This window comes from Leptonotus elevatus, chromosome 13, assembly GCF_054856555.1.
Source record: "Leptonotus elevatus isolate MCC_2025b chromosome 13, RoL_Lele_1.0, whole genome shotgun sequence".
Lineage (NCBI taxonomy): Eukaryota > Metazoa > Chordata > Actinopteri > Syngnathiformes > Syngnathidae > Leptonotus > Leptonotus elevatus.
Window position 1 is genome coordinate 14,991,802 of NC_141251.1, and position 118,095 is coordinate 15,109,896.

The following is a 118,095-nucleotide window of genomic DNA, read 5'->3' on the forward strand; positions in this document are numbered from 1 at the left end:
GTTCTTTTTAAAATAATACGTTTTAGATTTCTTCTTTTGAAATTAGCCCGTCCAGTGTTTTGTCAGTCTACCCCAAGGCCTCTTTCTGGTTGAACATATCCAGAACACCTCACGAGGGAGCAGACTGGAAGGTATGGAAGGAGATGCCCAACCTACCTGAATGGAATCCTCTGGAACCATCACCCGCAGATGGCTATAGGGTCTGGCGCAATGTGTGCTGGATGGCAGTCAAGGTACTTTGGTGCCCCTACAGCTCTTTAATTACCGAATCTGTTTCTTCTTAGGTTAATTAATTCAATCAGTGCCCTATAAAAGGTTACACAAGGGTTCAAAATGAATTCTGAGTGCCTCAATTGCAGGTGGAGCGTTCACGTAACAGCTTCTCTGACACCCCTAAATGAGTGCATATTTTTTTACCTAAGAAAAAATATTCACATTTCTATACCTCTTACCTCTTGTAGAGTTACAGGATGGCTGATTTTGGGTGAGAGGAATACATCGTAGACACCCCACTACAGTTCAAATTTAATGATATTATAGGGCAACATAGTGCGCTCGTGGATAAATCTGTTGCTTCGCAACAAGAAGATTTTAGGATTACATCATCATTGGCTTGGGCTTTTCCGTTGGAACATTCTCCCTGTGCTTGCTTGGGTTTACAATATGTGCCCTTCTATCTCTATTAAACCCTATGATTGACAAGTGATCTGGACAACATTTAATATAGGTAATTGTATATCCCCATAATGATATAGTATTTTTCCTAGAATTACCTGAAATTAATGGTAGTTTTGTTTCTCTATTATTTATAAAACAAACATTTTTATATAGAGAACCATCATAAAATAAATAAAATATTAATTAAAATAGACTAAAATAAATATCTAGTGGCTAAATAAATAGCATTCAAAATATATATCTAATACTATAACTAGTTTTTAATTTAATTTAATTTAATTAATTGCTTCAAGTAACATTCAAGTGCTCCTACCACTTAACTACCTGTACCAATAAATGAACTCACTTGAACTTTCAGAGGAGGTTTACCCTATACAGTAGGTGATGTTATATATTGTATGTATATATTTTTCGATCACACAGCTCTGGTTCAGGATATATACAAAATATTTTTTGATCCAAGTCAGCTATACAGGAAATGGATATCAGCTAACAACTTAATTCATTTAAATCGTATTGAAAAAGTGATGTTTTGTGCTTTACAATAAATGTCTGCAGTTGAACCTGACAGTACTGCAAAAGTGCCCCATAAAGGTTTCTAAAAGTACCGTACGTTTGCGATAAATGGTTGTGGTTTCATCATTAGTGTTCACACATGCTACACTTTGAATTCATGACTGTTCAACTTTTCTTGGTTATCATCAATTGAAGCTCTAGGCCTACATAAAAGTTAGGATACATTTTTTTCCTGAGAAATTTCCACAAGCAGTTCTAACGTGGAATCTACTGTACATGCATGAATACTGACAGGAGCATTAGCAATTCATAATACTGGTAGTGCCAGCTAACACTACTGGGCATAAAACCACAATTGTCCAAGAAAATACAATGTGTTTGTGACTGAGGAATGGCAGGGCGGACCAGAAGCTCTGCAAATCTATGCGGGTGTCAAAGAACAAAGCTTTCGGTGTTGTGTTGTTGTGACAGCGAAGCCATCAGCCAGATGCCTCGCAGACGTCACGACTTTGCATAGCTGATGGTGCATTTTAAACGGAGCTATCTACATGAGATGTGGGTTGCCTTTCCTTCATACTGCTGCTGCTCCACTGTTAATTGACTACAAGTGTTCATTTGCCTGTAAGGAGCAGTCATTAAGGGTGAATAACCAAATTTGGTTTGGCAATAAAGCGACCAGGGATCAATGGGTTTATTCAATTACCCCTGCACGTGGCGTATTGTCTAACTTGGCTATTTGAAAGGCTTTGCACGGAGCCTGGCCGTTTTAGTGTGCTTAAAAGTGCAACGAGATTGCAATGGTCAATAAAAGAGAAAAGAGACTCACTCAAGGTGATGCAATAAAAAGATGACAGTTCAGTGTGTTCCATTTTCTGGAAACAAAGAGATTGAGTCACTAAAGAAGCCTTTGCTTGTTCTAATCAAGTTGCAGAAATCACTGTCTTTGTAAACAGTACGATCACTTAAAGCGTATTGATTGCCTCCCTAAGCCTGATGCCAACAAGAGGAAATGTAAATCGAACAATGTGGAGTTTGTGTCGGATTCGACTTTCACAGTATTTTTTCGACTATAATATCGACAAGATTCCATGTATGGCTGCTTTAACGTTTAATGTACACTATGGTTAGCAAGAAGAATGATGAAGAACAATAACCTTACAAAATGTGCTAAATGTAGTGAAGACACATCGTCTTGGGCCTTGTCGAAAAATTGTCATGTCGTTGGCTTCTTATATGATTACTGAGTGATTGATGTCTTTATTTCAAGTGCTTTCCTGTCAACTGGATATCAGTTAAACAGTAAAAAATGTTAAAATAATAAAATAAAATAAAAAGGACATATCATTGTCTTTCATCACCATATAATCAGCCTCTATGCAGCTAGTTAAAGGTCATTTAACTGTTGGGTTTGTTTTTAATTAAGCCCTTGTTCAATTTAATTTACTCTCCCTAATGATGTCATGCTTAATCCTCCAAAGGAACAAATTGACACACGGGACTGGTAATACAGCATGTTACCGCTGTAACCTGAATAAATAGAATCAATACTGAATTACAGGATATTTGTTTTACTATTGAAAAGATCATTCCGCTGCCCTCCACACTGAGCATTTTATTGCCGACGCCTGAAAGGGAGGCACTTATCTGCTGACAGATAACAAACAATCAGCAAGTGCTGACACAATTCATAAAACTGGGTTAACAGAAAGGATTGTCAAACAAAGGCTTCTGTTGGCAAACATCCTCTTCAACCGAGGACGACCGCAGGCAAAAGCTAGGAGACCCTCCAGGAAAAGAAACCTGAAGAACAAAGCAAGTGTTGCATTTGTAACAAGTTGACCACGCCTGGTTTGCTCTGCTAACAGTTAGTGGGCGGGTTGGGTAACATTTACACTACTCACAGCAAAGATCAAGCATCTTAGCCTATGAGCCTAGAATTAGTATAGTTTTTTACAGAAATAAAATGAGCTTTGACCCTCATGTAACATCTGGACTTCATTATTATTGTCATTATTGTGGGTATCGTCTCATCCGACCCCGAGTTGAATGCAAGTACTAGTAGTACTTGTACTGTGGCTATACTTATGTGAAGTGAATGTGTATTTTATTTGTTTGGCCTCTGCAAAAATACCTTTGCGTGCTAAACTCCTAATTGTCTCACTATTGTAGTCTTTTAGTCTTGTTGCCATTACAACAGTGGGACATAATTGAACATTTCAATTCATTGACATTGTCTGTACAGCGTCCAAAAGGGTAGAGTGCCCACTCCGGGTCGAAGACGAGATCCAGCCCCAGGCGGAGAAGTTCAAGTATCTTGGTCTCTCAATTGACCTGTTGATCTAAGGTCACAAGCTGTGGGTAGTGTCCGAAAGAACAAGACCCCGGACACAAGTGGCCGAAATGAGTTTCCTCTGCAGTGTCTGGGCTCTCACTTACAGATAGGGTGAGAAGTTAGGTCATCCAGAAGGGGCTCAGAGTCAACCTTCTCCTTCACTGGATTAAGGGCAGGCAGTAAATTGGCTCAGGTATTTGGTTGGTATGGTTCCTAACGCCTCACTGGTGAGGTGTTCTGGGTATATTTCACAGGGAGGAGGGCCCGTGGACGACACAGGACATTTTGCAGAGTATGTCTCCCAGCTGTGCTGGGAATGCTTCGACATCCCTCCAGAAATAGCTGGACGAAGTGGCTGGGGAGAGAGAATTCTGCCCCCCCCCCTGCTTAATCTGCTACCTGACCTAAGATAGGTGGAAGAAAATGTATGGATGGTCATCACTTATTTTGAGATTGTAGGACAGATACAGCTCTAAGTTGTGACTACAGGAGTTCACTATAATTGGTATTGTCATGTCGTGGCATCATCACTGTCCACTCTCCAGAATAATAACAACTCCCATCCTCTATCAATCAGAAAGTAGCCAACTAAGACACTAACATAAGAAGAAGAAAAAAAACAATTATTTTGGCTTCTATCATCATTGGGACTAGTAAAAGTGCAGTAAAAGAGAAAATATTGGTGTCAAAATAAAAAAATAAATCCTTTGTTGAAATGCAATTAAGCATGTTTGTTGAACAACTTATCACATTTTCAACACTTTGAAGGTTTTCCCTTTAATTTTAAACATAAAGAATAGACAGCTTTGTTTAAAAATGATAACAAAACCCTTGCAGGGAGTTTCCAGGGTCATCAGCGATTGTTAAGCTAAATTAAAAAGTAAGCAAGTAAATAGCTCCCTCAAATTTTCCACTGTAAATTAAATGTCAACATAATTTCTTTATTTAATTTATTTTTTATTTTTAAAACTAATAAATGTAGGATTCCCAGTGTCAGCATCATCCTTTATAAAGTAAAGTGGAAATCTAAATAAATATGTAAATGAAAAGTTACCTGAGTTCACTGAGCGACATATGCATGTGAATGTAGCTCATTTGGGGTTTTTGTCAGAGTTTTTATAAGGTTTCAAAAGATCTTCACAGACAGTGAAAAATTACCTGAACATGTTCAAATTGTATTTTTATTATCTTAGAAATCCTAATGAAAATGCAAAATTTGCGACGTTCGCAAGCATTCACCACTCAAGATACCAGTTTATCGGCCTTCAAATTTGTAAAAAGGCAGATGCCCATATTTATCAAAATGACAAATATCGGCACCGATTATCGGTCTATCCCTAATTGGGACCATAGTGGATATCTGTGCTCCACTGAGGCACGGTAGTTATTTATTCATTCATTCTAATATTGCTCATCAAAAATCTCTGTGTGTGGAGACACCAATAAATGCTGCACAGAATCAGAGGATTGGCACAGAGTCATCTTATTTGGTGTAGCATTCAATGGGTGTGCAATGGAATGACAGCCCTAAAGTAACCATGTGTTCTTCAGTATACATTTCACCCTTAAATAGACCAGTTCGCGTATGTTCCACTCATACACAACATTTATAAATACTGCTAGCGTTATGCCTTGACTGTTATTTATTTATTCATTTACATAATTGTAATACCAGTATTTGCCAGCCTTGCACCTTCATATAGGCCAGAGGTCTATAGCAAATGAGATTGGCCTGACTGGGCACCCAAGTGTCAACAACTGTGTTGCCATACCAAATCTTGCTAAAAGGAGAGTGAGAAAAAGAAAATAGAGAGGATGCAACAAAGGCAAGAGGACAGGGGGAATATAGTGCAGTATACAAACAAGGTTTGTCACTGGTAGACAGTTTTATGAGCTCCAGACCTGCTGAAATTGAGTAGCGCGTGTGTGCAGCGCCTCTTATCGCCGCGCTGGCAGTAAGGGAGGGCAAGAGGCTCAACACTTGGTGCTCCGTAAAAATGGTCTGATTCATTTTCCGCCTGAGAGGGTCTCACTGGGGCAGCATCAGAGCAGCCAGCCCACACAGATTTATGGACCATTAAAGCAGCAGGGGCTCCTGACCACTCTGCCACCATAGGCCGGTTTGCAAAGCGCACACCGCGCCCTCATTCATGCTCAGTCACTACTCTACAGGATGGGATAGATTCCTCATTGTTCATCCCCTCACTTTTACTGCCTCACATTAACTCAACTCAAAGTCTGTAATCCTGCCCGACTTCACCTTACTCCCTTTTATCTAAAATATACGTTTACTCTTAATTATGTTCAACCACTGTCAGGTTAACACAAAACTATAAGATGTTCCACATAAAAGGCTTTTTCCCAATGACACTCTGAGTACAGTGTGTGTTATGCAACCCTGGCTCCACTAGTCTTCCATGCTCATCATTTGTGATGATAGTCAGTGGGGCATGTTGTTTTAGCCTGTTTAACAATCAGATTAGCACCATTTTAGGCACATTGGCTAATGGTCCTGTCTTTTCAAGGCATCCTCTATCAACAGTTTCCCTGGTGATTAATGCTTCTCCTCTCGCTCCCTTGGTAGCTTTGCAACTTCATCCCTGAGAGTGATGCCGGGAGGGAAAATGGGACACAGTCTACGCAGCTTGCTGTCCCTAAGAATAGCTTTGTTGCGCAAGAAAATGATGTCAGCATAGGCCTTAAAAACATGAATGAATATAACATGACAATGAAAATGCTCGCCTTAACTATTAACTCTCCTTTCCTTTTCTTACATTATGTGTATGCATTTAGTGCCTGTTTCAAATACAAGTCATGAAAAATTATTTTAATGACAGGTCTGAAGCCGGTAAAGAAGACAAATATTTCAAGTCAAGTATTTCCCGTGGCATACAACAACCACCGCGAAACCTGTTTGTCAAGTTAAAACAAGGCCAGAGCAAATGTGTGCATCAACAACAGACAGTGCTTACGCCATGACTGCATGACAGGTATGCAGCTTATGTACAATAAAGGCACACGTGGAAGCTATTAGATCAGACCACAGAGAGGTACTTATGTGCGCTTATGAAATAGGTTGAGCACTGTGTCACCAGTATGTGAAAGTTACACTTCGGCGTGAAATCGCTTTCAGCCAGTAAAGCTGCACTCCACAGATAGCCAAGTAGAGATAACCAAAAAGCTGCTCTTTTCTGCCAAATATTTGGGGTAAATTTTCAATTTAGTGGTGTAAAATGTATTTGCATATTCGAAATAATAATATAATAATAATAATGATAATAATAATAATAATAATAATAATAATAATAATAATAATAATAATAATAATAATAATAATTGTCCTATGTAGTTAACTGTCTGAGAGGTTGTTAATTTTGGAGCTCAAGAACAGACTTTTGGTTGGGGATATTAAATGGACTTGAGTGAGGAACGTCAAGTCAATCAGACAGGTGGTGGGTTGAGGTGGGTTGGCATTTAACTCATTCACTGCCATTGACGTCTATAAACGTAAAAAAAAAATTTTTAAACTATTTCTATTAGTTTAAAAAAAAGTTAACAAGAGTATGAAAACCTACAAATTTTTTTAATAATCTTTTTTTTTTTAAAGAAAAGATTATTAAAAATTAGGGGCGTCAGGTGATTAATTTTTTTAAATTGTAATTAATTGCATGACTTCAATAGTTAACTCACGATTAATCACACATTTTCTATCTGTTCTAAATGTACAATATATTTTTTTCTAGGTTTTCATACTTTTGTTAACAAAAGTGGGAACAATTTTTAAACTAATAGAAATATTTCAAATTATTTTTTTACGTCTATACCCGTCAATGGCAGTGAATTAGTTAAATTGCGTAATTTTGGAGGTTTATAATAGGGCCTCCATAGCGCAAACTTCAATTCTCCAGCAGACTTTTCTGTAGAACACAATAAGATGAATTTGTGTGGGAAGTGTCATGCAATCACGTTTAAAGTTCATTTCCAATTTGAGGAGGACTGCATAACAGTATAAATGAAACTGAAGAAAGTAAAATTAAACATCAACGTTTCCCAAAGTAAGGCCACAAAAGTAAACATTTAACTTCCAAAAGGTTGAGCAGGAGGAGGGCCATGATGGACTGCATATTGCTGGTGTCGGGCCGAAACCTTGTACCTCCAAAATCGTCACTTTTCAGGAGACCCCAAAAACGTCATGTTTATTCAACCATTAACATTGCATCCTCAAAGGGAGTTAGCTATTTTCAATGCTTTAGATCGGTCAATAATTTGTAAAATAAATAAACAAATAAATAAATAAATAACATTCACATGTGTGAAATTATCAATAGTATAGATTTTTGAAAAAAATATTAATTTGACCAAATTGTGACTTAAAGAGGTTTAGGCCGATGCCAGCAATATACAATGAGATTGGGACACATGCCTGTCAAAAACAATTGCTTAAAAAAAATTAAAAAAATACAAGTCCATCATGGGATGTACAAGCATGCCATTTTGAGCCTGAATGTGTCCACAACCAAACTGCTGGTTTCTAACCCACCAGTTGAGAATCAATGCATTATACAACACACTGTCAGTCAAAAATGTATTACAACTCATTTTCATAATCTACGCTTAGAATCACATCTGGCTAAAATACCCCCAACATATTAGATGAACCTTGGCAGAAAGATTTTTATTTTTATTTTATTTTTTTATGTATCACGCAGCATGTGATCATTATTTGCTGGTCTGGTTAGCTCCTGAGTATCACGGTTTACTTAAGGTGGGGCCCTGCTGAGGGTCCACGGTGGTGGGTGTGGTGACACATCCTCTCCCCGCCCCGAGGTGTTTGTGTATAGTCTAAACAACATTCAGTTTAAACGCCCTCTAACAACACTTCCGGCGTCTACGTCACTGTCAGTAGTGAAGTATTAAAAGACTAAATATATCTCTATGTTTAAATGTATTTTGCTATGCTTAGAGTGAGATGACAAAAAAAGTGAAAGCCCATTTGGCGATGCAAAATAGGATCGCGTGCGCGCTCGTGGAGCCCCTTCGCTGCGGCAGTTGCCAGGGGAGATAGGAGGGGAGGGGCTGTGATTGGCTGGAGTGGCTGTGTTGCCATGACGACGGCTAGGGGTTTGGTAGCGTTGCTGTGCGCTCGCGCTGTGTGATCCGCGCGCTGCGTGCATGGAGGAAGCAGCTGCTGATCTGATCTCTGACATTGTGCGAGGCAGACGTCCGAATAAACTGCGTACTGTCGTGTCTTTAAACCGCGCCGAGACACGCCGTACATGATTGTGAGTATTCTACCCTCCTCCCCCTTTTCTCGCCCTTGTTTTAAGTCCGCGTGCGTTTGGATCATGTTTGCGAGGCGTGTTTCGGAACAAGCTAAAAGTAAACGTGGTCAAGTGACTTTGCTCAGAGCGGCCAGCATGGCACAATAAGCGACAGCATGTGGCAGCTAGCTAACGTTACTTCCCCTCTGTTTTGCAAGCTCGAATATTCATGTGCCCAGCCTTTTATTCTAAGCACATACCGCTGGTTATTCTTGGCTGTGTCACGTTTATCGATATGAAATCGATACAGTGCTGAAAGTTGTACAATGCTAACGCTAGCGTTGGATTTACCCTCACTGACCTACCGAGCGGCTGCTAAGGCTACTTCGCTTGGTGTCTGCTGTATTGGGTGAGCTAACGTATATAACTCAACGGATTCAGTCCTGGTAAAACTGCCCAAATGATTGTTAAGCGGTGATAAGTTACCCGGTAACGAGTCCGGTTTGTCGGGAAGTATTGTGCAATAGTACACGTCACTGCGCGTAACTTCATATACCACGTTGTGTGTGACTGTGTGTGTGGTGGTGATTCATCAAGCTGTTCATTTTTGCAACTGCCGTTAAACTCACGGCGAATCAAGTTGACAGTAATGATCATGTTCATGTTTTTCTCTGTGTAATCTATACATGAAAACACGGAACGGTAAATTTCGACAAGACCACAGATTGTGATCACATTGACTGAGCACATGATGTAATAGGTTATCACAAGATTGCCCCACATGCTGAGTTTTTTTTTTTTTTTTTTACAAACAATATCTCAATGCAGAAATTATGTTTGTATTGCCAGTCAAACATGCCATCAAATGTTACAGTTTCAAAATAGTCTACTTAGCATTACTGCGTCTGTACTAGCTTGAACCATCATACATTTCCTTACTGCAGTATTTGTGTGTTTGCAACACATGTTTTCTCCAATGTTCAGGTTAATTTACTCAGGCCTGTTTGGACATTTGTTAAGACCTTGTGATAAATAGAATGCAAATCAAACAGAGATAAAGGTGAATGGACAAAAAAGCAGATGTTATCAATCTGCCATTACTTTGTAGCCAGCGTTTCTATGGCCAGAACCATCTGTTGTCTTCATTGTTGTTTGTAGTCTTTGCATGTATTCAATGTCTTTATGTACATACAGAGACCTTGGCAGGGTTAATACTCTTGCCCCCCAGAATAGCCAAGAGCCTGCAAACTTTACTGACATTCGTTACTATAAATAGGACTCCGCAATGTTGTTTTTGCTGATACTAAATGGATTTAATATCGGTGAAGCCATGTAACATTAAGAGGAAAATACATATATATATTTTTTAAGTAAGAGACCACAGTAGTTGGAATGGTTTCTTTGAGTTAAAATACTTAAATAGAAACAAAAATAAAAGCTGGCACCACAACTTTAGGTTGAGTTTGATGTTGACAGCACATTGATGTTCTACAGTCATTTGCTCATGATAATCATCAACAGTTAAATGACTAATTGGTGTTTGATTTAAGACTAACAGGGCGGAAATACAAACCTGCTAACATTTGGTAAGCTTGAAACATGAATATTAAAAGTGATGTTCATTTGTTAATGTCATGTGCTTTATTTATTTTATGAGTACTCAAATGTAAAATGAGATTTGATAACGTAATGGCAATCTGCTTTTTCAAAATGAAAAGCCGAATGGAGGATTTAATTCACTTCATATTGTGTACAGTACTGTAATTTATTAGAAGCAGAAAACACTGTTACATTTTTTTGTTTACTTTTGAAGTTTTATGTCTTTTATATTTACCATACATTTTAATGAGTTCATCAAAGAACACACAATTTATGTGTAAATACAGCAACGACAAAACTATTGCTATATCTCCTCAAATGAATAAAAATAAGGGGTTACCCTGCTAACATGACAGTGTGGGAGTTTGACGATATTAATTGTTTTATTATGCTAGCATAGTTGGTTGTTCGACTTTCGGTTTACACTCTGGAATATTAGTTGCGGCAAAAATAAATTTGTAGTCAATTTCATACTCTGTGACTGAAATCGGAGCGAGCTGCGGATGTAACCAAACAATTTAAATGTGTCCGTATTATTGAAGGCTATGATTGTCTATTTATGACCTCGGGAGGGCTCTTACATCATGCAATTTGTTAATGTGACAATTGAATACAATTATTTAAAATGTTTTTTTAATTTCCTTATACAGATCAAGTAGCTGACACTAGTACACAACAGATATTTTGATTGCAGCTGCCCTCAGTCCTCCAATTCAATGAACCACGCTGCTTGCCCATCAGTACATTTTAGTCGGTACTGACATAATGGCAATGTTATTTTTAGTAGGGTCATTAAGTGTCTGAGAAATAAAATGACACAGGCTGAAAAAGTCAGGTTGGCTACCATGATGTCATGACCAGTCATTCAAGCAAGAAGTTGTTGACATATTACATTTTGACCAAAATGGAGGACCCAACTGAGCCATTTTTGTTTGCTAGTGTGGCTTAATGGACTAGGTTGGGGTATGGGTCCACTTGCTGAATGCAGTTCATTAGATTAGGGCAAAGTCCAGACCGTACTGATTTCCAGCTGAATTGGATTGGATTATGGACAGTCACGTTCTGTATTTGTGTTTAGACTGTGCTATTACAGAGCACCCATTGTTGGGGCTATTTTACTCTAACAAACACTGTACTCAATTCAGCGGTAACAAACATATCTCCTCTGTAACCCTTGTGAAAACCGCACTTCATTTTAACAACTTTGAATACGTATTGGTTTCAAACTTCCTAACTGTTGTTCTACTTCACTCTATTAGCGATACAGATGCCCTTCAGGGGATGTGTGCTAACAGAAATGTGACCAACTGGACTCAATTTTCCAACTGTTACGTAGAGGTATGTAGCAGTATGTACATATGGGCTCACTTTCTGCACAATCAGCATACCATGCTCAGTGTATCAAATATAGCAATTGGGGAAATAACCAACTCTAACTCTAAACTCTGTATTTGGCTAAAGTGGCACAGGAACCGCAGTTCAAAATGGTGGCTTGGCCATGTAATCAGTCTTATCACAGTATTGTGTACTCTGACCCAAAGTAAATGGAAGGTTGCGTCCTCTAAAATCCACCTTGTGCTTTGTAGGCGTGTGACTGACTAGAGTTTTAGATTTGTTACAAAAGCAGATACTTTTCATTCTGATTACTTAACCCAGTCTATAGTGTATTTTAATATAGAATTATAAGAAATCACCTCAGTTCTTAAATTGTTTCTGAATACACCATAATTTGCGATGACTACTTGACATTGAATGAATTGATGACAATTTTGGGTTTGAAAGGCGTAAGTGAAATAATTTAATGTTTCAGACACTTAAAGGCATGCTCATTTTGTGTATTCTTATTATTTACAAATTTAAATCACAATTACTGCCTCATCATGATCTTGTCTGCTACAGAATTGTATTGGAAATGCTGAATTTGAAAACGCCGTAGGTTTTGAATATCTACTTGACCTTCATATGACAATATAAAAAAAGTGTTTTCTTACTGCTTCTATAGTATGTGATTCATACAACATACTGTACTTAATGTTCTCTACGTTACAATCAAGACTGTCGTTCCTCAAATGACAAGTCTGGTGTTGTGACTTGTGGTGCATGTTAAACACTGAACTCACCCAGTTGCGCCGCAATTTCTGAAGTCTGACAGTAGCGCAAGTATCAGTTCACCTGGCTATCTTTCCTTTTAACATCACAATAACAGAATCCGTGGCTGTGCTGTCTTTGCTGTAGATCGTTTTTCCCCCATAAATTTTTATCATTGTCTGTCTTGACCGAAAACGGTACATTCCAAAAACCAGTAACTGAATCATAAAATGTGTCAATTTGAGGTAATGTCCTGTTTTCGTACAATAAAGTGATGTACATTTGTATATAATGTTTTTTTTATCTGATATATATCAATTAATAAAAACATAAGTGACAAATTGATCGATTATTATTAATGAGCAGCTCTAAAATGTTATTTATATATATATATAAACCTTACTTAACTTATTGGTAACTTGCATGCGCAGTACAAGTGATAACTATGTTTTTATGATGACCGTTTTCAATTTCCATTGCTTCAATCTGAACAGTTTGAAGATAATCCCAGAACAAATGATGCTTGACATTTCATTTTAGAAGCAATATTCTAGTTAACAACGATGCGTCTTAATTGAACTTCAATATTTTAATGTCGAAGAGTGCTGTAATGTTGGATCATTCAACAATATCATCTCTGTAAGACACTTTGCGAGCTGAATGCGGTGTTAGACAAGGTCCAGCCTAGAGAATGCTGTACTGTCAAAGCATTAAAATCTGATTGCTTACATATAACTTGCCTGTGGATAGCACCTCCCACTCCTCCACGCTCGCTTCTTTCTGACTGGTGGACGCAAGACGCTGCTGATTAGTACACGCCTCACTGACGGTAGTGATGTGACTGTTTCCTTGATTGAGTAGTAGGGAAGAGGGGAAACACAATGGGCCTTTGTCTCATCACCCCTGGCATAATTAACAGGGTTTATTTAATTGACAGCGCTACGACTGTACCCAGTTGGGCGCTTTTGTGCAAGTGGTGTGCTTCTTCTAGCATGTCTGGGGATGAACTGCGTGTTAGAAAAATACAAAAAAAAATAATGGAACAGGACTGGTAAACGGTCGTCAATGGTGTCATATTTGCAAAAATCTGTAAATATTTACAATCCATATAAAAAAAGAACAATATACTGTACATTTATCGTATTTCACATTCACATTTTACATTCATCTATTGTTTTGACAGAGGTAAATGGAGCTCAAGATAAGTTGCGTGTTGTGCTTAACTGCCACATCAACAGTTATTATTTTCATTATACAAGCCTGGTTAATAAAGCTTGCAGTTACCTTTATGTTAGTTCTTTAAACCAAAACATGCAAACCTGTAAGCATAGACAGTAAACATGTCTGTATGAACGTTACATTTTTAGACGGATATGCACTTGAACTGACAACAGCCTAACAGAAAATAGTATAGGAATGCTTGCTGTTTGTGGTATTTGGAAGTATATGTGTTTGTAGTGGGAGGAGGGTTTCTAGACGAGACAGGCGCATGACCCTCGAGATAAGGTTTCAGTGTTTGCTGGGAGGCTGGTCTGTACTTTGGAAAACTAACCTCTGATTAGAGTCAAAGTGCAGTTTGAAACTATAAAGTCAACGTCTGTGCCCAACTCAATCTTTCCTGTCTTACTTTTATTTGCCTGTGTGTCATTTACAGTCTTGGGTGTTTGCTACCATTGTGTAAACGTTTGGCCTCTTGTTGCGCTAGTTCACTCTTTTGGTGTAGAGCTGGCCTAACTGTGAGTGCTCTTTGAAAATGGACTTCCTCAACAGGCAGGAGGTGTTTCCTTCCCTCCTGGTTGTCTGCAACTGTGAGGTGAATACTGAGAGATTTAAAACGTAACAAGAGCACCAAAAAAAAAAAAAGCTTATTTGTACGATTTCACTCTACTCTTGTAAAAGTAGAATGCTTTTGTCCATTTAGTAGTTTTTTTTTTTTTAAATATTAAATTATAGCCCTCATATTGATTGTTTTAATGCACACGTAGCAGCATGACTTGTATACCAACTTTCCCTTCGTCTAATTCAGGGTTTGATTCGTAGCATAGTCAGAAACATCACAGAGGGTTCAAATAACAGCCATTGGGGTTTTGCGACACACCTTTGTGTACTAAGAAGTGTAACTGGTTTGTGTCAACTGGTTTAGTTAGTGGCTGTGAGCAGGGTGTGGTTCAACAGTGCATAAACTTAAACCTCTGTTCTGAAATTGTGTATTTCCTCCAAATCCTATGTTGGGTATAATGAGCAACTATAAGTTACGGTATGTATGCACTCAATGGAACTTAGTCATAGCACTATGTAATCCAGGTTGGCTGCTGCCTTTCCCGCCCCTCTTTGTCAGACAGGTTTTGTGGAGAACAGCACTAGACTGCTGGCCTCAGCAGTTTCCGCCTGTATTGATCTCCCCACATCAGCTCTCTCTTCATGCACAGACATGAGCGCAACCGCTTCCCTCGCCACACAGGCTGCCGTGGCAACTGATTCCTGAAAGTCAGATCCGCTGCCTGAGATCATCGCTGACGCGGTCTTGGTCTCACGTTTACATTCTGCTGTACCTATGTGACACATTAATGGCTTGATCTGCCACTTACAGCTATCTGTGTGTCTTTGTGTCATTTTTGAATCGGCTAAGTGCTTAACAGGATAAAAGAGCAGTTTGAAAGGGGGAAAAATTGCCTTGGCACCTGCTGTTTGTCCCTGCCTGTTTGCACATGAATATGATGCGGCTCATGGCGCGCAGGGTTATTTTAACTTGCAGATGAGCCATCAGGTCAGCGCCATTCCAGCTTTGGTGTATTTTCAACGATGAGCTGCAGTCAACTGGCAGGTCCATCTCATTGGCTCCACTCTTATAACATTAATCATTGGATTCTTGCCTTATCTGAAGCGTTTGTAGAGTGAAGTGCAGTCATGACAAATGCAGGGGTAATTGACCAGCTGCAAAAGTGTTAAAACAATGGTTGAGACATGGTTGAGACTTTTTCTCACTGCCCATTTACCTTACTTCTGCTCATATTCAAATGACAGTCCTCTTGGATGGACCAAGCTTTCTCAAGCACTCGGGGCCCATCTTGGAGGTTTTATGCTGCGGTCATTGGTCATTCTGTCAGTCCATCACTGATGAATGACAAAACCTTAAAAAAGAAGAAGAAAGAAATCTAACGGAAATTAATTTTCGTCCGTCACTGTGTAATCGAGGAGCAGCACAAGCAGACACACAGCCAAATAAAGTAAAAGTGGCAAAGTGCTGGAGCCTTCTTGTGCTTCAGGTTTAACCAGTGATCTGACTTTTTAGCAAGGCCATGACTTATTTTCCTCTCCAAGCAACAAACCTGGAACATGTGTACAGAGCCTTCTCATTTATGGCGTGTTTTTAATGAGATGAAGACAAAATAACTTCAGGCTTCAGTGAAACAGATGTCCACAGAATGCAGTCACAATTGTCATGCCACGCCTGGGTTATGTAGTCACCTTAATGTCTGTCAGTGGAATGTTTTGGGTAACACAATTATGGCACTAGAAAGAGCAGTCTCAATCAGGGCATCACTGTTGATCTGCAAGCAGAATGATCAACTTTATAGGTCCAGTTCCTTTAATTTTAGAGTCTATTCTGGGATTTCTATATGTATCCTCAGGCCTCAGCCTCATTAGTTTAGTTAATAATGTGATGGTTATGCAGCCGAGAAACTCAGCTTCTTTGTCGGAAATGTTGTTCGGAGGAGTGAATGTTATCTTCCTCATAGTCTTTGTGCTTGGTATCCTCTAAATTTGAAAATCAATTCAGAGTAGAAACCTCATGTCAAGATGTTTTCTTTTTTCAGTCTCCAGAGTAGAGATTTCCTCATAGCCTAAATGGACAGTTCTTGTGCCCCTCCTGACATTCCGTGTTGTATCAAATACTGTATCTTGTTCTTCAGTTTTTGTAAGAGTTGTGGTTCACCCTGAGGTGATGAAAAATAAAAAGTTGAAAAGGGTACAGGATTTACGGGAGCTGCTGATAGTAAAGGATATGAAATTCTGGATGCTGGACTAAACGTAGTTAACAAACAAGCGCTCAGAGTATTGCATACGTTTGCTTTAATAGTTTCACCTGCGAAACTGTTCATTGAAGGCCAATTATCCTAGAATCATACTCGCTAAAATTAGGTAGTTTCATCACGATTAAAAATTTCATCTAGATGTAAGGAAGCAAAAAATACAGTATAGCTTGGAAGCATGTTTTCACATTGCTCAATAACCAATTATTCACTTCAGTTAAACAATAAACATAGTAGCCATTGTGGGGAACTGATTGTTAATGAACCAAGTCTTTGATGCAAAATGGAGGGCTCTACAAGAACAACTTTTTTTTTTGTTAACAACATTGCGGTACATCCATGCTATAGAACTACTCTGAGCATCACTAATCTGCTCAATATGACACTGTGATTGGAACAGGATTTTATAGAGAGAGGTTCTCACTCCATCACTTAAAAACAAACAAACAAAAAAAACGTTGATTCATTTGTTAATTTTCCCCATAGACCATCAACAATATTAGTCAAATGCATAAAACACATAGTAAATATTATTTAAATACAGAGGCACCTTGATAGAGGAATGACATGGGTTTTGAATAAATAGGTCCCGTACAAAATTTACATATGATTTGGGAAAACTACCTCTTCCTCAGGGCATTTGCTCAATCACAACTATATTGCTCTATTTCTCTTAGATGTTTTGCCTCTTATTCGGGAAGGCTTCGTCAGTTCATGCATCAATGCTTGGTTAGGACAGACCAGCCTGAGTTGGTGTGGAAAACCCATCTTATTTATGCTCCAAATTGGAGGTGCGTCTCATCATGGTATCGTGCAAACAACACTCGTTAAGATGCCTGGCAGAGAGGCCTTTGCCGGTCTGCAAGTTTTTGGGTGGAAACTCCCCCATTGATATTCTATTCAGTTGTAAAAAGGTAGGGAGCTACCTGTGCAGTCTTGGGGGACTGTGTTTGTTGTTTGTCGGAAGCGAAATCATCGAGTTTCTTGGCAATGTTTGAAAGGACAGCATTGTATGTGGGGGACAGCTGGTGTCGTAAGCCACCTCCTCTGTTTAAATATGGTCTTTCCACCTTCATGTAGAAGGCTTCTCTCACTCCTTTCAAATAATTTATCTTTTCTGTCAGTATTAGATACATTTTTGGTCCTCTTTGAGGTGAAGGTAGACAGCTGAGTCATGACATGAAACATTAGCCCGTTTGTGTTGTGCCATCATCATCTCATGGCTGTTTGGTTTCTCCAATATATGTGTCCATGCACTCTTCAGTGCATAAGACTCCATTGTCTACCTCCACCTCAAAGAGAAGAATCACTTTATAACACTAGGCTATCACCAGCAAGCTCGACACATGCCACGGCCAAAGGTGGATTCTGGGCAGTCACTCTGGCTTGGATTGCTGGTTAACTTAGCCTAGGTATTGTTAGCTTCTGTGGAGGGGCTGCAGTGCCTAATGATTGTGGTTTACTTTGTGTGCACTTACGCGAAGCGCCTTTAGGCATTGATAAATATGCAATATGCAATATAATTTTTCTGGCTATCTGCATGGGCTTGCTGTAACCATGGTAAACATAAGAAGTACTGTACAATAATGCAGTATTGGAACAGATGAATTGCCTTTGCCTTAATTTCAAGTGTACACATTACCTCGATTTGTAAACGTTTCGGGTTGCAAAACGAGTCAATGAACAAATTAAATTCATAACCCAAGATTAACTATATTAGAAAAAAAAAATATTTTTTGTATTTATTATTATTTTTAGTTCAATGTAACCACACAAGAAAACCCAACAACAAATGATGAGGTCAGCAAATGATGCAATCTCATCAAAGCTAAAGAGCATACTTGGAAGTGTACCCGTCTTTATAAATAATACAGGTTGATGCATCACAAACTGCAAACAGTTGCAATTTGCACAGATAGAATCAATCAATCCCATGCTCATGAAACCATAACCTCGATAGAGGTATCAAATCCCTGCAAGTACTCTGAAAGCCCGAATAAAACATGACTCAACCTAAAGAAAATTGGGATTGTCTGTTATATGTTCCTCCACCCCCATTAAGGGTTAAGTGGTAATTTAGTAAATGCACTAATGTCCCTCTCCTTCCCCTCCTGTTCTCACTGGCTGACATTGACAAACTGATTTGTGTGTGTATGTTCATACATGTGCGTGCATACACTCCCTCTCCCGTCTCGTTCTTTGGGCAAACACTCTTTAGTCTGACCCAATTCCTGCCTTGTCACATAAATGAAAAGATTCGCCTATCTGACAGATTATATGTCCCCTTACATGGCTACGTTGGTCCACATTCAATGCATCACACAACCACACTCAGTGGCATCTGGTGTCCACACAGGTGCTGCAGCATTTCCTGTACCCCGCTTATGGTGAAGACAGCCAACTTGGATTACTCATTTTCCTACTCTCGTTTGTGAGATTTCTGCTCTTAATTGAAAGGACGGCATGGTTGTCATGGTGACACCCAAGACTTAAAGCTTGTTGTGAGCTGAGCCACAGAGTAATCTCTTTGTACACTTGGCCTCACCAGTGTACAATGCGCTTACTTGTATTTGTTGGGGGAATGCATTCAAACTTACAGTAGATGTTAATATTAATGTAGGGCACAATAAGAACAACATTTTCAGGGCAGGCCAAATCTCATATTATCAGTATAAATCAGTGGTTCTTAAACATGTTGGAGGTACAGAACCCTACCAGTTTTCTATGCACGATCATCTTTTTTTTTTTTGCTGCTCTCCTTTGAAAAGTAATGAGACCTATCTCTTCCTTCTCAGCTGTTTTGACTTTTACACATGCAGCGCTCTGATCAAAACACTTTAACGGAAACTGTCTATTGTCTACGCGTGTGCTTAGTTTTGCCAAGGCATTATACTGATATTGTGCTTTTGAGCAGAGTCAAAAAAGGTGGTTGCTTCTAAACAAGAAGTGCCATCCTCTCATTTAATGTACTTAACAGTAATTACATTAGCTTGTGAAATTTCTGAAGGTTGTAAGAGAACAGAGCTCGTCAAGGACCGTATGTACACTTTGATCATCTTGCAAGTGACAAATTGGGACTTGATTCTTGCATAATGTGGATCAGCCTGTAACGAGCCTTCCGCTGTACGGTGGAGGCAGTCATTTGATTCCAGCAGTCATTGGCGGGTTTCATGCTCATTTACACATAACGAGCAGCCGGGTCTTGCCTGAAATGAGGTGGGCGTCAATGAGTGGAGCCTTAAGTCCGCTCAGTTGCTTGAGAGGATCTCATTGAAAGTCCTTGGCTAAAGTCAAGAGGTGGAGAGCTAAGAGGCTCTCCATCCTTGCATGGAGAAGAGGAGAGGCCTGGAAAGTACAGTTGAGACACTAAAGGAAGACCACAATATGCTTGGCTCGAAGGAAATATTGAGAAAACAAATGTGTTCAGTATTCCAACTTAAGTAATTGCAAACAATGCTGCCATAATTGAAAACTGTTTTTCTGACTGATCATGTATAACCTATTTGATATAAACCTTCTTTTTTTCTACAGACCTCTTTGATTTAATGGGTCCAATCATTGGGATGTCACCAGACAAGAAAACGGAAATTCCGGGTATGCAAGAGGAGCGGACATGGCTCCGAGGAGTTTGTGGAGTTGGAACACTGCCCGAGGCGGAGTGCGCTTCTAGTCCCCTTGCGACCAGCGTGGATCGAACTGGAGCTACTGAAGATGAAGAACTCACCAACCTCAACTGGCTCCATGAGAACCTGCTTCAGAACTTCACGTTGGGAGGTCCTGAAGCTCAACCCAGTGGCAGCCCCCTTTTTGACATCGAAGGAGACTACGGCTCCAACCAGGGAACTTCATCCTCGTCCACAGCCTCAACGCACAGCAGGGGTAGAGAGCGGGACTCATTGAAGTCCAAACCCCCTTTTTCGTTTTCGCTCCTCATCTACATGGCCATCGAGCAGTCTCCTAGCAAATCTTTACCTGTCAAAGAAATTTATGGCTGGATTCTTGAGCACTTCCCTTACTTTTCCAATGCTCCAACTGGATGGAAGAACTCAGTGCGTCACAATCTCTCCCTGAATAAATGCTTCCGCAAGGTCGAAAGGAGTTTAGGAAAGGTATGTTCTTAAGATGCTTCGTCATTCTACACACAACTTAGTACAGTTCAGTTTTATTGCATCATTTAGGGGTGGCGTGGCTCAGTGGTAGAGTGGTTGTCTCCCATCCGTGAGGTTGTGGGTTTGATTCTCCTCCCTGATGACCATGTCAAAGTGTCCCTGAGCAAAACGCTGAAACCTGATTTGCTCCCAGTGGACCTGGCAGCGCCATGCATGGCAGCAGCCGACCACTGGTGTGTGAATGGGTGAATGTGAGGCTATGTAAAGCGCTTTAAGCACTATAGCTTAAAACATGCGATATAAATAGCAGCCCATTTATACTATGATTTTATTACATTATGTTGTATTTAAATTTCCAGTCACCAAAATTATTTATTTAGCAAATCCCTGAATAGCGTGGCTCATGTGACGACAATGTGTAGGTCTGCCACATAATGGCGGCACAGTCTCCTCTACTGCGATAAGACTGGAATTTCATCCAGGTCACAGCTACAAAGGAAATGCAAACAAAGCACAGTAAGATGGATTTTGTATGTGCAAGGTATGCAACTCTAGACCCAGAATTTGAGTTGATGAAGGATGGAAGACTTTTCTTATCGTTGTCATCTCAAGGTAAAAGATCCCTATGAAAGAATGTAAAACAAGATCAAGTAAAAATAAAACAATAAAGTTATGTATTCACTATAATAATACAAATTAAATGTACAAAGCATATCAGTATATTTACAAATATTAAACATTTCTTCTCTATCTACATACTGTATATTTAACTCACTCACTCCCAGCCATTTTTGCTGAAGCAACCCCCTTCGCTGCCGGCTGTTTTACTGGATTTTGACTGATTTTGCAAGGCCCACACAATATTGTGTTCTATTGCTGTAAAAACATGGAACCTACCAAAAGACCGATTAGAGTCTTTTCTTCCATCAGGAAGAAAAATAATATTTGTATCTGTTTCTGTTTTGCAGCAATTAGCATTAGAATATAGCTAAGTTTCATCATTTTTCACAAACCTGTTGAAAACACTGGGGAAAAGAGCTTTTTGCAACATGGTACTGGTTGATCTCTTATACTCTACTTCCACCTGCTGGCCGTTTTTTGTAATAACTACCATTGCTTTGTGTAAACCCTTCGGGTCAGAGGCAACAAAAACATAATTAAAAAAACCGTTTTTGGGACCGTGGCAAATTTAAAAATATATATATATTTTTATAAGTTTTTGGGAGCAAATGAGCTAAAGGTTGATTTTAAAAACAGTTGTCTTAAGTGATGTGAAGACCAAAATGCAAAAGATACTATACTAAACTATCTACAATGATTAAAATTAGATTACAGCAATGTCTACAAAGGTTAATATTAGACCTGACAACGATCAGGTCGATATTATTATCTAGCTAGCATTTTATGCAAAATCGGTAATGGGCTGTAATGTCTTCGTTTGCCCAATATTTCATGTTTATCAGCATTTTTTGGTAATCCTCCCTCATGCATTTCAATTGACATTAATTATATGAGGCTTTTCGTTATTTGTGGGCCGGGCCAGTCTATTCCTGTCGAATGGCGGCAGTCGACTGTGAATGTCAAAGTGTCATAGATATATTGCTCCATCTTCTGATTGAATTGGTGATTGGTTATCATTTTCGATCGGATGAAAAATCCTGATCATGTAAAGCCTAGTTATTATTCTAAATCACGTGGCTAAGTAGGACCTACATTAGAAATTGGAGTGAGTGCTTGACATACCTACCCCGCAATTTACGACTGGGGCTATGGTCTCCAATAGACAAAATCACTGTCCGGAGAAACAAACTATTTAGTCTTTGCCTGCTTAAAGATTTCAGTGATCGATAGTATAAGAGGTAGGGACACAATGATTTCCATATTGAGCTTCAGTATGAGTTTGGACTTGTGACCGGTAGAGCCCGGGGTGCCAGGACTGTGCCTGGCTAGACCGTGATATTTTTCCACCACAGGAGGGGATAGGGGGACGTTAGCACTCTGCGAGTAGCAACATGGAGTAGCGCAAGTCACTCAGCATGCAGGTGCACAGTGTGAGCACTTCGTCTGCTGACAGACCAGCGCCAGTTTCACATGACACTGGCTGGTGGTTTCCGTTGCCATGGAGACATTTCCTTCTTCCTGCATCAGGGACGGGCTGGTAATGTGAGTCAAGGTTATTCTCCACCCTCCCTCGCTTGCTCCCTCAGACTGGGCAACAATACACCGCCATCAGATAATGTGGCAGTTAATACACTCCCGCACACATCACCAACAGACAGATTCATTGTTTATTTTGGGGCGGTTTGTGCAGCATGTGGAGGAACTTCGTTAAATTGGTGGTCTTCACCAGGAGAAATGCAGTTTAAATGAGGCAATGAATCTAGGTTTTTTTCTTTTTCTTTATTTTATTCTGTTTTTCATGAGGTAGTGCAGTAAATGCAATTTCTATTGGGGGACAATTAGCCTTAAAATAATTATTTTTATTCTATATGATTCATAACATGGACTGCAACAAGCCAGATAAACAAATCATGTGTAGCAAGGAAGTCTGTGTTGATAGAGGTTTGCTGTTGTTACTTAAAATGATGGCAGCCGAACAATGAAAACATTTTTTTCCACATAGTGTTTTCTGTCATATATCTACCAGATCTCTGTGGCATGACTTGATAGTTTAACACTTTCCAAAACTCACAGGTTAAATATTTTAGGCGCGCTCTTAGGAATTAAGTGCTTTGTCATGATGAAGGATTTAATTTATTAAAACAAAGACAAATAAAGGATGGATGGACATATGCTCTCATTACAGGCCAATGGAAAAGGTTCTCTGTGGTGCGTGGACCCAGAATACCGCCCCAACCTGATTCAAGCCCTTAAGAAGCAGCACTTTCCCGCCGCACATGCCTTCTGTACACCACCCGCCTCCCCGCCCAGGTGACCCTTCTTCTTTCACCACAGTAAATTGTGACAGGATGTGACGATGCAGGAAATTGTTCTCAGGCCATCAAGTCAGAACATCATTTTGAGTGTAATGGCCTTAGTTCTTTGAAATTGAAGATGCTTTTTATGGTGTCATTTTGATGGGTTCTAGTAGTTCTTTAAGCACACTTTTCAAATCCAAGTAAGATACTTTATGGTTCTTGTTTTTTCTTTTCTTTTTTTGTATCTCTCCTGCAGTGCCTCCTCACCCCCTCGCCATCTCTTTCTGCAAGGTTGCTCATTTAAAGGTGAGGCACAGCTCTTGGTCTTTCCAAGCTCACATGCTTTACAGCTTTGTGCTTCTGTTGTAGTGCGCTTGTGAATGTATCACAATTGTGGCGCTTTTGTGCATTTCAGTCACAGAACATCCAGCATCTCCCCCCTCACCACAATTCTTAGTTTGATTTATTACTTTCAAGTCATTGATGCCTCATGTGGTCCATTCGATGCCTCGGCTTTAGCTCCTCACTCTCTCTGCCTCTTAGATTTGTAACCTTGACAACAGGCTCCGCTGGTGCTGAGTGTGGAGCACTCAATCTTGCTGTAATCATTAATAATTTAGAGCCCCAGAAGTGAGCCATGAGGCTTTTAGACACTTTGTCAGGTCTGAGAAGATGGGATGCATTCTCCCTATCAGTGGCATGAAGTTATCCTCTGCTTTGTTTTGATGAATCTTTGTTTTGTCCAGTCCATTCCATAAGCATTTTTGGGTCACTTAGCCGTCAAGTAGTACACTTGAGCTCATTTTGCAACACTGTTCAGAACAGTTAAACCGTGGTATGGCTTGCAGTTCCACCATTAGGCGGGGCAGGTGGGATAGCAATGACTTCATCAGCTATGTAAATGGTGTTACACCTTGCAGTGTAACCTGCAAATTAATTAAACAAAGTAAATAAACAAAAAAACTAAGATTAACAGTGAGCATTCAGCATTTTGTGTTTTCCTTGGTGTCGTATAGCTGTTGGCAATGATGCGGTGGTCCCTGGAGAAGTGGGTATACTCTAAATTTTCACTTCACAAGAGCCGCTTGTAGTTGTTAATAAGCAAATAATAAACAAAAATAGTGAGAATCTGTCACTAATAGACCTCTATAATGTTTTAAGCCAAAGTATTTGTCCCCATTGTTGTACTTTAAAAGCAACTACCAGCCTAGCTACTAACTAGATCATGTAGTTTAGTGTGTAACCGGCAGCGCCCACCCCGTGGATTGAACTCACACCGTGACCAAGGTGTATCAGCGCAAAACGCTTCTGTTGAGCTAAAACTGCGGGCCACCATCACAGCTCAGGACACTATTTGAAGGATTATTTTCCTCTGCATGGCGCCCCCTACTCTGCCTCCGATTGGCTCATTAGTCCTCACTAAAGTTAGCCAATCTAATCAGCGAAGGCAGGGGGTACCAGCCAATTAGAGGCAGAGGAAGGTGGGCCATGGCTTCATAATCTTTGAGTAAAAAATGGGTAATCTGGTTCATATATATTACTGAAATGTGGATATGGGGGGGGATTTAGATGTGGATAAGAGGGGGGCTAAAAAGTGGTACCATACTTATCAATCAAGATCTTTTGTGGCACAGATGCGAACCACATCAAACTTAAATGCTTGGTAGAAACAGGGCTTGAGTAATGTTTACGTGACAGAAAAGCCCTGCTGTCATACTCTCACACCTTAGGACTGACCACCCTGCATGTTCTCTCCTCTTCCAGAGTCTGATATTGATGCTGCCACTGCCATGATGCTCTTAAACTCTGCCCCAGGGCACCACGTTGACCCATGTAAGAGAATCCAACAGCAACCATCATGTTGTTCATTCTCCGCACATAGCATCCACCCCATTGCTTAAGTGTTTTTTTATTTTATTTGACTGCTGATTAATTTGGGCACCTCCCTCATCTGTGTTCATAATGTAATTGTATACATGTTTGGTTTATTCAACTAGAGGACATTTGGTACATGGCTAATAACAGTTTCTTGGAAAACACTTAATTAATTGTTATCAATATTATTAATACTATTAGAATTTGGCATGTGAATTATAATTGATCATAAAAGGGGAACTCAACCCCCCCAAAAAGTATTGATGATAATATGTTCTATGCAGCCCCATTAGTCTAAATACGGTATTCTGACTAATATTGTGTTAATGGAATATGAGTTAAGCAGCAAAATACCCCTGAGTGAGATGTGATTGGTTGTTACCTGAGCCCTGAGCAACTGTGATGTCATCTTCAGTCAACAGCAAGTGGCAAAATGGCCGCCCCCTGAGATGGATAAAAACGGCTGGATTTTCCTGCATAATTCATATTCCACAAATGTAATATTAATCAGAATGTCATGTTTTGACTAGTGAGGTCACATGACATATTATTGTCCAGAAATATTTATGGTTGACTTTCCCTTTCAGAATATTGTTCGATTGCTGATTAATTGGGTAAAATGGAGTGCACTACGTGCATAGGTACAGTTTTGGCCTCAGTTAATTTGTGGTCTAAAGAAGGACATAGCATCAGCTATGGGAAGTTGAGCTACATCCATGATGCCTTCCACTATCACACCACTGCCCAGGGCGGCATTATTGTGCTCAATCTGTCCCCGTATCTGATCAAAGAACTTGACTCAAATGCACATTCCTGTTTAGAATGTATATTTCAGTCAACTCGAAGCATCTTGCCTGTAAACTGTTGTTTTTCACTTGATGTAGTACTTATCACTCTTTGCTACATCTGCTCTCGGCAGGCAATTCTGACAGCCCACTGGACCTCTCCAGACCCGACTCAGTCCTGGTGAGCAGCGATCCAAAGCAGGACCACAACTACAGCAGCGTCGCCCTGCAGCGCTGCTCCTCCCGGTCTTCCTCGTCCTCCCTGTCCTCATTAGATGAAGGAGGCTGCGACCGTAGGCAGTCTCGCCGCGCCGGCAGCGAGGGCTTCCACAGCGACGAGGACTCCGACCTCTGGGATGAGAGAGGCGCCAACCAAACGCAGCGCCGGCCACCCGCCATCAAGTGGCCTGCTGGCAAAAGGCCGCGGCGCGAGCGCGAGGTCAAGCCAGAGCTGGATGAGGAGCTTAAAGAGGCCGCCGGTTCCTTGCTGCACCTCGCTGGTATACGCAGCTGCACGGAGGGCTCCAAACGCAATGTCAAGAGCACAAAACTTAACAGGAAATAAAGATACCCCATCATCAGACTCCGGACCCTGTGAACCCTCACCCCCCATACCCCCCACCCACCCGCCGCCACAGTCGTGTGTCCCAGTGTGCCTCCTCCTTATCTCGTATATTGGCCATTTTGAGCCTCTCTTTCGTTGTTTGTTTGGGATATCTCTGTCCAACGAATCAAATGGCAATAGTATTGTTCACACAGGAGAACAAAGCCATAAAGAGACTTTTGCAACTCGGGGGCAGTCACAGGATAAGGGGGGTGTCTGGGCTATGGAGAACTGGATCCAAAATGACCTGCCGGCTTCCATCGAATTAGACGATGGTGACTCAAGATGTTCTTTTTCCTCTGAAAAATGGGAAAAGTTTTTCTAACTCAAAGCGTTGCATGCTTCCTCCTCAAACTTGTATCCTCTTCCAAGTGATTCTATGTATGAAGCGAATGAATGCATGTTTGTAACAGACAAAATCTAACCTCCTGGTGTTACAAGTTTTCCCTATTTTGTGGTAAAAAAAAAAAAAGGCACAGTTTTAAAACATGTGTTCTACACCTCCTCTTGTGAGAGATGCAATAATGAATCCACAACCTTAACTTTTCCACATCATTTAATATTGTGACTTTTTCCGCCCCATAGATGCTAGTTAAGCTGCAATTAAGCGATTGAATGAAATCGCGTTATTGTCTTGTTATGCCATAAACGTAAGGATAAGCAAAATGGGGGAATAGTATTTACTCTGCCACTGCCAAATTTTACTTGCAAACTTTGCCACTCCGCTTTGCTGTTTTGGTCTGTCAATCACTTTCATCCTCCAGTGTGTTTTACATGTACGGCACACAGACGTGCGTCAAATGAACATCTGCCTCTGCACTGTGTGTGCGTGTGTGTAGGATTTCCTCTATAGCTTTTACTTGTTTTTGTAGTGTGCATTTGCTTCAGTCCAAACCGAAGGCGAGACAAGGGGGTTACTCGTCTCATTGGGGGAAAAAAGTAGCCATGCTGCTCAATTTACTGCGTACTGACCCGTGTTAACGGGGTGTTAAATAACCACTGGTTCTTGCGACATGTTTGCAGTTAATTCCATGTCAAAGACCGGTGCAAGGCCTGGCTTATTTGGGAGAGAATTGAAGTAGAGATTATTCAAAGCGCGATAAACATGACAGTACAGTCATGGTTGCACATAACTGGAATCCTTACGAAGATGTGCGCTGGTCTTGTGATTGACCCTCTCTTCCGGTCGGCCACTTGTGTTCCTCTCGCTGCTCTTCCTCCTTAAAACAAAATAAGGAAGTACAAAAAAACCCTCAAGCTGTGAAATGCAGTGTTTACTGTCAGCCGATTACTTTCGGCTCAATGGGAGGTTGCAAGCCACATTTCACATTTGGGTTTTCAAATCAAAAGTACTTCACAATATGAGGAAAAGAGAATAGCATCTCATCCCAGATGATAAAAAAAAAAGTGCCACGGTGTGTGGCTGGCTGCAAGTATAGCCTGCATTGTCAGTGCCAAACATTTTACTGTGCCACTTATGTTAAACTGCAAGGGGCCATGGTCACTATGTTTCCCTGTTGCCACAATATAGTTATAGATAGCCATGACTTGGTTTTGGGAACCTTGTTAACAGGAAATGTGAGCGGACGGTGTAGTGACGCAACCAATCCTTTGGTTAATTTCGGCCACTTTATGGTTAGATCTGCTCAGCATAATAAGCTGCAGACGTACAGTAATTCTTGCATACACTGGTCTTATTTTGCTGTGAAAGAAGAACAAATTAATTGTTCATGAATCGTTACCTTATTTATAATGTTAATTTATCGGGTGGGAACGCCATTAAACACTGGTCATCTGAAAGGAATGACGAGGCACATTTTTTTTTCATTTGAGAAGTATTTTGTCTTGCTCTGCTTTGAATTTGCAGCAATACACCCTATTTTCCCTCTTTAATTGTGTTATATTAATTAAGTATTTTTGCCAATTGTCCATTGAGCGGGTGTTTTATTTTTGTTTATTTTTTAAATTTAACTATGACTGCCAGATTTTCTTTGCTTTTTGTTAGCCTGGATAGAAAAGGTTGATCAACATTCATACAGAACCCTTCTTTTGCTGCCAAAATGTACAACTGGGGTGGTGCAAAATGTCACATTTCCCTCTTGTGCTGTAGAGTTTCTGATTTAATCATTGTACGGTTTGTCTTCATGTGTATGTTTAGATATGTTAACTTGAGCTAACTACAGAAAACTACTGCCACTCATCAGTCATGCTTCCAAAAATTGTGAATGATTGTGATTGTCACTGGAAATTGGAGCAGACTGACCCGTGCAGTCTTCAGGGTGCTTGTGTAGTTGCAGACCCGCGGTTTATTTTTGAGCAGGAGCGGGGATCCAGTCCGCAGAGCAATTAAGGCCTCAGAGAAACATTTGTTGAAAAAATTTTTTCTAAGGGAAAGTCATCCCCATTTTTTAAATTTTATTTTTGTATTTTTATATATAGTTTTTTTTTTTTTTTACAATATGTTGTACGTGCCCCCACTAGTCTAAACATGGCATTCTAATAATTGTATTTGTGTATTTCTCAGGGACGGCCATTTTGCCACTTTCTGTCAACTGAAAATGACATCACAGTCAGTTGCTCACGAAACAGCCAATCATAATTCAGCATCAAAAAAGAGGTGAGCTGTGATTGGTCGTTACCTTAGCCCTTTTGCACCGTGATGGCATTTTCAATTGGCAGCAAGTGACAAAATGGCCGCCTCTCCTATTGCAGCTCCTATTCCACAAACGCATGAATCTGAATACTTTGTTTGACTAGTGGGGCCGCATAGAACACATTATCATAAAGAATATTTTGGGGTTGACTTCCCTTTTAAGATTCATTTTATTCAATAATTTGATATGGCCCTCAGAGGATATTATAAACACTGAATTGGCTCCTGAATGCAAAAAGGTTCCCCTTCCCCGATAAAGAGTTCTCACTCATTCTTTCTGTAGCACTTGTCAAAGGAAGGTTCTGTTGCTCTAAGTGAAATAACACAGAACATGTAGGACTGCCACAAGACTTAACGCCATACATGACACGACACCGGTTGCTCTGTTGCTTATCAGCTTTTATTGAATATCGGTCATGTTGTTCTCTGAATTAATGTTGCAGCTCCTGTATGGGTATGATTAAGTTGCATTGGTTTAAAAAAAGAAAAAAGAAAACAAAAATACTGCCAGCCCAGTATCAGTTTGTCTGCCATGGCTTTCAGACCGACACACGTTTTTGGTTTTTGTATGCTAACCTCTGTTGATAAAATGTTTATAAGATTTATTTTCGCCAAAGAATATGCAATTGCATTATATATGGTATTACAAAACTATTAATAAAAACCTGTTCTTCTTAGCACAGTGAGATTATTATGGTGCAGCACCAATGTGTTAATAGTCTACACTTGCTACATTTCTGATCAATGTTGCCACCTGCTGTGAACGCCCTAGCACTCGTATAAGCTAATCATAGTCCATTATTCAACTATAACTACCCATTCATGTGGCAGCCTTCTCATTTTTCACATAAGCATGTCACAGCTGGCAAATATTTCCCAGCAAGTCTGGCTGTTTTAGTCGTGTTTTGACTGCACAATCTGTGATCAGCACCACGTGTGTGACTCCTCCGCCACACACTGCCCCCTTCTTCCTACTTGTCTTTTTCACTCTTCCAACATGGTAGGCTGCCAGAATTGCACCTCACATTAACATGGGCCGTGTCGGAGATGACTACATCATCATATGTCCTTAACACACACTTTGCTCTAAGTTAATTTGTCATAGAGGACTGACGGATGAGCACGGTGTTGACCCTGAACGAGAGCTTGTGTGACTAGCCTTGGGCCCATTGGCGCTGCACTATTGTTCAATAGAGTCCTGTGTGTGGACTGGAAGTGGGGAGGTGGGGGCTTCTCCCTACTGACTGCCTCAATTGAGCTGGAAATCAGAGCAGCATCACTCCCCCCCCCCCTCCCACATGGCCTTAGCAACCACGCCACGCCGACAGTTGCCAGGCAACCAGACAATGCTGGAGCCACTGGCTGCAGTGTGAGTTTTCCACGTACAAACGTGGCAAAGGATGCTCCATATGTTGGTGAAGAATGTTCACTTCTTTATGTAAATACTTGTGAAGCATTTGATGAGATTTAAACTGTAAAACTGTTAATATATAGTGACTATATGAAGAGATTACCGTATTATGGATTAGGGGAAATTAATCAAGGATTTGAGCCGTGTTGGCTGCATTAGCAACATGCCATTTTACTTCTCGTCAAAATGAGGTCATGTAATTATTAGATTATCTTTCAATGATCAACAACACCTCCCATCCTACAATTGTTCATTGAAAATGTTAATCAAGTTACATTGCACTTTTCCTGATTGATCAGCACGTTCATCAGCAACTTCTATTTCCAAAATGGCAGCGCCCATGAAACCAGGGTTCACCACTCCCCAAAAAAACATTCAAAAAATGAGGTTCAGCGAAAGACAGCTGATTCAGAAAGTAGTGCTTTAGCTTGAGCTTGGGTGCCAATGCATCTGAATAGTTAATGTTTTTCCTGTTCATGAACGGTTCATCAAATATTGATAAATTTGACAAGCTCTTATTTTGTTGAAGAAATTCTGCACAGACTTTCGTCCAAAGTAATAATTCTAAAAAATTCAAGAAAAATGAAGAAAACAAAGTTTAGTTGCACTTTAGCGGGTCACATATGTGGTGGGCCGAATCTGACACCGTGTTGTAGACCAGTGATTCCTAACCAGAGTGTAGTGTCACACGAGTGTTTTGTGAGAGATTTTCAGCGGTGCCACGGAAAATCATTGAATTTCACGTCTTATAAAATGTATTCATTAAATAAAACATGTTATTCAACTATCTATGCGACATACGTAGTGACATACAGAACAATTAAATGCTCCATTATATGGCACAAGGTACCTGTGTATCCATCTTTTGCCATTCATATTCCAGAATAATACCTTTATGTTCAGCTAAACCAGACGTGTGCCAAAAAGGAAGAAACAAACAAAACTTATTGAATTGCAAACAAAATACGACTTGGATACATACAATTTAAATCGAGGGGAGAAATATTCTTAATAGTAAAACTGATTTATTTAAAAAAGTCTTGTCAGTCTTTTTTTCTTCTTTCTTTCCCTCTCTCTCCAATTTTAGAATTGCCTTGTTTTGGCTATCGCCACATTCCTCCAACCGCTAGAGGGCGCCAAAGGGAGAGCTGCCTAGAGGTTCTGTGTTTCCTTGAACTCTGACCCCTGAGCTTCTGCCTGGCTGGCTCGCGGAGGAATAATGTTATAATGACAGTATTGTAGACGATGACTGTCTTGTCAAGGCTTTGTTTGCCAATGTAACAACAGCTACTCGTCCTTTCTGACATTATTCGTGGAGATGATCGTGTCGGATAACTCCGCAATGGCTTTATTGATGTGCTCTTTGGCAGTGCTGGGTTGTGTTTTGCTACTTTGCTAACCAGTTAGCCTGCTACGCGCTGTCATCGCTGATAATGCTAACTTCAACACATCGCCTTCAAGTCCGGATAACATCCGCATTTGGAATCATTGCGTAAATCCGATGTCCACCAACGTTAACGTTGTCCGGAAACTATGACTCTCTCTCTTTAGCAATGCGCGCACTACCAATGATTTTTTTGTAGTGCAACAAGCAGTTTACGAGAACGTGATAATTGGGAGCTTGCTAACCTGAGCTAGGTAGGGTTATCACTCGTAGCGTCCGTCCAGCTCAGTGGAGAGTTTTGCTCAAGTTCATTGGAAATCACTTTGTATCCAGAAGAAGGTAACATCGCTCGCGGTCTCCGGGCGCGACAAAGTTTCGAGAAACTATGGCCAATGTCACGGATCTGCAGACCAAATACAGTAGGTTGGCGCAAGAGTACTCTAAGGTAAAGTAACCTTTCAATTCATATCAATTATGCTCTGATGTTTCATATGCATAGACTGTAATTAAAGGGATATTGAGATGTGATTTTATTTTTTTCACCTGCTACTAAAGCCTACTAATATTTTGCTTTTCACCATATCAACTGTCAGTGCGAAATGTTTAAATTAATTATTTTAACAAGGCATCTCCACTGTGAAGAACAATGACATAATGTCCCACATCATAAAGCGTAGTTAGTAATAACCTTTAACATGCGAATGCGTGTCGTTAGTGGCAAATTACAATCCCACTAATGCTTCTCAAGTGTAAGAATGTGATTTAATTGTTGGTTGCTAATATTTGTGCTAATATTTCGAGTTGTGCAAAACCGTGATATTGAATTGATATTTTGATTTCTTTATTAAACTACATTAGATTGTCTTTGTTTGGATTCGTGTGTATTGAGGGTCTTTGCATGTTACATTTAGACATTAAAATGCACACACTGTCATGCAGGCATTCACTTTCAAAATTCCACATGGTCAAATTGGTTCTAAATGGCACTAATGACTGTTTTTTCTGCTAAGTGCCCTTTGTTTCCGTCAGCTGACTGCATGGCTATTGGTCAGCGTGTGCGGTTTCCTGTTTGACAGATTTCCTAGTTAAGAAGTGCTGACTATGTAGTTATCTCTCACAAATGGGGTATGCTAGTATCGTTCATAGTTTTAAACAATTGCGCCTGCTGTTGAAATGATGTCCAATAAAAAAGTAGTATGGCTCATTTAATACTAACAGCTGCTGTTTTAATACATGTGTATGCCACTGTTGTGTATATTTTCACAGCTGCGTGCACAGAACCAGGTGCTGAAGAAGGCAGTTGTTGATGAGCAGGCCAACTCTGCTTCCCTCAAAGTAAAGTGATTTTTACCAGACCAATAACAGCGCCTTACTGTGCATCTCTGGGTTTATTTTGTGCATGCTCAAATATTTACACAAAAGTCCCTTTCACACAGAGGTACAGTAAAGAATAAACAGCGGGGACAAAGACGGGCAGAGATGTGTGACACTCAGGACTTCTCCTGCCTTGTTGCACTGGAAGCAATTATCACAGTCTTGTTACGCCACATGCTGATGTAATGTTGCCACACATCTAATAAGACCCTTATTATGCAGTAATTTGGTGTTATCTCTGTGTAAAAGAGGCTAATTATTTAATTCTAAGGATTAATCCTAATGTTTATAGAACCATCTCTTTTCATTGCTGGGTTCTTTGTCTTCAGGAGCAACTGAAGCAGAGGGATCAGAGCCTGAGGAAGCAGGAGCAGGAAATGGACAGCCTCAGCTTTCGGAACCAGCAGCTGGCAAAGAGGGTGGAGCTTCTTCAAGAGGAGCTGGCTGCTAGTGAATCTAAGGGCAAAAGGGGGAAGGTGATCATGGAGGTGGAACTAGAATTGATACGTTTTTTTTTCAGCTCTTATAATAGCTTGAGTAGCTGTAGTCGCAATCCTGTTGCTTTTTTATCAAATATTGAAAGTAACTAGAATGCTGTGGTATCACACAAGCCTAAATACCACAGAAATAGAATGAAGAATTAGAATAATGGTGTTATACTGTAACAATCTTGAGATATTATCCAAATATGGCCCAGGCCAGATGGACAATAGGAGGCTTTAGTTAATTTACCTGCATCTTTTTAGGATGTGCACATGTAACTGGAGAAAATCGACATAAGTACGGGGAGAACAGAACCTGAGCCATTATTCACTCCCCAGTCTTAGAACTGTTAGGCAGACGTGCTAACTGCTAGGCCACCATGCTGCCATGATTGTGCTAGTAAACCAATATAATGATGTCCATATTTTTGTGATAAGTAGCTTGAGTGTGAATGTTATCTCAGCAAACACTCAACAAACTGCACATGCATTTTGGATGATAATAATTAAATGCTCTTGTTTTTCCACCTTCAGAATAAAGGAGATTCTCCTTCACACCATGGTGTACGGACACAAAATGTTTTTGATGAGGACCTGCAGAAAAAGATTGAAGAAAACGAGAGGCTTCACATTCAAGTAATGCACAATTAATAGTGTTTTTTTTTTTTTTTAGATCAGTGTTGCTGAGGAGTCTGTATTTTTTTTTGCCTCCTGTGTTTTCTTTAGTTTTACGAGGCAGATGAGCAGCACAAGAGGCAAGAGGCTGAGATGAAGGCACGCCTAGAGAAGTTGGAGCGGGACTCTCAACACCACCAGACCGTCGTGGATGGACTCACTACGAAGTACACAGAAACCATCGAGAGGCTGCAGAGTGACAAGGCGCGGTTGGAGGTGAGAATGAGCGAGAACAAAAAACCAAGAGGATGATTCATCACGCTGAATGTAAACTGACTTGATCGTATTTGTGTGCCTTTTGTAGGTTAAAACACAGACTCTGGAGAGGGAGGGTAAAGATTGCCGATTGAGAACAGAGGAGTGGTACGTTAACTTGTTTTTTGAAAGTTCAAGGATTTACGGCTTAGTCCTGATTGACACATTTTTCTGTTGCACTTTTTTTGCGTACAGTCAGCAGCAGTTAAGACGATACCAGGCAGAACTCAACAGGCAACTGAAACAAAGCAGCAGTGTCATTCAGGAGAAAGTGCCCTTTAACGACACCAGTGAGTGTTTTGCACTCAAAAATGAAAGTAAACCACAAGATATTTTTGATCATGAATGGAGTAGAAAATACAGTTTTATTCCAGTATGTACAAGGGCTTTTCAATTTACGATGTAACCCGAATTTGTAAGTCAGTGTGTGCTAAAGTTGATTAGTACCTTACACTTATGGTCAAGTAAAGTCATAATTACAGTAAATACTTGTATAAAAATACTTAAAGGCCATAAATGGAAAACAATATTGTTTTGCTACGTGACAATGTATTCTTTTTATGCGGCTGCGCTAGTTTATCGTGCACCATAACCTTGTCATAATACGGTGCCGTTGTAAACAGAACCTTATGTAGTTGATCCTAATCCCCTCAGAATTTAGAATGATTGCTTGGGAATATTTTTCTCATTGAATCATCTACCTTGTCCCTCCAACCCTCCAGAATTTAGTGACTACAACAGTCTAAATGTGCCGGCACACAATAGAAGACATCAGGTGGGTGTTTAGGGGACAGCCTCATCTGTAATGTAGCATTTATTCAGTTTTGATTTGCATGCTGTAGTTTTAGTTCACTTTGAATTATATATTTTTTTCTAAAATCAGATAAAAGCCAGGGATTTGGCAGGTCAGGCCTTGAGCTTCATTCAGGACCTGGTGGCTGGTCTGCTGAACTTCCATTCGTACACTGAGCAGAGAGTCCACATCTATCCACTGGACTCTTCTATTGAGTCAATTTCTCCTTTGAATCAGAAGGTCAGTAGAATAGCAAGCACACACAAATACAATGCATCTCATGTGAATTTGAATATGAACAGGTACTTAAACTTCCTCTGCTTCCAGTTTTCTCAGTATCTGCATGAGAATGCGGTGTATGTGCGCCCCCTGGAGGACAGTTTTATGCAGTTACACCAAAGTATCACGGAGGACACGGTTACAGTGCTTGTGAGAGGTTCTTCGACATGGTGTGTCCTCTGTCTTTGCCTCCAACCAAAAATCTATTTTATCTTGTTGAATTGCAGGAGACTGTGGACAAGCTGAAGAACTTCAGTGACATTTTCTCAGCATACACCCATTTCCTGCAAAAGCTTCTCCCTTATCAACTAAAAAGGTCAGCGGTGTTCTTGCATGTGTGAGATAAGGGCAGAGAGTGGAGGAGGAATGTTTTTTAACTGTCTTCTCCTCCCAGCCTAGAGGAGGAGTGCCAGACACCACTTTGCACTGCTGCCCTTACAGTAAAGAACCAGGAACTGCAGAATGATATGAAGAGAGTGACTATGGTGTTTGACAAACTACAGAACTACATTACCCTGTTGACCTTGCCCAGTAGGTTAACATGAATTGTTCAAACCTGCGTTACTGGCCTTACACATAATGTGCGCCTTGTGTCTTTAGGTGTTCGTCAGGATGGTATGCCGCAAACTAGCACCACTGCCGTTTTCACCCAACTGGCGGCTTGCTTGCTCAGTCTTCATGATGTTATTAAAGGTAAAGAAGCAGTTTCACCTTCATGACTGTGGATATAATTTGGCTGTGTGTCGCATGTACTGCAATGTGGACGCTCAGGTTGCGTTTATCCGACCTAAACATCAAAAGGCAAATTTGTGCTGCACGGGCGGTGGAAACTATCTTGGGATAGACACTAATGCTCATTTGTGCATCCGCAAAATTCCACTCAAACACAAAAGCATGAAGTTGGCATTTGTGGTGATGGTTTTAATTCAGCTAATTCGCAAGTAGTTCATTTGTGATGTGCGTCAATGAAGTGATGTCATCTTTAGCAGACATCTCCATGAAATAAAGACCATGAGTAGCGATTGTCTCATTTCCCCAAAGGAATTTGTTTTTGTAATGTGAACAACTACGGTACATAAAAAATATGGGATTTAACAGAGATTCAAATCCAGAAATCCACCTTTAAAAATATTTTTAAAGGTGCTTTGACAGACTGAATACTGACATAAACAAACAAACACACACACACTCAGATTGTCATGCTTATATTGTATAAAGCCAGCAACAACAAAAATTGGTTTTTGACATTTCCTCCTGGCGGGCATTGGTGGAATACTTCCCGAGCAATCACTTGCTCATTTATTTTTGAGAAATATCTTGCTTGTGTTCTTATGTGTATTGGCAGTTGGCAGTGCTGTGGATGGTTGTTGTTATTTAATTTTACTTCCCTGGCTGCCCTCATCATGTCATCTGGTGGAGTCAGGCCCTTGTCTTCCGTGTAAATTATCTGCCCATGTTTCTTTATGTAAATTCAGATTGTACCCTGCCTCCTGCCCAAATTCAGCTGGGATAGGCTCAGAGCACACCCAACACTCTAGTGAGCAGAAGTGGTTCAGAAAATGGATAGTTTCTTTGTATTAAAAAAAAGAGAGAGAAAATAAGAAATTGTAACCTCACCATGCATGATTTACGATTTGGTTGAGAAAGTGATGACTAACCCCAACTAAGACTTTTACTGGCTAATGACAATCTGAATTATACATTTTCTTTTCCACTTTTTAATGATAAAAGTTTTGTTATAAACCACTTGTGTAAAAGTTTAGGATAAAAATATTGAAGAGCTGTCATCTCACATAAGTTTAACTGTTACTTCAAGCAAGACTATGTAGCTAAGCTCGCATGGTCTTTTACAGTATGGGATATACTGTAAAAGACCATGCGACTTTTTGATAAATTGAGACGCCGCCATCTAGTGACAAGATACAAGGAGTGTGACAACCAAACCTTTTTTCCACTACTGGGTGATATGGGAAATGTGACAACAAGCTTCAGTCTTCACATGTCCCATGTGGGGTAGAGTAGCAAGATTTGACTAGGGTGATACAAATAAAAACAACCAACCCCGATTATATTTTGCAAAAACATTTCCACTAGATGCTTTAAAAAAAAAAAGAAAAAAGACTTGCGTCAGAAGAGACGCTAAATATAGCGACCAAATCACTAAGTTTGCGACACTGACTCAACTGTTGTAAACTAAGGCTAGATTGAACAGCTGTTTTTTGTGAAACCTTTAAAAAAAAAAAAAAAAAAGCCGAGCTACTTGTACAGAACCTTTACATTTTTTTAAACCAAGCTACGTGTTCTATGAATTTATGTATGGCTGGGCAATTTTTATCAAAACTTACTATACGTGTCTGTTCTTCATCTGCAGTCATTTTAAAATATGATTCCAAATGGTCACAATAGAGATACCTTTACTCTTCTGCATGTATGTGTGTGTCTACATGTATATAGAAATGTCAAAGCACTACAACCAGAAAGCCAGCTTAGAGCAGGAGCTCCCCACTGCCACACAGAAACTCTTCACCACCACAGAGTGTTTGCTGGGCTCCCTCGGATCACTGACCAACAGCACAGGCAAGGTACGGCCAATAGGGGGCGATCAGCAGCCAAGTTCATGATTTATCTCTCACACACACACACACACAAAACACATTAAGCCTTCTGATGCGCAGTCGAGATTTGACAGTGTGGGATCATGATGCTAAATTGCCACTATAGGCAGAACTCAGGTGGCCAGCAGTTCAATTTCCAAAGCTACTGTCAAAATCGCAGTTTTTGCAGCTGCTCCCCAGCTACAGTTACTGATAAATGATTTCTCTTTTTGAATAAAGACGTGTCTGATGGTAGGCCAAGTGCAGTGGCTTGCACACATGCTTCCACAGGATATGTGAAGGGAGCATTTTGAGATGGAGCATCTCTGCAGGAGAAATCCTAACTGCACATTTATTCTACCCATCACTGTTTCCCTTCTAAGGGTTGAGTTTTATGAGGCGTAATATCTGTGGTTTTTGCAGCTATCCACATTCTTCAGCAACAACTTGGATTTCTTCACGTCATCGGGTTACGGTCCCAGAGGAAACACAACAGCCCTTAACCCTTTACAAACTGAGATTATGCTTTCCAACAAAAAGAAAGCAGCTGCTTACATGCATGCGCTCAAAAAGGTAAGCATTTCCAGCATCTTCTCATTCGATTAAAGAGCTTCAACATGCTATGTATAGAATGGTAGATATAGAAACACATTTAGGCAGATGTACTATTATGCCATCATTTATATGTTGTCACTGGTTGTGTTTAGCCCAGGCCACAGTCCGTTCCATACAGGGAAGCGCTGTCCAATCGCCGGATACTCACTAGCTCCACTGAGAGTAGAGAAGGTCTCACTCAACAGGTATGATGCCGATTCCTCTATTGGTCACTATAAATTGGTTGCATGTGGTCATAGGTGTTATGTGACTGTCTTGTATGAGGTTGTTACGGAAAAATGCCATTTCAAGTTGAATGTAGTATTTCACAGTTTTAGAAAGTGCTGTAAATAGAGCTCAGGCAAGCTAGATTCAAGTTATTTATGTTTCTTCCCCCAACCCCAAAATGTCTTTTCAATATGTTGTATGCAGCGACACTAGGCTAAATGTGGTATTCTGATTAATATTGCCTTTGTGGAGTATGAGTTCAGCAGCAAAAGGTTGTGGCCATTTTGTCACTTGCTGTCAACTGAAAATGACATTACAGGTTATTTATTACCAATCACAGCTCACTTGTTTGCTGAAGCTGTGCCATGATTGGTCGTTACGTAAAGCCTGAGCAACTTTGATGTCATATTCAGTCGACAAGTGGCAAAGTGGTCGCCCCCTGAGATGGACAAAAATGGGTGGCTTTTGCAATATTGCAATGTCATACTAATCCGATTGCCATGATTAGACGAGTGGGACACATCCAACATATTGTGATGAAAATGTTTGTGTTGACTTCCCCTTGTAACTGTTGTGCTCCGCTGCTGGCCTCCTGCAGGTCCAGCAGAGTCAGGAAAAAATTGCTCGCCTTGAACAAGAAAAAGAACACTGGCTCCTGGAAGCTCAGCTGGGGAAGGTGCGGCTTGAAAAGGAGAACCAGCGCATTTCAGACCTGGAAGCACAGCTCGCCATCGCTCTGGGGGCAGGTCAGAACTCGCAGCCGACTGCGGTCAGCTCGCTGACACAGAACCATGAGGAAGTGGAGACGCCTCTGAAAACGGCTCCGAAAGAAACTATGTGCACCAGCCTGGTACAGTCACTTCTTACTTTTATCTTGTTCCTCTTCATGGCAGGACTTTCTTTAACTTGTCTGTCCTTGTTGCTCCCACGCTCTTTTTGTGAGAAAAAATTCAGACATCCGCTTGAGCACAATAGAAGAATACTTTTGTAAAGGTTCACAGTGCCCCTACAATCCAGAACTGCTCAGGTCTCACTGGTCAGGCAGACTGTTTACTCAACAGCTGTATTTATGTCTCCTCTCTCCAGGTTGGCATGTTGTGTACCGTACCCATAGCTGAGCATGTGAGTGGCCATGCATTTATGTGAAAAAGTTCAAAGCAACATAATCTCCATGGATAAACCAAGTGTAACATTGCAGGATGTTGCGTGTGTTTTGCAGGTGGGAGACGAGGAGTCCAGGGAGCAGCTGATAAAGACTCACTACATGACCAGAGTGGGAGAGCTCACCACTCAGCTCCAGGTGTCTGACAGCAAAGCAGTGCACTTCCACTCTGAGGTGAAGCCTATTCTCATAAAAGTCTATCTGAAAACATTGTCAGTGCTTTTGAGGAAATGATTTTCTCTTAGCCATTTAGCATTGAAAGTCATCTTAATAGTGATTGTTCCGGGGTAGGTGTAAAACATCAGCCATAACAGCTCTTCCTTATAATGTATGTGTTCCTTCCAAATATTTGAAGGACAGGGACGCTATCAGTATGTGGCCCTTATCTTTTCTCTTTAAAAAAAAAAAAGGGTTGCCAGGCAAATTACATTTTAAAATCATAATTAATCACGACTTCAATAGTTAACTCACGACAAATCATACATTTTATATCTGTTTTAAATGTACAATTTGTTTGTTTAACATAAAAGTGGAAACAAATATTAAAGAACGATTAGCTGCATCTTTTACTGTCACCGATACAATAATTTCATAATAATTCATAAAATTTAGTTCAAATTAAAAAAGATGTACTGTACTGTAAAAAACAAGTGTGATAATGATTTGTGTTGAGGTCATTTTTCTGCCACTAGATGACATAATTGCGTTTATAAGATGTTGGTGACACCTCAGTGCATTTTTCTTTTCATATTAAGAGCTATCAAATATTTAACATGAAGTAATTAAAATTGTAAAATACAACTTGACCACAGTCGCCACAAATATATGCATTATTATTACATTTATTACTGCTAAATTTTGACGTGGACGTGTCTGCTGCATTGACTGGAATTCCCCCAGGACAGGCTTTTCACGTAAGGGGCGGTCAGTAAACATTCGTTAAAAAAAAATTTGTGGCGTTAAAAGAACTTTAAATTAACTCAAAATTAAGGCACTAATTTGGACACCTCATTAGTTACTGGCTTGTACAGCTTTATCTAATGCATGGTGATATAACACCTAAGAATGTGCAGCTCACAGTTTTGTACTTTTTAAGCAGGCTATTAGAGCAGCCAATAACAGCAAGAGAGTGTGACGCCGGACACTAGCTTATTTAGTAATTAATATGAACGTGTTTACTTTGAAATGAGTTTAACGTTGATAGACATCAACTTTAGCAAACTTAATGGAAGTGTTACTTGTACAGGCATTTTTATCACGGTTGGATTTTTTCCCAGATAAAAATGAAATATTTGTCAACTGGGTTTATTGGATAGGGCTGTTACCCAAGTAATTAATAAGATAATCGATTGTTGAAAGATTTGTTAGTACAGAGTTAATTCTGAATGTCACACAGCGGTAATGAATATTCTGCACACACTGATATCATATGAATAGAAACACCCTAAAAGAGGCCCAAATTCATACAATTTATTTTAAATGTATGCCATCTTATGGGCACATGGTCTAAAACCTAGAGGGAGAAAACATTTTTTGTTATACATTGAAAAGTAGTTGGAATTTTAATAACATCTTGTCACAGCGTGACCGACATTATCTGCAATTTGTATCCTAGCAGCAGGAATGCACCCAATCTTTATTGTGTCAGAGATGATAAACTGTCCCTACCTCAAACCACCATCTTTACTGTGCCTTCAAATGAAGGCATGCAGTATACATTTGCTTGTAAAAAAAAAAATGTCATCACTTTCTTTCTAGTGTCGCGCTTTGGCCAAGAGGTTAGCCATCGCAGAGAAATCACGTGAGACTGTTGTCGAGGAGATAAAACGGGCCAATCAGAACATCACACACCTGCAGGTATGATAATCTTCCAACAAGAGCAACAAAGACAACACCCGTAGTCCATGGATGGGCAAACTCGGTCCTTGAGGGCCGGAGTCCTGCAGGTTTTTGGATGTTTCCCTTCTCCAGCATAGCTGATACATGATCAACTCATCAGCAAGCTCTGCATAAGCTTGTTAATGATCCTGTTGAAATTGGAATCAGCTTGTGTTGGAAGAGGGAAACCTCCAAAACCTGCAGGACGCTGACCCTCGACGACTGGTTTTGCCCCCCCCCCCCCCCTCTGCTCTAGTCTCTAGTTCCCTCAGTTGAAATTATCTCGTGTGCCACACAGGATGAGCTGAGCACGACCAAGAGGAGCTATGAAGACCAGCTGAGCATGATGAGTGACCATTTGTGTAGTATGAACGAGACGCTGAGCAAACAGAGAGAGGAGATTGACACACTGAAACTGGGCAGCAAGGTACACTGAGGACCAATCTTTTTTAAATTTATTTTCTTTTTCTTTTAAAATAATTAATTAAAACGCTTAGAATATGGATGCCAGTCAGAGCAGGCTACATCCAACGTGAAATCCTAGGCAAGTTCTTGTCTGGTGCCCCTCTCCATTGGCAATTTACCTAGAAATCGAATATATGGAAAGGCTATTTTATGGTATATTAACTCATTCAAACCCCAAAATGTATAAATAAATTTTTAAATACTTTGTCCTGCTCCCAAAAACGTATTTGTATGTTGTTTTTTTAATTTAAAAAAAAAATTGTGCTAGAGCATACAGAAGGCTTTGATACAGCTTCTCACATGAAGAGGTCACTTAAAGCAATGGTAGTTGTTACCAAAAAACGGCCAGCAGGTGGCAGCATATAGTATAAGAGATCAGCCAGGGCCATCTTGCAACAAGCTCTTTTTGCCAGTGTTTTCAACAGGTTTGTAAATAATGATGGTGCATATTCTATTGCTAATTGCTGCAAATTTGAAATTGATACAAATATATATTTTTTTCTGATGAAAGAAGAGACCAATCTTCCTTTTGGTAGGTATCATGTTTTTATAGCAATAGAACACAATATTCTGTGGACCTTGCAAAATCAGTCAAAATCCAGTAAAACAGCCTGGCGCGAAGGGGGTTGCTTCAGTGAAAATGGCTGGGAGTTGAATTAGTTAATAATAATGTGTACGAACAACTGAGGTTAAAATGTTTACCCAGAAAATGTTAGCATATCCATATGTGAATACAACCAATAATAAAAGCATAGATTGTGCCAATTTCAAATTATCTAATGATTAAGACCACTCCATGCCACCGAGCTCCCAAATAATATAATTTGTTACTATTTTAGCATGTTGAAGCTAATCGACAGTTCAACTGATGCTTTGTTTCATTACTGTACCTACTTTGTCTCTTTCTTTTAACTGTTTTTCCACCTCCTTTTTTTTTTTTCATTCTTCCCTATGCTTGGGACAATTTTGGTCATTTTGGAAGTTTTACGAAGTTATCTGGGGTCACATCAATAACTTTGGTCCTCACCTTTTCGCATTATCATTTGTAGTAATATTAGGTAGCAATTGCGCAACATTGAATCTTTTAGCTTTTCTATTTCAAACGTTAATAGCAATAACTATTTTTAATATAATTTCATTGAAGGTGATTCATCCCCCCAAACACACACAAACATTTATTTGCATCCTTAGCATTTTCCTACATTGCCTAATGGGTGAGCTCCGCTGCTGTTCCGGTATAAAAGAAAATTGAAAGCTCCAAGGAGTGAGTGAGAAAACTCAAGTGTCTCTCGGGAGGTTAAGTTGTGCTTTCAGTCTGTGAGCCGTGACGCCGTAAAGATTCTGCCAGTTACAAGGTGGACGCGGAGGTCACTGGTAGCAGTGTGCTTACTGCACGGTCTGATGGGAAAGGCACTTGCTGGCAGCATCTGAAAAAGACATTAGGTCTGAGTTGAGGAGGTCCACTGTTGAGTGCGTGTGTGTGTGTGCGCGCTCCAGTGCAAACGGCAGGACAGAACATGTGTGTGATCTGAAGGTGATGGTATTCTCGTGATGGACAGAAACCAGACCCAGCATGTTTCTAGATTCTCAAAAGAATGCAAAGTAAACCCGAGCCCTTCGTTTTATAGATAACATAAATCGGGGCATTTGTTTTCTTTTTACTATTTGATATTCTTGACTTGTGCTATTGCATATACAGTTCTTTCACATCCAGCTGTTTCACAGTCTCATGAAAATGAATGCACACCATGGATTTGGTTGCATATACATATTACCTAAGTATCAATTAATTAATTGTAAAAATGTGATATGAGGGCGCTTGGATTTTTTTTTTTAATTAATATACATCTATATCTTCCACAGGCAAATGCCAAGAAGAACAAAGGTCGCTAGCGGTCCGCTTCCCCCATCAAAAAAAGGCTTCATTTGGGATCATGAGAGCACCATGAAGATACCGTGGAGCCCCCCCAGACACACACCTCCTACGGCACCCTACGATACCCTAAGACCACCACGTCACCAAAACCGGATCACAAGCAAAGCCTCAAAACTTCCACATTTTACATTGTGGCAACACAAAAACTGAAGACTGACTGAAGATGCCTTTTCTTTCCGCATGACACAACTTCACATAAATCGTGCCGGAAGCTGTTTGACCTTTGGACCAGAGCAGAATTGGAGAAGAACCACTTTCCTTCCAAATAGAACACAGGAAATGGATCAAGTTTGCTAACTTGAAGACCAAACCCTGTTGATCAATCAGCCTTTCTGTTTTTTCCCGTTGTGCGTGCGTGCGTGCGTGCGTGCGTGCGTCAGGGGAAAATGACACTGTTCTTGCTGCGTATTGAACACAACATTTGAGTGTGGATGTTTTTACATGCACATATTGTTTCACGCCTTTAATGTATATCCCTTCTAACACTAAGAAGGGCTTCCAATGATCAACCAACACGTTAACACTTGAATCCATCCCTTTTTCTGAAAAGTCCTTTTAAGAGGACAACAAAGTCTGCCAAGAACTTCTGACTGATTAACTGTTTACATGGAAGAAAAAGTCTACAATGGACAATTTGTAGCATGTAAGGCGTCCCATATGAGCGTGTGAGTTTACTTTGCAACAGTAGTTGTTGTTTTTTGAAAGCTCCAAACTAAGTATGAATATGCCCTTCAATTGGGATATTGCAACCTCAAAATATATTGTATTATTTTCAAACATACATTTATGATATGTACTGCAATATTAATTGTATGTTTCAATCTTAAAAATTCACATAAACAATATAAAATGTATTCATTCCTGAACGTGCAAATATTTCTCACAAAATGTGAAGTCTGTACTTACTTATTTTGGGTGTGTCTCAAAGTTTGTATAATGGGATGTGTCGTTGCCTGGACTCTTGAACTGTTGCTAGACAAGCTGATTCATGCAGTATGCAGCTGCAGTTTGAGTTTTGGCTTGTTGTGACATGATGAGGTAAGGCAAGGTGGCCACTCAATGCTTTTTTGCCAGTCTTTACTTGGATCACAAGGATTTGCTAACTGCGTCAACACGATGGAAAGTACTGTACTAGTATGCTCAAAGTGTAACCTTCTCGAAAGCCCGCAATGTGTGTGAGAATCCGAATAAAGAGATTTTTGTCTATTGAATGAGCTGGCTTTGGATAATGCTTCACATAATTTTCTGCATTTTTATTAGTTTTTTTTTTTTTTTAAGACAAAGAGACCCACCCGTTACCATTGGGAAATAAGGCGGCACCATTTAATTTGACATGGGATCTGTTTCAAGATTATTATTTAATGGCGTCACTGTCTTTGGCAAACAAAAATTGTGTTTCGTCTGTTACCGTTTGTAGTGCTTGGAAGTGCTCTTGAGATGTAAATGCTGCTTCAAAATTCACTAATTTGACTGAGTTTGGCAATTTAATGTGTAAGTGTGAGCTATGTGTTTCATTTTATAGTTAACACTCTCCATGCACTTCAACCTAAAGTACAAGGAAATGAAAGCGGAACAATATACAATTAGTTCTTCCAGCATCTTTCATTTTTATGTGAATTTCAACTATATTTTAGCATGTGAATTTTAGCCATTTTAAACATTTACTTTTCAAGCTTTACTTTGTACAAGAAAGTAGGAGTGGGAACTTCTGGGTACCTCACTATACGATACGATATGCGATACAAGGTTTACGATAACGATTATCTCATGATATGGCGATACCGCGTTATTGATATATTGGTCAGGTAATAAATCCACGATAATCTATGATAAAACTACTCAAGACATAAATTAATGTTTTTTCAATGAGAAAATTGTTTCTTTTTTTACCATCACTGAAACAAAATATTAAAACTGGTGTCTTCTTCACAGTGAGTACTTAAGTGTATTTTTTTAAACAAATGTCTTCTTAACAGAGACCACTTTTAACTTTTAAAATGTTACGTATGCAAAACTGAGTCAGTTGCTGGACAGATAAGTGTCTTACACAAGTAAAAGTAAACTCATGAGTCTTCTTCGCCTGAAGACTTCCATACATTTCCCCGCCACTCTTATGAGGCGCTCCCCCTAGCGGCCTGCCAAGTAATTGCTCAATAAGTAATGAACAATGGAGCTGTTATAGTGATTGTATAATATTAACTACAAATATTGCGATACTTGAGTAGGCGTATCGATAATCTATCGGGAGACAAAGTATCATGATTTATCGCGATATTGATATATTGTCATACTCCTACCAGAAAGTAGTCTTCAGTTTTTTTCCCAAAACCTGGAAGGGAGAGCAGCATGGAGACAATTGGGTATCAGGTCATGCCTCACAATTTTGAGGTTGTATGTTCGAGTCTCAGCTCCGGACTTCCTGTGTGGCGTTTGCATATTCTCCCTGTGCTTCTGTGGGTTTTCTGTGGGTACTTCCAATTTCCTCTCATGTTCCAAATCGATGTGACTAACAAATCAAAGGTGGTTGATCTTCTTTCAAGTTCTTTTGCACAGCCAACTGATGCAACAATGCAACCGTTTCCAAAAGGGAATGCTAGCCCAGTCTTTGATTAATGAGCGCATAATGTCTCAACTCTCTTGTTGTTGTCCATCCATTAATGAATGAATGAATGAATGAATGAATTATACCACTTTACATGTTCGGTTTTGCAGTTGGAAGTTATCATAGCAGCCTGGGCAAACAGTACTACTACTACTACTACACGATCAGCGACTACTAGTAGCTTTCTGTTTTTTATAAGTACTTTAATACGTCTTTAAAGTCACTGTAGGCACAAACTCAAGGCAAGCAAATACGTTTAGTAAAGTTCATGTTTCTTGTGAAGATCTGTACCAAAATTGCAAGGTGTCACCTTTATAAAATGAATGCAATAATAGCTGAACAAACTATTTTACTTGACTTCTGAATTCAAAACTAGCTGTTATTCATCAATTTGTTAATATTATAATGAGGTCTTTGCAATATGCGATTATACAGTTATTTTCGATTCAATTCAGTTAAATCCAGTCCAGTCGTAACGGCCTAACTATGAAGAGAAGTTGAAGTATGTTCTTTCCCATATTCCTGAACGCACCACGGCTGTGTTCCACACCGTTCCTTCCTGCAGTGCCCTGTCGGAGGACAGTCGTGGAGAGTTAACACTAAACACTCCCGGGATTCACTCTGCCATTTTGAAGAGAAGCGACCGGACGACGTCAGCGTCCGTTAAACTCAAGTGATGACCTCAACGAGTGAACTATCTCTCTGAATTGGTAAGTTTGGACCATTTGTGTCTTATTTCAGTGGAGTTGTGATAGTTTGTCCGACGTTCCAAAAGTCCCTATTTTGTAGAAGTTGGGCTAATGTTTTTTCACTGATAGTTGTCACTGACAACAGTGTCAGTCATAGCTATGCAGTGTATCAGTGAATGACTTCTGATGTTAAAACGGGTGTAAAGAGTGTGACTCTATACGCAGTAAAGTTCACTAAATCAAAACAATGGCGTAAACCAGGAGAGGGGCCTGCGTGTTCGCGAGACGGAATCCCGGGCGGCGGTGTGGTGGGTGTCAGCGGCTGGAAGCTCGGCTTGGATTGACCAAGGAGGGGAAGTGTAGAGATGGAGAGATTGTCCTGTGTTTTCACGTCTGTTTAGACATTTACTGTACATCTGTCCACTGTGGAGAGCACAACATTGCCAACCTTCAGTCCCTCTGCAACGTAAACAGTACACACTAACTATGCGGTCACAACAATAGGTACACCTGCATAATCTAATTACAGGGGTCGTTCGTCATTCATCATTTTAGAATGCCAACGTTGAAGTACAATTTATCAGAAAACTGATAGTCAACTAAACTTTCTAAAATGTAACTTTGTTTTTGTTCTTCTGACTGTGTCAACCAAAACAGCATTGTTACTGTATTTGTGTACCATTTGAAAGCAGAATTGCTTTTATACAGGTCCTGTATTTAATCTCAACACATTGTGCAGGTGAACAAAATTCTAAACGTTTAACGTTAGTGCAAAGCAAAAAGAGGACTGCTGCTCCCATTCTCGTCGTATGTGTTAATTTTCCACTATTTGTTTTATTAGGGAGGAAAAGAGCTATGAACCATGGAATGAAAGTTAATAACAGCTAACTAGTGATGCTTGTTGCACGTTGTGTTTCCAGTGTGTGCTGAGCAGCAGTTTCTCTTCTGCTCGCTGACTGATGAGTCGACACTTTGCCTCTGGAAATGGGTCATCACATTTTCAGCTCTGCACTTGATAACAGTGATTGTGGTCACATCAACATCCATCAAATGCAAGTCCAATTGGCTTGTTCTTTTCTAACCTTTTTTGGCTTGTTTTCACCATGGAATTACTATTACATTTATTTGAGCTCATCGTATTTTTAAGGGCACGGTTTAGCTCGCCACATGATTGGGCATGTTGGAATTGCTCACCCATCAGCACATGATGCTCCTACTTATTTTTTTTAAAGCAGCTTTGATGACTCTGATGTCAAAAATGGGGTGGCCTCATTTAAAAAAACAGATTGGTGCCTTTTGCAACCCATTTGACTCAATCTGTCTGTTATATGTTCAAGCTTGTTTGGCTGATTTGACTCAGAAATATTTTTCATTTGATATGTAGCTGTATTTACAATGGGTTAATCACATTGTGGGTGTGTTTTTCCAAGTTGATCTTGTATTTCGGCAATATTTGTTGTATGCTCAGACAAATGAGAGTGCATTGCCATTTCCTGTGTGCATGGCTGTTTGTCCCAAAGGAATGTATGGAATTTATTCTTTTGTTCTCAAAAGATTCCGCAGCTTCTTGTTTCAGTTCTGCTTAGTTAGCAGAAGTTCTGCTTGGAAAAACATTGAGATGTAGAGGATTTTATGACGTGACCTCATGGAAAAGGCTTTATTTATCTTTTGACTTCCTGGTTTGTTTGTAGCTGAATTCATTTGCACACTGTCCATCCTTACATCGCTGCATACATAGTGCTGTCAAAATTTGATATAGTACATATAGGGAATGTAATCTGGAATCAACAGGTTTATTATCCATGTTCATTCCTATGTAGTTTTCCCAAAGTTTTATTTGGCAAATTAAATTGTGTATTAATCGTTCCAAGATGTCATTTATAGTGGAGCACCCATCTGGAAATATGAACATCAAAATACAAGATGAAGGACAACAGACAACATCTCTTTGACTTGATTTTATTTTAACAGTAAGGTTACCAAGGCAACCTGAGAATGGACAGGCATCACTTGTCCTCTTCATGCAAATATTACAGTACGGTACTGAGAGAACTCCAGACTTGACTTGGTTAATGTCGCAAAATTCCTTTGATGTCATTTGACATCATTTGTCACGTGCAAAATGGATTTCATTTCAGTTCATGTACTTGTCTTGACATGTAAATCTGTTCAAGATCTTTCATGTTATCCATTTGATGTCTTACATGATTTTCTAATTCTTTCCTATAAATTTCTTTTCTTGCAGATAAGAATTTCTCTGCAGGAGCTTTTATTTTGAAGTGCCTTCAGCCATGTGTTCCACTAATCACTCCAACTGGGTTACATTTGAAGATGACAACACACCACTTTCGTCTCCACAGAAGCCCCTGCAGTCACCAGGGTGTATCAAAGCGGCGCTACCACGCCCCAATGGTCTCAAATTAGTGCTTCCTCCTATCAGAGACACTTCCTGGAACTTCAACAGCTCCCTGGAATCTCCTCAAAGCCAATCAAGTGTCAGTGAAGGGTCATGTGTTTCGGGTAACACGCCCCTTCGCACCCCCTTGAGTGGCGTTTCAAGAGTCACGTCTCCATTTCGCGCCAACTCCAGGGAGGAAAGCAACTTCTTCCAGAGCTTCACCAGCACATCTCCCACTTCTGTTCCCTCTCCTGCACAAGAAAACTTAAGTCTAAGCTCAGATGGACCAAACCCTTTCCCTACTTTCCAAGGGAACTCTGGACACTTTAACCCTTTCTGGGACAACTCTGGACACAGCATTGATGCGGACAGTTCCTCATCAGACTCTGAATCTGACAACAGTCTACCACGTTTTTTTATACGGACCAAAGATGGCAGTGAGCCTCCACGTGATCACCTCCAGAACACTTTGTCTTTGGTTTGCAACAAAATCGAAGGCCTCCGAGCAGAATCGGACAAGAACGGAGAGGTAGAAAGACACAAGGCAGATGAGCGGCGACTTAGTTCGAAATGTGAAGTGATAAGCGAGGTTCCTTCTGAGTTTGTCCCCCGGGGGCTGTTTCGTAGCCACAGGAGGGACGGTTGGCCTGTGATGCTCAGGATTCCAGAAAAAAAGAATCGCATGTCCTCAAGACAATGGGGACCGATCTACCTTCGATTGTTGCCAGGGGGCGTGCTGCAGATGTACTATGAGAAAGGGCTTGAGAAGCCATTCAAAGAGTTCCAGCTCCTGCCACAGTGTCGGCTCTCGGACCTCAAGATAGAAAGTTACAGCGAGCCCTGCAAAGTCCTCACCGTGAAAGTCGAACATTTCACCTACATTGAAAAGAAACGTTACCACCCCAAGCTGGAAGTGAATCATGAAGCGGAAGTGGAACAACTGCTTAAGTTTGGCTCCACTGTACACAAAGATATGGAAGACCTGGTGGTCTCCATGGAAGAGGAAATCTTTAAGCTGTCTATGCTCCCTCAGCCCAGGCGGAATTACGAGGAGCAGGAGCTCTCGTTGCAGATCACTGACCACATCTGGGTACAACAAGATAAGTTTGGAGGAGTCATGGAGCGGACTGCCGTCACTCAAATTCACTGTCTCGCTTTCCTGAATGGAGTCGGCGATTGCTTCCTTGCCCTAAACGACCTCGGCCTGTTGCGTTCAAATGCTAACTATGGATCTGAAGATGGCAGTGAACTGTGGATGGAGATCAAGGACTGCCACTTCCACAAGTGCGTAAATGAGATGGACTTTCAGATGTCCAGACTGATAAAGTTCTGCCCCCCTGATGCTTGTAGGGTGGAGCTCATGCGGTACAAGACGATGGTTTTGGGTTGCACAGAAATTCCTTTCTCTATAAAATCCGTGGTCACAGTTCAAGGCGCCTATGTTGAGTTACAGGCCTTTCTAAATATGTCAGGAACATCCCTCTCCACCAGGGGGGTATTGGACACGTATCCACTGTGTGAGAATGTAGAGGTGCGAGTGCCGGTGCCGGGTGACTGGGTCAAAGTGACACAAACGGCGGCCTTGTTGCGCCAGAGGTCACTAAAGGCCCGAATGAACAGAAATGCCTGCTTGGGCTCCTTCAGCACTGCACTGCAGTCTCAGCCTGTCATGCAGGTGACAGTCGGCAGCGTCAAGTACGAGAATGTCTATTCGGCTATCATCTGGAAGATTGACAGGCTCCCGGCAAAGAACACGGGTAACGCATATACCATAAAATGCATAGTTGTGAGAAGATGCTTCACCCATGTTTCCAATGTTTTTTTCTTTTGTTTTTTTTGGAGGGGGGGGGGGGGCATTCTTATAACATTAATAATGGTCATTTCAATTCAGACAGCGCAGGAGTCACCAACATGGTTTATCCGGGGGTACCGGGTAGGCCCCTGGGACCACATGAGTAGCCCCTGGGCAAAGGCCTGTTCTAATAATAGCTCAGAAGTGATGGGACATTGTGATTTACTAGGAATATTTTACATGGGATCATTACTTGCGGAGATTTATAAAGTGTTGCATATTCACATCTGTTTTCTCCCTTGTTAAATAGTTTTTAGTGATTATTGTGAGAAGTCATTACCTTAACCTACATGTCCTAATAGATGAACATCAATAATAATCGTCAACATACATTCATTTTTTACATTCAATTAAATAATTCATGCAAATAAAAGGGGAAGTCAACCCCCCAAATTTATTTTGACAATAATATGGTCTATGCAGCCCCACAACCCTAAATACGGTATTTTGGTTAATATTGAGTTAGTGGCATATGAGTGAAACAGCAAAATCCAGATTGGATAAAAATGGCTGGATTTTGCTGCATAACTCATATTCCACAAATGTAATATTAATCAGAATGTCATGTTTAGACTAGTGAGGTCACATATAACATTATTATTGTAAAGCAATGTTGAAGGTTGACTTCTTCTTTAATTCAGAAGTGCTAATTATTTTTTGTTAATGTGTTGGCTGATTTATTGAAAAAAAAAAGTGATTTATTCATGAAAATGAATCAAAAGGGTTTATTCTTTCTTTATGATCCTTTACCAAATGATTCATGGCCCACGACTGGTGTCTGCAGCTCAGTCATTGCAGACCCTTTGCTCTGTTTGTCCTAATCTTTGTTTCTTGTGCAAGGTTGCGAGTGACTCTACTCAAACGTTAACTTCTGTTTGTTCCGTTGCAGCAATCGACCATCCTCATTCATTCTCCTGCAAACTTGAGCTGGGATCTGATCAAGAAATCCCAAGTGACTGGTATCCTTTCATCACAATGGAATGTGAGATTATGGGCGCCGTAGTGTCACAGACTACAGTCAAGTCACTGGGCACGGTCAATGACATCCAGCCACAGAAACATGTGACATGTTGGACACGCTATCATTGTCAGGTAAGATGTTTTAATAGCAGCGCAGTGTGAACCATATGGACAAAAGTTTTCAGATGCAACTGTCAATTCATAAATCAAGGTTTAGACCACAACCCTTTGTTTTTGCACATTCTCTATTTTATCTTTTTAACTATTTTCAACTTTTTTAACTCCGCCCTTCAATGAATAATAGAGAGAACCTGAATACATTCAAGACATGCTAATTGAATATAAACCAGTACGGCGCGGAGATCTGAAGACTCGGTAGAAATAGTGGAGCCCAGAGTTCAAAGTAAACAAAGTGATGCAGCATTTAGATGTTATGCTGCACACAAATCTAATAATCTGGCAACAAAAGTGAAGTTGGGCCCCATGTGTGAATTTTTGTATTAAGTCCAGGTTCAAAAGGAAACTTTTTTTCCTCATGCTTAGTTTTGAGCTCCTTTTAAAGCATTTTTTAAATTATTTTGTTTTCACTGTATGCACTTTTAATCATTTTAGTAAGCTGCCTTTTTTTTCTCTGCTGTTCCTTTTAGATGTCTTAAGTCCTTTGTTCTTAAATGCTTTAAATGTTTAATGTATAAACATGTAAAGCATGTTTTGTTTTCACTGTATGCTCTTTTAATCATTTTAGTAAGCTGACTTTTTTTCTCTGCTGTTCCTTTTAGATGTCTTAAGTCCTTTGTTCTTAAATGCTTTTAAATGTTTAATGTATAAACATGTAAAGCATGTGTATAAAATGGGCTATAAAAATAAGATGCATTACTTTTGGAAAATGAATTGCTCAGAGGGTCCAATTGCAATCACACCTAATTGTGTTCTCCCCCCCCCCCCCCCCCCCCCCAGGTGGAAGTGGAGAAGAAATGGATTGAACCTGAGTCAAAGAAGGAATCCAGCTGTTTGACACAGTGATGATCAAATGACCTTTTTTTTCTTCAAAATATGAACTTATAGACGACGGGTGACAAGGGACTTTCTGCATAATATTTCGTGTCATACTCATCTAATTTCACATTGCTTGGTATTTCCGCTATTGCGCATTAAGGTTCTATCCTTCAACCAAGATTTTATGCATAATAAACACTTGCACTTTACATGTAATTGTTAAAAGTAAAATAACAATTGTATGAGAACTGTATGTAGGCTTGCATTTTTGTCATCTGCACTGCCCCCCAGATTCATTTGCAGCCTAAATAAATGAACAGGCTGACATTATTATTAATGAGCAGTGTTTGCTCTTTGGGATAAGTAGATTTCCATCGGGTTTACAATTACACCCCTTGTTGCACACCTGAATTAATTATGGTTCATGTTAATAATCATTTAAAGATGTGACTCCTGCTCTATGCATCTTATTCATTCCACTTTGTTCAGTCAATTAACATTCACTATAATATGGCAAATGCTAGACATCATCCCTCATGGAATAGTGACAGAATCAGAATAACAACCAGCGTTTTGTTGGGAATATGAACTGAAATGTATTTTATTGACATGGACAAAAAAACCACACATTTTTTGCATTGGTCTTAAAATCTGTCAAATGATTACACAAGTGTAAACAAGTGTGTCGCAGGCACCGGCAAAGTGTTTTCAATTGTGCATCTTTGTATGTCTTCGTGTACAACTGCTGCTGCTGCAAAAGCCCAACATTTACACTCATGGTCTTAAATTGTGCATAACTATTTAACTTACTGCCAATACATGTTTTTGTTTTTATTTTATTTTTTTTCTGTATTAAATCCATCTCATCCCTTCTGCTGCTTACCTTCGGTGGGCCTTTAAATCTTTGTCAAGGTTCAATTCTGGAGGAATGTGTTTTCATTGAATGAAATCTTATGCTTATATTTGATTGTTCAGCTTGGTCACGCTGAACTTAAAGGCCTTCAATTAAGACTGATAAGTGATAACCAGGACGTGGTACCGAAATCCTGTTCTACCAAAGTCAAATGAGAAATAAACCTGTATGACTTGTGAAACTCATAAATCCATAGTGGTTATTTTGTTTCTTCAAACCGCAGTCTGTTCATGCATACACACACTTTCCCATTATTTAATAATAATAATAATAATAAAACACTCCTAGATTCTGCTTTTTGGACTTGTTAAGTCAAACTGATCTTTTACCCAACCTTTGCTGCACAAAGAACTTGGTTGTGTGCTCTGCAAGTGATACGTCTTGCGCGCACACACTCTACGCATGATATGAATATCTTAAGGTCAAAGTGTTTCCTGAAATGCTAATCTTCAGCTGGCTGGTTTGCTGTTTGTGACGGGCGGCACCACGGCGCCTTCAATGACCTATTGGCGAAGCCTTGAATGACTCCCCGAGATAAAATAATCCCTCAGTGGGGGACTCATAAAGATCCAGTTGACACAAAACAAAAAGTGAAACACAAAAAAGTGTTGAACTGAGGCAAGTCTGCTGTAACAAGATGTTGAATAAGTTGTATTTTGTGGGTTTTGACACCTCATGAAGAAGCCATCTTTGACACAAACTACATAACGCTTTATTTTCTAAGTATGGCGCAGGCATACAGTAGCAGTACTTAAATTCTGATTCCATTCAATATGCGTCATAATATACAGGCCACTTCTAAGGTGCTATTTCAAGTAAACGCAAACAACCAAAAGGAAAGGCTCTTCATGCCAACTCTGTTTCAATCACCGCTGCTCTTGGGAGGCTGATTACAATCACCTGGGAGTGACTGTGGAGCATATTAATTCTGATGGAAATGTGTTGCGGCTGCTATTTATTTGCCTTCAATCATGCTGACCGACTCGGGTGGTGGAGTGGTGGTAAGAGCTGCTTTCTCCTGGAAAGGAGTATTTGTAAAAAACGAATTGTCATGCAAGTTAATATCGCAATGGTTGCTTTTCAGCCATTGCATTTTTGTCTTGTTTGGCCTCCTGCGAAAATATGACGTGGCCTATAATATATGGGCTTCAAGAATATATATGATGGTTGTGTTTTATCATGATTGCATCGAACCCAAATGAACTCTTTTGGCCTAAAGAATATGTGGACTTATATTGATGTGCGAAGGCTGATGAGTTCACGCTCTGTCAGTTTTGAGACTCAGACCTCTCACTTGTGACAAAGCCCATCTTGATTATTTCTGATTTTTTTCTGGCAAATGATTGCAGGTCAAGCTCTACTTATCGATCATTGACGATGTGATTGAGAGTATGAGGGAGCTGTTCTTGGATGAGGGCCTTGAAGACTGCGTCCTGCAGGATTTACGACATGTATGTCTTTAATGCATTGTTGGATTCAAGCTGTCTTTGACAAATGAGTGACGGCGGGAACAAAATCCGCATTGTCTGCTGTGCAGCTTTGGGAGACGAAGATGATGACGTCGAAAGCTATGGACGACTTCAGGAAGAACAACATGGACGCTCCAAACTTTGTGCTGCAGCTTCCACCCAACTACAGCCGCAATCATGCTGAACTCCCAGGTAGCCCAAAGATGGCAAGACTATTAGTTATCATTTAAAATATATCTGATGAACTCAAGTTTTAGTAGGTCATTCAATTCTATTCTCTGTTTTCTTATGATTTACAGCTCCAGTAACAATTCCTGCATGTCAGAATATTCGAACTTTCCCTGTCCAGGCAGGTTTTTATTTATTTATTTATTTAAAAATGGAAAAAAACCAATTATTATTCAAGAACTTTATCAACTATTCAATCTCTACAAAAAAATAATACATTTTGAAATATTCACTTTTTGTGTGTTTGTATGGGAGCTTAATGAATTACCTTTTTTTTTTTTGGGTGGTGGTTAGTAAATCCTACTAGCTATCTTAAGCAACTACAGTCTTTTTTTTTTTTTTTTTGTGCTGCCTATAATTCCAGTATTGTGATTAATTTCTATATTGTCAATAATTGTTGTCATCTAGCTATTAGCATGTGTATCTATTGCCTGCCAAAGATTCTGACCCAACAGCGAATGTGCCATCTCCTTCTGTGTATATTTCCAGCAAACTGTACCAAATGTTCAATTGCAAAACAACTCTGAGACAATTGCTACCTTCTCACTACCTGCTGGCCTATCTTACCCTGTGCAAATACCTGCTGGAGTCACTCTCCAAACACCTTCTGGTATGTGATGACCCTTCCCAAGAGGTCAACCAAAATGTTGATGAAAATTATACCTTCAAAAGTCACTAAATAATCATTAAAAACAAGCATTTTGTGAGACTTCAGCTTAAAGGGGAAGTCGACCCAAAAACTTTCTTCACAATATTTTGTGTGCGCCCCACTAGTTAAAAAACTGCATTCTGATGAATATTGTGTTTATGGAATAAAAATTAAGCTGCAAAATCACCCATTTTTATCCATCTCAGAGGGCGGCCATTTTGTCACTTGCTGTCCGACCGGAAAATGTCATCATAGTTGTAAAATAGGTGAGCCGTGCGTGATTGGTCATTCTATGATGTCAATTTCAGGCGGCAGCAAATGACAAAAAAGCTGCTTAATTAATAATCCAATAATCAGATGTAATTATACTGCATTGATTATCATGTTAATTCGTTTTTTGTGTTCATTTATTTCATTAAATAATAAAATGAATGAACTTTGACATACCTCAATTTTCTATACAGTAATCATTTTATTAATCAGTATAATAAACGTCAGTGAATCATCTAATTATTAAACGTAAACTTGTACATATTTTACAAAGTGTTCATTTGGAGAAGCATGTCTCAAACACTCGCAGTAATCTTCCCTCCATATGTTCTCCACCATCATGTCATCACAGTAGAAAGTGAGAATACATTGTTTTAAATTTTAATAATCAGGCATACATTTATTTTTAGGCTTCTGTGGTGGTAGATGATGTTAAAAGGTCAATGTGGAATTAATTGCTGTCATTGTTGGCTGTGCCTCATGTTAAATGAAATTTTATATTGTGTAATGCTTTTAAATGGCTTTAGTATATCTGTAGCTTAACTTGGTTAACGTATTGTGATTAAATTCGTCATATTTCATTCCATATTTGAAAACCAAACAAATAGGAGGTCAGCCATTGACCCAGAACAGATTGTGTTCATTCTCCTGAATTAATGTTTAGTCTGACTTTTCTAAAAAAAACTCTCCTTTTGTTACTCAAAGGTCAACTTTACAAGGTCAACGTTCCTGTTGTAGTCACTCAGGCCCCAGCAGGTCAGCAAACATTATCCCAACCTCTGCCGAAGGTCACAGCACCAAAAGAGCCTCCTCTTCCTGCACCGGCTTCATTACAACCCGGTGAAACGCTTCCTCGGGAACAGTCGACCCCGGTCAACTCGTCGTCACTGCTAGATTCTATTTTACCCTCCAGTCAGGAGAGCAGCCGTCGCCAGCAAGACCCCGTGCCCGAGTACTCGCCAATTGAGGTGTCGTCGTCTCCAGAGCCGGAATCCGCGCCGACCGGTCAAGCGAGCGAGCCGGATCCAGAGCCCGTGGACCTCAGTACCAACAGCTCCACTGTCAGTCGCTTGTTTGACTTCCAGATCGGCAGTGAGGAGGTTTTGATGGATGCTGCTCAGTTTAAAAGCAGCGATGTTGACGACATCCTCAAAGAAGTCATTGAAGAGGAACGAGAAAAAGCAGCAAGGGCCAGAAATTTGGCTCAAACCAAATCTTACGACCAGACGGAATCCATTCTTGGGGTAAAATGAATCTGGTAGATTAGATCAGATTTTAGGTTGTGATCATCAAACAAGCATACCATTTTTTTTTATTTTTTTTTTTCCTCATGCAGTTTGTGTTCTTTGCCATTAGCTTGGAATGAAGCAAAAATGTCACAGAAAGTACGTATTCTGCCTTCTAGTGTGAAAAATAATTGATTTGTTCTGCATGTTAGGAAAGATTTGCTGGCCAAGATAGTAGATAATTTTCTGACCAAGTTTGTAAAATTTTATAATTTCTCTAGTTTAATACAATGTCATAGTGACAAGTTTTTAGTAATTTTGGGTCACAGGAAGGAACTCTCATATCTAAATCTTTGTCTTTTAAATATATATATATATATATATATATATATATATATATATATATATATATATATATATATATATATATATATATATATATATATATATAATTTTAATCCATCATAACATTTTCCCCCAAGCTGGACCTGGGCTACAATGAACTGTCAGACATCGTCCAGCTGGATGGTACAGCAGACAATTCGGATCTGGAAGAGGAAGACGTGCCGCTGGAGGAGAACGACTTCCTGGGTATGATCAATGCAGAGGCCCTCAAGGCTCTACAAGAAGGAGGGATAAGCAGTGACGGGAACAGCAGCTCTAGTAATGACAGCGATGGGGCTGATGATCTTGAACAAATGGAAGATGAGGTCATTAGTTTGATTTTTATACACATTCCTCCTGTACTAAGGTGTACCTAATCCTGTGGCCAATGAGTGTATTTAAACTAAGCAACTACGTAGATGTTGTTGAAAATGTTGAACTGAAACTCATACTCTGTTCAATAGGATCCGTTAAATTCGGGTGACGATGTGTTTGAACAAGATATCCCAGATCTCTTTGATTCTGAGAATGTCATTGTTTGCCAGTATGACAAAGTAAGTGATTAGCCATTCAGCAAATCCAAATTCTCAGCTTCGATTCTTAACATTGTAATGTTTGTGTCGGTTTTCAGATTCACCGGAGTAAGAATCGTTGGAAGTTCCATTTGAAAGATGGAGTCATGTGTTATGGCGGCAGGGATTACGTGTTCTCGAAAGCTGTTGGGGAAGCAGAATGGTAGTGCACTGCTGCTACTTAACCATCCAGTTTCTGTCCTGCTCGTCCTTGTCCGGGTTGTGGCAGGTCAGGGCAGCTTATACCAGCTGATTTTGAGCGAGACAAGACTCCAAACTTGTCAATAGTTAATCAAAGAGACTGCTACTTATGATGGAGGGAAAAACGATTACTACAACACACGTGTTGCTATTTTTTTTTTTCTTAAATGGTCATCAATGCGATTTAAAGAATCAGCATCGAAAATGACTTTCGTTTGGTCGTAAATGCCATTTGATTTCACAATGAATGAATTTATGTTGTATTCAAACAAAATGTGCTCTGGTTTAAAGTGTACACCTGTGTTGTTACCAGTGTGAGTTCCTTTTTTTCCTTATGTCAAATGCATTTACCATGCCGTGTCAATGAATAAACCTTGAAAATGGTTTAAAATGTCACGATGGCTTTCTGTTAAGAATGAACTGGGACTGTATTTTTACTCTGCATACTTGATTGCAGTACAATTTTACAGAAGAACCAATCCAGTAGCTCCTTAGGTTAAAAAAAAAAAAAGTCAGCCTTTACAATTACCAAATGGATTGCTTAATTTTGAATGTCACTCTTGGACAATTTATTGTATCATACTGTGGAGTTCTATCAATAAAATAGTCAAGTGCTACATCTCTTCGAATTGTCTGCTAATACTATTCATTCGTAGAAGCTTTGGTTGGGGGAAAAAAAAAATCAGCCATCTTGACTGTGTGGCTCCCAATCTTTTGCGTTTGATTTTTTTTAGCCAACAAAAGATTTGCAGTGCATGTTGGTGGCACATCATACATACAATATGATAGACTTGTATTAAAAGATATGACCACAAAAATGGTTTATTGATAGATTGAATACATTCTAAACTGTCTACAAATCCCTTAAGGTTCCATTAGTGCGAATTGAATAAACTAATAGATGTGAGATAATTCATTAAGTTTGGATAATTCTATAAAATAATGCTATCACATTAAGATGACATTTAAGCACAAATAGTTACCAAAAAAATGAAAAGATAAATATATAGTGTACCTGTTGAAGTATAATTTTTTTTTTTGCAACATAGTAAAGTCTTGGCCACATGTAACGATGGCTAAAGACTTGTAAAAAAAAATAAAAAAATAAATGACCAGAGCTGCTTGCCAATGAATTGTGCATTTTATTCTGCACTGTACACCCCCCTCCATATTTCACAATCAAAAATGTTGCGTATCAGTTGCTGTAGATCAGGGGTCACCAACTCCGGTCCTTGATATCCCCTATCCTGCATATATTAGCTGTTTCACACCTCCAACACACCTGATTCAAATGATCAGCTCATCAGCAAGGTCTGCAGAAGCCTGATAATGATCCTGATTATTTGAGTCAGGTGTGTTGGAGGTAAACAAAAACAAGCAGGATAAGGGCCCTTGAAGACCGAAGTTGGTGACCCCAACTGGTTGGGTCAAAAATAACCCAAATTGGGTCAAAAATGGAACCACCCAACTTTTTGAATTTTTAAGCAAATTTATTTAGTAATCCACAAAGCAACCAATTCTTTTTTATAGCTTGTTTTATGGGTTATTCATTTGACCCAACTTTTTGGGTTCGCGGTAATTGAATAACCCAACTGAATTTGGTCAAAAATTAACCGACATAATTTTTACGTTATTTAACCCAAAACATTGGGTCTCTTTTTGACCCAATTTAAGTAATTTTTAACCCAACTATTTTTAGAGTGTATGAAGTGTTCTTTCTTGTTGTTGTTGCCAACAGGAATGTACAATTAGAACAACTAGGAAGTCAAAAAGCATCATCATAGGGGCTGTGTTCAGCTTTAAAGGTTCTTCAATTATATAGTTGAGATATATTACATTGTAGGTGTAACAATACAGCATATTGTACTATAGTAAACAAGCACAAATACTGTACATACTTTTTTTTTTTTTTTTTTTTATACCGCTTGTCCTCTTGAGGCTCAGCTGATTTGGAGTGAGAGTCAGGATACACCCATGCTGGTAGCCAATTGCAGGACATTTTCGATCTGTTTGTAAAAAAAAAAATATATATATTGCATGCAATCGTGTGCAGGGCCTCTGTCCATCCTGAACCAAGCTTTTGAAGAAATGTACAGTCCAGGCAGGATGATGGAGTCTTCCTTCTAGTCTCCCTTGGTCACAAATAACCCCTCTTTCACATGTTAAGTGGAGAAGCTAAAGCGTGGTCTCCGGCTGGGCACGATTTGGATGCAAGTAAGTTGGGAGCGGTGGGCCTTTACCTTTAAATTCTATAAGAATACTACGGCAACGTTGGAACAGCAGGCGCACTTCTTTTCTAAAGCTCCGAGTGAAGATTGTGTACAGGAATGGGTTGCAGAGAGAGTTGATAGGATAAAAAATGATGAGGAGGATCTTGGAGTGCGACACGGTGATGAGTGGCATGTGCAGAGTGGCGGAGATTGCGAAGAATGAGATCGGCGCCATGCAAAGGAAGTCAGTGAAAACGAGCACCGCCATGCGCTTGGCCAGCTTGGCGTCATTGTAGTGATTGGCGGGCGCCGGCTTGCGGACACTCTGGTAGATGCGCACGTAGCAGAAACACACCCCCAGAAAAGCAGCAACATTAAGCGAGAGCACGATCATCACGTACGCCCGAGAAGCCTTCGTGTCGATATCCATTGGGAGACAGACGCTCACTTTGCTGTAGCTGCTGACACCCACTAGGGGCAGCAGAGCAACTAGCAGGGAGAAGACCCAACCTGCAACCATGATGGCCACCACATGGTTCATTCTCAGCCTCTTGTTTAGATCCATGGCGTTGATGATGGTGTGCCAGCGTTCAAAGCTGATCACAGTGAGCGTATAAACTGATAGCTCACTTGAGAACATTGTCAGGAAGCCCGACATGTCACATCCTGGGCCCGTTTGCCATTCCGTGGCGTGGTTGTAGTACTCGTGGCGGGACTGGCAATCCATGCGGGCAATGAGCATCAGGTAAAGTCCCATGCACAGATCTGCCAGGGCGAGGTTACATATGAGAAAGCGGGAGATGGTAAGCTTGCGACTGGTAAAAAGCAGCATGACCAGCACGGTGAGGTTAGCAACGATGGTAAAAAAGGCGATTATCCAGGTGACGTTGCCCAGGATGGGACCCAGGAGGTCCTCACAAGGATTAAAATCATCCGGCACTGGCGTGCAGTTGATGCCGGCGTGGCTGGGACAAATATGTTCCAGGTGTGGATGGACCTTGTAGAAGTCAGTGCCTCGAACGAAATTTCTGAAAAAAAAAAATCAAGTTGAATGACTTGCCTAATAGATGATTGTATGATAGATTTGACACATTCAAACCTGTGTGCTTACCAGTCATCACATAACAAAGTTTATCAAATACTACCTCCGGAATTTGGTGTTGGAAAGAATAGAATGACCTGCCAACAGTCTTGACCTTGAGCAAACGCTACACTGTTGGGGTCAACACTCGCTGATTGCGCTAGAGTGACCATCACAGCCAAATTGGCTGAAAAATCATGCTGAGGAGTCGATCCTGCAGCAGTGTGTGACCAGCATGAGGAGGAGGTGCCAGCAGTAATGGATGTTCTCCAACACAATAACTGAAGCAACTGAGTCTTTGTTTAAAGACTAAATTGTAAAATTGTCGTATTTTTTGTCTTGTTGTTACTCTTGAGCAGAGGTGGCAATAGTCACACTATTTCCAAGGGGAAGTCACCCCCCCAAAAATCTTCACAATAATGTTCTATGCACACCCACTAGTCTAAACGCGGTCCTTTGATTAATATTGCGTTTATGGAACCTGAACTAAGCAGCAAAAAGCAACAGCTTTCCCCCATCTCAGGGGGCGGCCATTTTGCTACTTGCTGTTGACTGAAAATGACATCACAGTTGCTCAGGCCTCAGGTGACGAAAAACAGGTGAGCCCTGAGCAACTGTGATGTCATTTTCCATCAACTGTAAGTGGCAAAATGGCCGCCCCCTGAATGGATAAAATCGGCTGGATTTTGTTACTTATTGAGCTGCTGCTTAATGACTTATGAATTACTGTTGTCCTTGGTTTTATGACTTTGACTATGATCTCAATCAATTCCTCGCGGTTGACTAACAAGCCTTTTTTTTTTAACAAAGCAATGACTAAAAAAAACAAAACATTTTCAAGTCCTTCTCTGCTCAACTCTGTCAAAAGCACCAACCTACATTTACAACTTACATTAAATTTTATTGTTTCCAAAAGTCTTTTGCCTTCATTTCATAGCATATATCTTGGTTACACAGCTTCCTTTTTTTTTTTTGTCCAATCAGTTTTCAACTTCCATGTGTTGCCATGCAAATTAAATCTCCCCAGAGCCACCAGAATCAGCTCTGCACACTACTTATTCTGAAGTTGTTTGAAAAATAAATACTCATGTACAGATACCTGAAAAATCTAAAGTACAGTAACAAAGTATTTCTCATTACTCCCAACTATTGATCATAAGACTCACCCTAATCCAATCTACTACACCAAAAAAGAGTCAATATCAATTTGCAGGAAAAAAAAAAGCTGTTTCACACGGCAAGTGACGATTGAGCTCATTTTACATTTTACTCAACTGCGCTGATCACTCCACAAATTCACATTCCTTACAACAATCATTTAGGGGAAATAAAAAAGGCTTTCCAAATGTACAAACATTTATTTTAACAACTTACGCGTGGACCCATTCACAAAGCGGTGATGGATTCTGCAGTGCCTCTTGTCTGTAAATATAAAATCAGTTAAGTGTGCTTTTACTTTACTTAATATCAAACTGTTGATGGTTTTAATAAATATGATGCAGTATTATTTCACGTAACATCCGGAAGGGCATATTACTTGTGTTTGCTGTACCACATGTGGAAAGCGCAGCACTGGCTTGCGTACGTCAGCTCAGCCACCCCCAACTCAACCAGGCTGTCTATTGGAGGAAGGCGCTTCAGTGCAAAAGCAGATTTGGCTTTTAGGCGCTTTACCTGCTCCAACCCTTTTCGGGGGAGGGAGGTCAAAGCTGTGGAGGACACATCCCTGAATCACACACAGACACACACATGGGTTATCCGAACTATAGCCCTCATTACACACGGGCAGGCAGAAAAAAAAATAGAAAATAAATTAGATGCTGTCTACAGTTGAGTAAACACACTCCCGGTCACTATTAGAGGAAATGTTATTCTTTTATTATCGTTTTACGTAGGCAAACATCTAACAATGTTGTTTATAAATGATCAAGAATTTGGTGTATGTTACCTAATTTAATATAATACTAATGTTTATTGCTTTATATTAGCTGATAAATAGTAGTGCTTGATGCTAACAGCTAAATGCTAGCTGTTAAATCCTGCGGTAGCTACTATTAAGCTATTAGCGCTAGCTGCAAACATATGGCTCGACATGTGGAGTGTTGTGTATTTTTATTTTTTTAATTTATAACATTTGAAGCTCACTCTGGCTGGAGTTTATGCTGAGCACGTACATTTTGAAAGGTCTCTGATATATTTTTGAATGAATGTGTTTTTAAAACTTACAGATAAAGCGGGCCCAAGGCCCCCTCGAAAGCATCTTCTGGAATGTTGCACAGATGTCTGTTGTGTCTTAAATCTCTGTAAATGAAGAAAATTAGCGACATTTCCAGTGCATTATTTTAAAGTTGAAATTGAATAGTTGTAATTTACAGTACAATGTCCAAAGTTGAACACTGCAAAAATGAATTAGTGTATCTCAAGGGTGGGTATATTTTGTTCCCAAATTAATTGTACTGATCCAACAGATATTTTACTGCGTGGCAATAAGTGGTTAGGTTAAGTCTATGTGGTTGGAATGACACCATTTTGTTTTGCCTTTGCTGATACCGTAATGACATCACAAAACAATCACTGAAAAAAAGCAAAAGGCACTAGTTGAGTTACTAATTGTGCCTATTGAGATTAATTCTGACGGGATTCTGACATTTTGTGAGTTTATTTTTATTTATTTATTTTTACATCTGTGAGCTGTGAGGCATATTTTTTTCTAGCACAATTGAACTCCAAATTGTAGCTTACAACTTTTTGGCAGTCCGAATACATTAGAACAATTTTTGTGTTTACAGCAAGCATTGTGTATCTACTCATCAGCATCTATCAGTATGTGGAAGGGCGAGGAAAACAACGGGCCATTCAGTCTTTGTTTAGCCTTGCATAACATTTGTTTGCTCTATTTCATGATTAGAAAGAAAGACCTATTAAAAAAAACAACAACAACATACCGACAATTCTGCATCACCCTTTAAATTAGCTTACGTTTGTGTTTTAAATAAAAAATGGTCACAAACGGAAGACTTACAGTGTTCTGATGAAGGTCCCATTGAATGCATGTGGGTTGATTTCCTTGAAACCGCTACCGATCAGGCTTCTGTCAAGGTCAAAATTTACTGTCAACAGACCCAGTGGCCAAGGTCGAGGAAGCGAACATTCAGTTAACATACGCACATTTGAGAAGCAAAATAAACAACAAAAGAATCCCAAAGCATTCACAATTGCTGCACCACATTCTGATAATATGCTGACAACGTCTTAAACATTTACTTACATGTCACTGGTCATATTTGTCATACCATTGAAGGAATTGGCAGGGATATTTTCTATGGCCATATTTGCTTGCATTTTTCTGCAAAATTAAACAAATCCAGAAGATTTCGGTAATTAGATAAAATGACAATGCAGTCTAAGCAACTGTGAATCAACTGTTGCCTCTGAGCTGATGTTAGTGGCATTGATAGAGTCATTGCTATGCAAAAATAGACCTCAAGAAAATTTTTTTTTAGTGCATGCAAAGTACGTTTTATTAATTTTGTATAAGATTACTTACAGGCTGAATGGAAAGGCCAAAGAGGATATAGTGGATAAGTCTGGGAAGTGCATGACCCCAGTGCCAGAGATGCACCTGTGAAAAATGTTTTTACATCATGACATTACAACTACTGTACAGTACGTGTGTATTTGTATTTATGTAACGTTTGCATATCAAATTTATCTGGCAAAAAAATACTTTAACTTTAATTTCCACGTTGCTAGATTAAGATTAAATGATCAATCTACATTTAGACTAAATACACATTATTATTGAAAACAAAAATACTGTAGTTGCATGCATGCTGACTAAAAATAATCTGAAATCAAATAAAAATGATCCAGAAGAGGAAATACTTACAAATAATTCAGATCAGGCAGGTCAGTGAATGCACCCTTTTCAATTGTCCTCAGATTTTTCATGTTTTTAAGAGTGCTGTGCCAATACAAATACAGAGAGAGAGAGAGAGAGAGAGAGAGAGAGAGAGAGAGAGAGAGAGAGAGAGAGAGAGAGAGAGAGAGAGAGAAATCAAAAATCATTTGTCACAATGGTCACATGTAAATAGAATGTCAACCAACTGAGTTTTGTTTACAAAAACAAACTTGGTGTGTCTTTTTGTTAGCAAGCTACATTCACAATGCTTAAAATCAATTAATGCAGCAATATGTCATGCAATAAAAGGCGCTCTTGCATAATCTTGCAAACTGTATCCATCTTTTTCATGTATAATTTTTGGTTTTATTAAATATGTGAAAAGGGTAATAAAACAAACCCCGGACATTCTTTGAGGAGGACTTTTGCATAGTACCACAGCTGAAGCGTGATCAGTTATGTACACTCCCTTCCAAAAGAAGTGGAACAGTGAGGCCAATTACGTTTTTGGTGGTGGTGTTTTACTTTTTTTTGGGGGGGGGGGGGGGCTGACTTGAAAAACACAGGTCAGTTCTCTCGCTCTCTTTACAGCACTCACAATTTTTGAATAATAAGTATTGCTGTTTGTACTTAAATTTGAAGTTTCTTATGCCACTCCGTACTCCATTGGCTTCTGTCTTCTTGTTTTTGTAAATTTTTAAATAAAAATAAAAAGTTTTTATTGGCTTTTGCCAATGTATGTACAATGGCTGTGATTGATCTTTTCTCAGATTCAAAAACGGCTTGTTTTTCCACCCATATAAAAATGGTTATTTCATGCAAAAGATGTAAAGTTTTGCACCAAATTCAGAGATAAATATCTGCTTATAAAAACTGAAATGTTGATCACTTGTCTCATATTAACATTGTGATTTTAAACCCAAATGTTTTCAACATATAGCAAAAATATAGCAACAGGCCTCACTGTTTTAGTACATTTGGATGGAGTTGTAATTGCCTAGAAATAAACAAGCTTGTTTCAACATAAACACTGTGCTATACGTACATTTCTCTCAAGCCGTAGATGGAGAGGAAGGCGTGTGTCTGTATCCGGGTCGCAGTGCTGTAGTAAATCCTACTGTGGCACACACACACACACATGCGCACACACACGCACGCACACACACACGCACGCACACACATATTGACATCAGGTTGATACATTAAAAATAACAAATGAATAAGCATACTAGTAGTCCTAGTGTGCTTTGCCAGAGCTTACTTGCACCAAAAAACTTGGATGCATTGAATTCATTGAATGGATAAAGGTAACCTCAACAAACATTTTCAACTCAGAAGTGTGGATCAAATTGGTAGCCCTAGTGCTTCTCGGTTCTTAAGAAGGCTGGTCACACCCGATCTAGGTCAAAAGACCAAATGAAAATGCTGAAGAGTGACGACTAAACAAAGACACTGAAAGGTAAACAGGCTTCTAGATTTGTCCCTGGGTGTTTTGTTTTCTGATAAAAGCAATAACTGACCTCTTTTCTCTTGTTACTTCCTTTGTCTTGTTTTCTTTTCTCAGGCCATTGTGCTTAAGTGACGATATTGATAATATCACAAAATTTAGTTTCAAACTTTCATTTCACAATTGCACTAAATGCTGTAATAATATTGTACCACTATGACGATCATACTTGTAAACAATTACTAGCACAATTAAATGGCATCCATTCGAATCGTCAAAGCAAACATGTTTTCTTAACATGGTCAGAGAACTGTGAATGGAATATGTATATTATTGTGTGAATGGCTGACAATTACTTTGAATTATATCTTAATACACTTAAAACAGTATTAATAATTTAGTCAGATTGATCTAATGTTGTGGACAATGAGTGCATTATAGCGCAATTTTGTTTTGGATATTGATTCCTATATAAATTAAACCTCAGATCAATTCATAAAATCAAACATAATCATCAAGAAAATAATATTCAAACATGTACCTGACCTGTTGTTTATTTTAACATTAGCTCATGCCTGGAGCAGCTTTTATTCCAACTTCGATCATTGGCAGAAACATCAATACTTGTGCTACTCTGCTTAACTCAACCCAAGAAAAAATACTTCACTAGATTGGAGGCAAGAACTTACATTTCTTTTATGTTGATCAGTTTTTTGAAGGCATGAGTTGGAAGTTCTTTGAGATCCAGGTGTTTTAGAACTCTGTTAAATATGAAAAAATGAAAAATGTTTACTCCACAGCTTATCATTTGCTTTGTACAGCGATACTATTGCATTAGAATGTCCCAAATGATGACATCAAAAGGCCCATAAAGGAGGATCATTTACACAGAGACAGAGATACTTACATGTATGTGGCAGCATTCTCAGAAGCCAGTTGAGTTTCATTGCTGCATTGGAAGCTGGAGGCTGTGCAGTGGCAAATTTGCGGACACTTGAACGCCTCATAGGAGGTCACGTAGAGGATGCTGGACCATGCAACCACAGCCCAGAGCACCTGGGGGGTCATTTGTGAAATCAAGAATTAAATCAAACTTGTTTGCAAAAAAAAGTAAAATGTCCTATTCCTAGTTTATCACTACAACCAAAACAAAAAAAAAAAAAAAAAAGTGGTTGTCATTCCTCCTTTTAAGAATCAGCAGTGGTGTTGCCTTCATGTACTCACGTGAATGTGACTTGCCTGCCTGCCTGCCTGGAGGAGTTGCCTAAAAAGTGGAGTACTTGTGACGCTGAGTGGGTGGAGATCATGATAGCTCTTTCACTATAGTTTCTTCATGACATTTGAATAAAATGCAGGAAAATAGAGTTAAAAGTCTTTAATATTGTGTTAGGTATGTCTGCACAAACTAATACAGGAACTGTGCATCCTTAAAATATAAGATCACCATTACGACAACAACAACAACAACAACATAGTGATAAGACACATTCATTGATGTATAAAAGTTTCTAAATTATAAAGACAATGTATATACTCATAACTTTTGCAGTAGATGCCCATTTATCATTGTGTATTAACTCTAATTGAAAAGGTTAAGTTCAAGCTGACTTTTTGCATGACCTAGTCAGCAGGGTTGAAAGATGACAGCCACGCGGGGTGCTTCAATTGTCTCTTCCACTTGAAAATCTCTTAAAGAGGATGGCAAGTTGACCTGAGGAGAATAGATGCAGACGTAACATAAATTCAACAATGCCTCTGTGGCGTAATACTACTTTGACAATTATGCTCATTGAAAAAAAAGAAGAAAGATTGATCAAAATTAACGCTGCTATGAAAAAAAACATGACAAATATGTAATATTATGAGAATGAAGTTGTAACATTTAGAGAAAAAATATATAATAATGAATAGTCATAAAATCGGCAATAAATAGTTTTAAAGGCGAAAAAAGTAATGACAATATTTTTACAATATTATAACGTATAAATAACGTAACGTCAAGATTTAGTAACTGGAATGAGATGAGGATGTTTTTATGTGGCCAGTAGAGGCCTGTCAAGAAACCCTGCGATGTCTGGCTGTCACTTCACAGAGACGATGGTGAATTTTCAAATAATAGCCAGTAGATGTCACCCCCTCTCACTCACCTTCATCACTTTGTTATTGGATGCCGTCAGAGGTCTAGTTTAGGTATGGGGGGTTATATATCTTTCTTTTATCTCTGAGTGGGGGCAATTGCCCTGGTGACAATTTGCTGACATTACAAAATCTGACAACTTTTTTGTGTGTGTATGAAAAGGTAGAGAAGGAAGACAAACAAGGGTCCAGTAATGATCCAACACAACCTTGCAGAAAACAACAGAAGAAAATCCACCGCAAACATCCCTGCAAAGTGTTAGACTTGAGAGGCAGTCATTACTGAAAGTGGTGGAAGAAGCAATTTGCTGTCATGTCCTGTTTTCTTACTATTTCCACGGAAAGGGTCGTTTTCAGGCGGCGGGGAGCTGAGAGCAAACGAACATCGGCGAGGCATTTGCAGTAAGTGGCAATAGGGCCACTGTGTGTGCTGGTTGAGTTTTTGTGTTTTATTGCTCAGTGAATTGGACCTCAGCATCAAATCACAATCAGAATGAACCCATTCTGGGACTTGAAAACTTTAAGAGCTCACTAGAGATTGGGTAGTAAACACCAGTTAATGCAGTAGTGTGTAGTTGTAGTCCAGGACTCTTATCACATTTAATGTCACTCTAGTGAGGGTGTGATGCTTAAAAGTAACAGGAGTGATGTTCTTCTTGTACACTGTCCAAGTTGGAGTCATGGAATTAAATATGAACAGCTGGTGCTAATCTTTGTCAACTGTGGCTTTGTGAAGCCCTCTTGTAATTAAAGGCAATGATCTTGGCTTGAATTGATACTTTCATGAAAATGTTGAAATGTTGTTGGCTTAGATTTATTTATTTTTGTTGGTGGAGAGTTTTGGGACCTGGGGGGACATTTTGGGGGGTGGGGGGTTTTGAGACCTGGAGGGAAATTTGGGGTATTTTGAGACCTGGGGGAAACTCATTTAAGGTGAGGAAGGAGTGGCGCTCTCGCAAGATCCCACACCGATTGCCACAGGTGCGCAATTGGCCACGGACACAAGGACGCCAAAGAATTGTGTAGTACAAGTGATTTAGGACGGTTGCGTACAAGTGATTCACTCTAAAAACAGTTGGGAAGAAAAATAACCCAAATTGGGTCAAGAACAGACCAACCCAATTTTTTTTGGTTATTTAACCCCCAAAATTGGGTCAAATTAAATTCATAACCCACAAATGAACCCAATTTTTGGTTTGCTTTGTTGGTTATTCATTTGACCTTAGGTTGTTTTTGGTTTGCTTTGTGAGTTATTCATTTGACACAACTTTTTGGGTTAGTTGAATAACCCAATTGAATTGGGTCAATTATGAACCGACCCAAATTTTTGAGGTATTTAGCCCTAAATGTTGGTTCAAATTAAATTAATAACCCACAAATAAAACCAATTTTTGGTTTGCTTTTTGTGTTATTCATTTGCCCTTTGGTTGGTTTGTGGGTTATTCAAATGACCCAACTGTCAAGAAGGGGGAGCTTGAGGACCCAAATGCGGGAAGACAGGGCAAGGAGGCAGAGGTTCGATCAAAAAAAAAGATTTTAATTTCTACAAAACAAAAGGCGAGATCTAAATTGCACGGAAAAACATAACATGGAGAAAACAACAAGGCAAAACGGGCAGCATGACATGGGGGGAAAATCCAGGCAAAAACGGACAGCATCACAGGGGGAAATACAACAATGACCCGACACAGACAGAGGGGAGACAGCAGACTAAATACACAGACTAAAGACACAACAAGACACACCTGGGGCAAGACACAAGTGGCTGAGGGCACTGATTGGATCACACGAGGAAGGGCAGGATCACACTTAAACAAGACCAAGGGAGACACACAAGGAAAACAGAACCCAAAACATGACACCAACGTTTTGAGTTAATTGAACAACCCAAAATGTTGAGTACCCAAATTGGCAGAGAATTCGTCAGGATGGTAATTGTCTTATCATTTAATTTTTTTTCACTAAGTTAATCACCTCATTGACATTCTCTCTACCACTTACAATCTGGGGTCTATTTTATCTTACAGGCACTTGCACGTACCCTTCAGAGGCAAGTTCCTATCATTGAGGGGTTATTGTCAAAAGGTATGACTTGTTTAATCACCATTTACAAGATAATTGTTTTAAATCACACAATGTGATAAATAATGTTTGTTTTTGTAGGAGCGCCCAATTGGGAGTCATGTGTCACGTTTTCCCCCCCCATGATTAGATTTATTTTATGGGTCTTTCCTTTTTATTATTATTATTATTATTATTATTATTATTATTATTATTATTATTATTATTATAGCAAATGATAACTTTCATTTCTTTTTTGTAAAGGTTTTATCAGATATAGGAAGGGAGTCTAATGACATTAAAAGTGCAATATTATAATGGGGCTTTATTTATTCTGACCCTTTTGTAGTTAAAGTGTTTGCTGTGAAGACCTAAAGAAAATTATCATTGTTTGCCGTGAAGATTGCTTTTCATGCATTAATGAGTTTTTATTGATACTGCTACATTGTTTTGCACTGTTGCCCGTTGTCCTGTTTGTCATTTCATTTTGTAATAAAGAATTTAGTATTTTCCTTACGGTGTATACAAACCGTTTATTCTGAACAAACCTGTGAATTGGTGTGGTGAGATTAATTTAGATTACAAAGCAGCAGTTGTGTCACATTTACAATCACTGCATATGGAACATAGAAAGCACAATAATCATTAAAAATGGTAATTTGACTTCCCAGCTGGAAATGTATCACGGCTCAACACTCAAGGGCAGCACAGGGGAGTCCTTTCATGAGCTAGGAAGTGTCAAGCCAAGGAGACTGAACCGGAGCCAAAACGCTTTGAGCAGAGACGGCAACATGGATGTTAAACATACACTCAGTCAGTAGAGATGACCCCTCTTTACTAGGAGATAGGATAATCATGGCACTACTACAATACTGTATTTTTAATTAAGGCTCTTTATTTTTTGGGGGTGGAATTCAAACAGTTTTAACATTGAGTGTACCTATTCTGTTCTGGTTTACATGCAGCAGTAACTCTTGATAGCTTATCAGATCAGGAATTCAACAGTCCTTGGACATTGTTTGGAGGATTAACACGTTCAACATGACACTAATTGTTGAATAATTTTGAGCGAATGGACTTTTAAAGGGGAAGTCAACCCAAAAATGTTCTTTACAATATGTTGAATGTGCCACCACTGATCTAAACATGGAATTCTGATTAATATTAAATTTGTTGAATATGAAATATTTTTAGCCATCTCGGGGCGGCCATTATTTTACTTCCTGTTGACTGGAAATGACATCACAGTTACTCAGGGCTTAGGTAACTGACAACAAATCACGGCTCACCCGTTTTCTGAGTTTGGCCATGTGATATTCACAAGCTGAGCCGTTATTGGTCGTTACTTGAGCTCTGAGCAACTGTGATGTCATTTTCAGTCACTTGTGTCAAAATGGCTGCCCCCTGAGACGGATAAAAACGAGTGGATTTTGCCGCTCAACTCATATTCCACAAAAACATTATTAATCAGAATATCACCTTTTTAAACTAGTAGTGTATTTATTTCAGAATCTTCACTTCTACTTGTGGCTCTTGTTCCTATTGGTTACTTTCTAAAATCATCAGGTATGTGTTTGTCAGGCAAGTGTTTGTGTTCATTTTGGCAGTCTGCTCTGTCTTTCAACACTCAAATGTGTTGACTGCTAGCATAGCTTCATCCAGTTTAAAACTTTCTTTGCATCTCAACATCAAACCATCAATTGCCCAGCCAGCTGGACTGCAACGGTGGCTGGTGGGATCGACTCCGGGTGCGATGTATGTATGCTTGTGTGAATGTGTGTAATTGACAAAGAGAAAGTGTGGGAGACTTGGCACATCCTGTGGCTAAAATCATCTTTGTCTTTGGAAACGACAGTGTTGGTCTCGATGATAAATTGTGGTGGTCTGCTGAGACAACATACTGTGGGGGATATCTGAGGATATCAGTACTATCCATACCTGCTGGGTACAATCTAAGCTTTGTAGGTGTTTAGAACCTTGGATATATTTTCAGACAGGATTGTTCATCTTATGACTAACGAGTTTACTTTTAATGCTCATAAAGCTGGTCTTTTCTATCCATCATCTTTTTTCTAGTTTTATGCTGTCCCTGTTGTGATTAGGTGACAGTAGCTCAGTCTGTGAGGACTTGGCTATGTGCACAAAGGTTGAAATCATGCTGCAGACGGGAACAAGTGGAAACTGAGAGCTCGTTGGACAGCTGCAAGTCTGCTAGCATCTTTGCGTGATGTGGGTTTGACAGCAGTCAAAAAGTGTTAGTAGGCTATCTCACATTACTTTTCCATTGCATTGTTCATTGTGTTGACATTGGCAGCGTGTTGTGGCAGACTTTAAGGCTTCACCATAAATATCAAACCCAAATACCTCAGCTGCACAATCTGTGATGAAATGCCTTTTCGTGGAGACAGGAAGTTACAGGTGTCATACAAGAATTCTGTAAGCACATTCAAATTCATACAAGCTTTTCGGGGTTTTCTGTTTTGATGTGCAAAGTAGTAGTTACCATTGCTTGAAATGTTAAATGTTTAACCAGAGTAGATGCACACAGAAGAGCAGATAGATTACACCTGCGCTGCTGCAATCATCCATCAAGTTGATCCCCTCATTAAGTTGCAAAGGGGTAAGTACTCATTATTAACTCATTCATTGCCATTGATGGCTATAGACGTCAACAAATTTGAACTATTTCTATTAGTTTAACATTTTTTTCCCCACTTTTGTTAACAAGAGTATGAAAACCTAGAAGAATATTATTGTACATTTAGAACAGATATAAAATTTGTGATTAATTGTGAGTTAACTATTGAAGTCATGCGATGAATTACAATTACAAATTTTAATCGCCTGACGCCCCTCATTTTTAATAATTTAATTGCCTGATGCCCCCTCATTTCAAATAATTTTTTCTTTAAAAAAAATACAATACAATAAAAGATTATTTTTAAAAAATGTCTAGGTTTTCATACTCTTGTTAACAAAAGTGGGAAAAAAAGTAATAGAAATAGTTAAAATTATTTTTTGACGTTTATAGCCGTCAACGGCAGTGAATGAGTTAAGAAAAGAGCAAGTACAAATCTACAATAGGATTCTTCTCACCAGGTCATGTAAGAGGTCTGGGTAATGACGTCTTGGGGCCCTATTTTTTATTGAATTGGGACCATGCGCTTGGCATAAAAACGGACACAACTTCATTTTGGTTTGGGGGCAAGTTTAGCATGTTTGGGGCCTTGTTGTGCCTCACTGGACGCCTCGCCCCACAGCATATCTGCAAATTTGGACACAAAAAGTAGACTGGATATTAGACTCGATAAAATCAGGTCTAAATGGTAGCGGAGGGAGCGTGACATGGTTTTGGTGGATTTGATGGAGGCGCAGGCAGACAGATTCAGCGGATGTGTGTCGTGGTTGTCATTGGATTTCATCCGTAAATATGACAACAACGCGGGACAATCCCCCTGAGTGTCGTCGTAGGTTACTATCATCTCTGGAATGCCGTAAATTCCAAATGAGGCTCTCAAACATTTTATAATGTTTACATCAACACTCACCCATCTGCATCAGCACTTGTAGGGGTCCTGAGGAAAATGGTCCACAGATGTCTATTGCTGCTCCGCCATGTTTCGGGTGGGAGTTCCCTTTTTGTGATAGGAGCATCCTGTGAAGTAGAGCTGTAAGGCTGACATGCTTGACATGATCTTATTAACTCCTCTGCTTCTCAATCAATACGGGACCATCACATTTTTGTTCTCTGTCTCTGTTTTGTTTTGACTATTCCCTGATGTCCTTCGTGTGCTAGCATCAGCATCCTGCGTCGTGCTGCCTGGGGGAATAACAAATCCCTCTCTACACTATAATTCCCGCAAGTGGAAAGTTCATTTTTAAAAGCCTGATAAGCAGTCTCACATTTAGTCTAGTCACCTGTTTTGATACAGACTGATATAGATTCGCTGTAGTCCACGTAGAAGACCAAAGCATACAAAGAATGTTTATAAGGAAATGCGAGCAGACCTCCATGCGTGGATGATATAAAGTTGACCACTGTGATCACAGATTGAACCTGGCTGTCCGTGTCACGTGTGTGAGCCTCCTTGTGCTTGTTTTTCTTGTTAATAGTATTGTGTCATTAATTGTGGATCTTTTTCTGAGGGGCATAAAACCTGTTAAATTTATTTACTAAACCGTGGACCTCAATAACGGCCAAACATTTTAGGAGCCATTTCAAGAGCAAACTCACAATAATCCTTTTTGGTTAAAATCCTAGAGCGATGTGATTACGATGAGACACACGAGAGGTCAAGGGAGGGGATTCAATTTGGGAAGACGTTTATCACATGGACAGATTCAAGTGCACGCTGTTAGAGATTGGCTGTGTAAATCATGGAGAACTACCAAACGGCAGTGTGAGCATTGTACCCTCCAAAATATACTCAGTGTCAACGGGAGGTTGAAGACAATGCCGTGATGAGAACAGTTGCTCTTTATTTCACTCACCGACTCTGTTCAGGAATCGATTAAAGTGTAATTGAGCCGGGCAGGTTCGTCACACAAGCAAATTAATAACAGAATCCGGTCAATCAAATGCTAATCACAGGTGAAATTGCTTTCAAATGAATTTTTATTCACGAGTGAACACACACACGAGAGACAAATGACTGTAATACGCAATATTAATAGATATTATGAACCTGTAGCCTTTAAATTTCCCGATTTGTTGACAAAAATTGTTACCGTCCCAAAAATGGCTGGGAAACGATCCTATATTCCCCCACTTTAAACTATTCAAACCTTTTAAAACCATATCCCCTTGAAATGTACAATTATAAATATAATACCCATTTACTATTATATTAATGAACTGTAGAAGCCTGGTTTAGTTGCTTTAAGGGTATGCCTACATATTAAACATTTACAGTATCCAGTGGAAGTATCCTTTTTAAGTTAACAGGTGAGAGATTGCTTCAATGTGAAATTACATGACATTTCATACTTCCCCTCACCTAACGCGAGTTATAGATTCACAATTTCTACAATGATTGAGGATACACCCCAGCATCAAAGACAGATATTTCAGGAAAGTATATCAGTTTTCAAAGCGAGCAACTCACAGCACTCACTCGTCCACGCAGGAGTATGAAAGTGCTGCAATCAATCCGGATTTGCCAAGACGTGGAGATGAGTGATGTCGGCGCTTATGATATTTAGTCTGGTGGCGAGAGAGCATTGATTGTAGGCTTTCTCCAAGACACCGACCTGTCACAGGTAAGATGAAGCTGCCAGAGCGGTCCCATCAGACCCTCACACTCGCTCTGCAGCATTAGCTCTGTGAATGACTTTTTGCATCCTTTGTCTTAAGTCCATCATGTTATCTGGCGACCAGATGGCCGAGATGAGGTGATATAACATGAGGGCATGTTTTTCAATTGAACTAATGAGGACATAATTCACAGTTAAGAGCCTGTCGTTTTATGACAGCGGTTTACAGAGACCTCTCCTCTTGGAAACAACATTTACTGATAACATTTGCTTAAACACTTGCGTTCCCCCTAAAAAGGAAACTCTGTGTGGAGAAGTGTAGACAAAACACAGCAAGCTGTTGGAAACAAATATGTAAATTAAGTTAACACCTGCTCGTCTGCTCATAAAATATGTTTCATATTCAAACAATGTGGAATCAATATGATTTATAATCCACGTTGTTCTGCTTATTTAAAGAGGATTAAGTTTTTTTTATTTTTGCATTTGAAGAAGCATTTGGATTTGCCACACTACCAGTGTTGCCTTTGAGGCTCTTTCCTTATGAATAAGTTAATGACTTTAAATAATAATGTTAAAAATATTTCTATACCATCAAAAAAGATTTACTAATTGTTTTTATGGATAATTACAATTTTATTTATGTTCCAAGTATTATTGCTGAACGTACTTCCGGTTTCAGTTTACGTATTTCCGGTCATTTGTAGTTCTGGGTCATCAACATCTTTGTTGAAAACATTACAACCACTGTAAAATAAAAATAAAAATGACTGACTCGGTTTGTCAGCTGGAATTTAGCTGGTGGCTACGTCCATACTTATTTTCTCGAGAGCGAATCTTTGTTGAGATCATTGCTTGAAGATGACGGCTAGGGTTTGCAGTACACATGACGACCAGCAGGTGTCAGAAGTGTTTCTCATAAACTGCAGTCCTTATCATTGGGCATAGTTCTCTGGACATATTTCACGTGATATAAATAAAAGTAGTACATGTGACACGAGTTTTAGCAATACATGTAGTTTGAATGAATTTATGATGAAAGAAAAGTGGTTCTGGATGGAAATAGCAGAGAGCACATGTGGAGTGTGAAGACGTGATACTCACAGGCAAACAGAAGAGCAGCTGGAAAGACCAATATGAGAGACTATCAAGCACCATCTTGCAAAAAAAAACATGAGTACCTGTGCTGTATGAATATTGACAATAAGATGAAAGTGCAAACAAAACAAATAGTCTCCTGCTCTCAGTTATCACCATGACAACCAACCACAAGAAAGTGCTAGATGAGAGCTGGCTGCTTGTAGATGCAGGACCATCGTGGTGCACGTCCTCCATCGCTACGAGTAATTCAAATATTGAGGATTTATTTATTTATTTCAATGCCATGCTTTAATGTCTTGTTTTCCCCCACTTCTGTGTTTTATTTGTTGTCTGTAGGCTAATGGTTATATGATATCTGCAGGTACAAAGCTCTCTCTCTGTTTTGCTTTATACTTGCTGTTTTCCTTTTTAAATGAGCACATCAGAGGAACCAAACACATTTACTCCACATGCACAATGTTGGCACATCTGTCTGTCCTGCAAAATACACAGCAGCTTTAAGTGATCATGACAAAATCACATTATCCATTCTTTAAAACAGTGGTTCACAAACTTTCTGTACCCAGACAGGCCATCTTGCTCTATATCTTCCTAATCCATAAGACAAACAGGCAATTGCCAACATGCAATTGCCTGTTTGTTAATTTCCATGCTGCAGCTACATTTTAATTACACACTAATTTCTGGGCTTTTATTATGAGAGATCATACAGACAAAAGATATTATGGGCTTTTCACATCTACAGGGAGGGACAAGGGGGAGTTGGGTGCTTAATAACAGCTATAACGGTGAGAGTGAATGTTTTTTTTGTTTTTTTTGTGACAATAAGACCATAATTAGCTGCGGAAATGCAGTCAAGTGCAGCATAGGCCGAAGTCATTAACTTGCAGACCACTCCAGACTCTAAATGACTGGAGCTGGGGGTTAAGGGGACGGCTTTCAATGTCCTCTATTATTCTGAGAGCAACACAAATTCCAATGATCACAAAAAAAATGGCAAGTAAGCTCAGGGCCGCTGGTCTGACATTCAGCTGTCGAGATAAAAAGGGGGTCACGGGGAAAATATTGCTTGAAGAGGGTCATGAAATGTAATTAGGATCTGCTAATGTGTCCCTCACATGAGTGATAATCCTAGTGTTGCCTCCTAGAATGCAGTTGAAGAAGACCTGTGGAAGGCCTAATGATATCATAACATTTTCCCATAATGTGAAATTTAAAGTGAATTCATTGGTAGCAGCAGTAGAGTTGTGAGTTTCTGCCTCACATTCGAGGGGCTCTTGGTTCAAATCTCACCTCAGGATTAGAGTTAGGGACTTTGGTTGTGTGGGGTTTCTGCAAGCAATCTGGCGTCCTCCCATATTACAAAAACACACATTTGGTTTGGAAGGCTAAATTGTCCATAGATGTAAATGTGAGTGTAAATGGTTGTTTGGCCTCTCGCCCAGAGTCAGCTGGGATACGTTCCAGCTCACACGCGACCTTAACGAGGACAAGCACCATTGAAAAAAAAGAAGAAGAAGAATGAATTAATAAATATTCTAAATATTTATTAACCAAATAGGCAACTTGTAAAATAATTAAGTGGTATTAACGTTTGCAAAGCAAAAGTAAATGAAACAAAAATGAAGCAAATATCCCAACTTCCACTAAGACCTGACACTCAGGTGAGAGAGAGATGTTTGCTGAGCGATACTGTTGCCTTGTGGCAGTCGTTATTCATGGAACAGACGGCATAAAGCACATCTTGTGCTTTGCGATTGCTTTGTTTGTATGTACTGTTTAAGTACTTGATAGTCAATATGGTAAGGAAAACGCAAGTTTTCTGCTCAGTAAATATGTTGTTCTTTGACCATTTTCATGCGATTCATGAGGCATAAAAGGGGAAGTCAACCCCCAAATTTTCTTTACAAAAATATGTTCTATGCCAGTGGTTCTCAAATGGGGGTACGTGAAGGCACTCCATGGGTACGTGAGATTTTAAAATGTATTTAAAAAGTATATGTAAATATTTCAGAACAATATAAGTTTATAAAATTAATTTGATATTCAGCCACCTAGAATCACCTGTCAATCACTTGAAAACTTTATTTAAAATTTAGATTATTTATTTTTGAGAACAGAGCTTTACTTGATCCCGAAAAAAGACACTTTATGTTGATAATAATCTGTATGTGCGCAAATATTTACTAATTTATTTGTTCATAATGCATTGCGCTGGTTAGGGGGTACTTGGCTGAAAACAAATATTTCACACGGGGTGCGTCACTGAAAAAAGGTTGAGAACCACTGTTCTATGCAACCCCGCGAGTTTAAACACGGTAATCTGATTAATATTGTGTTTGTGGGATATGAGGTAACGTCCAATCACGGCTCACTTGTTTTCTGCAGCTGAACCGTGATTGGTTGTTACCTGAGTCTTGAGCAACTGTGATGTCATTTTCAGTCAACTGCAAGTGGCAAAATGGCCGCCCCCTGAGATTGATAAAACAGGTGATTTTGCTGCTTAATTAATATTCCGCAAGGGCAATATTAATCAGATTGCTACCGTTTTACAACTATTAAATCCACACTAGATTAAATATGGAATAAAAAATGGTGGAATGACAATAAGATTTTACTTTTATATCATACATAAACCATGATTCCTCTCTACTGTCATGTTTTACAGCACTCATGCTGGATATTTTAGAATAACGGATGAATATTTCATATAGTGATGGCGTGGGATCTCGCCTCAGATGCTGCTGGCGATGGATACCATGGCTACACTCACGCACACTGACTTAATATGTCTTCTCCGTCTGAAATGATTGGAGCTGTCGATGTTTCCTTGAAATGAAGAAATAAAGAAACAAATGATTTGTCTTAGCTACATTTGATCTGGGGAATCTATGAGATGTTCAGGGCAGTCGTGGTGTGATGTGACTTGTCAAGAATCATGCAGAAGTCTGAGTTATGGACATACTCAACAACTGTTGTATTTCTGACATCAACAGAAGACGTGAAGAAAATGTGGTGTTGGTCTCCCCTTTGGTACGCAGATGTAACCGCTTCCTCCCCTCAGAGAAGAATGTGGTGTGTGTTTGCGTAGATTATTGTCCATTCACAGGAACATGAGGTCAGAGATTATTCCTGTTGGGACTTGAGAGACAAAGTCTAGCGAGGTTGAGGTCTGGACTCTCAAGTTCTCTCAGCTCATCCAAGAATGTGTGTTTGTAACTTACTTTGAAAGTGACCTTCCTTAATTTCTTCCATCAATATTGAAATCACAAACTTGTGCAAGATGTAATTTCTGTCCTTTTTGACATCATGGTCTGGAAAAATGTATTTTGCGACAAAAAAAAGAAAGAAAAGTGACCTGAAAAGTGATCCCAGAAAAGTGGCACTTTTTGGCAACAACCTTGGAAAATAAAACACCATTTTGTGACTATATAGATGAAAATAGACCTCTAAGAAAATTGCCATTCTTTTATGCCAGAAAGAAATAGAAAGGGTGTGTTTTGTATTTGTGTTTGCCATTTTGGCCCTGCTGTCAGGTGGAAGGTTTCAGAGCCCCCCTGGCTTAAAAAAGAGGCCATGACAGCAAACTGAAAATAACGAGACAGTTATGAACCTGGCAAAAATGTATACCTGACTGCTTTTGGTTTGGGGCAAACTGGAGGCAGATTTGACTTTTAACAATTATTAAAACAATAAATACAATTGTGGAAATTTACTGGCCTCTGCCAGGTAAAGCAGTTTTTGTTTTGACTATGCTACATATGCATATAAGAGATCAATCACACTGTGGCACAATTGTGACTACTAAGAATATTTTACATTAATTAAAATGTGAAATTATCAAAATCTTAGTGTTTATAGATGTCTTTGTTATCTGTAAAATAATCCTAAAAGAGCTTCAAAGAGGGATTTATTATACTTCATGTAAAAAGTCATTATGTCACTTAATATGAAGACAATTTTACATGATTTACTCCTCATAAACAGTAACGTTATTTGGGAATAACGTGAACATTAAAATATAATTTATATTCTAGTGCTGTTATCTACAACTCAGCTGCGAAAATAAATATGACATAATCTCGATCATAATGTGGAGTCTTTTTGAATCCTCTGTTTGAAGAACACATTTGAAGCAGCTCTTGATTTTGATGGCTCTTCACTGTCATTAAAGCAAGTAAACTTGTAATGCAATCAGCTTCAGTTCCACTATGTTTGTACCCCATTCATGGGAAGAGCAAACTTTATTGACTAACATGATGCTTGCAATTAAGTGTCATCCTGGAAGTCAAACACAAAAGCGAGGCAGGCCGCCTCCTTTCATGCTGTTCAAAGTTTCCCTGGAAGAAGGAAAATATTGCCCTACATGTGGCCTCCTTCACAGACGGGTGCTCTCTGCTGTCCCACCCCACTGCTGCCTTCAAATCAATCAACCTATCTAATTAAATGCATTCAAATGAGCTCACCAATAAGCAGCTCCTTTTGATTGCCCTTAGGTTTTGTTGGACATTTCTCCTTGATCAACACCGGTAATGACATTTCTATTTTTCAATTCAGTTGAATTCATTAAAATAGAACATTTCAACGAAAGTTATGTGGCGGCATGAGGAAGGATGAAGGCCACGGAGATGAAAGAAAATCCTTGAACAAAACCAGGACTCAATGAGGGGCAGCTATCTGCCATGGGTGGCGAGGTTGAGGGATTTTACCAGATACTAGACAGATGGAAAGTGATTTTTTTTTGCTTGTTTTTGTTCTCACCATTTCTTGCCTTCCTGATGACAGGGGTGTGTAGACTTTTCTCTGATGTATGGCGGGAAATACGTTTTCAGTTCATCTCCTGCTTGAATATTTAATAGATTAAGAAGTGTGTCTGAATACTTTTGTCTACATAGACAGTTTTCTGGCTGTGGATACAACAGCTGCTCAGTGCGCACATCAAACCCTTCCGTCAACTCACTTTCTTTCGAAATGTTTTCTGCCATAGAGTGTGGCTCATGTTGGCAAAGCCCTCAAGGTGCTTGAAGTGTCTGCAGATGTGCTCCTCCCCCACATTGTGGACTGCAGCAACCCTGGCATTTTTTTGTTTCCCCTTCATTTACAATCCGGCCACATTTCAAGCCCTATCCTGAAATCTGCTTCCCTTCCATGTATGCTCCTCTCTTGGTGGTGAGATTAATTGGAAATGCAAACTGTATTCAGATCAGCGGAATGAAGATGAGCGACGTAAAGATGGAAGATATGAGTGACAATTCCAAGGGCTCTGCATAAGAAATAGGGTGGTTGCTTGTGATAACAGCGGTGTATACTTGAACAGACAAATGGCTTGTTTTGGTTTGATTCCTCTGAAGTTGTCTGGAAATTATTTTAAATGAAGTTATTGGGCCTTGTTTGATGATTGGTGTTTTGGGTCAGGTTTTGGTCCTGTACTTAATGTTACGTTTCAACCATGCTCTATTTTTTTTGTGTGTGGCTGTGTATGTATGTGTTATGTCACTGTGCGTGGAAAAGCTCATGTTTGTATCCATGAAATAACCTAGGTAGAACTATTGGAAATAAACCGTTTCGTTTATTTCTTGTCTTTGACTTGATTCTATTTGGCATTTAACTCGGACTTGGCCATTGAACTCGAAAAATATTTTCATCCAATCGAGCGTGTTCAACTATGTTTTTATTTCTGAATTAACATCCTCCTTCAAAAGATACTTGAAATAAAGTTTTTTCAGATGATCAAAATAGACCGGTTGACATTGGCCACCCGGTAACCATGGCTACTGAGCAGCAAGACATCTGACATCTTGGTTAACCTGACCACGGGCGCCAAAGCACGCAGTCTATTTCTTTCAGTCATGTCAACCGAGAGCAGTGTTGAATTTTTTTGGGGGTTTAACCGACCTTAAAAATAAAAAACAAACATGATGCAACGTGCAAATTCTGTAAGAAGACAATTTTGAACATATACGGCCATTCCTCGGTGCCCAATCTCCTCTTCGTTCATCTGAAATTGACATCATAGTTGCTCAGGGCTCAGGTAACAATCAATGACTTGTTTTCTGAAGCTGAGCTGTGATTGGGCGTTACCAGAGCGCTGAGCAACTCTGATGTTGTTTTCAGTCGACAGCAAGGGGCAAAATGGCCGCCCTTGAGATGGTTCAAAAGAAGTGTACTTTGCTGCTCATTTTCCACATACACAATATTAATAAGAATGCCCTGTTTAGACTAGTGGGGGCACATACAAACTTCTTATTGCAAATCATTTTTTGGGCTTAACTTCCCCTTTATGGCTTACTCTTGATCTAATCCGGACTTGGACTTGGACTGGATAAAGGTTGAATAGTGTAGCAACCACATATAGACAGACAATATAAGGCACACAAGCATACATTCTCTATCTGCTATGTAAAACCATCAACTAAAAATACTGCGGCTTATTAAGGAGTTGTGACCGTCTTCCCCAAAGAGCACACAATCAATCATGATGTAGAAACTGAGTCATTCTTTGCATTGTATTTAATTATGTTTTTTAAAAAAAATCAACAATATTCCATGTTTTTTTCTTTTAGAATACCATTCGTTAGACTGCTTGTCTTCAAGTTTCACTATGAACACACAATTATTATGCAGGCAAACCCCCCCAAACAAAAACTTACATTTCAATTATTTGATGGTTTAACAGTTTCCAGATCATCAGGAAGAAGGATTTTTTTTCCCTCCCAGGCAAGAGTCTCAACAATGAACATGCATAATTCATTTTTAAAGCTCCATTCTCTGAGTGGATCATTTGACTGATATAAGGCCTCGAGGGGGTAAGACTGTTTATTTTTTATTGAAATAATCTCTCAGTGGGAGAAAAGTTGCCCACGTGAGAAATCTGATTTTCCTCCAATGCAGAGAAGAAGTCATGCAAAAGAAGTGGAGAAAGAATGTCTTTCTTTTACTTAAAACAACAACAAACAAACAAAGAATATATACAGTGGAACCTTGAACATTTTGTGACACTAGTTGACTTCCATGTTGTTTTTTAATTCTAAATATTTTTCCACCAGCCATCCTTCCATTTTCTTCTGCTTCTCTGGGGTAATGTCACGGGGGCAGCAGGTTGACTTTCCTTCCCCAGCCACGTCATTCAGCTTTTCCGGAGGGACCCTGAAGTGTTCCCAAGTTGTCTGGGATACAGTTTATAGTCTCTTGTAGCCCTCTCCCCCAGAACCATTTGGTTGAACTGGAGCATTCAACTTTGAAAGTTCTACTGTATTCTAATAGGGCCTACATTTTTTTTTTACTTGAAATATTGCTCAACTTAATCAAGCTCTTCATTCACCTGCAACCATTTCTTTTTAGCTCTACATGTTAGTGTGCATGTGGGCATGCGGTAGGGTTGTAAACAATGTGCACCACATAGCTGACATGCCTAATGTGCTTGTTAGCCACTTCGGGCTCCCCCGAGGCAAGAGTCTCGTTCGCGGGACTTATTTATGGCACATTTTTAACAAGCCCAGTCCACGTGGGCCAGCCTTGCCAGATTACAGTCAATAGCGATGTCATGTGCCACACACAGTGCAAATGAGCTCTGCAAATGTTACTGGGCCTTCAATGTATGTCCGTGACGGCAGGAAGACTGAAGTATGAGTGCCTTAGGCTGCAATGAGCACATTCACGGCTTAAGAGCAGGATATTTTATGAGTAGGGTTATATATTTTACATACTCCAAACTGTAATATAAAATATAAGATGTCAGGTGGTGACAAAATCTCTCCCCTCTAAATAGTTTATGACCAGCTTTCCATCAGAAAGTCTGCCATAATGTCAAAAAATGCCCACGTGTAACTTTGTGTGCCTGGTGGGCCAATTTTGTTATCTTTGGGCAGTGCCAGGCCAGCTGTGCTGCGCCGGCGTTCTTTCAGCCTTAATGGTATGATAATCTAGACAGCTGCCAGCAGTGGTACTGTTATCTTGTCATGGGATGTTTTTGTCACATGACCTAATGAGGACAAACAGTATTGAAAACGGATAAACATGTTTAGTATGTAAGTCACAGCAATTATTCTTCCGAGCAGATCAGGTAGAAATAAAATCACTAAAGTCATACAACAGCCCACAGAACAATTTGTCAGGATCATCTTTAGAGCCTTTGGTGACTTTGGTCTGAATGGGAAGAATCTTGACTCAAAATAGGGCAGACTATCTCAGCGAGTGTTTGCTGTTTACTGAACCTATTTTAAATGATAAATATCACAAAATAAAAACCAAAGAAAAATCTCACAAAACTATGAATACTGCATAATAATCTCAATTTAATCACAATTTTATTTTTAGTTGAACACAAAGCTGTTATACTCACTGAAAGCCACGAGTCATTTTGTTTTAACAGGTGGATACACGGCTTTATCATACCTTCTTCCTTTAAAGACAATTTCATTGTTCTGCTTTACGTCCTTACATTGTTAGTTATGATATATTTGTTTGCATAATAATTTTCAGACACATTAAAGAAGCATCGTGCGGTTTAAAAATGTCATATTAAAGCTTTTTCTACATCATGCATGCTCCACCAAAGCCCAGATGAGTACAAAGAGCCCTGACCATTTTACTCTGACTGCATCTATCAGCTTTTATATTCCCTTTATAGCAGAGTGTGCGGACCCTCACACTCCACTGTTTCCTTGGGGAGGGGAAGGGCGGAGTTTTTCTTACCTCATTTGAAGTCATGTCTTCGTTTGTCACCTGGTGGCTGTCGCGTTAAGATCGTGCACATACTCACACGCGCACCATGAACGAGCCTGACACAGATGCTGCAGTTACGCTTTGGGCCAGAGGTGGCGGTCGTGAGTAAGAAAGTGACAAACTGCACAAAGATCCTTTAAGTGAAATTTGATCAATTATGATCATCTTGAATGGCCCACTGGTGTACCAGGGGATCATGGTTGGTTAAATCCCTTGCAAAATGTATTTTTTTGTTGTAATATTCATTTCTGTGTTTTATCAAGATACCCTCATATAAGAACAGTAATAACAACTTATATATATATATTTTTTTTTTAATCACCAATCTCTATTGCTCAGTATAAACTCAGGATTACTTTCATATTCATTAAAGAAGTTATTTGGCATAAGATTTTAACAGGTCAAAGCATCAGTGTCAGACCATCCATTCATTTTCTCTATCGCAAGTCCTCATTAGGGTTGCGTTTGGGCCGGATAGTATCCCTGCTGACTTTTGTGAGAGTTGGAGTGCATTGGACTGGTTATCAGCCAATCAAAGGGCAGATGAAGACACACAAGCATTTACACGCACATTCAGCCCTATGGACAATTGAACGTCTTCAATTAATTTAATATGCATGGTTTTGGGATGTAGGAGGAAGCTGGGTTACCCAGAGAAAACCCACACATGCACAGGAAATATGCAATCTTCACACACTTAGGCCAAAGCCAAGATATTTTGTTTTGTTTTAAATGGATCATCTCTAAATAATAAACATAGGTGAGAGCCATTCAGATGTTACATTTTTGCTGATAGTTGACCATGAATTTTTGGCGGGATCCCTTTGGGTTGAAATTCATAACAATGAAGTGAAATAAATCAATTTGTAACAAACCACAACAAACTTACATTAAATGACGGGCTGTCTACACAATGATTGGTGTTTTGTCAAAATACATCTTATGGGGTCTCTCCCTACGGTTCCCGCGGGTTCTTAAAATTTGCAAATAATACCATAAAACTTTTTGAAAAAGTATTGAATTTCGATCTTTGGGTCTTAAATGTTATGCTGTATGTGTGTACTGCTGTTGCACCTTGTCAATAAGGCTGTCCTAACAACTGGACTATGTAGGCACTATTATTTTGTAGGTGCAGCGGGAAGTGCTAAATTAATCTTCAGGATTTGCAACGAGCAGGAGGTTTACTTCAAGCTAACTTCACTAGCAGCTCATCTGGAAGGGGCTGTGTTGGTAAACGTCAACAGGTATGAAAATAATTTTTTGCGCAATACGCCTTTTAGAATTTTTTTTATTTATTTAAGTCTGATGAGAAATAATAGCGGTGTCTGCTATGTATGGCAAAGCTATAACTGGTAGCAGCTTCTCGGCTCACGTAAGTAAAGTGTTACCTTTCCGTCACTAACCATGCACAGATTTAATATTTAAACACCACATTAAAGAATAAAAAGAGCTAAACTTGTCACTGGAATAACGGAGATGACGCATTTGTTGTCATTGTAGTTTCATAATTACGGTGTGTTTGTGTGCGCACAATGTGCATTGTTGAAATGTCACTGTTATAGCAAATCATTTTGTGAGTGTTTTTCATCTTTAAAGCATTTGTATTAAATATACATTTATTAATAGTCATAGGGCTAATATATACTATTAAATATATATAAAACACTCCTGCATGCAGTCCTGCAGTGATGTTAATGACAGAAATTAAAAAATATGAAAATTAAAATAAATTGTTCAGGAAGTGAATTTCTTTAGGTTAACTCTTTTTGAATGTGATGTTGTCAAAAATATTTGGTGTAACTAACTTCAGCGCTGGTGCAACCCCCCAAAAAACTTGGTCGCACCTCTGAAACCAGTACAAAAAGTTAGTCTAGAGGCCTTAATTTGGGTGAGCCGATCATTGAGAATGCAACACAGCCCCGGTCAGACTCGTTGCGATATATGGCCAAAATAATCCGACAGTTCACCGAAGAGCCACACTACACAAAAGCAGTCACTCAGATGATGTGTAGCTTGAGCATCAGATGCCTATCCAGGTGCTCTTCAACCTGAGCCTGCTACCGAAAATTGTGAAAAAGCTAAATGGGACTACAGTCCAGTAACCATCACTTCACACATGAAGACCCTGGAGTGGCTCTTCTTGAGCCACTTCAAGAAATAAAGAAATTAATGAAAGTTTATATTAATTGCCCATACACAAGTACAGACCAACGAAATAAATTCCCTTAACAATACAAGACGCCCAAGAGACATAAAAATAGACAATAACTAACAGAGGGAGACAAAACGGAGATCCTGATGATTTGCGGTTTTATTGCACCCCCGTTTATCTTAGATGAGAAAAGAAAAACATAAGAGAGGAAGGATCAGTTGTATAATTACAAACATGTATGTGTAAGTCTGTGACCTCTGTCCTAGCTGGCATGCTTAAAACATATTGTCTTGTTGCCATGGAGACAGCCTCAGCTGGCCTAATTGGGAAAATGAAGCACACCAGAATGAAGGGTTGAGGGAGAAATGCGGGTCTCCAACATTCAACACCATCACATCCAGGAAAAGAGTCCAAACAAAATAACAGTTGTTTTGGAAACAGGACTTTTTCAAGAAAGTGGGTGTGGTTTGCCAGGCTAGTATATGTCTTCTAGGTCCTCGACAATTAAAGATGATTTGATATGTACCTCAATATATTTTCTTTTTTCTTTTATATTTTTATTTTAAGTAGAATGATTCAATTATTTTAAATGAAACATTATTTTCCTGTTCAAACTGGTTTTTGTCACCTTAAAAAAAATATTCAACTATGACATATACTTCACTAGTAGCTCTCCAAAAACAGAATGTTGTTTTCCTGCTTCAACTGGGGAAAAAAGAGAAGTTGGTCTGTGAGGAGAGAGGGCAAGGGTGAATTCATGAATTAACAACCTTGTGGTAATGGAATTGAAGGACTCATTGCGATGAAGGCAGCCATGCATCCACTCTTCACTTATTAGGGCGCAATAAAGAGACAGCGTGTTTAGATTAATACCCCCGCCTCTGTGGGCTTGCTGTGAAGAGGGAAGGCAAGCAGAAAGAAGAAAGAGAAGAGAGATAAAATTACAGTGAAAAGAACAAACCAATGATTCCATATCTATGAACTGACGGATTTCCGGCAGGACAACAGCAGAGATTTAGCATTTGGCTGGATTAGCGTTGCATGAAGCACACAACAAAGCAAAACAATAGCATCCACCCACAATAGTCGGACCAAATATAACAACATGAGATGCTTGATCCATATACCAAATGTACAGAGCACAATTCCAATTAAATTGAGACATAGATTAAAACATAAATAAAAACAGAATACAATGGTTGGAAAATCCTATTCAATTTATATTCTATTGAATAGACAAGATATTTAATGTTCAAACTGCTGAATATTATTGAATGCCCGTGACGTTGAGCCGACACAGCAAGTGGCAAGTGGAAAAATTTATTAAATTTAAATGTCACAGACAAATTCTATTATAATTGATCATGTAGATATTGTTTGGATGAAAACAACTCAAAAAATAATCAATAGTAGTGCACTCAAAACGATCCAGACACAATAATGCAGCACCGCAGTGAGCCAAATCTTCAATATCACTTTTTTTGTGGCTATCTGCTTTAGTTTTTTTTTCCCCCATTGAGCTTTCTTGGCCACTGTACAAATCCCAGTTATGATCCTGTCTACTCTTCATTTTGTGCTTTGTCTCCACACTCATGAAGCACTGATGATAGAAGCTTTTCTAGAGTATGTGGGTTGTGGGACTGGTTGCTGTCACACACAGATACAATTAATCAGGTTGGAAGGCGATCTTCAAGTGCCCACTTCTCAGCGGTGATGTATGTTCGCCCCGGCCAAATTTATAACATCCAGCCATGGAGGTCAGCTTGTAGTTCCTTGGAAACGGACTTTGCACTTTTCGATCTTCTGCATAGATTTCAGCAAGTACATTGACTGCGTTCACTCCCACAACGGTGCAAAGAGAACTATCTAACTGCGCCCATTTACAAAAATATTAAACAAATTAAAACTCCATCTATGTGATACTGTGTTTTGCGCTAGACTTGTGTTGGGCATGAAAGTAGGGCCCATAATATGGTGCTGTACAAAGACAACATGTGATTCCATTTAAGATGAAGCACCACAGAAAGAAACCTTCAGAGAAATGGTTTCTGGGTCATTCCATGCCAAATCACCCAGTGGTTTTAACCAATCAGATTTAGATTTTAGTGAAACTTGGTGACCTTGTTGAAGGTGATGGCACAAAACCAAATCTCACATTTTTGGCCTATCCGGTTTGGGAGCTACGCCCCGCCAAATTTGTAATTTTTTTGCAAAAAGGGGCGTGGCCACTTTCCTTTGAACCCTTATATCTCAGGAACTACTGGGACAATATTCACAAAACAGGTATTATGGGAAAGGGAATTCAAAAAGGATTCCTAATCTGCAATCATTTAGAAAATTGGTGTATATTTTCATAAATTGACATTTTGACCTACAATTTGACCTTGAAATTAACCTTGTGGATCACTTGACCTTAACAAAATTTTTCATGAAATGTATTCTCTCACATATTCTCTAAAACATTAAAGTTTAAAAGATACGTTTCTTTTGTTGTTGTAATTTAGCAGCAACAAAGTCAAAGTATCCATACCATCAGATAATCAATGATATATCATTTATTAGCAAGTCTAATTCAAGTGACATGGCATTAGAGTATAGAGGCGCTAAAGCTAGTCGTTATTTTAATTGCCGGGCTACCAGAGGTTGGAATCCCCCATTCATTCCTATGGGTTAGCTGCCAGAGGTCCGAAATCCCCATTCATTTGATTGGCTGGGCTACCAGGGACGAACGCCATCCCATTGAGTTAAATACCAACCTGCTCTTAATGGCTGTCTTTGCACATGTCAGAAACTCATTTCCATGCATCTTTTGCTGATGAATTTTTAGCCTCACCTAATCTGCTTGTCAACAAACATGTGCATGTTTACATTCCCACGGGTTCAAAACGAGAGCCTGGGGCTGGTTTTGCTCAGCAGTTTCATGATAAAATAACAAATAAACAGCTCTAAGCAATAGGCTGAATGGTAAGCACTAACTTCTTGCAAAAGTATTTTGTTTCCCAGTTTGCATCCACCAAGCAACAGTTTGCTCTCTCACATCTCCAACTGATCTTTAAACGCCGTAAACGCGTCTTCACTGACACGCAACATTCGAGTTTTCTTTCTTATTTTATCTTATTCCAACTCAGCCAGACTTTAAAATCCACTTTCAACAAGCAATATCTGCACCTTGGGTAACCATGGCAACACTTCACTTAGACCGAGAGGAAGAAAGGTAGCAAGTGTATAGGTACAATATGTTTCATATGCCACCTGATTCAGGATGATATATCGCTCTGTTGGTCCCTAAATCCAGTTTGCAGGTTAGTTGGCTTTGTTTTATCTCCACTTTAAGGAATATTGCTCTTTAGGATGCAGAAATTCAGTTTTGGTATCCCGAAAAATAAAACATCATGTTTCACAATGACATTTTATGAAGCAGAATTTATGTTGGCGATGTGTCACAAGATTAATGAGTTCCTTGTTGGCATCCATCCACCAATTTTTTTTGGGCTATTCCAACTGACTTCCGATAAAAGGGCCTGTGTTGACGTGTAGTGCTAAATTTCTCGATTAACAATTTTTAAACCCCTTCATTCAAAAGCTACACAGAACGGCATTTTGACAGCTATGACAGACAATGTTTCACATTCAGGATTAGCAAAAGCGTTGGCAGTGAAGTTGCTGGACAAGTGGCCCAGCAGGAAGTAATTCTTCTCGCTTAAGAGCTACTGCAGGGTGGATTTTTAAATCTGGATTGTGCTGAGCAGTCAACTTTCCATGAAAGCTAATTTATTTTACATGCTAAAACACAATATTGACGTGAATTATAACAATGTGACATAAAGCAGCACTAAATATGTCAGTAGCAGTAGCGGGACATATTTCGCTAAATGTAATCTGTAGTCGTCAATCATTCAGTCGTCAACGCCTGAAACACTGACTCTGCTTTTCACAAACTTGACTTTACTCACAATTTACTAAATCAACTTTACTTCAGATTTGGGTGGTCGGATGTTCACTTCACAATTCTGTGTTGAACCTTTTCAGCCAGAAAAATTAGCATGTGTGTGTGAGTGTGTGTTTACATTTCTCTCTATATCATGCTATTTTAAGCGTTTCTCCCTTAACTATAAGCATATATATGATTATATAATACCCTTGACACAATGGCGACCTAATTTCTTACGAAATATGAACAAGTTTGGTGGCTATTTTTGTAAAAAACAAAACATAGCTCACTCACCAAAACCCCGCCTCTCCCGTTGCAGCTGCCGCTCCGCTTTCATGACGTCGTCCTAAAGCCGGCTGGTTCGTCATGAAGTTTTCATCGGTCAGATGGTCTTTCTCGTTCGGTGTATTATTCCAAGGTTTCGCGTCATTAAAGGGATGCTTGACTCATTGAGCCATTTTCAGCAGTAAAAAGTTAATTTTTTGTCCAGAATTTATTATTTTTCATGTACGATTAATACCGTTAAAAACTTTTTTTTTCCATTTGCTGTCTACTGAAGATGACATCACCTGTGCTGAGGAAATGGATTACAACCAATCACAGTACACCTGTTTCCTGGGTTTGGTCAGCAAACTGAGCCATGATTGGTCATTACCTGTTTCCTCAGCACATGTGATATCATCTTCAATCGACAGCAAGTGGCAAAGTTAGTTTTTAAAGGTATTAATTGTTCATGAAAAATAATGAAGGTATACATGAATTATAGACCAAATATTATCTTCTTACAGTTGAAAATGGCTCAATGAGTCGAGTATCCCTTTAATTTTCGCCAAAATCTGGGCATCCGTCAACGAGTGCCTATTTATGGGAAAGAGACATACTGTATATGGCGCATCATTTTTTTTCTTTTCTTTTTTGTATGTGGGTGAGGATGTGCGTGTGCGGGTGTGTGTGTGCATATGTGCGTGAGTGTGAGTGTGTGCTCATTAATTCCCCTAAAATTAAAAATCCCATACCGTTCACCTAAACCGAATACTTCAGAATCCCGCTAGAGTAGTGAAGTTGTCAGGAGACCCGAGGAAGGATCAAAGAAAAGAAAGAAAAGTGAAATCGACCAGACATCAACTACTACCCACCGGGTTACCAACCAGAATCTTTCACCAACCCCAGAAACATCTAAATTCCAACAAAGTAGGGAGACCTCAAGAGACCAAAGGAAAGACTGAGGAAAGGAAGGAAGGCTAGATGAAGCAGAGTGAGATCCACAGACATCAGCCTCCACCGATTCAACGAACAGAGGAAGAAGCAGATTGTGTTTGAATTTCGATAAGAAGCTGGTGTGGTGGATCTGGCATGCACGAAAACCTCCACCAGAGAGGGGAGCCGTCGACCCCGGCCAGGACATAGCAAGCACAACCCACCAGGGCCAACCAGGCCGCGGCAGCGCCAAGGCACAACCCTCGGGCCCCACAGGGGCCACCAGCCGGATAGCAAACCCAGGAGCCCGGAGCGCACCCCCACCCCAATACGGCTCGCGCCCCAAGCCCAAAGTAGCAGAATGGGGCACGACAGGTCCGCCAGGCACCCCACCGGCCCACAGCCCCCACGACCTCCCGCCCCTCACCCACACCCGCCATCCACCACAACCCAGCCCCTGCCGTCCCTAACCCCCCAAACCCCCAAAACTTTGGAGATGAAATCAACCAAATAGAACTTAAAGATACTAGTGTCTAGTATATGGAATGCCTACTGTTCGTTTATTCCCTTTTGTGTGTGTCTATATTTCAAAGTACGTGTTGCAATTATCCATGCAGCAACCGTGACCTCACAGACGGAAGACTATTCTACATTTATCATAGCCAGCCAATTGCATTTTCCCTCCTCCCACAAACTCTCCAGCAAAACGAGTCTACGGCAAGGCCTTGACCTTCATTGTCTCTCTTTGTCATCCATCCTATCTCCTTATTAGGCCCCCGGTCTGACCAACAAGAAGGTGAAGGCAAAGACATGTGCTAATGAATTACTTGTCCAATTATAGATACTGTGGATGCGCAGATATCCCATTTCACATTCATTTGCACACGTTTAACTGCCATCATTCTTCTGTTTACCTCAAATAACCTCTGCAACAGAAAACAGCAGCACAACTGAGGAAAGTGGAAGGGGAAACAATACCATGTATAGATGACATAACTCCTACTTTTTTTTCTGTCATTGGAATCACTCGGGTATATGATCGCTGTAATTATTTCTGACATCGCCACCTGCTTTCCAATAGATCAGTATAAAGTAAAAATTGTACATATATCACGTCAGTTTCTTACCACAAGACACTAAATGTGAGTTTTTTGCTGCATCTGTTGTATCTCCTCCTGCCGAGGTTGCCCAATGGTCTTTTATTCTGCCTTATGACAGCTAAAAAGGTGCCTTCATTTTACACCAGAGCAGCTTGTGTCTTCATTTTTATCTCAATAACTCCTTTTAAGTACCTGCTGCTTGGTATTTTCTTTTCCTCATTATAGGCAAAATTACTGCTTTCTCTTTGTTTCTTGAGCCTTCGTGAATTTGAAGCAGCTCACTAAAAAGCCGAGGGCCCTTGCGGACTTGAGCCTGAGTCTGCGTTGGCGTCAATCACGGCATAATTGGTTCGGCAAAGCAATTTACGAACAACTTCGGGGAAAAGGGTGAAATCAGAAGTCACACACTAATGGAAGGGCGAAGGTTGATATGAGCAAAAGATTAGGAGGATGAAAATGTTCTGTGCTACTGTACTAAATGCAAAGGGAATAAAAATGTTCATCAAAAAGAGGCAATCTTTTTGTCTTTACGCCTTTCTCGCATCTCAAGTTGAGTCCACTTTTCATGGCCATGAATGGATGCAGAAATAATTATGAAAATTTGATTTCCATTTATTTTTTTAAGTGGACACCTCATGAGCATACTTTGTTTTGGTACGTTTGCAATGAAGGGTCTTTCTGATCTATCCATTCCTGCAGCATAGCAGATTGTTGGCAGATTTCCGATTAATGTCCATTTTTTAAAAGGACTGGATTCTGATCAGAAGATATGCAATTCCATTTTTTTTCTTTTACACTGCCATGACCCATTTCCAAAATGGGCCACATGGCAGCGTATGTTTCATGTATGAAAGTCATCCAGCACGCCATCACAGTGTCCTCACAAAAAGTTTTCTTGTTTATTTTGGAGATGTGGTTGGTGGACAGCCAGGTAAGCAAGACCGTATGAATATAATAGATTCATTTTACCCATAGGTTTTGGGGTACAAAGGTTAAACTATTGTTGAAAACAATGAATTTCACCCACAACAGAATGATCATGAATCAAATTCATTCAGAACTGTCACATCATATTAACTGCCAGCTCAGTTAAAATGGATCTTTGACGTATATAACCGTCAACGGCACTGATTGAGTTAATTGTGGAACACCCTCAAGATAAGATGCATACCAGATTTTCCAGCAAATCCTGCATGTAGTGTTTCGGATGTTTCTGCAGTGATGAAGATGGAACCAGATTATTCTCGTATAAACTCACTGTTGATTTACCTTCACTTTGAAACTTTAAATGTAATGTTTGACTGTGACACTTGTTCAAAATTTGTGGACGCATGTTCCAGCCTAAATGAATGTCCTATCTAGTCAAGCATGCCTCAAACTGACAAAAATTCAAATTGAATTATTCTTTTAGTTGTGTGTGTTTATGTTTATATTCATTTGAAATGCTAATCGGTTGTCCAAACAAATCATCAAATTATCATATCAGCCTTTACTGAGCTACACAAACAGACTATGGCAGCATCTGATAAGCAGTCTGGCTTGCAGTAAGCTGTCATTGATGATATTTTTGGAGCGTTTTATCCAAGACACTGGTGGATCTCAATATTTGCAGTGAAAGGGGGATCTGATCTCTCTGGTTTCCCTCCATATGCTGTGTATTGTTTCTCCCTCGAGGTTAACCGTAATTGGACAATTTGTGCAGTGGGGACACTGAAGTGCATCGCTGAGTTTGCTTATAAGCAGCAACATGAAGATGATCAAGGCGATCGAGGCTGACAAAATCGGTATGTGGACGTGACAGGAGACAGGAACAGGCATACAGCTCATCAGAGCATCTGTATTTGTTTTACACCGGGCTTGTTGAGGGAATGGAAACGTGTCCATAGCCAGGCTATTTACACAGTACAAGTTCCCACAATTATTATGATTATTATGATGTGATTATTACATATAGTTGTTTGCTTCATTATTCACATCAACACTAGAATTATGAGGTCATGCGTCGTCTTAATCCATTTAAAAATATTCCCAATATCTGCAAAGATCTTTGTTGTTGAGGGAGTGCAAACACATTTGATAACAGCTAGATCCATGTTGTCAAACAAATCAGAAAACATCAACACCATACAATTTATGTGTATAAATAGGTTGATGACAAACATATTCACCAATCAAAATGAAAAGCCACATATTTGTTATCATTCATCTCTCTCATAGGTTCTATACTTTTACGAGATAACTTTGCTCAAGTTGCTGACTTGGCGGTGCATTCTGCAATAATTCCAGTTGGTGGCGGTAATGCACCATTAAGAATGTTCGAGCTGTCAGTAAACACAAAATAAAATGCTGTCTGGGTCCCAACTTTGCTGAGATGGGTCTAGCTGCAGACCATGGGCGAGTGGAGCTCTATCGGAAACACGTGACCTCCAATTCCGTCTTACTTTTTTACTAAGCCTAAACGTAACTATAACACTAAACATAACCATAATCTTAACTCAAACTAACGTCAAGTAGTATTATTTGTATTTTTGAGTATATTTCGCTGTTTTAACTAAGACGACTGTTGGCGCTTTCGTCACCACCGGAAACACGTGACCCCCCCCCCCCCCCCCATTTGAACACCAAAATTGTAGCGCAGCGCCACTGAATGGCGAATGTAGTGTAATTGCAATACATCGTGTTTTATACGCTTCACGTTGGTTTATCTGAACAACTAGGTGGATGGAATCTGATTTATGTCGTGATGGAAATATTATTTCACAAAAGCGTTAGCTTCTGTGAATTTTGAAGTCAGTTAGAATATGCATATATATATATTTTTTTTTTCTAAAAAAAACAAAAGAGAGCAATGATGATGACATGTCAAATCGGTAAAATTACCGAATGAACTGAGCTCTCCAGAAAAAGAAAAGAAAAAAAAGAATATGCATATATATTGACGTGGTGCTGTACTAGACACGCCAGCAAATTAAATGAACCGGTCTGCTTGTTCACTTAATTTGACATCATGCACATTGCTGTAAAATTCTAACTGTTGACTGAACATTGAGTGATAAAGAAGAGAGGAAAACAATGTCAATTTTCCTTTCAATTTAATTAAAGTTGGTTTACACATAATCCATTTATGCTTCTAGAAAGCCTACTCCTCAAATGTGCAGGATTGTTGGATTAAGCATGCTGCAGTACCCCGAGTCTTAAGTGGCATAAAATGCCCATAGTTATATTAAAAACAAACACAAAACTGTCCATTTCCCTTTCCTTATATCCAGCCCAGTGTCTATAAATTTTACAGCAGATGAGGTGGGTGCTGAATAAGTACTGTACAGCTCCAGTTCACAACACCTGTTATTTGTTATTGAACATCTTTGTAGATCGGTGACATTAACAGGCACAGTACCTTTCCATTTGAAATCCCGCTCTTGCAAATTCAAGCATTTTAAAACTTATGGCTCGAACGCAAGTACTTGAAAACATACTCACAATTAAGGACTTATAGCTTTTTTATTTAGGTGTAAACAAATAACGCGTCACATGCAATTGAAAACAAGTTTGAGAATAACACCTTGTGGCGATATAGTGGAATAATACACAAACAATAAAACATTTTTAGAGTAAATCAACCGACTCCAAGTCTTTTTCCATAGAACATGAGACTTGTAAACTGAGCACACAACATAACATAGAACAGTGCATTTGAACAAGACAAAAGGAAAAGAAAATGAAACAAAAAAGCGGGACAATAAATTCTTCAAATGATCAAATACCAGCAAGGCTTGTTTTGTTATGTCCTTCCAAAACCGATTTCCTCAAAAAAAAACGGTTGATTTGAGGGCGTTGTACATGCACATGTACACGGACTATGTTAGGTCCGAGTTGTGTTGTTGATGTTGTTCTACATGTTTGTATACTGTTTTGTTAAAATTAACTAAATAGTTTATAAAGTTATTTATTTGTTTAAAAAAAAAAGAATTGCTTAAAAAAAGTGTTTCGTGGGTCTCTCAAAGTCACGTGCTTCCGGTAGAGCTCCACTCGCCCAGCGTCGGCAGCTAGACCCTTATCACTAGCTAGCTAGCTAGCTAACCCTAGTTAACTTTGCTAGCTGGCAAAGCTAGCAAAGTTTACACAAGTTACAAGTGAGTTTCTCTTAGCTAAAACTATTACAACAAGAAATTTGGGCAATTTGAATGTTCTTGGCAAATGTGGATTTTGAACCCCAACAGCTCTTTACTGTTGTACTACAAAAACACAAGAAATTCAGAACAAATAGAACAGCAGCTTACAGCGATAACCTTTAAGTCCGAACAATGACTAAAGACTTAAGACTATACAAATTATTTAATATCCGTGATAAAGTATAATGTATAACTATAAAAAACAAAATGCCCACAAAACAATCTATGATTATAAAAGTTCAAGGAGAGGAAGAGGAGAGAACAAAAGTAGCGTGCTTTTTAGAGATAAGGGGGAAGTGGAGACTGCATGAATAGTGAACATTTGTAACAAAAAAGGATGTTGGAATGAATAAAAGAGTATTGCAAACAGTTAATGTATTATGAATGAAAACCAATCTTTGCAGTTTGGCATGCGAACAATTGTAAAATAAGGAGACATGTTTTTATTGTAGTTGGATATGATACATAGAAATGCATATTGCAAGAAAATTATATTATTTCACACAAAAGCCATTCTTGTAGGACTAAACTAATTTTATATTCCCACCTGTTTTGTTGAACTTTTTATGCAACCATTGTCCATATATATGACTGACACATATCATGTCAATTTATACATGTCACGATGACTGAACAATATTTCCATGTTTCTATGGTAACCAAAGACTCGTCAACACATCCTGGAAAAAGAGCCAAGATGCTCAGTGAGAAAACTGAGAATGAATGAGGACTATTTTTAACTCACTCGCCTCCTTCCAGCCTCCAGGATGTTGCTGTTATTTATGAGTAAACATCTTTCATGTATCATAGCTTAAAAGGTCTCATTGAAAAAACGGTGGGAAGGGAAGTGACAACTGCTGTTGATGGACCACCTTTTCTTGTGCAAAGTAAACACTTGTTTTTAATGAGTGTGATATCTTCTGCCCAATCATTTATGTCCAAGTGATCTACAGTAAATCCAGGATTGGGCTTTCCACCAATGGCACCGAGTTAGAACAGAGTAAAAACTGAAAAAAGGACTGAGAAATTTATGGTTGGCTGGTGCAACTGTAAGATTTTGTAATGAAGATCAGTCAAGAATCGTGTATCAGAGGGCTGACTAACGCCTCTGGACCAAGGCCAATTCCTTTGGCTTCACAGGAGCTACAATAAATTTGACAATAATGCGACTGAGGAAAAAAATCATAAGCAGTGTGCAGTCATGCAGTGAGCTGTAGATGAACGTGCCCTAGTGCGATGATAAATCAATAAGATCAAAGAGGAAACCTTGCTACTGAAAAAGACCGGAAATAAACATAAAAGGGTTTTCTTGACCTGGCAGAGGAAAAAACCCAAAAAAACCCCATTGTGGATGGCTTGTTTTAAGAGGAAAGAGTGGGCCTATGTGGACCACCACAGCCAAGTCTGTTATAGTCTATCCTAAGAAGTGGGGAAATCATTTCGAAATTATTCAAATTAAATTAAAAAAATATGTGAATATATCTGCAAAACACGATTCTACCTTCCATTTTGCCTGGCTTGTATTTGCATTAATTAGCTTTTGTATTTGCGTCCACGTCTTTCATAATTTGGGGAGCGAGAGACTCATGTGAGTGTACTGAATAGCTAACAAGGCCCTACTGCTCCGAGTGCAGACAGATTCTGGTGTTGTGGTGAAAATAAAACATGTAGGCCTACAATGACACATAATAAGGACACCTAGGACACCACAACTGGATGTTCATTGTTGATATACTAAAGTTCTTATGCAAAACAGCTAAACTAGCATAGTGAGTGGGTTGCTCATTCATTTTAAAGGTTGTATACTGTATCCTCTATAGGGTTTAAGTCAACATATTTACAGTAATTGGCCTGCATAAAACGTTCCACGCTGTAATGATTAACCCCTTTGTTGTTGTTTTTTTTTTTCATTTTTTTTTTCTTTAAGAGCTCAGTATTGTTCATTCGGAAATGTCCTCATCATTGCTCTTTTATTATTATTATTTTTTTAATATATATATATATATATATTTTTTTTTTGTGTGTGTGTGTGTGTGTGTGGGTGAGTGTATGTGCGTGCGTGCGTGCGTGTATTTGTTAGCTCACCAGAAAACCTATTAGAAAAAATCTCATACCGTTCACCTAAACCGAACACCAGGAGACCCGAGGGGACCAAAGAAAACCAAGGAAGGTGAAATCCAGCACCGACCAGACACCCCCCACCAGAACTCCTCCCCAGCCCAAAAAACATCCAGACCCCAACAAATCCAAAAAACATAAAATCAGGGAGGCCTCAAGAGACCAAAGGAGAGACCGAGAAAAGGAAGGAAGGACAGACGAAGCCGCGTGAGATCCGCAGACACCAGCCTCCACCGATTCAATAACCTGAGGAGGAAACAGATTGTGTCTGAGTTTCGGTAGATGCTGGTGTGGTGGATCTGGCATGCAACCCCTTTGTTGTTTGACAGTGGGTCATTTTCAGTTTGCATGCTCAAGGTGATCACAAAATTTATATAATTTGGCAGACAACATGTTTCTATAGACTTCAATGAAAATGAGCAATTGCTCTGTTTGTCTTGTTTGTTTGTTTCACAATTGCTTGTTTCCCACTCGTTAGCAGCTCTCTCATCTTTCCGTTGGTAACCCCTCTGACTATACATAGTGCTAGTAGTAGTCTTCACTGACAAAACCCAAAACTGGAAACAACTGAGTGTTGCTATGCACTATTTGTATAGTCACTGTTATGACAGTCGGGGTCAATAAAACATGTCAGTCATGTTCCAGTACTTTTGCCTGGTGGTGTTCTGTTACAATACTTTTGTCACTTTGTTACGTTCTATTTATTTATGTATAGTTTGATTTTCATATCTGCATATCAAGTATATATTATCTTGTGCAACTGTAATATATATATAATTTTAAGATTTGTAATCTTTAACCCTTGTATGGTTTTCGGGGTCTGTGGAAAAGCAAAACAAAACATGACCTAAAATGGCAAGTAAAAAAAAATAAAAATAAATAATGATAACAATCAATCCAAAAGGTGTTAACTCATTCAAACCTTAAAACGTGTAAATATGTATTTTTTTAATACTTTGTCCTTCACTCCTAAGAACATATTTAGACGTTTTTTTTTTGCAAGAGCAAACAGAAAATACTTTGATGCAGCTTCTGACCTGAAGAGGTGGCTTAAAGCAATTCTAGCCAGCAGGTGGCAGCAGAGTATAGCGATCAGCAAGGGCCATGTTGCAACAAGCTCTTTTCCCCAGTGTTTTCAACAGGAATGTGAATAATGATGAAATTTAGCTATATTCTAATGCTAATTGCTGCAAAACGGAAACAGTTACAAATATATACTTTTTTTCTTTTGGTAGGTTCCATGTTAATAATTATGCTTTTAGAAAGCTCTAATTGCGTATTACTAATCATTACAGTGTTGTCATACAGATGGAAATTCTCATTGTAGCTAGCGATATATAGATTAGGCTAAAAATGTCCATCAACACATGCAGAAAGTTTAGGAAAGTCCAGTACTAACTTTCAGAACTTGTTTTGGACCTACTGTGCAGAGAATAGATGATTAGCTGATATTGATGGTGGCACTTTTATGGGAGCAGCTGAGGTATATGCATCCGAGAGGATTGAGATCAATACGTCACATTCAAACAGACTCCAACTGTGAATTAATTGGCTCGAGCTCTTTTGGAAATACTGTATGAAAAAACAAACAACTGCTGTAGTAGCACAGACCAAGCCCACAAATTCTTAATTTAAATGAGCACGAACTTATCCTTCCAGAAGCCCATTTAAATTGTTGCCTGCGTTTTATTAACGCAGAAAAAAAAGCTTTGCATTTTTAATGTTTGGGATAAAATAATCAATTCATCCTTGGCCAGTGTTCCTTCAAAGTAGACATAACTCAAGAAGGTTCATTGATAAACAATAATGTCAATTGGCAAGTTTCATCCAAATTCTTCTCAGAAGTTGTCAGCTTCTTCATCTTGGTTATCAAGGACACCTTTCATGATTTAATTATCCATCCGTACATTCCGACATTGGCGCCTCGCTATTATTCTGATGTGACTGTCATTGGACCTGTCATTATTCTGCTGAAAGCACAATTCTACAGGCTGACTGCTGGATGATGTATCGCCTGTCAGCTTAAAAATAATCACCTTAATTTACACTTTGGAACTGTGGCACAGTCAGGCACTGGTGTGGTCACTTTTGGGGCGGGGGGGTTGCGGGACAAAACACTTCTCCACCTCGTCCTACTGGATCCTGGTGCAGTGCGGTAGGGGCACCTGTCATCTCCACTGGATGTCACTTATCCTTGGGGGGGGGGGGGGGGGGGGGGGCATTCTGTGAGGACTCACCGGACAGCACACAGCAGGTGGCAGAGGATAATCTCATCAGCTTTCTTCTCACTTCACCCCCAAGGGGCATCGGAATGCTCGGCAACCATTTCTGTGCTGCTTTCGACCTTCTACCACTTCCGCATAATAACATAGCCGCATCCCAATGTGCACCCCCCCCCCCCCCCCCCCCGCTAATAGTGATCAAGAAGGTTTCACTTAGTTGAACTTGAGCTACTTCAATGCTTTTTTTTCTCGCCATACTAAGAAATAAATCATAAATGTGCATTTCTGATTGACATTTGAAAGCTGCAAACATAATTTAAAAAAATGAAGATACTGAAAATACATTTCCCATGGTTATTGGGGGAAAAATGAGTCTTTGTCTTTTACCCAGATAGCAAATGAACTACAATGAACATCTCATCTAATATTACTCCTGAGGGAACAAACAGAAATGATTAGCTTGTGAAAATGACACAAAAATAAAATGAGACAGATTATTTGCTTGTTTGACCTCATCCGGTGGTCAAGATCTTGTTTTTGCCAGTCACTTTTTTTCTTTTCTTCTAAATATAGCTGGAAAACATCCTCTATTATTGATTTCTGCTCTTCTCCTACTACTTTCTAGACAAAAATCTATCAGACCAAGTTCCTCACATTCCACAGAGACATCCGACACTCAGATTCCAGCAAAGATTGATGACGGGTACATTTGGGTAGTTATGGAAAACCGCACTTCATTAATATTTAATACATATGAGTGTTTCTTCACTGAGTATTTTGTTTCTTACGTTATTTCTTGTAGTGCAAAGTAGGCAGCAAAATGGTGGCCAGCAGCCCACACATCATGTTTAATCTTTGGAGAAACGCCACAATTGCATAATTAAGATTTACACACACAAAAAAAAAAAACTCCACTAGATCTAATTATATTGTGTAGATAGATGTACCTAATGTATGTTAGTTACTAACAGGGTTGGGAGGGTTATTTTCAAAATGTAATCTATTACAATTACAAGTTACCTGCTAAAAAATGTAGTTAGTAACGTAATCCAAGTACCATAATATGAAAGTAATGTAACTGGATTACTTTTGGATTACTCCAATATTGAGTATGCTCATGAAGACAAAATAAAAATAAATACCACCACAATATATATTCTATACAATGTGCCCCTGCTATTTGCGGGTGATAGGGACCCGAGCAGCCTACAAATAGCAAAAATCCTTGTGTAATTAAAAAGCATGTAGGCTATTGATTGATTGATTGATTGATTGATTGAAGGCCATATGCTGTTTTCGAACTGTCACTGAAAGCACTGAAAGCAACCACATCTCTCTCTCTCTCTCTCTCTCTCTCTCTCTCTCTCTCTCTCTCTCTCTCTCTCTCTCTCTCTCTCTCTCTCTCTCTCTCTCTCTCTCTCACTCTGTCTCTCTCTCTCACCCTCTTTCGCACTCTCTCTCATTGTAGAGATTGTAATCCCTCGAAGTAATCCCCATTTTCAATAAATGTACAAGTAATCTGATTACATGTTTTTTTTTTCCTGTAACTGTAATGGAATAGTTTAAAAAAAATTGCAATCTGATTACGTAACGGCGGCACATGTATTCCGTTACTTCCCAAGCCTGGTTACTAAATCCTGCCAGTAGTAAAGATCCAAATGTTTTTGCCTCAAGTGTCCCATTTCTTTTGCTCAACCCTGAGATTTTGACCTTGACACCGCAAGTTAGTCTGGCTCCAGCTGTTCCTGCAGAGCTGATCTCAGGTCATATGCATCAAAGACAGTATCTTAGGGAGGAAGTCGTGTCCTTGACCGATAGACACACCTGAGCAGAATGTGGGAGTGGGAGTCATTTGACTAATGAGGGATGGAGAATGAATTATTGGGATTTAAAGACTTCTCTTGAGTGAGTCACACGTGTTTATCACTGTAAAGAAGCATACAAGTAGCAGATGAGTCAACACAAACACGCAAACACTCGCACGCACACACACGCACATGTTTTGTATGTTTAATACATGAGGAGACATGAACTTCATTGTCATTTAGCTTGGCACACTCTAAAAATAGTTGGGTCAAAAATAGACCGATCCTCTACTTTGAGTCAAGAAATTTGTGTTTTAATGTAAAACAACTCATAAATATTGGTCATATCCTTTACTTGGGTCAAAAAATTGGGTCATTTTGTACAAAACAACCCAGAAAGGTGGGTCAAATAGACCCATAAAATGTATCCATTTTTTATCCATAATTGGGTTACTTTTGACCCAACTGTTTTTAGAGTGCACAATCAAAACACTAACATTAACCATATACACCCATACACAGAATCAAACAACAACATAATCTAATAAGACCATACATTTCCTTTTTCACTTTTGATCATTTAATTTGAACCCAAACCTGATAATGTCCTACATTTCTGATGCCCTTTGAGAATCCCTGGCAATAATTTCACTATTTCCCCTCTTGGTTAGCTCATCCACAACCGCCATTTTTGTGTTTCATCAAACTAGAGCTCCTCTTTTGATCTCTTCATATCTGCACATGCGTTCACTCATGTAATCATTCATAAGCCCTCACAAAAAATGTCTGTTAATCAGATTTCGGATCGAACTTTGCAAGATATAATTTATATATGAAATAGAAGGAGGGTGTGGTGAGGTTTTCTCTACTGAATTTAGACACTTTTGTAATAGTTGGTGGGGGTTATGGTGTAACTCTATTTATTTACTGTCAAGCAGGGGCGGTACATTGCAATTACAATATTATTACTGGATCTTGTAGCACAGCGATCAACTGGTGCTGAGGGTGTCATTGCGATTGTTAATAAATAATGCATTCGGCAAGAACTTTGGCTCTTTATGCACCATCACTTTTTATCTCCTTAAGGTTTAATCCTGCACTGTGCTGCACTCCCATGCCACTGATGCATTACGTCTAATCACATTCTGGAAAGGTGCCCAACACTTGCCATAAAACTGCTACTATATCATCAAAGTTTTAATAAAGAAGGTGTTTTGTTGCCTTTTACGGCACTCCTGCTTGTACCGAGCTAAGATTGCAGGCTAATTACAGCCGCCATCCTATATTATGTTTACTGTTTAAAATATAAATATAAGGGCTGGGTATCGATTCTAATTTCCTCAAGTGATTCGGTTTTGATTCATAAGCATTCAGTTGTATTCGATTTTGATTTTTCCCCGATTCGATCCGATTAGCTTCAATCCGATATTGATTAACTATGGAACATCAGTTCAGGCATGATAAAAACTCCATAAACATTACATTCCAAATTAGATTTTCTGGAGGTACGTATTAAATGAATTAGTTTAAGAATAATCACTTAAGTGTTACACAAACTTTGACATCAGCGAGGATGAGATGAAAATGTTTTCATAATTTAGATTTAATAATTGTAAATATAAGTTTAAAAAAAATCAAAATGTTCCTAAAGTGCAATAAATCAGGTATTTTATAAATGTAAGAAAACACTTAAATTGTATTGTATGTGAACAGTAAAATATAAAATACATTTTGGGCCAGTAAAATTCCATTTACTTATGAATTTATCAGGAAAAAATATATTAAAATGATAGATTCATGGTTTTATGAATAAATATCAGGCTTGAAAAGGAAAATTGATTCAATATCAATTATTCGATTTTTTAAAGTACTAATAAATATAGAATGTAGCCCTCATTTTATGTGTCAAAAAGAAGAGTATAACATGCATTAATAATAAAAAGACGGCCATTCCATTTGTCTCATCTATAATAAAAATGAGATCCAAAACAGAAATTGGCTCAAAAAGGCTGCACTTACAAAGATGATAAAATTCAGTTTTGATTTGATTGACATTTTCAGAGAGGTATCCATTTAACAACATGTTAACAGCCTATCTATCTCTAATATTTTTGCTTGGTCTACCGAGCATTTGCTAACCTAGAGAAGGCAGCAATTGTTTATAGATACAGTGGCCATTCACCAGTGGGCAATGTTAGGGGGAGACATTTTTGATTTTCTCTCGTGGTGTCATCATTAAGGTCACGGTTGAACTGGAACGTATGTCAGCTGACTTAGGTGAGGCACTAGCTAAAACGGATGCCAGCCAATTACTGGGCACACATACCGTAACAACCAATTGCACACACATTCATTCATACCTTTGGACAATTGAGAGTCCTGCAAGCTTTTTGGAGTGAGACAAAGCCGACTTCTGGAAGGAGAACATGCAAACTCCACACAGAAATGCTAGAGCCCAAATGCAAACCCAAAACTCAGAAATTTGAGGCAGATGTGCCAGCAACTAAATGCTGGTGCTGGTTTGAATGAACTCATTATGAATGTAATCAATAAACTCAATATTTATTTTAATATGATATCACTATTTTGGATCTGAATTACTAATATTTCTCATTTATCATCAAAGTAACTGACAGTAAATACATTAACTCATTCACTGCCATTGACGGCTATAAACGTCAACAATTCATTTGAACTATTTCTATTAGTTTAAAAAGGTTTCCACTTTTCTTAACAAGAGTATGAAAACCTAGATAATTTTTTTACTAGTGAAGTCATGCGGTTAATTACAATAAAAAAATGTTTATTGCTTGACTAGATGATTATTAAAAATGAGGGGCGTCAGGCGATTAAAATGTTTAATCGTAATTAATCGCATGACTTCAATAGTTAACTCACGATTAATCACAAATTTTATATCTGTTCTAAATGTACAATAAAAAAAATCTAGGTTTTTATACTCTTGTTAACAAAAGTAGAAAAAAAGTTAAACTAATAGAAATAGTTCAAATGATTTTTTGACAATTATAACCGTCATTGGCAGTGAATGAGTTAATTGTCACGACTGGTGTTTTTTTGGTCTAGCCTAATAAATGAATGTTGAAGAATTGTGACACTATTGAATATTTTAAGTACTCGGTGGAGGTTTCATTGAAACTCATATTTTATTACCGCTGTCAAATCTTAAGGATTCCCATAGTCTCTCAAAGCTTCTGTAACATTTAAAGGCTGACTTACAGAGCAGCTCTCAGCCGTGTAACTCAGAGATTTTGGTGCTAAAAGAGGACTCGCTTTTTTTTTTTTAAATGTAGCTATGAGAGGAATAAAAGTGCAATTCAGTGTACTTGAAAAAGGAACGTATAAGGGAGGTGACAGCTGAAGAGAAAAATACATCACCTCGGGGAGCGGCTGCATTGTCGACTCAGTAGAAAGTGCTGCGGGGTGGCGTCTTCCTCTAAGAGCAGCCTGCAGCTAATACACATTACTTGCCCTTTCCTTAAAACAGCGACGACAAAAATCCATCCATCCATTTGTGAACCGCTTATCCTCAAAGAAAAAACATAAAAAGATGATTTCCTTTCGAAAGAGCTGTTTATGTATTTCTAACCCACAAGTTCTCTGCTTGGATTTTCATTCAATGCTTGCATAACATTTTTTTCCCCTGCCACGTAAATGTCAGCAACATATCACAAAGCCTCAGTTGAGTCAATGAACTTGAGACTTTGCTTTTTTTTGTAATGCGTGGCTATGAACAATCGGATGGTGTTAATGATAAACCAATTGGCTTGATTCACATATAATAACGAATAAATGCTTTCACTTCTGTTATAAAACATATGCATTACCAACTGCACGCATAGCCTTGGAAAAACATCCCGGCATGATTTTTTTTTGCTGTTTTGTACGCATGTAGCTAAAATGAAAACATGTACAATACATTGTGACCTAATATAACAATGCCTGAGTAAACAGCAACTTTGCTGTGCACAAGTCTCCATTCTTCAGCAGTGTACAGCAAAGGCTGTCGACATAAATCGAACATTATGGGCCTCAGCCGGGCGGTAGTTATTGCGCGGCTTTTGTAGTGGATTGCATAATGTCATACAGGTGTTGCTGCTGCTGCGCGAGCAAATTGCATTTTTGGTCACAATGACAAAATTGCGGCTCTGTCTGAGACACTTGCGTTTCAGGGTTGAACATAAAATTGTCATACAGATTCAAAAATGGATGAGCAATTGGGAAGCTGCTGAACATTTATTCTGGTCAAATCATATTTGCATAATGCAAAGAAACTGATTAGAAGCTACTTATTCATAGCGTGTTGTATAAAGGTTCATTCATCTACAGTTTTTTTTTATAAACAATAAACCTACAATGTGTGAAATCAACTGTTCATATCTAATTATTAAATTATGATTATGATGAGGATAAGTTTATGTTTAAAAGTGCTATATTATTTTAAAGTGATGCTGGACTTTTTCCCAAACTGTGTTTTTTTTTTCTCCTTCCTTCTGTGAAGAGCGTCCAGGGCACACAACTATGGAATGCTCTCCCGAAGAAAAATGTGTGATGCTGCTTCCCTCGACATTTCCATAATATTCCTCAACCACCATCTGCTCATCAAAGCCTACATTTAGTAACAAGAATACAGACAAAAACAAACACACGCTAATATAGATATTAATTAGCCCCATGAGTTGTTGTTGAGTGAACTTGGGGCTCTTAAAAAACAATATATAAATCTAAACTTTCTTCCTGTTCTTCTTCTTCTTCTTCCAGTGACATCACGTCATTTGGTCATATCAATATCAATAGTCCGCAAATTAGGATTTGATTATTAATTTGCCACACCCACTAAATATCTACGATATATACACAAGGTTCTCATGGCTTTTATGTTTCCATGTAGTTATGGTCTTTGAGGGTTACAAACATATCACATTTATGTATTTTATTCACCTTTTTTAAGTCACCTTTGACCTAAAATTGGACAAAGACTATGCTAGACCAGAGGTGGGCAATCTCGATCCTCCAGGTTTTGGAGGTTTCTCACTTCACAAGCTGATTCCAGTCAACAGGATTGTTGTCAGGCTTATGCAGAGCTTGCTGATGAGCTGATCAGATATCAGCTGTGGTGGAGAAGGGCAACATGCAAAACCTGCAGGAGTCCGGCCCTCGATGCCCACCTCTGTGCTAAACAGTGCAAAAAGTAATATTTACATAAAAACAAAAAAGGGATACAAGGAGAGAAAATTGGAAAATCATGACAGCTACAACTGCAGATTGTAAATTAAATAAATTATATATATATATATCCTTTTTCCTGGACTGATGGGAGTCTTAAAAAAAAAGTGTGTGTGATAAGACCATGTGTTATTCTCAGCGTGTGAAAAGGTTGCCATGTGTCGTGTAAACAGTGATGGTGTGCATTCTTTTCTGTTTATGGGCCAACTCCCTGTTTTGCCGAGTCTTGAGAACGGTTGACCTCAGCTATTTAATGATCACCTCAATTAAAAAGTTGTCTTACTGTGGTGAAAGATATTATCTTTTGATGGATTGTGTAATAAAATGTTGTTTTTTATTGAGTAGGCGGAGTAGGATTTTGTTTTTGCAGCATATTAAAATTGCAAACATACCGTACATGGTGGATTGTTGGCTAGTTAGAGAGTCACACGTGAACTGTTTGCCTGAAAATACATCCCTTCTGCATCCTCCCACTTTTCAAAACATTCCTCTGCACAATCCAAAGGCTTATCCTCGAAAGGCACTTGTCTTCTATGAAAGACTAAGCTCATGTCAGAGTGGAGCAAGACGGCCGAGGGCAAAGAGGATTGCAATTGATTCTATCCTAAACAATACCTCTTGAGTAGGGGCTGTACATTCTGGGAGGACAACTCCATCTACCTTATCACCTCACAACCTGAAGCCCCCCCTCCCCCCTTTGTGCTTTATCCACAGCAGTAAACAATCAGATAAACAAGTGTGACCTTCGAATGAATAGGCTAGAAACAATGTGTTATATATCGAATACTGAATTGGACATCCATTGCAGACTGATGAACACTGATGAGTTACTAAGATTGACAAGCAGCTCATGTCTCTTCCAGTAAATTCAGCCTTTTCTTCAGTATGGCTCCTTTGTAATGATGGATGATGTAACGTTCTGATAGAACTGCTCCTATGTCAACATCTGAAGATATTTCTATATCTGTGTTTGTAAATGCTTTTAGGTGTTTGTGAAATACACAGGCTTGGGGAGTAACGGGATACATGTACTGCCGTTACGTAATCAGATTACAACTTTTTTTAAACTGTATTCCGTTACAGTTACAGTAAAAAAACATGTAATCAGATAACAGGTACATTTATTAAAAATGGGGATTGCTTCGAGTGATTATAATTTCTACGATGAGCGAGAGTGCGAAAGAGAGAGGGAGAGAGAGAGAGACAGACAGAGAGACAGAGCGACAGAGCGTGGGACCGTTGCTACATGTTGGGGATGTGGGGATGAACGAACTGACTCTAGTCTAGTCTTCCACACGCGGGCAGTTTGAAAAAGCTTCACGGATGGGAGGAGGAAATAGCGACCGGTATTCACTGGAATTTACTTGGAATGAAAGTTTGAGCTGAGAGTCCAGCGGCATGCTGCGCGCTGTAGCTTCTTGCTAGCTAGCCCGCTAGCCTACAACCATACTGTGAGTTACTCCTTCCAAACAAATCTTCCTCCCACCAATTCACTATTTAAACATCATACACAACATATACACGGCTAAACTTGTATCTTCTATCTCTCTATCTATCTATCTATCTATCTATCTATCTATCTATCTATCTATCTATCTATCTATCTATCTATCTATCTATCTATCTATCTATCTATCTATCTATCTATCTATCTATCTATCTATTTTGAGCATACTCAATATTGGAGTAATCTCAAAGTAATCCAGTTACATTACTTTAATATTATGGTACTTGGATTACATTACTAACTACATTTTTAGCAGGTAACTTGTAACTGTACTGGGTTACATTTTAAAAGTAACCCTCCCAACCCTGGAAATACGCATCACATTTTAAAATCACAGTTCAGGTGGAATTCTGAAGCACATTTATGGGACTACTGTATTTTCCACAGTGTGAAAACCCAAATGTTTTTCTTTTTGGAATTGAGTCTACCAAATACACTCAGGAGTCAAACCCTGCAGTGAACTGCAGCTTCAAACTGCATACACAGTTACATAAACTCACTTTCAAAAAGAATATTGTTTATTTTACCACAGAATTAAAATTAGTCTTTCTTTTTTTATTCCAGCTTACTTGGCTCCTGTCCAAACTTGACTTATTACATTGCGTGACTGTTTACTTGCATTTAGTTCAACTGTTCTCATACAGATCAAGATGACACTAATCCTTGCGTCAATAAAATTAAAAGCTGCTTGAAATTCCTACAAGGCAGGGAATGGGCTGGGGTGATGTTGGATGGAAGATTTTGATTTGGATATATTGTATAATTGCTGCTTTTTTTTTGGGGGGGGGGGGGGGGTTATTTTGCGATTTGCTGTACATTTGCTGTACATTTGCTGTTGATATACATCCATCGTCTGATTTGATTTATGATCTCTGCACACATGGCAAGAACACATTCTATTCTTCAGTTAGATATGTGCTTTTGATGTCACAGAACAGTATTGTTTCAGAGAAATTAAAAAGAGCAGTTTGATAGTTTGTTCGTTAGTTAATTTTTTGTTTTGTTTTGTTATAAAAATTAACCTCTTAATTGCTTAGTTTGTATTATATTTTAGTTATCAGCTTTACCTTGAACCAGAGAGAGAGAAAAAAAAGCTCAGTTCCCCAAAAATGCTGATCTGCTTCACATACAGATGAAGGTGCATTTTATGTCAAGCTCAACTGTTAACCTACATTCTGACTTTGACACCATCTACAAGACTGATACATTATGGAGAGCACCTTCTCAAAGGATCATGGTAAAAGTCTTTAAGCAGATAAAGTGAATTAGCATGTTAAAATATTCACTTGGCGTTCTGATTTCAGAAGGCTTGTTCTTAATGTCATTTTTGAACAATGTTCTACTGAGTTCTTCTTCTCACATGGCGCTACTAAACCTGTTTGAAATACCAGTCATTATTTCTAACACATTATACACACATTGAATTGGCACATTAGCTACCATGCATATGAAATTATTATCAGTGCTTAACTTCTTGAAATAAGCATGTTAAAAAGTGAGATCTGTGAGGCAACTCAAATCACCTTCACCATTCAAATTTCTACTAAACAGAAGAATAAAGAAGCATTTTATCTGACCGAGTCTCATAGGAGAGTTTTCGTTAACATATTTTTACAATGCATTGTCTGGCACACGGCTGTGATTTCTATCTTCTTCTATCTACCACCTTTTGATAAATTGCAGGTGTTACGCAGTTTCCATGCATTTCAGTCCCAGTGTCAAGAGTTATAAAAATCCCTCTACAAAGGAGCGAAATTCTCCTCCGTGTTTGCACATACTGCTTAAGGCTCAGCTTTGGTGCGCACAATACTGGCAAAAGCATTCAGTAGGAGTGCAGGTACAGTAGCTGTTGACAGAATCATTAAGCTTTCATGAAACCATTCCAGATACAAGAAAAATGATTGTCTGAAGAAAAAAAAAAGTGAACATGAGAAACATACTTCATAAGTCTTGACATCACATTACGATATAGATTAAGATAAAGTTACATAATACAGAGGTTTTGCCTATTAATGTTTCTTCAAAATGGATTTTGTCCCGCTCATTCTCATTGTGACACTGGATTGCCAACTTTAATAGTCTTTCATTTCAGTCGAACACTAATGGAGATGTGTCGTCTTTCTCCGCTATTAAAACAATTAGACACTGCCCATTTGAAGACATAATGAGTACTTCTTGTGGAATAAAAAGTAGAAACAAGCACCATTATTTCTGTTGCTCATTTAGGGAACAAAAGTCTGAAAATGTAGGCGAGACTTGGGTTTGTTGTCACGCGGGTAAGGTTGTCAACTTGTCACATTGCAATTATCTTCTCCACTAGAAAATGGGGACTCCTAGTTTTCTTCCTATCTGTGGTCAGGAGTCGTGTTATGACATTGGGTCATAGGGGTCATTGTGTTGTTACGATGTTGATGCTATCAGTTGCTATGCCGTTGCTATGTCCGTGTGATGATATTTGTAGTTGCTTATACAGTGGCTTATGATGATGATGTATTTGTCACTCTTATTTTGTAGTTGGTATGCAGTTGCTATGTCACTCATGATGCTGATGTTGTCAGTTGCTATGCAGTTGCTAGGGTCTTGAATTAGTCACTCTTAGTTCATCTAGTCACTTTTATTTTGCCATATAGGCCTTTATTCTTTCATATAGAATTTTATATTTGTATATAAAGACCTTCTGTTTCTTAACTCCCGTGTCTTCTCACATGACAGGTTGTGTCCTTTTTGAGGAAAGAAAAGCACATTTTGAGCTGAGATAAATGCCAGTTAACCATTTTACACAATCCAAAGTTAAATATTTGAGCACTTTGAGATTTATTTTGAAATGTAAAGTGATTTACAAATGAAATGTATTATTATTATTATTATTATTATTATTATTATTATTATTATTATTATTATTATTATTATTATGATTATTATTATTATTATTATTATTATTATTATTATTATTATTATATTTAAACGTCCAAAGGCTATATGTGACATCAATCCCCAGTCTCCATAATGCTTATTAAGCAACGGTTGCTATGTAGGGAAGTTGAAAACAAACTATTGACCTTCTCTGCATTTTAAATGAGTGCCCTTTAATGACTCAAAGGCCTTCAGCAGTACGTACTGTATTTATTGATTTATAGACTTGGAGTCATCATAAATTTTACATTTTAAGTGCTGTCTCCAATGACCACTTTCATGTTCTAGCCAACGGACCCACTAATGGAAAGTAATTATGGGAGAAAAAGCACATTAGACTTTTGCATAGCTATTATACAGTCATCAATAGAATTTTGGTGACATGTAAATGATTTACATTTTGCATGACACAAAACTCCAGAGTTTTCTCCACGGAGTTTTTGACTTTCCACCACCTGGAATGCTAAAGATGGCCCAGCATCTATTTGCACTTGTAGTGGCTCCATCTCAGCAGCATCCCCACCTTCTCCTAGCCCCACCCCCTGCAGTCAAACAGCTATGAATAATGAGATACAGCCCCATGCATTAATGTAACAGCATGGCCCCTAAAGAGTGTGTGGTAGCAGGTGATTGTTCGCAGCCCTCTGTGGAGCTGTCAGAAAACATGTGCCCCCTGTAGTGTGGACCATTTGAGTGGGAGCAACCCTCGCCAGCTCAAAGTCCTCGCAATGCATCCTGGGAAATTACTGACAAGTGTTATCCTTATCCCCAAAGCTGAATATTATCTTATAGGCCACCTTCGTCTTCCAGAGATTTATGAGTAGATTTGCTCATAATAATAGTGATTTTAAAGGATGAAAACATATTCCATATTTCCAGGTAACATACAATACTGAGTTTGAACCCACTGACAGATGTTACACTCAATCTCTTCATTTGATCCAGCCAATCCAACATTAAACAAACAAGATGATAACATCAAATGTGCTTTATTGATCACTAAAACATGAACTGCTCGCTATGTCGGCAGTGTTCCATGACCAATAGCAGCTGATAATTAAAAGTTATGCCAGTGTACATAAGGATTTCAAGCACTATTGATTTTGGCTGTGAGTGTCATAATATAATTTTGTAACACAAAGACAATGTATTGAATAGCCTAGTCAGTAAATAGATCTGTAATGGAAGTCCTCCTCTTTGCTGGCAAGTGATGTGAAACAGTCAGCACTTAGTTTGTAACACAATCTAAGACGAGTGAGTCTGAAGAGACTTTTATGATTGGATTTGAACTGTGTCATGCAATTCCCTTCCAAGACTTTTGAAAGATGCAGTTGCTAAGCCAAAATGCCCCACAGTAAACAAATGAGGACTATTAGTTAATATATTATATGACTAAGTACGATGATGAAATCAAAGGAATCTGAATGGAAACCTGATAAGAGGATATGT

General features: G+C 39.1%; 5 protein-coding genes across 11 annotated transcripts; 4 read left to right on the forward strand and 1 right to left on the reverse strand.

The window, feature by feature from the left end:
• The first annotated feature begins 8,626 nt into the window (after positions 1-8,626).
• Positions 8,627-30,129, forward strand: foxn2a (forkhead box N2a). 3 transcript variants are annotated; one of them, XM_086093672.1, is made up of 6 exons: positions 8,627-8,808; positions 20,040-20,617; positions 23,424-23,548; positions 23,792-23,841; positions 25,300-25,368; positions 26,330-30,129. In XM_086093672.1, exons 2-6 carry the CDS (start codon positions 20,054-20,056, stop codon positions 26,758-26,760), a joined length of 1,239 nt encoding a protein of 412 aa, XP_085949798.1. In that variant the 5' UTR covers positions 8,627-8,808; positions 20,040-20,053; the 3' UTR covers positions 26,761-30,129. The 3 variants fall into 3 exon arrangements, with proteins under 3 accessions (XP_085949798.1, XP_085949800.1, XP_085949799.1); XM_086093673.1 differs by lacking the exon at positions 8,627-8,808 and adding an exon at positions 8,955-9,196; XM_086093674.1 differs by lacking the exon at positions 25,300-25,368.
• A 1,887-nt stretch (positions 30,130-32,016) lies between these two features.
• On the forward strand, positions 32,017-46,173 carry ppp1r21 (protein phosphatase 1, regulatory subunit 21). Of its 5 annotated transcripts, none has more exons than XM_086092645.1 (23): positions 32,017-32,501; positions 32,581-32,692; positions 33,514-33,582; positions 33,951-34,109; positions 34,638-34,739; positions 34,830-34,994; positions 35,083-35,141; positions 35,229-35,323; positions 35,756-35,808; positions 35,917-36,066; positions 36,154-36,255; positions 36,333-36,421; positions 36,500-36,636; positions 36,706-36,798; positions 38,560-38,687; positions 39,123-39,272; positions 39,407-39,499; positions 40,120-40,371; positions 40,608-40,643; positions 40,720-40,857; positions 42,442-42,540; positions 42,860-42,988; positions 44,890-46,173. In XM_086092645.1, the coding sequence occupies exons 2-23, from the start codon at positions 32,633-32,635 to the stop codon at positions 44,917-44,919; spliced, it is 2,388 nt and encodes a 795-aa protein (XP_085948771.1). In that variant the 5' UTR covers positions 32,017-32,501; positions 32,581-32,632; the 3' UTR covers positions 44,920-46,173. The 5 variants fall into 5 exon arrangements, with proteins under 5 accessions (XP_085948771.1, XP_085948772.1, XP_085948775.1 ...); XM_086092646.1 differs by having other exon boundaries at positions 32,584-32,692; XM_086092649.1 differs by having other exon boundaries at positions 32,018-32,692; positions 40,741-40,857.
• Positions 46,174-48,105: 1,932 nt separating this feature from the next.
• On the forward strand, positions 48,106-55,561 carry ston1 (stonin 1). The gene is made up of 4 exons (XM_086092651.1): positions 48,106-48,274; positions 50,499-52,408; positions 53,393-53,595; positions 54,421-55,561. The coding sequence occupies exons 2-4, from the start codon at positions 50,545-50,547 to the stop codon at positions 54,484-54,486; spliced, it is 2,133 nt and encodes a 710-aa protein (XP_085948777.1). The 5' UTR covers positions 48,106-48,274; positions 50,499-50,544; the 3' UTR covers positions 54,487-55,561.
• A 782-nt stretch (positions 55,562-56,343) lies between these two features.
• On the forward strand, positions 56,344-60,337 carry gtf2a1l (general transcription factor IIA, 1-like). The gene is made up of 9 exons (XM_086093501.1): positions 56,344-56,373; positions 56,722-56,823; positions 56,910-57,033; positions 57,141-57,185; positions 57,581-57,679; positions 58,694-59,232; positions 59,697-59,924; positions 60,063-60,152; positions 60,230-60,337. The coding sequence occupies exons 1-9, from the start codon at positions 56,344-56,346 to the stop codon at positions 60,335-60,337; spliced, it is 1,365 nt and encodes a 454-aa protein (XP_085949627.1).
• Positions 60,338-62,546: 2,209 nt separating this feature from the next.
• On the reverse strand, positions 62,547-70,078 carry LOC147163970 (lutropin-choriogonadotropic hormone receptor-like). The gene is made up of 11 exons (XM_086093502.1): positions 69,918-70,078; positions 69,700-69,771; positions 68,609-68,680; positions 67,552-67,626; positions 67,210-67,284; positions 66,931-67,008; positions 66,685-66,753; positions 65,889-65,963; positions 65,200-65,388; positions 65,037-65,084; positions 62,547-63,609 (listed from the first exon to the last, which is right to left on the reverse strand). Exons 1-11 carry the CDS (start codon positions 70,076-70,078, stop codon positions 62,547-62,549), a joined length of 1,977 nt encoding a protein of 658 aa, XP_085949628.1.
• Between the last annotated feature and the right edge of the window lie 48,017 nt (positions 70,079-118,095).

What these genes read in the sequence shown, in the direction of transcription:
- ppp1r21 (XM_086092645.1), top strand. Translation starts at nt 32,633, where the DNA reads ATGGCCAATGTCACGGATCTGCAGACCAAATACAGTAGGTTGGCGCAA. An exon ending in CACACAATAGAAGACATCAG is followed by an intron (nt 35,809 to 35,916) that starts GTGGGTGTTTAG and finishes TTCTAAAATCAG; the next exon opens with ATAAAAGCCAGGGATTTGGC. An exon ending in AGAACATCACACACCTGCAG is followed by an intron (nt 42,541 to 42,859) that starts GTATGATAATCT and finishes TGTGCCACACAG; the next exon opens with GATGAGCTGAGCACGACCAA.
- foxn2a (XM_086093672.1), top strand. Translation starts at nt 20,054, where the DNA reads ATGGGTCCAATCATTGGGATGTCACCAGACAAGAAAACGGAAATTCCG. An exon ending in CCACCCGCCTCCCCGCCCAG is followed by an intron (nt 23,549 to 23,791) that starts GTGACCCTTCTT and finishes TCTCTCCTGCAG; the next exon opens with TGCCTCCTCACCCCCTCGCC. An exon ending in GCAAGGTTGCTCATTTAAAG is followed by an intron (nt 23,842 to 25,299) that starts GTGAGGCACAGC and finishes CTCCTCTTCCAG; the next exon opens with AGTCTGATATTGATGCTGCC.
- gtf2a1l (XM_086093501.1), top strand. Translation starts at nt 56,344, where the DNA reads ATGCTGACCGACTCGGGTGGTGGAGTGGTG. An exon ending in CAATCATGCTGAACTCCCAG is followed by an intron (nt 57,034 to 57,140) that starts GTAGCCCAAAGA and finishes TATGATTTACAG; the next exon opens with CTCCAGTAACAATTCCTGCA. An exon ending in GAATATTCGAACTTTCCCTG is followed by an intron (nt 57,186 to 57,580) that starts TCCAGGCAGGTT and finishes CAAATGTTCAAT; the next exon opens with TGCAAAACAACTCTGAGACA.
- ston1 (XM_086092651.1), top strand. Translation starts at nt 50,545, where the DNA reads ATGTGTTCCACTAATCACTCCAACTGGGTTACATTTGAAGATGACAAC. An exon ending in GCTCCCGGCAAAGAACACGG is followed by an intron (nt 52,409 to 53,392) that starts GTAACGCATATA and finishes GTTCCGTTGCAG; the next exon opens with CAATCGACCATCCTCATTCA. An exon ending in GGACACGCTATCATTGTCAG is followed by an intron (nt 53,596 to 54,420) that starts GTAAGATGTTTT and finishes CCCCCCCCCCAG; the next exon opens with GTGGAAGTGGAGAAGAAATG.
- LOC147163970 (XM_086093502.1), bottom strand. Translation starts at nt 70,078, where the DNA reads ATGACCCCCCAGGTGCTCTGGGCTGTGGTTGCATGGTCCAGCATCCTC. An exon ending in TTGGCCTTTCCATTCAGCCT is followed by an intron (nt 67,009 to 67,209) that starts GTAAGTAATCTT and finishes TTAATTTTGCAG; the next exon opens with AAAAATGCAAGCAAATATGG. An exon ending in ACAAATATGACCAGTGACAT is followed by an intron (nt 66,754 to 66,930) that starts GTAAGTAAATGT and finishes TGACCTTGACAG; the next exon opens with AAGCCTGATCGGTAGCGGTT.